Below are 139907 nucleotides of genomic sequence, written 5' to 3'. Positions count from 1 at the left end.
TGGTCTGCGACAGCCCCTGAGCCCAACCAGTCTGCACTCCCCCTCTGAGCAACACGAGGTCTGTGGCCCTTGCTGGCTTACAGTCTTCTAGGTCATGGATATGAGTCTTGAGCAGCTGATGGCACCCTGACCCCCGGAGAGTGTGGGGAGAAGGACTTGCCAATCCTTTGTTGACTCAGCAAGTATTCACAAAGCGCCTACTATGTGCCGGCTGCCCCTTCCACCCTGGTATGTGTGCCTTCTGCTACTTGATGTTTGCTTGAGGTCAGGTTCAGCCTTCAGTGCCTCCGAGCTGCCCAGTGAAAGGACACACTGGGACTCTGGCATCGGACACACCGGGACTCTGGCATCGGACACACCTGGTTCAAATCCAGGCGACACTACTCATTAACTGCATGACCTGGAGCAACCATCCTACTCTCTCTAACACATGTAAACAAACAACTCCAAGCCAGGCGTGCTCTGTATACTGGAGACCATCAGCCCGAGGTGACACGTAGTTGAGTGGGTTGATTAAACAGTGTTCAGAGCCTGGCAAGCCACTGGGAGGCCTGCTTGTGGTAAACTGGGAAGCAGACATACCTGGTTTTTGTCTCCCGGTTTCTAGCACACAGCCCCTAAAACCCTTGGAATCTTCAGAGTCTTTTGTATGCTAATAGATGACTAGTGGCCCCCTAAATAGCTTTGAGTTGGTCACTAGGAAGATCCAGGCATGGTTAGAGGGTTGGAAGTTCAGGCCCTCCACCCCAGGGTTTGGTGGGGGGACAGGGGCTGGAGATTGAGTTCAATCATCAAGAGCTAATGATTTTATTTTCATTTCTATTTATTTATTTGGCTGCACCCAGGCCTTAGTTGTGGCACAACAGGAGCTTTAGTCTAGTTCCTGCGGGGATCTAGTTCCCCAACCAGGGGTCAAACCCAGGGTTCCTGCATTGGGAGCTTGAAGTGTTGTTAGCTGCTGGAGCACCAGCAAGTCCCCAGGGTTATGAAAATTTAATCAATCGTGCTTATGGAATGAAACCTCCATAAACATTGCTAAATGAAGGAGTTCTGAGAGCTTCTGGGTTGGGGTACTGGGGGAGCGGTGCACCAGGATGGGACAGAGAAGCTCTGCGTACCCCCTGCCCCCATGCTTTGCCTGACGCGTCTCTTCCCATCATGTCTCCAGAGTTCTCTCCTTTAGGAGAAACCGCAAAATATAAGTAAAGAGCTTTCTTGAGTCCTGTGAGCCTTTCTCACAAATGATGGAGCCTCAGTCACGGGTCACAGGATCCCCCTGTTTATAGCCAGTCGGTCAGTACTTTGGTGTCTGAAACGGAGGCAGGCTTTTGGGCCCGAGCCCTTAACTTGTGGGATCTGACGCGAACTCAGGGTAGACAATGTCAGAGCTGAATTGAATTGGAGGACACCCAGCTGGTATTGGAGAACTGGAGAAGACATCGCGCATTTGGTGTCAGCAGAGTTGTGAGTACAAACTGCCCACTGACAAATGGCAGCCGTCGGCATTTTTACAGACGACAGACTCTTGGCATAGCGGCTCTTCTTGGTGAAGCAGCAGCTCTGGGCTGGCCCCCCTCCCTCCCTCTGATCTGATGCCGGTGGCGAATTCTGCTCCCCTAGCTGCTCACAACACGCCAAGAGGCTGGGCTGCTTCTACCCATGTTGCAAGGAGGGCAGCCAAGGCCCAGAGAGGGCAAACGGCTTGTGTGAGATTGGCCCAGCCTCCCTGATGAGCCAGCCTCCCGGGCCTTGTGCCCTGAAGAAAAGATGTCCCCATGGGGTCCAGAGTAAGAATAAAGTGTCAGACAAGCTGTGTGGGAAACTGCACCCCCCCCCCAGTGTCTGATCAGCCAAAACAGGGAGCCTTTTCTTTTTGGGGGGGGGTCATGCCTCGAAGCTTGTGGGATCCTAGTTCCCCAATCAGAGATCAAACCTGGGCCCTTAATTCCAGGGAGCCTCTTTGGGTAGCTTTGATCTCTGGACTTCCGGGTCCTCAAGAAGAAGGAAGGGGGTTTCTCATGCCATATATATTTTTAAGTTCAGTATTTATTTGACAGCACACGGGATTGCAGTTGTGGCATCTAGCTCCCTGACCAAGGATCAAACCCAGGCCCCTGTACTGGGAGCCCGGAGCCTTAGCCACTGGATCACCAGGGAAGTCCCTCTCACGCCCTCTTTTCCCCCACTCTCTCCTCTTGTTCCCTTTACTGATTTGGAGGATTCCCCCCGCACTGGTTTCAAAAGCAATAAACAGGTATTACTTTAAAATTTATAGAGATTTACAAAATAAATGTCTCCATTACCCAACCCTCTGCCAAAGACCGCCAGTGTCATCATTTGATACTTGTATGTCCAGACTTCTCTTCTTTCTTAATGTGTGTTTACTATTGTTAATTTACTCAAATGGGATCACATTTCTCATTTCTTTTTAATCAACATTGCGTCTTTCCCTGTTTCTACGTCTGTAGTGATGATGACAGCTAGCATTACCTTGGAAGCATTTTGTAGGCATTAATTCACCTAATCCTCATGAGAACTGTGAGAGACGGATCCTATTATCATCCCTGTTTTACCCATGAGGTTGTTAACGGCTACATAGTATTTCATGGTAGGGATTCCTCAGAATTTATTCATCCACTCTCCGGTTTCTCAGTGTTATAAACAATGCTGCCCAGAATGTCTTTGTACATCTTTGCGCACTTAGAGAGATATTTCATAGGACAGATTCCTACAGTTGAACCTGTTGGGTCAAAGAGTACCAACATCTTTGGTGTAAAAGATTTTGCCAAATGGTCCTGCAAAAAATAGAATCCCATGTTACTGGTCCGCCAACAGAAGAGGGGAAAAGCTTATACTCTGGCCCATGGCATTCCTGCCTCCTCCTGGCCTGGAATAGGGTTCTCCGGCTGCTGAGGAAGCAGCCACAGTGCTGGATAAAGAAGTTTCTGGGCAGGGAATTCCCTGGCTACCCAGTGCTTGGGACCCTGAGCTCTCACTGCCAAGGACCTGTGTTTAATCCGTGGTTGGGGAACTAAGATCCCAAAAGCTTCAGGTGCAGTCAAAAAAAAAAGGAAATTTCTGGGCTGATAACCCCTTCCCCCCAGTCCTGCCACAGGCCACTGTTTGCTTCCCCCTCCTCCCCCCGGCTGTCCCTGCACACCAGTCACCTGCTCCCTGCCCTACTAGGGGCTGCACCCCAGGGCCCTGTGGGAATGGCTTCCCTCTCCTCTCTACTATTCATCTGCTTTAGTGGGCCTTGCCTGGCCGTCCAGGAGCTAAGGCTCTGTGCTCCCAATGCAAGGGTTCTATACCTGGTTGGGGAACTTGATCCCACATTCTGCAACTAAGACCCGGCACAGCCAAATAAAATCTTTTTTAAAGTATGAATAGTATGACCTTACGTGTAATATCACTAACTGTAAATATAGAAGCAGAAATTCTGTAAGCATGAAGTATATTTTTGCAAAGGGAAGTGACTTTTTTCATTCCTCCTATGGTGAGACTCATATATATATATTTTAAGATTTATTTTCTTTGCTTGGCTGTGTTGGGTCTCAGCTGCAGCACACAGGCTTAGTTGCCCTGTGGCATGTAGGATCTTAGTTCCCTGGCCAAGGATTGAACCTGCATCCCCTGCACTGGAAGGAAGATTCTTAACTACTGGACTACCAGGGAAGTTTGAGACTCATATTTTTTGATAGAACAATTGACTGTTTCTGATATGAAAAATCATTCAGTCCAACTTCTTCACTTTGGTGTAGTCATATTTATCAAGTTTCCCTTCGTGACTTGTTCACCCATTTTTCAGATACAGAAACTGAGGCCCAGATATGGGAAATGACTTTCCAGCTTGCCGCCGGCTAGAGGCCCAGCTGACGCCTCTTTCTCTCCCCTACCTCGCATGCTCTGTCCCCTGAGCTCACTCAGTGGTCTCTCCTCCTGCCACCTAGACACCCAGTCCATTCCCAGGCAAGGCAGGCTTCCGTGAGGCTGCACGTGAAACTTAAGCTCGCTCTCTCTTTAAAATTTATGTGGCCACACCAGGATCCTAGCTGCATCATGCAGGATCTAGTTCCCTGACCAGGGACCAAACCCGGGCCCCATGTATTGGGAGCACGGAGTCTTAACTACTAGACCTCCAGGTAAGTCCCTTAGTCTCTCTTTTCAAAAACGTATAAGTCTAACATCCATATAAAAACTGTTCGTAAGTGTCCAGTTCAGTGAATACTCACAATGAACACGCACATGTTTCCTGAGCCCAGATAAAGAGACAAAATGTTAGCAGCCCCTTCTTGATCCCCTCTAGTGACCCCAAGGCTAAAACACAGGCTAACACCAGAGATTAGCCTCTTCTGGTACATGCATGCTAAGTTGCTTCAGTTGTGTCTGACTGTGTGACCCTATGGACTGTAGCCCTCCAGGCCCCTCTGTCCACGGGAATTCTCCAGGCAAGAATACTGGAGCGGGTTGCCACGTCCTCCTCCAGGAGATCTTCCTGACCCAGGAACCCTGCATCTCTTACGTCTCCTGCAATGGCAGGCAGGTTCTTTACCACTAGTGCCACCTGGGAAAACCAGCCTGTTTTGGAGCTTTATATAAACGAAGCCTTACAGCATCCACACTTCCATGTCAGGCTGCTTTTGCTCAGCATGTTGTCAGTGAGATTCATCCATATGGTTGCATTTGGTAGTAGAGTGTTCATCTCTTTGCTGTGTTAAGACTCTGTCGTGTGTCTGTGCTGAGATATATTTATTCGTTCGCCTGTTGATAACCATTTGCATTGTTTCCAGTACTGAGCTAATAAGGCTACTGCTGCTCTGAATAGTCTTGGACATGTCTTCTGGTGTACATATGCACACATATCTATGGAACTGCTGGCTCATAAGGTACATGGATGTTCAGCTCTAGTGGATACTGACCAATAGTTTTCCAAAACGATTGTGCCAAGTCACAGCGGTGGTGGCAGTGGAGGAGGTTCCGCGCATCCCACATCCTCACAAACAATTGCTTGTCTTTTTTATAAAAATATTTATTTATTTATTTGTCTGCACCAAGTCTTAGTTACAGCATGTGGGATCTTCGATCTTCATCTCGGCATGTGAGATCTTTCAGCTGCAGCATGCAAACTCTTAGTTACCGCACGTGGGATCAAGTTCCCTGACCAGGGACCAGACCTGGGCCCCCTGCATTGGGAGCACAGACCACCAGGGAAGTCCCTGTCAGTCATTTTAATTTGAGAAATTGGGTATTTGGGAGTCAGGCTTCCCCGATCAGATTGCCTGGGATTGAATCCCATTCTTTTTACTCGTGACCTTCAGCAAAGCCTGTTTTTCTTGTCTACAAAATGAGTTGAAAGTCATGAGACTATTAGAAAGATACCCTAGACCCAGCAGTTTAGGCTCCATAAACATTTGCTGTTTATGGTTAATTCTCGTAACAACCTCTGAATCACTTCCCTTTCCAGAGCCTGAGTTTCCCCTTCTGTAAAATGGCAATGAAAATACGAACACAGTCACATACACACACAGTGGAGCAGATTACCAGTCAGTTAAATAATATATTAAATATATTTAAATAGAAATTAAATATACTAAAGTACCTAATTTTCTTTTTTTACTGAAATACATAATACACTTATTGGGGCTTCCCAGGTAATGCTAGTGGTCTTGCAGTGACCAGTGCAGGAGTCAGCTAGTGATGCAGGTCACGCAGCAATCAGCTAGTACCAATGCAGAAGGCATGACACCTGGGTTCAGTCCTTGAGTCAGGAAGATCTCCTCCTGGAGGAGGGCATGGCAACCCACTCCAGTGTTCTTGTCTAGAGTACCCCATAGACAGAGGAGCCTGGCAGGCTATGGCCCACGGGGTCACTAAGAGTCGGACGCAACTGAAGAGACAGCACTCACGCGTGTACCCTTTTCCACTGGCTCTTGGTGTATTTATAAAGTTGTGTAAACATCACCACTATCTAATTTTGAATATTTTCAACACCCTAAAGAGACACCCTGTACCCGTAGTAGTAATTTTCCATTGTCCTACCCTATAGATATTAAAAGTGCCAGGGATTTCCCTGTTGGTCCAGTGGTTAAGATTCCATACTGAATGCAGGTGCTATGGGTTTGATCCCTGATCAGGGAACTAAGATCCCACCTCGAGATGTGACTAAAAATAAATAAAGTGCCAGATCTTTGCCTTTTTATGTGTTTTAACTAAGCGAAATACTCAGCACTGAGACAGGCTCATAATGTGCACTTAATAAATATTATCTATGTGTGTGGATGTGGATGGATGGATGGATAGATAGGAAGAGCACACTTAGTCTAGACAGATATAAACTCATTCATTCAACAAAGACCCATTTCCATATTTGCACCGAAGAATACGGTCCATGGAGAGTGAGATGTGATTCTTGCTTTCAGAGACGCTGCCATCTAGTGGGAAAGAGAGGCAGGTGCATGTGAACCCAGGGCCGAATGAAATTGCAGTTGCAGCTGAGCAAGAGTTGCGGTAACTTGGGGAAGAAGCCAGAGTGGCACTTCTAGGATGGGTGAGCTTTGGGTGGCAGCCTCACAGGTGAAGGAACCTGGACTTCTGAGTCAGATCTGGCTCTGTCTTTTGTCCGCCAGGGACCTTGAGCTTCCCCTCTCCAAGCCTGTCTCTTCAACTGTAAAATGAAGGTAGTGGCACCTAACTTCAGTAGGTTAGAGATGATGTTTCAAAAGTGCTGGACGCAGGGACTTCCCTGGCAGTCCAGTGGTTAGTACTCCGAGCTTTCACTGCTGAGGGTGTGGGTTCAGTCCCTGGTCTGGAACTAAGATCCCACAAGCCACGTGGCACAGCCAAAAAAAAAAAAAAAACTCCTTTCAAATGGTCAACAGATAGGTTGCAGGAAGCTAGACAAGGTGAATGAAGCATATATCCAAGACCTCAGCAAGGTTAGGGCATTAGAACACTTTTTAAGTTTTAGTAATTGATATACACATTTTTAAAAATTGAAGATGTCATCATGGGAGAAGTCAGAATTTGTGGACTCCATTTTTTTTAATTCAAATAAATGAATTTTTAATTTTTTTTCCAAAATTCATTTGGGTAACTGTTTTGTATTTTGGGAGTCAGGTTGTATTTTGTTTTTTTTAATTGAAGCATAGTTGATTTACAGTGTTGTATTAGATTGTTAGGTGTACAGCAAAGTGATTGAGTTACACACTCACACACGCACGCACACACACACACAGGCTTCCGAGGTGGCTTAGCAGTAAAGAATCTCCCTGCCAGTGCAAGAGATTTGGGTTCGATCCCTGGGTCAGGAAGATCCCCTGGAGAAGGAAATGGCAACCCACTCCAGTATTCTGCATCCCATGGAGAGAAGCCTGGCGGGCTACAGTCCATGGGGTTGCAAAAGAGTTGGACAGGACTTAGCGACTAAACAACAATAAAATATACGCATATATACTCTTTTTCAGATTCTTTTCTGGTACAGGTTATTACAAGATCATGAATCTAGCTCTCCAGGCTATAAAGTGGGGTCTCATTTATTGTGGACTTCCTTTTATTTCCTGCAGTGTTGTTTTGTTTTGAATGACGTGCAGAGAGATTATATTTTCAGTGTTCAGGCCTCAGGAGGACAGAGATGGGGCACAGATGCCTGTGGAAAGCCAACTGATGTCTGGGCAAAGGGAGAGGCATGAAGTAAGGGAGATAACCTACCCTAGTGAAAACTAGCTCAGAGGAAATTTCTTTTTTGGGCTATGCTGTGTAGCATGCAGGATCTTAGTTCCCCGACCAGGGATTGAACTGCAGTGGCAGTATGGAGTCTTAACTACTGGACCACTAGGGAAGCCCCCAGGGGAAAGTCTTTTGAGCCACAGAACACTACTCTTAGATTTTCTCCTGGGGACAGGAGGTTGGAGGAGCATGGGAGTGTGAGCTGGAATGGTGATAGCAGGGACTTAGAACCAAGAGTGGTTCAAGTTGCAGGACCCTAAGACATCACTGAATTCAACTTCCCCATTCTAGGTGGCTCAATGAGTAAAGAAAGTGAAAGTCAGTTGTATCCAGCTCTGCAACCCCATGGACTGTACAGTCCATGGATTCTCCGGGCCAGAATACTGGAGTGGATAGCCTTTCCCTTCTCCAGGGGATCCCCTGTCTTAGGGTCCTGCAACTTGAAACACTCTTGGTTCTAAGTTCCTGCTATCCTGCAAATCAGGAGACACAGGAGACCCAGGTTCGATCTCTGGGTTGGGAAGATCCCCTGGAGGAGGGCATGGCAACTCACTCCAGTATTCTTGCCTGGAGAATCCCATGGACAGAGGAGCCTGGCGGGCTACAGTCCATAGGGTCACAAAGAGTCGGACACAACTGAGTGACTAAATCACCACCAGAAGCGAAGAGGCTCCAAGGGTGAGGAGGCCCTGCTTCCCACCCCTACCCCCACAGTGTTTCCCCCAGGTCCCTGGGTGCCCAGTGTGGGGGTTCAGATACTCCAGGACACAGTTTTGCCTCAGGGCCCAGAGGCCAGAGGAAAAGTCAGACAGACACATGAGGGATAATTCACTGAGCCAAGGATTCCAAAAGGATCATTTAGAGATGGCCCTCTCTCCAGAGGAGGGCAGGCTGAGGTGGGCACGTGAGGACCCACCTCCCCAGAATTTGGGAGAGGTAGACAGGAGAATCCACCCCCTGCAGAAAGCAGCAGGGAGGAAGTGGTGCAGGGTTGCTGGGGCTCCTGGGAACATGTGGTGACTGTTTGGTAGGGACAGAGGGAACCTGTCCTGGGGACGTGGTGGGTGGAAGGGCTGGCCTGTGACCAGCCTGGGTAACCATTTCAGCACCTGAAGTGGTCCTAGTGGCCCTCAGGGCATTGCCATTTGCTTATGGGAGCTGTGTGACCCTGCCATGGGCTGGAAGAAAGTGTGTGTGGGAGCCTTGCCCAAGCCTTCAGCCCCCAACTAACCATGTCCTCCCTTGGTCTGCCTGTGACTTAACGTAGACCGCACCCTCCGCAAAGTCAAGGGAGGTTAACATTTGCCTCCAGCCCTCACCAACTGCCCCGCCACCACCACCAGCAGAGATGGCCCTGGGTGGGAAGCCTGGAATTCTTCCAGGCTTGTTTCCATGCCTGTGGATTCTGATGCCCCCTCTGATGTGGCGGTAAGAACCCACCCTAAAGGTTGTTAAAGGCGCCAGTGAGGTGACGGGTGTGAAATGCCTCAGACCAAACGGCCTAGTTTGTCTCTTCTGGGTGAGAAGAGGGCCTTTAGAAACGAGAACACAAGCTGGACCACAGGGTCGGTGGGAGGAGGGGGCCCAGAGCGATGGGCTGCCTAGGGGGTGTCCAGGGGAGGGTGAGCACGGCTCTCCTTTCTCCTTCACCACTGGTACGGACCCCGCGTGTCCAGGCAGGATTCACACTCAGGTAAACCCCCCAGGACCTCTGGGCAGGTGCAGTGATGGTTACAATGACAATGAGGTATCGGGACGTTCCTGTGGGTTGGGTCACGCAACACTTGGTGCTTTCAGCTGTGCGAAGCACGGCGAGGGAGTGAATATGAGCCGGGAGGTCAGAGAGGGCAGGGGGTGAGTTAGACGAGAGGACTCAAGGGAGGGCGACCCGGGGCGCAGGGATCCCTGGCAATGACGACTTTGTGGCTCAGGCGTGAACGACTCTTCTTGAGAGCCCTTTTGGTGACGTAGGGGCGGTTCCACCAGGACTCCAGGTGGTCACAGCATAAGGAAAGACGGGAGAGGAGATAAGAGACCTCCTCTCGACCAAACTCTAGACCTGCGGGAGCTCTGTCCCGGCGTTCCCACACCTGGCCTATTGACTGTTGATGCAAGCCCGCCCCGTCTGCTCCCGCGCGCCCCGAGGCCCCGCCCTCTCCAGCGACCTATCGCGATGGGAGGGCGGAGCTATGCTAATGACTGTGGGAGGGGCTATGCTAATGAGCCGGTCTGGCCCAACGGGTCGCGCCCGCAGCTGCCCCGAGCCCAGGCGAGGCGGCGGCGATGACCATGGCCGGGGCGCTGGCGGGTCTGGTCGCGGGCTTGCAGGGCCCGCGGGTCGTCCCCAGCCCGGATTCGGACTCAGACACAGACTCGGAGGACCCGAATACCCGGCGCAGCGCAGGCGGGCTGCTCCGCTCGCAGGTCATCCACAGCGGCCACTTCATGCTGTCGTCGCCGCACCGGGACTCGCTGGCCCGGCGGCGCGACCAGGAGGGGTCCCTGGGGCACGCCGACTTCGGGCCGCGCAGCATCGACCCCACACTCACCCGCCTGTTCGAGTGCATGAGCCTGGCCTACAGGTGAGGGCGGCTCCGGGGCCGACGGCCTCGGCCCTCCATGGCGGGACCTCGCTCTGGGGCCCCCGGCCAACCCACCCGGCCCCAAGCCTTGGTCCCGGCTGTTCTCAGAGACTCGGGCCACATCCTGGATCCTCTCTTCTCCTCCACCCCGGAGTTTCTCTGATCCCGCCCTTTCCACTTGGGTCCCCCAACTTGCATCCGTCCCGGGTTCCCATTCCTCGCTAACAAGACTCCCTCCGTAGGGCAGGGACCTCCTGCCCTCCGCCTCGACCTCCGGAGGCCCACCTCCGGCCTCTCTCCCCGAGTCCTGACCCCTCCGCCCCCAAAGAATGCCAGCAGGGCATCCCTCGCACTCCCAGGACCGTAGGCGGTCCTAACATCCCCACCGTTCACCCCTGGGGTCACTCCACCCGACCACCTGCATCCTTCTGCTCCCAATACGGAAGCCCCTGCCCAGGCCGACTCTTCTTGCACCCGCGCGATACTCCTCGCGCCTTTGTTGTCCCAGTTCATTGCCAACGTCGACTGAAACCCAGTCTCTCGTCCACCCTGCACCCCTCGATTGCGGGATTATTAACCTGTTCTTAACCTGCTGGGTCGAGGGTGGCGGGAAGAGAGTGCCTGGGGAGGACCCAGGAGGCGCTCCCTCGCAGTTTCCCAGCGGGGTCCGGCATGGTGTGATACAGGCTGCGCAGGGCTGGTCCCCGGGAACCGGGGTCGGGGGGACGGTGCCTGGGATCGCCTCCCCGAGTCGCCGCGCGAGGTTCTGCGCCTAATATTGCCTGGGACCCCTGCTCAGCGCGTCGCAGAGGACGCCGGCCGCGCCCGGCCCCAACTCCACGCCTGTGTCCCAGGGGAGGGCGCGAACCAGGGTCCTGGCTCGGTGCCCCGGAGCAAAGTTCCCCGGAGCGGAGGGACCAGGATAAATTATCAACCGAAAACCCGTAGGAGAGAAAGGGGGATCGGCCGGCCTTGATCTTTTCTCTGTGCAAATATTCCTCTTCCTCTGCGGGCCTCCTCCTCTTCTGAGAACCGCTGGCTAGAGAGCGCACTGACTGGGAGCCGGGGAGCAGGGGTGGGGATTGCGGGGGAGTGTTGCCCACCCCCTGCTGCGGCGCCCAGCCTGGACCCCATTGGCTGGGCGCTTTGTAACCTTGGCCCACACGCTCTGGCCCCGCGCCCAGGTCATGTTGCAATCTGATCGCCCAGAGCGCCAGCCCTGTGTGGAAAGTTCAAATTCCCATCCCTTTCCTCCCTCCCCTCCTCGGACATCACGGGACTTCAGGGGACAGGGCATCTAAGGTCACGGGACACCGGATGTGGGGTCCGGCCAGGGGGAGCACCTGCTCCCAGGGTCCTCCAGGGTCCCCTTTTCCTACCCATTCCCAACTTAAGCTTCTTGCTTTATACCACACACTGCTCTGCCTGGGCTGGCTCAGGCCCACCCCCCATCCCAGACCATGGGTGACCCAAAGGGGAGATTCAGGGGAAAAGACCAGGCAGGGGACAGAGCCCATTCCCAGAACCACCCCCACTAGGAGGCTGACGACACCGTTGTGACCCCAGTTAGGGGAAGCTGGGGTAGAGAGATGCAGGCTTTCTCCCTAACCACCAAGAATATTCCATCTCTGTGGCCGGCCCTGAGTGGAGGCCTAAGGGGTAGGAGTGGGAGTGACTCGGTACCAGAGGACTCTTGAGTTCTCCCATTTGGCAGAGGGAAAAACTGAGAGTCAGACTCGGACAGTGTTTTTAGCCCTTAAAGACTTCTGATTATAGGGGTTCATTGGAGGGGAGAGGAGTGACGAAGCTGGGGTGTCCCAAGAGAGAAAGTAGATGGGGAGGGACTGCAAGGCAGGGAGGTCCAGGGGTGCTGGGTGGAACTGGTCAGTTTGACCCAGAGGGACCGCCTGCGGACGTCTGGTCAGCTCTCACCCTCAGCAGGGCCGCGTGGGCAGAGAGAGGACTGCTCGCGTGGGCAGGAGGCTCGTGTTCCACGGTTCTGTTGGTGGAAGAAGTCTCAGGGAGGCAAGTTCTGAAAGTTCTGAGAAAATAACTGGTCATGGTCAGAGCTGGCTGGCCAAGGAAAGAATGGCCTCAGGGATGATTGAGAACAAGCAGGATGCTATCAGGGAAAACTCTAAAGGAATTTCTCCAAGGTAGATATGCGGGGTAAGGGGGGAGTTCTGCATTTTCCTCTTCTCATTCCCTAAATTCCCAGAATTTCTATTGCTCATAAAAAATCCTTTGAACTCTCGCTACAGGCTTTTTGCTCCAGGCTGGGCCCCTCTCCTCCCCTCCCAGCCAAATCCTTTCCTCCTGGAATTGGATGTCACTGTCTTACCTCTCCGAGCCCTGCCTGGCCACAGACACTATAACCTCTGGGGAAGTGGCAGAGGGAGGGAGGCAGGTGGGGGATGGGGGTGGGCACTGGGTGATCAGTGTGGGCTGGGAGGTTGCTGGGATACAGGCTGGGGCCACAAACTCAGTAGTACCCCCCAGGTGCCAGAAAAGAAGCTGGCCCAGGAGGTATCAGAGTGCCCCCCCTCTCTCTGTCTCCCTACTGGACAGATGGTGTTTACCTAACTTAGGAGGGATGGTGGGGGGGCAGCCAGAGGAATGGGTGCTTGGGCCATGTACCCTATTTGGGTAATGAGGCCTGTTGTGCCCTGGGGTAGCGGTCCCCCACCCCACCCCAAAGCAAACACAGGAGCTGGGAGACCAGAGAGTAGAGGGGACCCAGTGACTCAGGTACTCAAGGGGCTATAGGAGCCAGACTGCCAGAGAGGCCCCCAGAGAGAATAGACCCGGTCTTCTGGAAGAGTAAGCCTTGGGGCCTCAGCCTTCCATGTTTGCAAGAGAAGGTGGGCCAGAGGGGACTCATATATTACCCTAGCTGGTGAACCGTGAGGATGGAGGGAAGAGGGAAGAGGGAGGGACCAGCAGGGGTCCTAAGACCCTGAACATCTTGACCTCCTAGGCCTGCTCCTTGAGGGTGGCAGACTTGGCCTGCGACCATCAGGACCCCTAGAGTCAAGACCTTAACCTGGTGGAGCCCAGTCCATCGCGTGGATTTGATTGACTACCTGGGTCAGGGTCAGGGTCTCAGCCCCTGCCCATCACTCCACCATCCTAGCTGCCTTCCTTTGGGCTCTGGTGGCTGTCATGTTGCGCACACTCTGGGAAGCAGTGTACCTTCCAGCTCAGTCCAGATCGCCACGCTGGGGTTTTGGGCCGGTCAGACACAAGACAGGCAGTGCAAAGGCAGCGGCGGGCTGCCTGGAGGTCGCCTCTGGTGAACCGGTTCCCGCTGTACTGAGACAAACCTGACCCACCCCTGGGGGCTCAGGGGACCAGTGAGATGGATGGAGAAAAAAAACACAGGGCCTGAGTGAGATTCCACCATGTGTCCTTGGGCACATCCCCTTTACTTCCTGACCCTCAGTTTTCTTCAGTATGAAATGGACAGACATTGTCATTCCAAGGACTGAGCTCAGAAACAGGTCTCAGCAGGTCCCACCAGAGGAACACAGAGGCCTGGAGTGGGGCCTGGGAGAATAGTTTAAAGGTAGTCATTTCAGGCAGGTAAGAGTGAGGGGCAGGATTTGGGGCTGGTCCCTCAAATGGTCCACCATAGATGAGTGCCCCAGGGCCCGGGAAGAGTGGAGCCCACCACCCCCCTTCAACTTTACACACCTGCAGCCTGACCCAGCCCTCTCCCTCTGACAGTGGCAAGCTGGTTTCTCCCAAGTGGAAGAATTTCAAAGGCCTCAAGCTGCTGTGCCGGGACAAGATCCGCCTCAACAACGCCATCTGGAGGGCCTGGTACATCCAGTGTGAGTGGGCACCACGGGCCCGGCAGGAGGGCTGACGCGGGGGCTGCCCTGGGCACCCTCAGCACCAGCTTCGGCAGAGCACCTCGGGGGAGACCAGGGTCCCCAGCATCAGTACCCCTCGACAGCTTCTAAACCCAGAGGGTCCAGGAGGGCGCTCTCCACTGTGAGGCCGGGCACAGCAGGAGTCACCCCTTAGAAGTCCTAAAGTGGGCTGAGATGGGGGAACAGCTGAAAGCCCACTTTGCACCCCATCAGTGTAGTCAGGCGCCTCAAATGCCAGAGTAGAAAGAAGCGTTCAGCACTCTCTGGGCCAATCGCAGAGGGGAAACTCAGATCCTGGTGAGTCTCCACCAGCTATCCCGTGAGGTCCTTAGGTGCCCCCTCTACCATCGAGATTTGAGGAGAGGGAGCCCAGAGAGGCCATGTGGTCGAGTGGAAGGGACTCTGGTTTCAGAGTCACCCAGGGCTGGTTTCCCACCCTGTCTCTGGCCCTTGCTGGCTGTGTGACTGCAGGCAAGTTGTCTGACCCATCTGAATCCATTTCCTCATCTATAAAAGGAGGCCAAGAGTCCTAACTTTCATGTCTGGCATGGGGATCACAGGTATGAACAGGCCTGGCACAAAGCTGGGGCTTAATAAATGATGGTTGAATCTGATGTACCCTTGAGGAGGTCACGGTCATTCATTTGGGGATGCAAAACCCACCCATCCCCGATGGCAGGGCAGCAGAGGCTGAGAGGCCGGTCGATACCATGCTGGACCTTGTCCAGCTCAGTAAGATCCTCCTGCAGGATTGAAGTCTGTGCTGAGCTGGGAACACACAGCCCGCGAGGGCCCACCCATGTATTCTCTGTACTGGCCCCACTGGGTTCCATTCAAGCAGAGAAAAGGAGTGGGTTTGTTTTTTTTTAATTGTGTTTTGTTTTGTTTTTTGGTTTCTATTTGCCTTATGTGCCTGGCAGGTTCATAAATCATCTTACTTAAGGCTTCCAAGCAACCTTGGGAGACAGGTTATTATTACCCCCATTTTATAGATGAGCAGGTGAGGCCCAGAAGGCGAGTGACTTGCTCAGGGGGTGTGTGTTAGTCACTCAGTCATGTCCGACTCTTTGCCACCCCATGGACTGTAGCCCGCCAGGCTCCTCTGTCCATGGGGATTCTCCAGGCATGAATACTGATGTGTTCAGGGTGACGGAGCATAAAAGGAGCAGAGCTATGACTGGCTGTGAGTTCAGGGCTCTCCAGCTCAGCCCAACGCCCCTTCTACTGCTCCCAGCTGCCTGGCTTCCAGGAAGAATGCTCAGGACAGGCCCTGCCCAAACCAGAAAGCTGGTAGGCTAGGGGGAGAAGGAGTCTCTAACTTCCCCCACCATCCCATGCCACCCTGAGGTTCCCCCCTCTAGGCTTTCCCTCCAAAGCAGGATGGGATGCAAACCCTTCTCTCTCTTCAGAAGGAATTTCTGACGCCAGCCGGGGTCCTCACCCAGACTATAGCACAAGCTGATGGAAGGACCCCGAGTTCCGAGTCAGACAAGGCAGTTGAGTCAAGTTCTCGCACGTCCTAGCTCTGGGACCTTGGGCAAGGCCCTCGCCTGCCCCAGCTGGAGCTTGCTCATCTGTAAAGTGGGAATCATAACACACCCTCTTGCTCGGGCTTGCTATGGGTTTTCAGCAAGACAGATGATCCGTGTCACATCACAGGGCCTGACACACATAAGGGCTCCCTTCAGGTGAATGCTGGGATTTATTACTATTAATAACAACAGCACACAGCAGGCCTGAAACCCAGTATCAGGACTCCTCCTTCCTGAGGCCGGAAGGTTTGAAGGTGGGCTTCAGGAAACCAGGAGGAGCGGGTTTGCTGGGGGGCTGCCTGGCTCCTCCCCTTCACACCTGCCTCTTTTGGGCCGGCTCCGGGCCTCCAAGCTCCCTTCCTTTTCCACACCGCCAAATCGTCGTATTACCTCTGAGCTCCCAGGGCACTGTGCCCCTCTCCTGGGCAGACCTGCCACCCTGCTTTAGCTTTTGTGATGTGTGTGCTTTCCTTGTCTCTCCCCATAAGCTGGGAGGTTCATCCCTGATTCCTCCATGGGTCCCCTGTCCCAGCACAGGTGCAAGGGGCTAGGAGGCCACACGAACCTATGAACTTACCGTTGTTAAGTAAAGCATGCCCCAGCCCTAGGAAGTCACATGATCCCTGCCCTTCCATCCAGAGCACAGGGTCACCGGGTTGGGGAGGGCAGAGCCTGACCAGGTCTGCTCAGCGCTGATTCTCTGTGGACCCTGGACAAGCCCGATCTTTCCTGGCTCATATCCTCAACGACGAAGCCAGGAACAGACACACCGAGATCCTCCTTGCTCTCATCCCCGGGAGTTCACACAGCCAAGGGCCCTCCCTTTGCTTTCTGTCCAAGCCATGCTTAGTACTAGGACAACCCCCATCCCCACTCCCACAGGGATAGTCTTGGAGAATGTCCTTTAGAACAGAACTTTGTAAATGATGCTGAAGGTCCCAAGAAATTCCATGGTCAGGTGGTACCCCCTCCTCTTTGTCAGAGGAAGCTGGCTGTGGGTTGAGGCAAGATGGGCCCCACAGACATCCCGGAAGTCCTCTTTGTCAAGATTGCCAGGAAAAGTCACTTCATCGTGGGGTGGGGCGGGGCGGGGGGCAGGTTTCAGGGTTCTAAAGGCCTGCTGTGTGCCAAGTTCTGTGCCAGATGCAAGGATTTGGGGCTAAAGGGCACTGCCCCTGCTTTCACTCCCAGCAGAGAGGCCAGCGTGCAGAGAGATGGCCAAGGCAGGGCAGAGAGTGAGGCAGGTGGGACCGAGGGGTTGTTTCAGACGAGGAAAGGCTTCCCAGAAGAGAGGCTGTCCTGGGCTATCCTGATGGGGGCGTAGATGTGGGTAGATGAAGCAAAGGAGGGAAGGGAAAGGCATTCCGCATAGAATAAAGCCAGAGGGCTGCTGGGGCAGGGTGGTGGGGTGGGTGGGTGGGTGGCTGTCTGGCTTCCAGGTGGGGTCTATGAAGAAGATGGAAAGGCAGGAGAAGCAGCAGGGCCAGTCACAGGGGCTTGGAAGTCAGGCTAGGGGGCGTGGACTTTACCTAGGAGGTTCAGGGAACCATACTGCCAGGGGTGTAGGAAGAACTGACCTGGCCACACAAGGAAGGCAAACTCGAGAGGGTGAGGCTGGAGTCAGGGAGGTCGAGGGAAGAAATGACACCAGACCAGGCGGTGACAGTGAGCATATGGAGGGGAGGGGATGGTGGAAGGAATGTCACACATCCTTGAGGTTGAGAGGGTCAGTCCATGGATTAGATGGAGACACTGGGAAGTGATGGGAGGTTGGGGCACTGGGAGGCCAGGTGGGCAGTCCAGAGGAGGCTCTGGCTTGGCAGGGAAGTCCCCAAACATCAGAGAGGGATGTTTTGAGACAGCCTAGTGGAGGTTCGCCCAGGCAGCTGGAAGATGAGTCTGAAACTGCAAAGGAGCAGGATGACAGAGGTTGCGGTGGGGCTGACAGCAGGGCCAGTGAAAAGTGGTCAGGGAGACAGGAGATCAGAGGGAAGTCTCCTGGGGCCTAGGGAGGAGGAGGGGGTTGCCCTGAAGCCAAGGTCAAGGAGTATGGGGCTGGGGAGGGCCAGAGCCTTGAGTTCAGGAGCTGGGTCAGCGGGGTGAGTGTGGGGACGGATGCTGGGGTATAGGAGTGACCATGCCACTGGGAGGCGTGGAAGTGGAGGTGGCGAGTGACAGCTCTTCCAGAGTTTGGGAGGAAAGCCAAAGGGAAGGTTTGAGAGGTAAAGGAGAACCTGGCACATGTTTATTGGCCAAAAAGGAGCCTGGGGAGAGATCAAGGCTGGAGACAGGGATGGGAGAGGAGGAGGCAGAGAAAGGGCTCAGGTAGGTGGCCTGAAGTGGAGTAGGGATGGTTCTCTGAGATGGAAATGGGCACCCGGAGGCAGGGACCAGGGCTCTGGACCTTTAGCCAGCCAGCCTGACCAAGACCTTCTCTGGACAATTCACTCCCTGTGGCCCCACAGTTCCCACTCAGCAAGCATTGCCTGCACACCTCCTAAGCTCCCAAAGGAACAGATGGGGTGTGGGAGGCTTGTGTCACAGGGTCTCATAGAAAAGGGAGATCTGGGAGGGCCAGAGCAGCCCGGAAGGCTTCCTGGAGGAGGTGGCACTTAATCGGAGCATAGAAGGCCTGTCAGGATTTCATAGTGTGGCAGATCAGGGAGATGGGCACCCCTGACCTGGCCCCCTTCTCTCAGATGTGGAGCGGAGGAAGAGCCCCGTGTGTGGCTTCGTGACCCCCCTGCAGGGGCCTGAGGCTGATGAGCACCGGAAACCGCAGGTAGCCGAGACCAACTGGACCAATCAACTGCCGCCCTGCCAAACCGGGCCCCCTCTTGCCCATCACTCCTCGTGCTGAGCGGGAGGGGACTGGGCCAGAGGGAGACTGGGGTGAGGGTGGGGTCAGTGCTACCCCTGCACTGAGGCCCCTTCCCGGCCCTCCCAGGCTGTCGTCTTGGAGGGAAATTACTGGAAGCGGCGCATCGAGGTGGTGATGCGCGAGTACCACAAGTGGCGCATCTACTACAAGAAGCGGGTCAGTGGGCGCGGGCGGGGGAGGACCCTTTCCCTTGCCACCGCATCGCTTGCAAGAGCCCTGGGGGAACGTCCCCGTCCCACCCACACCCCACCCCACACCCCACACCACACCCCACACCGGCCCTCCACTAAGACCCAGGCCAACAGTGCCACCGCGTGGCCACAGGACATCCTCGCAGCCTCCTTACCGCCAAAGAGCTCCTGAGGGGCCGCGGGGGATCCGGTGGATGGGGTGCGGGGAGCTCGCGAGTAGGGGAGGCCTTGGCCGGGAGGGATGGATGGAGGCAGGGGGTCCAGTGTCCCCCTATGTGTGTTCCCGCAGCTCCGTAAGTCCAGTCGGGAAGGAGATCTCCTGGCCCCAAAGCAGGTGGGTGCTCCCTGGACCCAGAGGATGGACGGTTGCCACGGGTGGGCTAGGCAGTGGCGGTGGGATCCGGGAGGGAGGGCAGGGGAGTGGGCGTCGCTGTCCTGTGGTTGGTGAATTGAGCTCTTCTTCCCGTGGAAGGGGCAGCCTTGGAGCGCAGTAGTGGGAACACCTCAAAACTTCTGGTTGACTAAGCAAGTGGTGGGGAGGCATGGGAGAACAGAGGGCTGTAAGAACGGGGTCCCAGGTAGGCAAAAGTGCAGGAGGCAGGAGGGGACCCTTAGTTCTTTGGCAAGCCCGTCTCAGTCTATCTCCTGGGGAGAGCTGTGAGAGGCCAGTGAGGTGACCCTAGCCTTTCAGGCAGCAAACTTGAGTCCACCAGAGAGGGGAGTGGAAAGCGGCTGGTCTAGATGGCTGACCAGCCCCTCACCGCAGGCAAGGGGTGACCCGGAAGAGCCAGGGGCAGTGGGAGCACCCTAGGAGTGGGAGTCTCCAGGCCGGGAAGGAATGGGGGTGGTGGTGGTGGGGTCTCCTGGGGCTGCTGACGGCTCTGTCTCCCCAGGCGGAAGCGGGGTGGCAGCCGCCAGAGCGATGGTGCGAGCAGCTCTTCACCAGCGTGGTACCCGTGCTGCTGGGGGGGCCAGAGGAGGAGCCTGGCGGGCGCCAGCTTCTGGATCTCGATTGCTTTCTGTCCGACATCTCTGACACGCTCTTCACCATGACGCAGCCCAGCCCCACACCCCTGCAGCTGCCCCCCGAGGACGGTGAGGGCCTGCACCAGGGAAGGGAGGCCTGAAGGGATCCAGGCAGCCAGGGGCGGATGGCCAGGCATGGGCACCTCCACCCTGCCCAACGTTTCTGACATCACCCCTGCCCACTTCCAGCCTACGTGGGCAACGCTGACATGATCCAGCCAGACCTGACACCGCTGCAGCCCAGCCTGGATGACTTCATGGAGATCTCAGGTGGGCCAGGCCCTGCCCCCTGGGTGGGTGGGTGGGCGGCTATAGGTCAGTGGTAGGAAGGCCCCAGAATGACTGAGACCCCAGGCTGGTCCCAGGCCCCTCTGAAAGGGTAGATGATCTGGGTGATTTCTGAGGGATCTTCCTGGTCTCCCTTTGTCTGGGCCTTGGGACACAGCCGGAGTAGCCTCTGGTGAGATCAGGGTACCCAGCGGAGGACAGGGGATCAGGTCCATTGAAGCCACCAGCTCTGGGGAGTTCACAGGAAAGCATGGACTCTCTCAGGGGAGAGAAGGGCTTTGATCCCTCTCCTTTGTTTGAGCCTATTTGTTCGTATTTATATAACTCATTTTTAAGAACTATTTATTAAAGAACATTTCAAGCACCCACACAGGTAGGGAGAGAGAACCCCCATGGAACCCTCACCAGCATCAACATTTATCAACTCTTGGCCATTCTTCTTTCATCTAGAGCTCACCCACTTCTCTCCGCCTATGTAATTTTTTTTTTTAATCCTAGGAATCTTATAAAGCATTCTTTAAAGTAGCCCTTTGGCCTACCTCCCTCTCCTGAGCCCCAGGGCCACCGGGCACTGGTATCTCGGGTCCCTCCAGAGACATCCCATCTGTACAGCACACGTGGACAAATGTCTCTTGGTCTCCACGGCAGCTTTCTTCCCACTTTGCTTTCTTCACTCAGCTGTCGGCCTTGGAGACTGCTCCTGATGGTCACACGCTTAGGGGACTCTGGGGCCCAACCTGTCTCAGCCGAGGCCTCAGGGACACAAAAAGGGATCCTGGCATAAAGGCTTGGTTTTGGTGACCCCTCCACTCTTTCCTGACTGGCGGGGTCCTGGGCCTGTCAGTTGAGAGGTGGAGGCCCATGGGGCGGGGACGAGGGAATGAGGAACCACCCCCACCCCTGCCTGAGGGGGGGGCGTGCTGCAGGGACCGCAGCCGTGCTGATGGCAGTACCCTGGGAGCAGACCCGCCTGGGAGGGCAGCGGCCCCGTCAGGGCCCACAGACCCCTGCCACAGGTAGGAGTCCAACAGCCCCCACCCGTGGGCTCTGGGCAGAAATCCGAGCGTCGGGCTAGGAAGTGCAGGGTGGCTGTGGGAGTGGGGTCCAGCTGGGGTGACCTGCCATAGGGGGCCTGGGTCACACAGGGAAGGGGGCTAGTGTGGCCCCCTCAGGTGCCCCCGTGAACTGGGAGCGTCCGGAGCACCAGGGCCTTCAGAGCTGTTGCTCTGTCCCCAAGAGCTCCTCACTTGACAGGAAACCCAGGAAGGGAGCCATAACTCTCTGGAGGGAAGGGGCTTGGTGGGTGGAGTGGGGGGTGGCGCTCAGCCAGGGGATAGCAGGTCAGTGGAGGGGAACAGGCCAGGGAGGGCTCCCTGGGTGGCTGGGGCTAGGAAGTGACTTCTGCCAACCAAGGTGGGGTGGGGACCGGCTATGGTCAGGGGACCCTGGTGACTCGGGCCTGGCCGGGCTGGTATTGCTGCTCTGTGAGCCCCGCCCGATTCTGGGGAGTGGGCGGCAGCTGTGAGGGGGGCTGCTCTGAGACCCTGAGCATCCTGGGGCGACGGGATGAGGCCCGTGGTCCCCATGGGGCTGGGGGTGTGGGGTCTGAGGGCGTTTACCCTCCACCTCCTAGTCCTTCTGCTGAAGGGAGGCTGGAGGATCCTGACCTCGTGGCCGAGAAAGATACACAGCCAAACACAGACACGAGCCCGGGGCAGACATGTACACGCCTCACACCAGGGCAAGTACACACAGGCTGACAGAGCGACAGGCGGTGGGACCAACACGCAGGGAGGCAGACAGAGAGATGCTCCGTGAGACAGACACAAGCAGAACTGGCTGCCCATTAACACCTGGGCCCCACCATCCTGTAAGATGCACAAATAAGACCCCATCGGGCTCACGGCTTGATGCCGGCTTATCCCACTCCTGGGTTTCCTTCAAGGGGCCACTGACCGGCTGTCTTGGCCGAGGTGGCTGGGGCCAATGGGGTCACCTCTGACCAGACCAGGAGGCCTTGGGGACTGGTGCAGACAGAAGGCTGCTTAGGGTCAGAGAAAGGTGCCCGGAAGGGAGCGGGTGGGCAGGCGGCGACCGGCCCGGGATGTGGTTAGGCCGCGGACAGCTGCTTCCCAAAACCAGAATAGCCTGGGGCTTACACAACCCCCACCTCCAACAATATGGCTGCCCCACCCCCCCACCGCCAGCTCTTTCAGGCCTTCCAGTGCCCCCTGACCCCTGGCTCCACTCTGAGCCCACCCTCTGACCCTGCTCAGATCCTCTTAGGCCTCTCACCCCGACTCCTGTCCTCCACCCTTGTAGCCCTACCCACTGATCTGCCAACAAACCCAACTTGTCCCGGAACCCACTGCCCTTCTGACCTCTCTCTCCCCTGACTCCGTGACCTCCTGACACCCTGATGATGCCCTTCCCCATCTTAGACCTCCTCCCCTGGGACCTCACCCTCTCCCTCCCTGGTGCTCTGCAGTCACCCCCTCCTCTCCCCAACACACTTTCTGTGTCCCCAGAAGGCGCAGACAAGGCCTGGGGTTCCCAGGTCTGGGGGTGTGGAAGGGGATCCTCAGGAGCCATTTTGGGGGCTCGGTGGGAGGGCTGCTTCCTGGGGTCCCACTGACACCCCCACGCCCTTCCCCGGCTGTCTCCCACTCAGGCCCATCCCACTCAAGCCTCCACCGCTGCTTCCCCTGAGTGAGACAGAAACTCTCCCAGTTTCACAATCTCCCCTGGAAGGCCCCCCTCCCTTGCCGGCCCCCACCCCACCACCAGCCTAGCCCGGGGACAGGGCCAGCCTGCTGCTTCCAGCTACGGCTTTAGCCCTGATGGCTGCCACCCTGTGCATCTGAATTCCAGATTTCTTCACCAACTACCGCCCCCCACAGACGCCTACACCGTCAAACTTCCCAGAGCCCCACAGCTTCGGGCCCATGGCTGACCCCGTCCTCGGCAGTGGGATCCTGGGCTTGGAGGTGCCCCCTGCCTGCTCCGGCATGACCCACCTCTCAGGGCATAACTGCCCGCAGGTGAGCTCACCCGCCCCACCCCACCCTGCCCAGCTCACCTGCCCACGTCCAGGAGGTCCTTGGGGTGCTTCCTGGGTATGCTCTCGGTCCATCAAAAGAGAACGGAGGGCACGGTTCAGATGGGGAGGAAAGACCCTCGTAAAGCAGGGCTGACAGGATGGTTGAGGGGGGAAGGCTGAGGACAGAGGAGCATAGGGCTGGGCTGCTTGTTGGAGGGCTTCCTGGAGAGGGGGCAGTTCTGGGCTTTATGAATGAGTCAGGCTTGGGCAGAAGAGACCGGTAAGAGGGTACACCGGATGTGAGGAGAAGCGTGAATGGAAACGTGGAGACCAAAGCTGAGCACGTGCCTTTAGGAAGCTGTGACTCTTGTCAGTTTGACTCAGGACCTCCAGGCCCAAATCCGATGCTGCCCACCACCCCCCGCCCCCCCGCCCCCGCCCAATGCTAGGCTAGCTTCCTTTTCCCTCCGTCATCAGACTTTTCCGGCACTGTTTTAGTTCGTTGTTTGAGAGGCCTACTGGACTAGATGATGAGCTCCTTGCTGGAAGGGCTCTGCTTCACTCACCACACCCTTATACTTGCTACATTGCGTCTTCCCGTCCTGAGCACCATGCCAGCACATCCACAGCAGGCAAAAATGGTTGCCCAGTGATTGAACAAGTCAGTGAATGGATGAGTGTGTGAATGGGTGGGTGTGTTGTAGATCGCTGGGTTTTAGATGGGAGCAGATGCTTGTACAGTTGGTGTATATGTAGCTAGGTGAGTGGTTGGTCGGGTGGATGGGCTGGTGGATGGATTCGTAAATGAATAAGGCGTTTGGTGGATCAATAAAGGGCTTCTCTGGCGGTTCAGATGGTAAAGAATACACCTGCAATGCAGGAGACCCAGGTTCATTCCCTGGGCCGGGAGGATCCCCTGGAGGAGGGAATGGCAACCCACGCCAGTATTCTTTGCCTGGAGAATCCCACGGACAGAGGAGCCTGGCGGGTTTACCATCCAGGGGGTTGCAAAGAGTCAGACATGACTGAGCGACAGCCACGTGGTACATGGTGGATCAGTACATGGGCTGGTGGATGGATATGTAGCTGGTGGATAGATGGAGGGACCGTGGAAAGGTTGGTGGGTGAGTGAAGGGAGTATAGGTGGTTGGATGGATTGGTGAATGGGTTAGTACCTGGCGGGCTGGTGGAAATATAGGTGGATGAGCTAGCTCATAGATGAGAGAATAGATAGGTGGGTGGATGGATGGGTTGGTGGATGGATTGACAAATAATTCAGTGAATGAATGAGCGGGCGGAAAGATCGATGCTCTTTCTCGTGCTTAAATTGTGTATAAATGTGCCCCACTCTTTCCCCTCATTAGACTGTGGTGTCCCCAGTGTGTGTGTCTGAGGCCAAGGACTACTCAGCTCCCACGATGCCCAGTCCGAGCCCAGCCAGGCGGGAGGCTGCCTGGGAGGAACCCTGAAAGCCCAGCTCTCTCCCTCGCTCTCTGTTCCCCAACCAGGTTCGGAGCAGCTGCCCTGGCTCCCTGGACTCCAGCTCCTACCTGAACTCTGATTTCCTCCTTCCCGAAGACAAGCTGCCACCCACTCCCGCACCCCCACCCCTCCTCCAGGACCCTAGCCCTGCCAAGGGGCTGGGCCCCCCGCCCCCCTTCCCTCCCGTGGCCCCGCCGCCTGCTCTGCTGCCAGAAGAGCCCTTCCTCTCGCCCAGGTTCACCTTCCCTGCCATCCCTCCTGCCCCGGGATCGTCCCCACTGTCTGCTCCCACAGCCTTCCCACCCACCCCGCGGCCTGGCCCAGGCCCTGCCCCCTTCCCCATAGACCTGCTGCCCTCCGGCTATTCCGAGCCCCCATTTGGGCCTCACTTCCCGGTACCCCAAGGCACACGGCCCAGAGGCAAGCCCCCTGCCCCGTCCCCCAGAGGGCGGAAGCCCGGCGCCCCCGCCGTGGCCCCTGCCACTGCCAGCCCCACTGCCACTGCTGGGAGCAACAACCCCTGCCTCACGCAGCTGCTGACAGCCGGTGAGTCAGGGAGATGGGGACCCAGTGTGGATGCCGAGAGCCTGCGGGATTAGAGGGTGGGGGGTGAGGGGCTCAGCGGAGGTCCTGGGTCCTTAACCCTGAACCCAGAAGGGATGTGGGCTATTAGGAAGGGAGGGGTGGGGCCTTGGGCGATGATGGATGGGGCCCCCAGCATGCTGTCTGTGCACAGCCAAGCCTGAGCAAGCCCTGGAGCCACCGCTTGTGTCCGGCGCTCTCCTCCGGCCCCCAGGGTCACCGGTAAGACAGCGGGCACTGGGAGGTGGGGCTGCACCCCAGGCCTTCAGCCCGACTTTCTGCCCTTCTTCACCGCAGCAGGACACTCTCCCTGAGTTCCCCTGCACCTTCTTTCCCCCGACCCCGGCCCCCACACCACCCCGACTGCCTCCGGGCCCGGCCACCCCGGCCCCTCCCAGGCCCCTGATTGTCCCCAAAGTGGAGCCGCTCTCACCCCCAGCGCCCAGTGGTAAAGAGGGGTTGAAGGAGCTGGTGGGTGGGGGGCGGTCTGTGGGATGGAAGGAGGGGAAGGGGGATGTGGGGGACCATGTCTGGGGCCAGGATGAGGGGGACAGGGCCACGGGACTCTCTCCCCCGTATTGCTCTGTCTGTGAGTCCATCTGTCCCCGGCACAGGTGGTGAGCGGCGGCTGTCTGCGGAGCTGACCTCGCTGCCGGGCCCGGGGGCCCTGAGCATCCGTATCTCTCCCCCGCAACCCATGCTGAGCCGGGGCCGTCCAGACAGCAAGGTGGCACCCGTTCTCGCCCTGAGGTCTGTTTGCTCTACCCCAGGCCCTCCCGCGCTCCCTCCCAGGCTCACCCCGGTTCTCTTGCCTCTCCCCCAACCGCCAGACAGAAAACCGGCGCATCACACACATCTCTGCAGAGCAGAAGAGGCGCTTCAACATCAAGCTGGGCTTTGACACGCTGCATGGGCTGGTGAGCACGCTCAGCACCCAGCCCAACCTCAAGGTGAGTGCCCAGGCCCCCCAGCTGCATGTGGACCTCCACCCACCCACCCAAGACCAAACCCCCAGGCCCTCCACGCACCCGCTGGCCTCCGCCCTGCCCAGTGCCTCAGCCCCGGGGCCCCAGTACCCAAGGCCGCCCTGGATGGTGCCGCCGTAGATGAGCAAGGCCACCACGCTGCAGAAGACGGCTGAGTACATTGCCATGCTGCAGCAGGAGCGCGCGGCCAAGCAGGAGGAGGCCCAGCAGCTCCGGGACCAGATCGAGGAGCTCAATGCTGCCATCAAGTAGGTGGGGGTGGGGAGCGTGTACAGGGCCAGCAGGGGGCCTGCTGCCTGACTCCCTGCGCTGACCCGCCCCACGCCCCCAGCCTGTGCCAGCAGCAGCTGCCTGCTACCGGGGTGCCCATCACACACCAGCGGTTCGACCAAATGCGAGACATGTTCGATGACTATGTCCGGACCCGCACGCTGCATAACTGGAAGTTCTGGGTAGTATCCTCACTGGGCCAGCAGGCTGGTGTGTGCTGCAGCCGGATCGAGCTGTACCTGACGCCCCCAGGCCAGGCAGGGTCCCGCAGCTGCTCCTGAAGGAAGACGCTCCAATTCCACCCCCTTCTGCCAGGTCCCTGGCACCTTGGCCAGCAGCATTGCCCGGTGATGGGCTGGGAGTGGAGGGAAACTAAAGGGGAGCCCCTGGGTGAGAGGACCACAGCCCTGCCCTCAGAAGGTCCCAGGGGCAGTTTGGGAGAACCCAGTACTACAGAAGGTAGCCATTCCCTTCTCCAGGGGATCTTCCCCACCCAGAGATTGAACCCAGGTCTCCTGTATGGCAGGCAGATTCTTTACCATCTGAGCCACCAGGGAAGGCCCAAACTCTGAGTAAGATGACTGGGGTGGACCCTTGGGAAGACTTCGAATCTCTCACTCCCTTACCTGGTCGAGCCCTTGACTAAGTCAGAGCGGGAAGCCCAGGAACGGGGGGTGGGGGGGTGGGGGGGGGCTAGCCCAGGGAAGGCCATGGGGGAGCTGGCGGAGGGAGCTGAGAGCCAGAGAGCTGCGGGAGGACCTCAGCAGACGGGAGGGCGGCTTCAGCAGGGGTCCTTGGGGTTCAAGGCTGGACAGTGGTCGGAGGTCAGGGCTCCACGTGAAGGGGGCGAGGGTACCAGCCAGAGGCCAGGCCTGCTCCTTGACTTGGCTCCAGTTCAGCCTTCTCATCCGGCCCCTGTTTGAGTCCTTCAATGGCATGGTGTCTACAGCAAGCCTGCAGAGCCTCCGCCAGACCTCCCTGGCCTGGCTGGACCAGTACTGCTCCCTGCCTGCTCTCCGACCAAGTATGTGCCTGCCCAGCAGAGCATCCAAGCCTCAGAGCAGGGGGCGGGGGGCCCACGCTGCTCGGACCCCAGTCCAGCCTGTCCTCAATATAGCCTAGACTTTTGTCCATCCCCCACCACGCTCCGGGGTGGACCACTAGGACACATGCAGACAGAGCTCCTAGGAGGGGCTGACTGACAGCAACGAGTTCCTCCCCTGATCCTTTTGTCTTTAGCATCCAAGTGTAGGATGACCCCTGACCCCGGAAAGTGTCTCTCCCTCTCTCTCTCTTTTCCCAGCTGTTCTGAACTCCCTGCGTCAGCTGAGTACATCCACCAGCATCCTGACGGATCCAGACTGTATACCCGAACAAGCCACACGGGCAGTCACAGAGGGCACCCTTGGCAAATCTTTATAGCGCTGGACAGACCCTGCTGCTCACTCAGCTACCCTGGGGCTTCTTTCCCTGGGCACGCCCCTCCTGCCCTGTCAAGTAGGGTTCCTTCTCATCTCCCGGAAGCCGGGAAGAACTGTGTTCCAGTCCCTGTTCTACTCTAGCAACTAATGCTGTGACCTGGGCGGGGGTGGGGTGGTGGGGGGCTGGCGAGGGTGGGTAAGGGGGGGCTCTTCCTCTCTCTTTGGACCTCCATTTTTCAGTCTGCAACGTGGGGGTGGGGAAGCTTCGAATGGAAGAGGATCCCGAGGCTTTAGCAGCTGTGGTGCTTGGGAGACTAACCTGGCAACTCAGGGAGTTTGAAAGAGGGAAGGGGGCGATGCTTGTCACTCCCACCTGCTCCCCCAACAGGCGGGGCCCCAGCCTGTGTTTCTAAGCAGGGAAACAAAGGAAGTTCCTTCTCCGTGCTCCTCCGCTGGTAGGGGAAGAGGCCACAGGGTGGCGTCCCTGGATGAGGCCAGGAAGGTCTGATCCCAGGAGAGAGTGGGCAGGGGGGTGACCAAACCAGGGCAGGTATCTGGTGTGTGTGTGTGTGTGTGTGTGGATATGTGTGTGTGTGTGTGGATTTTGTAAAGAACTCTTGATCAATAAAAACAGAAACTGTCAGGGACTGTCAGCGTGTCTCGTTCGGGACAGAGAGAGAGTGGTTGTGGCCTTGTTAAGGGCCTCGCTGGCCACGAGGGGACCTTAGTGTGTCCTCTGAGCTGGAAGCCCCTGGAGGGCTTTGACTGAAAGGTGGGACAAGATCAGAGGGACCTTAACAGGATCCCTCCGGTGGAGAGTTGAGAATAGGCTGCAGGGAGTAAGGGGTGGAAGCAGGGAGACCCTTCCCAGGTGGCACTAGTGGTAAAGAACCCTCCTGCCGAGGCAGGTGGCTTAGGAAACTCGGGTTTGATCCCTGGGTCGGGAAGATTCCCCTGGAGGAGGGCACGGCAACCCACTCCATACTCTTGCCAGGGAAGTCCCATGGACAGAGGAGCCTGGCGGGCTACAGTCCACAGGACCACAAAGAGTCAGACATGACTGAATGACTCAGCATACAGCCTGGAGAGTCTCCCTCTGTGGCCCTGGGCAGGTTCAGAGCAGCTCAGCACCTTCCACAGGGAGGAGGGTGGGGCGGGACCACAGGGTGGAAGCGACAGGGCCGTCCGTCGGAACCATCCAGAAGGAGAAAGCTGCCTTGGGGGTCGTGACCACCCCACCACGTGAGATAATGCAAGCAGAGGGTGGGTGGCCACCGGGTCTGGATGTCTTAGCAGGAACTGATGCTGCAGATGGGGAGTTGGGGTAAATGGCCCCAATACTTTGAGCCTTTCATTGATCCTTTTTTTTTAAAGCCACACCACGTACCTTGAGCGGTCTTTTAGTCCCCCAAACAGGGATTGAAGCCTTGCCCCCTGCAGTGAAAGCATGGAGTCCTAACCCCTGGACCATCAGGGAATTTCCTTTCATTGACCCATTTAACAAGTATTTTGGTACTTGCCTAGTAAGTCCAGTAGCTAAGACTGGATGCTCCCAGTGCAGGGACCCAGGGTTCAATCCCTGGTCAGGGAGCTGGATCCCGCATGCCAGAACTAAAAGATCCTGCATGCCAAAACTAAGACCCAGTGCATCCAAGTAAATTAAAAAAAAATTTCCTGAGGGCCCACTATGGACCAGACGGTGGCCTTGGCTCCGAGGAGTATGTTCACAGCTGTACCACTCTCCGCTGGGAACTATCGTTCAAGCCTGAATCCTCACACGTCCTCAGACCATCCAGAGATGGTTGGGAGACAGTTTTCTGGGGGCTTTGACGTTTATGTAGAATAATAGTAACAGTAACAGGACGAGCTGCACCGTTACCCGCGTCCAAGCACGATTCTAAGTGCTTTATGTATATTCGCTCACTTAATTCTCATCTCACCTACCTCGGTGCGCCTGCAGTGAGGACTGAAGAGTACATGTACATACTTACCCAGTGCCTGGTGTAAATCTGCTGGAAGAGTTGTTATAATGATTACTATCTACTGTGGTCCCCACTTTACAACCAAAAATTTGAGGCATAGAGAAGTTAGCCAGCCCAAGTTCTCATGGTTCACGAGCTGCTCACCCAGGCTGTCTTTACTTTTAGCCACTTTCTACTGTGCAGGTAGAGCTTTCCTGCTAGCTCAGTCGGTAAAGAATCTACCTGCAATGCAGGAGACCTTGGTTCGATGCCTGTGTCAGGAAGATGCCCTGGAGAAGGGAAAGGCTACCCACTCCAGTATTCTTGGGCTTCCCTGGTGGCTCAGACCATGAAGAATCCAACTGCAGTGTGGGAGACCTGGGTTCGATCCCTGGGTTGGGAAGATCCCCTGGAGAAGGCTACCCACTCTAGTATTCTGGCCTGGAGATCCCATGGACACGGGAGCCTGGTGGGTTACAGTCCACGGGTCACAAAGAGTTAGACACGACTGAGTGACTAAGCACAGCACTGTCACATCAGGTGACAGAGGTACCCAGCCTTTAGGTGCTATTTGCTGCGCAGACAGAGGCTTATAGGCTCTCAGAAAGGTCAGTTCCTGGGAGTTTCTGCTCTGCTGCTTTCACTCACTCATCCTGCCAGAAAGGTCCCCAGAGGACATCCCCTGACGCTGTGCCCCCTCTAGATGCCACCTGCCTTCTCCCCCTCCTCACCTCCCACTTGCCTCCAGCCCCCTGCCTTTGAGCTCCTCCTCCCTCCCCACTTCCACCCCAGCCTCACCCCTGCCCTGACTCTGCTCTTTCCAAGGTCACTTGGCTCCCTCACTGCCAAATCCAACAACCACTTTGCAGTGCTCCCGGAGCCTTTGGACCTCTTTCTTTAAAAAAAAAAAAAAAAAAATACTTTTTAAAATTTATTTGGCTATGCTGGGACTAGTTGTCACATGTGGAATCTAGTTGCAGCATGTGAGATCTAGTTCCCTGACCAAGGATTGAACTTGGGCCCCCTGCATTGGGAGCGTAGACTCTTAACCCCTGGACCTCCTTCTTGAATCGCTCTTTTCCTGCAAAACCAGGCTCTCCTTCCTCCCTGCTGGCAGTGACTCCCAGGCCCTGCTGTGGGAGACTTTTCCCCCAGCTCCACCCCCGGTCCCTTCCTCAGCCCTCTTCCCTTCTCACTTTGTGGCAAGCTCCCGGCCCTGCCACTGCCCCCGGCCTCTCAGCTGAGGGCTTCCTCTCCTGCATCTGTGCTGCCCTCTCTCAGAGCCGCACCCTGACCTCCCCCTCCCAGAATGTAACACAGCTCCGCTAACCTTGAAGGAGCCAAAACAGAGCCCAGCATTCCCAAGACTGCAGCTCACAGCCTTCCCCCGCTAACCTGAAGCTTTCCGTGCTCCCCAAGCCCAGGAGGGGCACCGCTGTCCAGACACTTGTGCCCTCGGAAAACAGTCGTCTTCAGCTCTTCCCCACTCCCCATCGCCCTCTGATGTGTTACCGAGGTCTGGCCAGTTTGCTGCAGGAAGATGGGGCACAAGGAGACGGTCATGTCCCAGGCTTGGGTGAGCCTCTAGGTCAGAACACCAAGTGAGTGTCCTTGGCTTTGTGCGGGGAAAGAATAAAGAGAGCCCCCGGTAAAGTGAAAGTAGGTTTACTGAGAGAGGTACACATTCCATCTGGAGTAGGAAATGGCAACCCACTCCAGTATTCTTCCCTGAAAAATCCCATGGACAGAGGAAACTGGTGGGCTACAGTCCATGGGATATGGTTGGACACGACTCAGCGACTGAGCACGCACGCATGCACACATTCCCTAGGCAGCATGCGGTCTGGTCTGCCTGGTCTGTCTCAGAAGGTGAGAGTGGCGTCAGGGCAGGGGTCAGGTGGGAAAATGAGAGCTCCCCCAAATCTGGGGTGCTTAGTTTTAGCTGGGTAATTCCACAGGCTAACGAGTGGGAGGGTTACTCCGACTGTTCCGGGGGAAGGGGTGGAGATTTCCAGGAACTGGACTACCCGCCCACTTCACAGCTTGGGTGAGTCTGTCATGTGGCATATGCTAACCTATCTCAATGAGTGAGCTGTATTGTGAGGCTGCAGGTCGACTGCAAGTTAGTTAAATCCTCTGCCATCTTGAGTCTAGTTGGTTCTAACCAGCTTTTGTTGTATCCTCAGTGGCTATGTCATCTTTTTAATGGTTGTGCCCTGTTCCCTTCCCTCTTGTCTCCAGTTGATCTTATAAGTGTCCATTGCCATGGCCACGGCCCTGGTCTGACAAACATCACTTTTACACGTAGACTCCTGCATTAGCCTCTGGTATCCCTTGCAGCTAGAACGCCAACTTAAATGTACATTTGAATAAGTTGGGCCTTTTCAAAATCTTCTTGAGCAGGTCTAGTCCAGGCCAACTATATCAAAATACCTGGCTGTGGGAAGGAGACATAAGCATTTTTTTTTTTAAAAGTGATTCCAGTATGTAGTCAAGGTTAAGAACCACTGTAATAGTCTGTGAGCTGCAAATAACCTACGTCTGGGGGTCAAGTTAATTTAAATCGTTGGTTCTTACACTTCAGTGGGCATCAGAATCACCTCACAAGCTTGTTAAAATACAGATTGCTGAGACTTGCCTTGTGGTCCAGTGGTGAAGACGCCACAGTCTCAATGCAGGGGGTCCCGGGTTTGATTCCTGGTCGGGGAACTAGATCCCACATGCCACAGCAAAAAAGATCCCATATATGGTGACTAAGATCCAGCACAGCTAAATAAAAACCAAAAATAAGTATTAAAAAAATAAACAGCTTGCAGGGCCTCCACCTCTGGAGTGTCTGAGTCAGCAGACGGCGGGGTGAAGTCTAAGAATCTGCATTTCTAATGATGCTGGTCCATGGCCCACACCACTACTTAAATGATGAGGAAATATATCATTTTACCTGACAGACAGGCCGGGGGAGGGAGGGAGGCACCAAGCAAGGCCAGGTGGATCTTCAATTGCAAAATGAAGTTGGGCTTCCATTGCTTCTCTGGCTCTTGCTCACCTCTGATGAGACCAGGTTTCCAGCAGATGTTCAAGGTGCCTTGTGACTGACCCTGCTACCCCTCCAGCCATACCTTTGCTCAAGCCTTCCTTTCCCTCCGAGAATTCCCTTTTATCCTGTTTCACCTGTTCTAAATGCCCACCCTGAAGGCACAGCTGAATTTCACTGCCCTTCTGAACCCATCAGCTGGTCTCCCTCCCTGATCTGCCCGGTTTCCCCCATTCTGCTTTCTGTCACCAGTTGTCCTTCTGAGGGTTGGTTTTGGATTCCAGTTGGGCTGTAGGACACTTGGGTGTAAAAGCAAGGCCGTTACCACAGCTCCGTGGCAAGGTCGGATGGATAAGGATCTCGGAGTGTAGCAGACGCTAGTTGGACTCTGGGTTTGATTCCTGGCTTCCTTGTTGATGTGGGTGGGGTAAGTTACTTGACCAGAGTCTAGGGGTTTTTTTGGGGGTCTGGTTAAAGTTATTTCATAGCATCATCTATCTTAAAGGATCAACTGAGTTCATGATGTCAAAGAATCCTGTACTCTCAACTGAACCAGAGCCCTATTCCTGCTTCTCCTTGTCCCCCACATCAATAGTGTCGCAGACATGCGTGTGTCCCCAGGTTCACTTTTCCTCTGTGTCACCTCTGGAAAATCACCTAGTGAGCATCTCTGAGAGCATCAGGCCCCTAATCGGTGGGATGGGAATGTGAGAAGACTCAAAGAAATGCAAGCTCCTGGATCAACAAACGTCATCGGCAAAATGCTTGGTGAATGAAATTCTTAAAAGTACTGTGTTGTCTCTAAGTGGTGAAGAAAGTGGCTCAGGATTGGGCCTTCGGTTCTAAACAGCAAATTAAGGAGGAAAGGCCCCAGAATGCTCTGGACACCCCCCTTCTGGCCCTCCCTACCCCACTGCCCACAGCTGAGTCAATGCTAGTCTCCCCTTCTCCCCTCACCAAGGACAAAAGGGAAGGAAGTGAGGCCACTTCATTTGCTCTCTGAGTGGGTCTGTTTCCTCACCCGAGGTTGTGGGTGAGCCTGTCTGTCCTCTAGTCTCTGCAGCAGCCTCTTTGCTCGGAGGGTCCTTCTAGAGCCAAAGGGCCCACGCTGCCAGGAGAAGCTCCCTGGTGGCCAGGGAAACGTTTGAATCTGGCAGCCCCAACTCTGGTACTTCCACTTGTTCTGGGTTGTGGGATTGGGAGACCCATGGAGCACGTTTGTTTCTGGGAACATTCCCTCTACAGCTAAGTGGGTCTGGTCTATCATTAGTATTTCAAAATATCTTTTTTTTTTGGTGACTAAATTCTGCCAACTTCCTAGTTTTTGATATTGCACTATAGTTACGTTGCCATTGGGGGAATCTGGGGGAAGAGTCCAAGGACTTTCCTGTTCTTTTTTTTTTCCAGCTTCTTTTGAATCTATAATTCAAAATTTAAAGTGTGTTCTTAAAAATATTTTCAGGGACTTCCCTGGTGGTCCAGTGGCTAAGACTCCACACTCCTAATGAAAGAAGCCTGGGTTCGATCCCTGGTCAGGCAAGTAGATCCCACATGGTGCAATTAAAGATCCCCCATGCTGCAAATAAGACATGGAGCAGCCAAATTAAAAAAAAAAAAATCTTTTCAGCTTCCTTCCTACCATCAGGCCACCCCTGAGTCCAGGCTCTTCTCACCTCCGTCTTGGACTCTTGCAACCACCTCTTGACTTTCTTTCTGTCTTTGTTTGGTCTTGGCACGCACTAGTCCATCCATAGAATCTCCAAGATACCAATTTTGATCTATCTCACCCTGAAATGACTAGTAGAGGCTATCGTTTGCTGGGCTGAACTAGCCCTCAAGGCTCTCAGACACCTTTCCAATCTTGTTCAATTGCCGAGTTGTGTCCGACTCTTTTGCAACCCCACAGACTGTAGCCCGCCAGACTCCTCTGTCCATGGGATTTCCCAGGCAAGAATACTTAAGTGGATTGCCATTTCCTTTTCCAGGGGATCTTACCGACCCAGGGATCAAACCTGCATCTCCTGCATTGGCAGGCAGATTCTTTACTACTGAGCCACCTGGGAAACTTCCAATTTTACCTGCTACTTTTTTTTTCTTGCCTGCACCGCCTGGTTTGCCAGATCTTAGTTACCAGACCAGGGATCCAATCCATGACCCCTGCGATGGAAATGTGAAGGCTTTAACCACTGGCCTGCCAGGGAATTCCCTTACCGGCTTTTTATTTTACTCATACCCTGCCTCCACACAGCATCCTCCTGCTCAAGTCTTTGCTGAGGCTGTCCCACCCACTAATTCCAGAACTACCCTTTCCCTTCTCCAAGAACAGTAAAAATCCATCTGAATTTCCCAATACTAAGACTTTCCCACCTGTTGAACCTGTTGAATTGGACCCTTGCCTCCTTGAAATGATCCAGTGTGAAGACGGCTGGAATAATGCCTTTACTAACGTAAAGTCGGAGAAGGCAATGGCAAGCCACTGCAGTACTGTTGCCTAGAAAATCCCATGGATGGAGGAGCCTGGTAGGCTGCAGTCCGTGGGGTCGCTAAGGGTCGGACATGACTGAGCGACTTCACTTTCACTTTTCACTTTCACACATTGGAGAGGGAAATGGCAACCGCTCCGGTGTTCTTGCCTGGAGAATCCCAGGGACGGGGGAGCCTGGTGGGCTTCGGTCTATGGGGTCACACAGAGTCGGACACGACTGAAGTGACTTAGCAGCAGCAACGTAAAGCAGTCAAGGGAAGGCCTGAGCCTGGACTACGTGGACTACATCACTTTCCCAGCAACGCTTCCGCGGCCACACAGCCTCAATGGCCAGGCCCCGTCCTTCCGGGGGCCCAACGCTCACGGCCCCGCCCCTGGAGATTCACCGACGGCAAGGCCACGCCCCCCGGGCGCACCAACGGCCAGGCCACGCCCCTCGGGACGCACCAACGGCCGGGCCCCGCCCCGCGTGCGTGCGCGGCCCCGCGGAGACGTGCAGGGGTCCGCCAGGCCCGAGGCTGAGGTGGCAGTGGCCCTGCTGACATGGAGCTCCCGCAGATGCCGGAGCTGATGGGCCTGTCGCTGTTGCTCGGGCTGCTGGCCCTCGTGGCGACGGCGGCGGTAGCGCGGGGCTGGCTGCGCGCGGAGGAGGAGACGAGCGGCCGGCCCGCCGGTGAGTGTGGCGGGGACGGGTAGGGGCGACCCGCGAGACCTCGCTCCCCGGCCCTCCTCGGGGGCCCGACCCACCGCTCGGGCCTGAGGGGGTGTCAGTGACCCGCCCTCCCCGCCTCAGTTTCTCCTCTTATGACACGAGTTTCCCTTCCCGAGAGTAGGCCGCCTTGCCCGGCCCGTCGCCCCCGTTTGGGACGATCTGTTAGAACCTGGGTCCCACGCGGCTGTGCGCGCTCTCCGTGGCCGAGACCAAGCCGCCTTCCCTCGGAGCACAGCTGAGAGGCCGCTCGGAAACTCTCCCGCGCGCTCCTTGTTCGTTATTTTATGAAAACGGGGAGGAAGGGACAGAGACATCCATTTGTGAACGCTCCGGTCTACCGACGTACAGCGTTAATGAATACCTACTACCTCCTGTTGGCTTTGGGGTCTTTTCCTTTGGGGAGTCCAATGTCGGGTAAAAGAACTTCTGAAAATGTAAGTGAAAAATATAGTGTCGTGGGTTTCATAGAAAGAGCAGTATTAGAATACTAGTACTAGCTTAGTACTAGTACTCCCACGGGTGGGAGTGGTCAGCCCCGCTTTTGTCGGTGGCGGGCGGGGTGCAGGTGGGGTCTTCAAGGACCGATGTGTAAGGGTTTGCCAGGACGTCCAAGAGGAGAATACTCCAGGCAGTAGCAACGTGCAGAAAGCCAAGGAGTCCTGAAACAGCGTTTGGTTTGACTGATGTGAGAGGAGAGGAGTGGGCTTGTTAGACAAGACTGGAGACGCAAGCAGAGGGCAGATTTGCCTTTGTGTTTTTTTTTTTTGTTTGTTTGTTTGTTTTTTAAATACTTTATATGGTAAAAAGACAGCAAAAATATTTTTTGTTCAAAGAGGAAAAAATATACTGCTATGGCCACGGTTCTAAGGATGATTTAAGTAGTCTCTGGCTCCTCAACTGTGCACTGTAGTGTAGGCTGACTTCAACCACGGCTGCTCCAGCTTCAGTCATTTATCAGAGCTAAAATCATACTGTAAAGATACATGAAGAAACAGAGCAGGTGGAAACCAAGTTTGATCATAGCTTATTTCGTGTGTGACTTCAGCTGCCCTCGATTGTGTATTTCTGTTGGATCAAATACTCCCATGTTACCACTTGGCACCATAATGTACCGATATATATTCCAGGCGGCAACAGGCAAGTTGAGAAGGAAGATGAACCAGTGCAATGAAATGAGCATTAGTACAGTGACAAGAGTATGGCCAACCAATTCTGGAATTACCCACTTATTTAATTTTGAGCAACATGATCGAGCATTAATATAATCACATTCTAAATCAGACAAGGTAATTGTGAAGTACACCGAAAGGAAGATGAGCGCGCAACAGTCGAGGATAGAGAAGACGAACACCACCGCCTCCATCCTCCGCCACCGCCGCAGCCACTGCTGCCGCGCCGCTTCTTCCAGATTTGCCTTTGTAGCAGTGGCCTCCAGAGTTTTCTTCCTGTAGGAATTGAGGAGCATCTGTAGTGATCTGACACGCGCCTGCTTTGCACCTGTCCTGATTCTCAATTAAATTAGATATTTTATACAAAAATGACTGGCACCCTTTTCAGCACAGGGGACGTGCTCGACACATGTTGACTACCTCTCATTGCCGGGTTTTCTCTGGGATTCCCTCTGAGCCTTTTTAAGTGCTTGTTTTGGGTTCTATGCTTGTCATTTTGTATATATTATCTCACCCAACTCTCAACTTTTCTTTTAGAAAAGCCAAGATCCAGAGCAATTAAGTAACTTAACCTGAGACCAGCGCCAGCAGCTTCTGTAGTGCACATTATCCCTCACTTAGGTCTGATTAAGAATCTGCTCTCCACTGGCCTTTCTGTGAACCCACTGAGCTGCGCCTGCCCAGAGAGGGCGCCTTCTCTAATGTGCAGTGAGGTGCTATATGGTTATGTTACATACACTAATAGCAAGCAGCCTCCCCAGGATCACTCAGTGATAGAGACATAGTCCACACCCAGGTCTGATTCCAAAGCTTCTGTTTTTTTTCCCTGTATCCCTCTCTCTTCTCGAGGACAGGGTCATCTCTTGTGCCTCTCCACTCAATGCCCGGCCAGTCATCATGAGTGCTCACTGAGCGAGTGAATGGATGGTTGACCTGGCCCTTCCTTATAGGCCAAAAAGCAAACGGATGTCCACCTGACAAGTCCTTGAAATCCAAGAAGCAGAAACTGCAACAGCGGATTCGCAAGGAGAAGCCTCAGCAACACAACTTCACCCACCGCCTTCTGGCTGCATCATTGAAGGTACACGGGTACCCAGGCACAGCACGTATATATAAAGACTCACGGCCCCGCAGACTTCTCCTTTGTAGGATTCTGTGCATGTTACAGACTCTTCTGCCTCTGACCCAGATCAGGGGGGACGCCCTGTCCCATCTCTTCTCCTGACATCCCATCAGCAGCTTGCTGTTGATCTAAGCAACAGGGCCCCTGAGTCATGGTTGCACGGGTTTCCGCATTTGCCCAGGGGGTTCCCGTTCATACCTGCTGCTGCCCTTGCCCTAGAGCCACAGTGGGAACATCACTTGCATGGACTTCAGCAGCAATGGCAAGTACCTGGCTACCTGTGCAGACGACCGTACCGTCCGCATCTGGAGCGCAAAGGACTTCCTGCAGCGGGAGCACCGCAGCATGCGAGCCAACGTGGACCTGGACCATGCCACCCTGGTGCGCTTCAGCCCTGACTGCAGGTGGGACAGGATGGAGCCCCAGGAGTGCCTGCAGAAGCCCTGACCCAGGCCCCGGTCCTTCCCATACCTGGTTTGGCATAGTGAGGGGGGACCCAGGGTCTTCCTTGTGGTGGCAGAAGGGAACATCCAGACAGCTTGAACACTGTCTGAGGCTCCCTGGAGGGTTATGCAGCTACCTAACAAGGAAGTAGCAGAGAAGACAATGGCAACCTACTCTTGCCTGGGAAATCCCATGGACAGAGGAGCCTGGTAGGCTACAGTCCATGGAGTCTCGAAGAGTTGGACATGACTGACGTGACTTAACAGCAGCAGCAGCAACAAGGAAGTAGAGTGGGGAAAAATCTGTTCCTATTTGGGAAGCACCAAAGCCTGACTGATTTCCAGATTAGTCTTGGAAGCTCTCATGGTTTTCTACACCCTAGAGAGAAGCTAAAGGAGCCAGAACTATGAGAATCCTAACCTTCTAAGGAGTTTTAAGAGATTCTGAATTAAGGGTTGTGAGGTTGGACTATAGGTCCTTAAAGGAGATCTTGATTTTCCTTAAAGTCTGCCTAGCGTAGGACCTCACACACACGTCTCTGTGTCTGAAGGAGTGAGAGATTTGTCTGCTCCCTGTTTCTAGAGCATTCATTGTCTGGCTGGCTAATGGAGACACCCTCCGTGTCTTCAAGATGATGAAGCGAGACGATGGGGGCTATACTTTCACAGCCACCCCGGAGGACTTTCCTAAAAAGCACAAGGCACCCATTGTCAATATTGGCATCGCTGACACAGGTGAGAGGCATTCAGAGGATGGAGCTTGCCCCAGGCAAGAGGGAATGGACTACTATATTCACTGAATGAGTGAATGCAGCCTGAGAGGTATGCTCAGTTCTGGTGTGACAAAAGGGACCTTGTCTGGGCTCCCCTGGAGTCCTGGGAACCACAGCAAGTCCCCAGGAGAGGCAGGTAATCGCCACAGTCTTCAGTCACATCCTTATCTGTGGCGACCTTTGGCGTGGGAGGGGAGCATGATACGAAGGGCAGCAGAGGCCTTCATAAGTCAGCGGATCAGGTCATTGACCTCAGCTCGTGTTACGGCCCCTCACCCCCAGGGAAGTTCATCATGACTGCTTCCAGTGACACGACCATTCTCATTTGGAATCTGAAAGGCCAGGTGCTATCCACCATCAACACGAACCACATGAACAATACATATGCTGCTATATCCCCTTGTAGCAGGTAAGGAAGAGGGGACTCTGGCATTGGATGTGGGCTGAGGTTGGAGCTGGGGGCTGGGGTGGAGAGAGAGTAGAGAGCCAGCTTCGAGTAGCAGAAGGAGCACGCATGTGAAATCAGGACACCGAGATTCAAGTCCTGAGTTTCTACTTCCTTATTTAAAGCATATAAAAGGTTGGGGCGGGGGTACTATGTATCTTATAGCTGTGAGGATGAACTGAGGTCATGTATAAAAGCACCTTTAAAAGACAGTGTTATTTAGATACAAGATTATGAACTTTCTCAGGAAAGGAGATTAGTGGATCTGCAGAAAAAGCTGCCCTTAAAATTAAGTTTTAAGGGAACCTGGGTTGTCTGGCAGGTTTGTAGCCTCATGTGGCTTCACCCCAGATGTAAAAGTTTGGGAAGTCTGCTTTGGGAAGAAAGGGGACTTTCAGGAGGTTGTGCGAGCCTTTGAACTGAAGGGCCACTCTGCAGCTGTGCACTTCTTCGCTTTCTCCAATGACTCCCGGAGGTGAGTGAATCCTCTCTGATTTCTTACCAGTTTCTTACCAAGACTCCCAGCCCCTCTTGGCAACCAGGAACCTCTAGCCATTCTCTGCGGCAGCTGTGCGGTGGGTGGGTTATCTGGCCCTCAGCAGGAGGTAGACATAGCAGTGGAATTGGCTTCCCAGCTAGCGTCCCCAGGTGCTGTCCCAGCGCCCTCCCCTCCAGGGTGTGTGAGGCTAGAACCCTGACTTTCCATGTTGCAGGATGGCCTCTGTGTCCAAGGACGGCACGTGGAAACTGTGGGACACAGACGTGGAATACAAGAAGCAGCAGGACCCCTACTTGCTGAGGACAGGCCGCTTTGAAGAAGCAAGCACCATGCCGTGCTGCCTGGCGCTCTCCCCTGACGCCCAGGTCTTGGCCTTGGCCAGTGGCAGCAGTATTCATCTCTACAACACCCGGAGGGGTGAGAAGGAGGAGTTCTTCGAGCAGGTCCATGGGGAGTGTATCAGTGGCTTGTCCTTTGACATCACTGGTCGGCTTCTGGCCTCCTGTGGGGACCGAGCAGTGCGGCTCTTCCACAACACGCCTGGCTACCGGGCAGTGGTGGAGGAAATGCAGGCCCTCCTGAAGCGAGCCTCCAATGAAAGCACCCGCCAGAGGCTTCAGCAGCAGCTGACGCAGGCCCAGGAAGCCCTGAAGAACCTGGGGGCCTTGAAGAAATGACTGGGAAAAGGGACAGTAGGAAGGATCTGACCTGCTGCTGCCTCCACTGCTGCCGGTTCCCCAGTACTCCCCAGCTGGAAACCTTTTGAAAGGAGTGTCCTGATTTTCCTAATGGCAGCTTCTCTCTCCTTTTCCCCATTGAAACTACTCTGGCCTACTCAGATCTCTCTTTCTTCTTGCTGGTGGTGACTCCTGGCCTACTTGACGACCTCCCAGGCTAACGACCAAGGTGATTTTCTTTTTCCTGGGCCCAAGGAGTGGAGTCTGTCTTCACTAGGCACTGAGGAGAGTGGTAATTAGAAGAGAGAAAGCACATGGTCTTTGACCTTGGGACAACACAGCCTGCTATCCAAAGGAGCTTGTAATTGTGGAGGCAAAACCCAGGGAAGACCTGAGTGCTAACCAGCAGTCTTGCAGGGGTAGGAGACCAAGATTCCTTCCTATTCCAGAACTGGGGAGTGGCTCAGGGAAAGGCTGATCTTAACCTAGGCAAAGCGCCTAACTTCATCCAGAAGTAATAACGGGGTTTTATTCTGTGCCTCAGTTTTCTTATTTGTCAAATGGGGAATAATTATCTTTTGACCTCCTTCATAGATTTGGAAGAAAAGTGGAAAAGAGTCATAATCTGTTACTTGTTGTCCATATCATTTATTTAAAACTGGGACAAACAGGGCAGTTTGAATCTCTTGGGAAAGCTAAGTTTTTGGGATTTGATTGATTGTACATTTCATATCTGCTTCTGCTTTAAGTTGGGTGGAGGAATCACAGAATCCCAAGGTAGGGCTCTTCTCTTCCAGGAGGTTATATCCTGCTTGAGGAGAACTTCTTTTCAGTTTATCCAACATTTGCGTGCCTATTCTGTGCCCAGTGCAGCACGACCACTGGAGACAAATACGAATAAGACATGATTTCTGCCCTCGAAGATGGCTGGTGGAAGAGAGCTGCATGTGTCTGTGAAGTGTTTTTTGTTGGTTTATTCACAGCTGGAGAAGGCTGTTTAAAAGTCAAGGCAAGAGAGAGGTCTGAAATCAGGACAGAGGCAATGACGTTGAAGGGATAGATTGAATAGATTGGGTATTTAGAAGTTCACATTTTTGGACTTTGAGGACTGCTTGGATGGAAGAGCTAAGGGAAATGAGGAATTTAGGAAGACTTGAGCCTCAGCAAAATTTATCCAAAATAAATTCTTCCCTCTCCCTAAAACTTGGGCCTCCCCTACTCACCCCCAAATAAACATGTGAACAAACCGCAGCCTTGGAGTCATCCTCAGTTGCTCCCTTTTCTTCACTCCCTCTGCCCTACTACACGACTGCCATCCACTCCACCAGAAAATTCTCTGGCTTACATGGCAGTAAATCCTGAATCTGTTACTCTCCATCTCTTCTGACACCATCCTGCTCCTAGCCACTGTCACCTACAGGGCCACTCTAATGTAGCCTCCTCATTGGCCTTCCTGCTTCCTGGCTTGCCTTGTTAAGTCACTCTTCTGCATAGCAGAGTGATCTCTGAAAACTAAAGCAGATCACATCACTCCAAAGTTAAAACCCTCCCAAGACTCCCCGTCACACTCGGAATAAAATCCAAAATTCTCACCGTGGCGTACAAGGTCCTGTGTATTCTGGGTTCTTCCTCCTCCTGTGATCTTGTTACCACTCTCCCAGCCGTGCCATTCCTCCAACCAAGCCAAGTTATTTCCAGCTTCAAAGGGGACTTGTGCCTCTGTTCTGCTTAGAAGCATTTTTTTCCCTTCTCTTGGCAGACTTGCCATGCTTGTCGTAATTCAATTCTCAGTTTCAATTACACTTTAGAGACCCTCCCTGACCACTCAATCTGAAGTAGCCCTTTCCACCAGTCATATCACATCCATCACATTAGCTCATTATATTTTAGTTTGCATTACTTAATGCTATCTGAAATTATCTCGTTTGGATATTTGCTGGCTTCAGGGGTGTCAGGTGGGTAATAGAAGTAGGCGAATTGGGCCACAGTTGTCTGGGTGAAAGATGGTAGGAAAGGGTGGGAACTGAAGTCATCTCTAGAGGGCCTGTGTCCTGGATTGGGCAGGGGTGGCTGCGACTTAATATTTAGGAATCCAGCAGAAGTTGCCCGTTTCAGAGAAGCCAGAAGTTGGCAGTTTATTATAAAAAGAAAAATGTAAGCACTGTAGGAACCAAAGAAGACGCTAATGGCAGGATGCAGCCCAGCAGTCACTCACTGGCAGCTTCTGGATTGCTCATTAAGCCACTGGAATGTGACAGGAATCCTTGTCTGATTTGCTCCGTATCCCACACACAGTAGCTGGAATAGAGTAAGTGCTCAATAAATGTTGAACTGGAACCAGGGCAGCTAACAGAAATCTCAGTGCCCTCTGTGTCCTGTGGTTTTGTGTTCCCAGTTAACACTGTGGTTTGCTGTTTCTAAGAATAGACTCATGACTGACAATGCTGTGCACCTGGGTCCTGGTGAAACTTTGCTTTTTGATTGTCAGAAGAATGAGACTGAAACACTTTGCATTTCTGCTTGGCTCTGGCTTTACTCTCGTTGCATATCCAGGAGGGGCAGTGGTCGCAGATGCTGAGGTACTGAAGTCAGAAGTCTTTGGTTCCAGTTTCAGCTGGGGTACTTATTGAACAGACACATCACTTCACTCTCTGAGTTTGTTTCCTCATCTGTAAAATGGGAATAAACGCGGCCCTGCATGCCTTGCCAGGGCTATGAATTTCTAATGAATGAAAACACTACAGAAGTGTCATTACGGAGATGTCCCGGGGACAGAAAGCAGCTCCTCTCACTAAAGATGAGGCTGCTTCCCTTGTCAGCATGGCGAAAGTTACCTGGATATTCATGTAGCCCAGAGGCCACTATGTTTTTTTTGATAAAAAATCCTTGTGTGTGAAGGCAGTGTTAATACTTTAACATTACTACTTCAATTTCTGTGGGTTTGAAAGTTTTCAGAATAAAAATTTGGGGAAATTAAAAAATGGTGATATATAGATTATTTTTATCAGTCATTAAAAATAAAAATACTTAAAGCACAAAAGTGCACATCTGAAGGTCTGTTGATAGTCTTCATCAATTTCAATTAAGGTAATAAGACTTGTCTTTAAAAGATGTTCTATAATTGGAGATTATAGCAGGTAAGTAGGAAACACATACTGTTGTGATGAGTTATCAGTGATGGTATGTTCTATCATAGACCCAACAGTGCCCCAAATTGGCCACGTGCCTAGAAATTTAGTAATTTGGGATTCACATTCTCTACAAAATTCCAGAAATATGAGTCTTCCAGATGAGCATGACTTGGTTTCAGCACACAGCTCTCAAGACTGAGGCCCCCTGATGACACAGGCTGGCACTGCAGAATCAGCCACAGACATAAACACAAACCCGGAACGCCTGTGAGACTGACTGAAGCTTCATCTCGTCAAGCTTCCAACTCTGACCCCAGAGCTCAGGGCAGTCGGACGATGAGTGCGACCTCCAGTTGCTTTACAGTCTCAGTGTATCTGCATTTGCTTGTTCACGGTGATAGTGGCTCACGTTGAGTGCTGAGCCTTCAGTCTGTACCATCTCACTGTTGTTTCTGCCTCAGGAAACAACCCTATCTTAGTGTTTATCTGGTGAACTACCACCTCCCCAAATCTTTACCTGTACAATTTATAGAGCATAGGCCATGACCCTCCATGAAAGGCCAAAGTGTTAGTCGCTCAGTCACGTCCAACTCTTTGCGACCCCATGGACTGCAGCACGCCAGGCTCCTCTGTCCATGGAATTCTCCAGGCAAGAATGGTAGGCATATAACCAATCAGCAGACTCCTTCCTGGACTTTGCTGGACTTCAGAAAGAAGTGGAAATATGTTTAGTTTTCTGCTAGAATTGCTTCATAAGTAGAATGTAAAGTTGTTAACTGTGTAGTCCTGCCCAAGAATGAAGCCAACACAGGAAAGCAGCCAAAGAGGCCACAGGCTGAGGATGCTTTTTTTTTTTATATCTAAAAAAGAATTTTATTAAAAAAGCACAAATGCAAAGAAATGAACAGAGGAAAATTTATGCGTCAAACCTGGACTGGTCACTTATGATAATATACATGCTACAATTCCATTCTCTCCAATCATTCCACCTTCACCCTCTCCCACAGAGTCCCAAAGACTGTTCTAAATGCCTATGTCTCTTTTGCAGTCTCTTATACAGGGTTCAGGTTACCATTTTTCTAAATTCCATATATATACGTTAATATACGGTATTGATGTTCTTCTTTCTGGCTTACTTCACTCTGTATAATTGGCTCCAATTTCATCCACCTCATTAAAACTGATTCAAATGCATTCTTTTTGATGGCTGAGAAATACTCCATTGTGTATATGTACCAAAGCTTTCTTATCCATTCATCTGCAGATGGACATCTAGGTTGCTTCCATGTCCTGGCTATTATAAACAGTGCTGCAATGAACATTGGAGTACATGTGTCTCTTTCAATTCTGGTTTCCTCGGTGTGTATGCCCAGGAGTGCGATCGCTGGATCATATGGCAGTTCTATTTCCAGTTTTCTGAGGAATCTCCACACTGTTCTCCATAGTGGCTGCACCAGTCTGCATTCCCACCAACAGTGTAAGAGGGTTCCCTTCTCTCCACACCCTCTCCAGCACTTATTGCATGTAGACTTTTGGATAGCAGCCATTCTGACTGGTGTGAAATGGTATCTCATTGTGGTTTTGATTTGCATTTCTCTGATGATGAGGGATGTTGAGCATTTTTTCATGTGTTTATTAGCCATCTTTATGTCTTCTTTGGAGAAATGTCTGTTTAGTTCTTTGGCCCATTTTTTGATTGGGTCACTTAGTTTTCTGGAATTAAGCTGCAGGAGCTGCTTGTATAATTTGGAGATTAATCCTTTATCAGTTGCTTCATTTGCTATTATTGTCTCCCATTCTGAAGGTTGTCTTCTCACCTTGCTTAGAGTTTCCTTTGCTGTGCAGAAGCTTTTGATTTTAATTAGGTCCCATTTGTTTATTTTTGCTTTTATTTCCAATATTCTGGGAGGTGGGTCTTGGAGGATCCTGCTGTGATTTATGTCGGAGAGTGTTTTGCCTACGTTCTCCTCTAGGAGTTTTATAGTTTCTGGTCTTACATTTAGATCTTTAATCCATTTTGAGTTTATTTTGGTGTATGGTGTTAGGAAGTGTTCTAGTTTCATTCTTTTACAAGTGGCTGACCAGTTTTCCCAGCACCACTTGTTAAAGAGACTGTCTTTTCTCCATTTTATATTCTTGCCTCCTTTGTCGAAGATAAGGTGTCCATAGGAGCGTGGGTTTATCTCTGGGCTTTCTATTTTGTTCCATTGATCTATATTTCTGTCTTTATGCCAGTACCATACTGTCTTGATGACTGTGGCTTTGTAATAGAGCCTGAAGTCCGGCAGGTTAATTCCCCCAGTTCCATTCTTCTTCCTCAAGATTGCTTTGGCTATTCGAGGTTTTTTGTATTTCCATACAAATTGTGAGATTATTTGTTCTAGTTCTGTGAAAAATATTGTTGGTAGCTTGATAGGGATTGCATTGAATGTATAAATTACTTTGGGTAGTATACTCATTTTTACAATATTTATTCTTCCAATCCACGAACACGGTATATTTCTCCATCTATTCATGTCCTCTTTGATTACTTGCACTAGTGTTTTATAGTTTTCTATGTACAAGTCTTTTGTTTCCTTAGGTAGATATATTCCTAAGTATTTAATTGTTTTCATTGCAACAGTGAATGGAATAGTTTCCTTAATTTCTCTTTCTATTTTCTCATTATTAGTTTATAGGAATGCAAGGGATTTCTGTGTGTTGATTTTATATCCTGCAACTTTGCTGTAATCATTGATTAGCTCTAGTAGTTTTCTGGTAGAGTCTTTAGGGTTTTCTGTGTAGAGGATCATGTCATCAGCGAACAGTGAAAGCTTTACTTCTTCTTTTCCAATTTGTATTCCTTTTATGTCTTTTTCTGCTCTGATTGCTGTGGCCAAAACTTCCAGAACTATGTTGAATAGTAGTGGTGAGAGTGGGCACCCTTGTCTTGTTCCTGACTTTAGGGGAAATGCTTTCAGTTTTTCACCATTGAGGATAATGTTTGCTGTGGGTTTGTCATATATAGCTTTTATTATGTTGAGGTATGTCCCTTCAATTCCCACTTTCTGGAGGGTTTTTATCAAAAATGGATGTTGAATTTTGTCGAAGGCTTTCTCTGCATCTATTGAGATAATCATATGATTTTTATTTTTCAGTTTGTTAATGTGGTGTATTACGTTGATTGATTTGCGTATATTGAAGAATCCTTGCATTCCTGGGATAAAGCCCACTTGGTCATGATGTATGATCTTCTTAATGTGTTGTTGGATTCTGATTGCTAGAATTTTGTTAAGGATTTTTGCATCTATGTTCATCAGTGATATTGGCCTATAGTTTTCTTTTTTTGTGGGGTCTTTACCAGGTTTTGGGATTAGGGTGATGGTGGCCTCATAGAATGAGTTTGGAAGTTTCCCTTCCTCAGCTATTTTCTGGAAGAGTTTGAGTAGAATAGGTGTTAGCTCTTCTCTAAATTTTTGGTAGAATTCAGCTGTGAAGCCGTCTGGACCTGGGCTTTTGTTTGCTGGGAGATTTTTGATTACAGTTTCAATTTCCGTGCTTGTGATGGGTTTGTTCAGATTTTCTATTTCTTCCTGGTTCAGTTTTGGAAAGTTGTACTTTTCTAGGAATTTGTCCATTTCTTCCAGGTTATTCATTTTATTGCCATATAATTGCTGATAGTATTCTCTAATAATCCTTTGTATTTCTGTGTTGTCAGTTGTGATCTCTCCATTTTCATTTCTAATTTTATTGATTTGGTTCTTCTCCCTTTGTTTCTTGATGAGTCTGGCTAGTGGTTTGTCAATTTTATTCACCTTCTCAAAGAACCAGCTTTTGGCTTTGTTGATTTTTGCTATGGTCTCTTTTGTTTCTTTTGCATTTATCTCTGCCCTAATTTTTATGATTTCTTTCCTTCTACTGACCCTGGGGTTCTTCATTTCTTCCTTTTCTAGTTGCTTTAGATGTAGAGTTAGGTTATTTAGTTGACTTTTTTCTTGTTTCTTGAGGTATGCCTGTATTGTTATGAACTTCCCCCTTAGCACTGCTTTTACAGTGTCCCAGAGGTTTTGGGTTGTTGTGTTTTCATTTTCATTCATTTCTATGCATATTTTGATGTCTCTTTTGATTTCTTCTATGATTAGTTCATTATTCAGCAGCGTGTTGTTCAGTCTCCATATGTTGGCACTTTTAACAGTTATTCTCCTGTAATTGAGATCTAATCTTACTGCATTGTGGTCAGAAAAGATGCTTGGAATGATTTCAATTTTTTTGAATTTACCAAGGCTAGATTTATGTCCCAGGATGTGATCTATCCTGGAAAAGGTTCCGTGTGCGCTTGAGAAAAAGGTGAAATTCATTGTTTTGGGGTGAAATGTCCTATAGATATCTATTAGGTCTAACTCTTCTATTATATCATTTAAAGATTGTGTTTCCTTGTTAATTTTCTGTTTAGTTGATCTATCCATAGATGTAAGTGGGGTGTTAAAATCTCCCACTATTATTGTGTTATTGTTAATTTCCCCTTTCATACTTGTTAGTAATTGTCTTACATATTGCAGTGCTCCTATGTTAGGTGCATAAATATTTATAATTGTTATATCTTCTTCTTGGATTGATCCTTTGATCATTATGTAGTTTCCTTCTTTGTCTCGTTTCACAGCCTTTGTTTTAAAGTCTATTTTATCTGATATGAGTATTGCTACTCCTGCTTTCTTTTGGTCTCTATTTGCATGGACTATCTTTTTCCAGCCCTTCACTTTCAGTCTGTATGCGTCCCTCGTTTTGAGGTGGGTCTCTTGTAGACAACATATATGGGGGTTTTGTTTTTGTATCCATTCAGCCAGCCTTTGTCTTTTGGTTGGGGCATTCAACCCATTTACATTTAAGGTAATTATTGAAAAGTAGGATCCCGTAGCCATTTTCTTTATTGCTTTGGGTTCAAGTTTATACACTCTTTCTGTGGTTCCTGTCTATAGAAGATCCTTTAGCATTTGTTGGAGAGCTGGTTTGGTGATGCTGAATTCCCTCAGCTTTTGCTTGTCTGTAAAGCTTTTGATTTCTCCTTCATATTTGAATGAGATCCTTGCTGGGTATAGTAATCTGGGCTGTAGGTTATTTTCTTTCATCACTTTAAGTATATCTTGCCACTCCCTTCTGGCCTGAAGAGTCTCTGTTGAAAGATCAGCTGTTATCCTTATGGGAATCCCCTTGAGTGTTATTTGCTGCTTTTCCCTTGCTGCTTTTAATATTTGTTCTTTGTGTTTGATCTTTGTTAATTTGATTAATATGTGTCTTGGAGTATTTCGCCTTGGGTTTATCCTGTTGGGGACTCTCTGGATTTCTTGGACTTGGGTGATTATTTCTTTCCCCATTTTAGGGAAGTTTTCAACTATTATCTCCTCAAGTATTCTCTCATGGTCTTTCTTTTTGTCTTCTTCTTCTGGGACTCCTATGATTCGAATGTTGGAGCGTTTAACATTGTCCCAGAGGTCTCTAATATTGTCCTCATTTCTTTTAATTCGTTTTTCTTTTTTCCTCTCTGTTTCATTTATTTCTACAATTCTATCTTCTAGTTCGCTTATCCTGTCTTCTGCCTCTGTTATTCTACTGTTTGTTCCCTCCAGAGTGTTTCTGATCTCATCTATTGCATTATTCATTGTATATTGACTCTTTTTTATTTCCTCTAAGTCCTCGTTAAATCTTTCTTCCATCTTCTCAATCCTTTTCTCCAGGTTATTTATCTGTAACTCCATTTTACTTTCAAGATTTTGAATCATTTTCACCATCAAAATTCGAAATTCTTTATCAGGTAGATTCCCTATATCTTCTTCTTTTGTTTGTGTTGGTGGGCAATTCTCTTGTTCCTTTACTTGCTGGGTATTTCTCTGCCTCTTCATCTTGCTTATATTGCTTTGCTTGGGGTGTCCTTTCCCTCTTCTTGCAGTTTGTGGAGTTCTCTTTATTATGTAGTTTCTTCGCTGTGTGTGGGGTTGGACAGGTGACTTGTTCGGGTTCCCTGGTTAGGGAAGCATGTGTCAGTGTTCTGGTGGGTGGAGCTGGATTTCTTCTCTTTCCTTTAGAAGACAATGGGCTACTTTTCTGGGAGCCTGATGTCCTCTGCCAGTATTCAGAAGTTGTTTTGTGGACTTTACTCCACGTTCAAATGTTCTTCTGATGAATTTGTGGGGAAGAAAGTGGTCTCGCCGTCTTGTTACTTCCTCCCCAGAACACTGGATTCTTATATTCCACTTGGTCGTGGAGTATCTCTTCCCAGCTGCTCCAGCAAGGCGCAGCCGCTGCAGCTTACCTTGGACGAGGGGTATCTCCTCAAGGCCGCCCCTCCTGCTTTGAATGTGGATCAGCACCTCCCGGCCCTCCAGTGCCCAAGCAGCCACCGCCTCCTGGACGTGGTACAGCTCCTCTCGGCCACCGCCCTAACTCTGGGCGCGGGGCAGCGCCTCTCAGCCACGATTCTGCACGTGGTCGGTTGCGCCGGGAGCTGGGCGTCTCTCGCGTCTGCGCCGCCCGCCGGGAGCCGGGCGTCTCTCCCCTTGATAAGTGGTGAGAGGACTCCCCAACCCTTTCCTCTAATCCTCTGGTCCCTTCCCTTTTTCCTATGGGCTGGAGGACCTGGCCAAGCCAAATAAGTCAGCAGGTGCTAATTTATTGAGCAGATATGTCAATGTCATCCAGACTTCACGTCCTGGGCTCACGCATCCAACAATGTTTGGGTCCTGGGTCCGAAGAGTGTAGTATTCCCAAGTGACACAGAGGTGAGGCATCAGAACAGGAAGCCCGTGGTCCAAGGCTGCGTACCGCACTCCCTGCTGCCCAGGGCCTGCTCAGCCTTCGGTCCGAGGATTCTTCTTGTTTGAGCTGCTGGATCCAGACACACCTGAGGTTGCCACCACTGGACAACCAAGTTACTAAGAGCCAAGAAAGACATGTGTATGATTGTCAATTTGAATTGGGATACTCTTGCAACTGAGAGAGCCTTGGCATCAGTATTATTAGGGAGTCTAATTGCTCAACACACATAACCAATAAAAGGCTTGCCCAGATCTTTGAGTTTAGGCCTATCTAGGAACTCACAATCAGAGAAGGCAATGGCAACCCACTCCGGTACTCTTGCCTGGCGAATCCCATGGACAGAGGAGCCCGGTAGGCTGCCGTCTATGGGGTCCCAGAGAGTCAGACACGACTGAAGTGACTTAGCAGGAACTCACAATAAATACATTCACACAATAAAATACATTCCTTTAACCAACGTGTGTAAAGCCAGAGACAAGAATACAGATGGAGACCCACATGCTGTGCAAGTCTTACTATCTGTTATAAATTAAGGTTAGCGCCAATATGTGCTGTCCTCCTACCTTGAATCAGCATCCTGGAAGGCCATGTTCAAATTTAGAATTATCAGACTCAGGTCTGTGCCACAGTGTGTTGTCAAAGGTGACCATCCCATGATCAAGGCCGCTCTCCTTTTCCCACCGGGTTCTTTTCCACATTGCAAGGGACACCCCAGCCCACACCTCATCTGCTATCATATCCCTGCGAGACAAACACCCACCCCTTGGCCACCAACCACTCAGGCCTCAGGTTGTGCGCCGTGGCAGTGCCACCTCTGTGAGGATGGACCCAGGGGAGAGGCTCGTACAAGCCCTTGAAGCAGGCTTGTGTCTGTTTGGACAAGGAGTCCAGGGTCTGGTGGATGGGATGGTGGCCATTTGCACCAGGTGGTCACATCTCCCTGGTCTTGCAACTGTGCCTCGTGGGGAGGGGCATGGCAGTGCAGGGCCAGGATGGGTCCCTCTGGAGGAGTCCTCTTGCCCACATCTGACACTGTTAACCATTCTGTTGACCACACTTCATCTTTTCCCTGCAATTTCAAGTTCACTAAGCTAAACTCTTCTCAACACATCAGAGATGAAAAACAGTATTTTATTGTGAGTTCCTGGACGTTCAGCCAGGTATGTATCAGAATTTTTCTTTTTTTTTTTTAATGGCCACTCCACATGGCATGTGGGATCTTAGTTTCCCAACCAGTGATCGGACCCACACCCCCTGCATTGGAAACTCAGTCTTAACCACTGTAGCCAGGGAAGTCCCAAGGGGAGACTTTTTTTTTTTAAAGAGAAGTATGTCAACAGAGGGCATTTGTGCAGGCTTCGGGGAATAGTTGGAAGTTGCTCATTTTGACCACTCTTATACAGAGAGAGCGTCAATGGGAGGTAGGTGGAGAATGTAGGGCCAGGTGGACAAACATGAGCGGGAATCAGGAGGATCACTGGGTCTTCAGAGCAGGGAAGGCCCGAGGAAGGTGGTGACTGATAGGGTGGGCTGGAGGAGAGAGGGGCGCAGGAGGCCAATGCTGCTGGGAGGAGCAGTGGGCTGTGGAGCAGAGAAGCTATAGACAAGAAACTTCGGAGGGGGAGCTGGCCAGGACTTGGACAGGGTGAGGGACAACAGCGTCATAACTGCCTGGTGCTGTGTGCCTAGACCAGGGGGCCCCAAGAAGAGAACCGGAGAATTCTAGAGAGCTGGCCTGTGTCCCAACCCTTAGCATGCTCTGCCTTGAGTTTTCTATTCCTGTTGCTTTCCTTATCCTCACCTAAAGGGCAGGGAGTGTGTTTTACTCATCTTGGCGTCAACCACAGTGTCCACCGCTGTAGGGCATGTAGCAGATACTCAAGATAGCTCTTTGGTTTCGTTGTTTTGAATCAATGACTTTGAGAAACACGTGCCACCTTTGATCCCACTATTACTAGACCCATCCTTCCCTCCACATGCTAGTTCAGCTCTTTCACTCCTTAGGCGGGCAGACACTATTCCTGGGCTCCTCATCAGCAAGATGATACATGCTGACCGAGCCATGATATTGGTGGATTACAGAGTGGGGAACAGCCAGAGAGGCTATGTCAAGTTCGGGGTTAGTGAGACAGTTCTCCGGGTACACAGAAGGAAGTTTCTCTAGAGGTGAAAGAAGTAGCCGCTACCAAGCAATGCAAACTGTCACCTGCTTCCTTTCTGTTTCTTGAAGCGGTTGCTTTAGGGCCCTCTCTGCATTCCGCAAGCATGAATAAATGCCTGGGGTGACAGGGGAAGACAGGGAGCTGCACTGCAGACTGAATACTCACCCAAACATCTACTGAGCACCTACAGCGTCTGTGGGCACAGTAAGGACTCGGAGCAATTGCATCTACTGTATCCTCAAAATTCAACTTCAAAGTCATCTTGTTCCCAGATGCCTCTGGACACCCTTCGTCTAGAGTAGGGTTGTCATAGCACCTTGTACAGTACTTCCCTTCAACCTAGCGTTTATAAAATGACATTTGAAATGCTTGTGTTCTGGTCTGCATGGTCTGCTCAACTGGAAGCTCTTTGAAAGCAAAACCCAATTTTGTCCTCAGCACTTTGCATGCCAACTTGCACAGCGCAGGCATCATTTAATCAACGATTGCTGAATTCAATGAGACATTGATGTAGGGTGTCAAGTATGGACAAAGTGGCACCTCAGGATCTCAGGGGGAAGTCTTGTTGGAATTCTAACTGAATGTTGGAAGAGTAAGTGGTCATCAAGAAGAGATAAGAGAATTCCAGGTGAGAACAGAGGTGTGCAAACGTTGGAAGGCATACTGAAGGTGTGAAATTCTCTATAGTTGGAGCACATTGGTGTATCTGGGGAGTGAGGGCCCCAAATAGGAGAGAGAGCAGTACAGGCTAGTGTAGAACCTCAGTAACATTGGTGTCAAGTCCATAAAATATAGATTATGGCTGCAGCCCTGGCCAGAGAACTAAGATGTTGCCCTGGGAAAGAGCCAGAGACCCCACTGGCAGCGCCTCGCACCTCAACCTGCACACAACACGTGCTGCCAGCTGACCCGCAGACCCAGGCCCGCTTGGGAGCCCAGTGGACTCTGAGATCCCCAGGGTGGGGCCTGTTGGGTGGGACGCCCGGGGTGGGGCACCTGGGGCGGAGAGCGCAGGCGCGCTGATGCCTCGAGCCCCAAGGGGAGGGCGGGTGCGCGCACTTCTCGCGCACGCGCGCACGGAGGGGGCGACGGCTGCGGTGACGCTGCTGCGCCGGGCGGGCGGCGGCGCGTGAGGCGCGCGATTCTCGGTGTCTTGGGAGCAGTGCCCCGGCCCCCGCCGTTCCCGCCGCCGCCATGTCGGGCCGGTCGGTCCGGGCCGAGACCCGCAGCCGGGCCAAGGATGACATCAAGAAGGTGATGGCGGCCATCGAGAAAGTGCGGAAATGGTGAGGGGCCAGGCCCAAGGGTGCTGGCGGGCGGGGCCGCCGGCCGAGGTCCAGAGCAGCGGCGAACTGGCAGGCGGGGTGGGAGCCGACCGGCAGGCGCTTGGGGGGAGGGGGGGAGCGGAGAAGGCGGGAGGAGGGAGCCGCTCGCGTCGGCGTGAGGTCAGAGGGCGCGCCGGCCGCGACCAATCAGAGGGTTGCCCGGCCCGCGGGCCCGCCCACCTGCTCCCCCTGCCCCCGGCAGCGCGGCGCCGGCGGGGAGCTGCCGGCTTCCGGCGGCGCCGGGCCTGAGGGGTTTGTTTAGCCGCGGGCCCGCGCCGGCGTAGTCTCTGCGCCCGCCTGCCTGAGGAACCTTTTGCGTTCTGAACTGTCCCGTATACTAACTAACAATCTCTGAGGGGTTCCCGTTGGCCAGACTGAGCACTCTGCGTATTAAGGCGTCTGGGTTAGGTGAGAACTTTTCGGCAAGCCACCTGCCACGGGACCAGGGAGTCATTAGAATAAAAATTCCTGTCTTTCTCCTAATATGGGCTCACGCGCGCGAGCTGGGTAGGCATTTTCTGTTGGTGACCTGGGAGCTGTTAGTAAAAGAGTCAGGATCTCCCCCTTGTTTGGAAACGGCTCCTGTCATGTTCATTGCAGGCGCAGGTTGACTGCCTATTTTGTACCAGGAGTTCCAGTGCGTTATCACCTTAAGTTTTCACAGCCAGGTGTTTGCGCCAAGTTCTTGAGTACTTTTCTCTAGCTGATTGCTACCGATAACTTTTACTTTACCAATAACTTTAAAGCCGGGTAGGTGTTAGCTCCCTCCAGGAAGCCTTCTCCAAGACCTCCTGCCCTTCACCCTCCACTCCCTTTAGAGTCATTGTTACTGTTTAGTCGTTAAGTAATGTCCTACTCTTTGCGACCCCATATAGCCCGCCAGGCTCCTCTGTCCATGGGTTTTTCCAGGCAAGAATACTGGAATGGGTTGCCATTTCCTTATCCAGGGTATCATCCCAACCCAGGGATCGAACCGGCGTCTCCTGCTTTGGCAGGTGGGTTCTTTACCACTGAGCCACCTGGAAAACTGAGGGTCATTACCTTGGACTTTATTTGCATGTTTATTTGCTACAGGACCAAGTTCCTTATCTCTGAGGACTTACAAATACTAGTTAAATAGTTAATGAATTTCCTCCTCCGAAACTAACGCTTTAGGTTTCGTGAAACCTACGACGGGGCATCCCTTCCTCTTCTGTCCATCTTTTTCCTCACCTGCAGCCTGGGGCAGTTGAGCATCTTCTGTCACCTGGAATTCTGTCTCACCTGGAACTCTGTTCCGGGCTCCCTGTGATCTGTCTGCCTGCTTCAGGACTGGCTCAGTTCCCTGGCCTCATTCATTACTTTGTATTTTTCTCAAGTGTGAATTTTTTAGCACTCTTCTGCTTAGGAAATAATGCTTTACTGACCTCTTTCTGTCCTTAGGATAAAGACCAAAAATGATCCTTCATACCTCACTAGACTGGCTCAAACTGCCCTCTTTCGCAAGAGGCTGGCCATCTTTCAGTTGGGGCCACACTACCTTTCCTTCCGCCCGGCAACCTTCCTCTACCCGCTCCTTCCACTTGCCTAGTTAGTGCCTGGCTCTGCTCTGCAGTTGTGTCCACACTGAAACCTTTCAAGAGACCCAGTCTAAATCGGGTCCTCTCCTATATGGAACTTTCCACAGTGGCGTTAGGTTGAACCATAAGACATCTATATTTGCCTTTTTTATCTGCAGAAATGGCAGTTTGATGTGGTTGACTCTAATGATCTGGTTTCTAACTGAAATGAGTTGTGTGGTGTCTGTTTATAGTTCGAATTCAGGCTCGGGAGAGTCAGGTCTGTGCATCTTGTTCCCTGCGTGCCCAGGACCTAGCAGAGGGTCTTGTAGATTAAATACTTGTTGAATAAATGAGTGGCTTGTCCAGAAATTAATTCCAGTTTCTAAGTCTTTAGTTCATTCTTCTTTCTGTTACATCACAGTCTCTATATTTTTGTGATGTCATTTGCTGAATAGCATCATCAATAACAGGAGTTACTTTTTTTGCTTTTTTGTGCTCACATTGGGACTCGAAACTTTCAGAAGTCACACTTCAGGCTCCCCAACTCTGGCCATTCATAATCTGCACCCTTATTCAAGAATGTTACTTGCCTTTCCCTCCCCAGGTATGTGGGGGGAGGGGAGAACAGCTACTCATTTTTTTTAAGGCCTATCTCAAAAGTACTGTCTTGTGTAAAACGAAATCTTAAAGCCATCTTTCCATGGCACTTGGCCTTCACCTCTTCCAAAAGCCAATGTGAGGCTCAGTTCTGTTAGCTGAAAGCATCGTGTCCTGCTCCTTGGTTATTGGAATTGTGTTTCAACCCAGAGTTTCCCTGGTGGCTCAGGTGATAAAGAGTCTGCCTGCAATGCGGGAGGCACAGGTTTGATCCCTGGGTCGGGAAGATTCCCCTGGAGAAGGAAATGGCAACCCATTCCAGTATTCTTGCCTGGAGAATCCCATGGGTGGAGGAGCCTGGTGGGCTACAGTCCATGGGGGTCACAAAGAGTCGGACACAACTGAGCGACTAATGCACCCAGAGTTTCATGGGAGTTTTGCCTTCCATGGAATATCCTGGTCTTTCAGCCTTCTTTCTTGTCGCCTTCACATATTACAATGATTTCTTTACTTATCATTTCATTGCTATGAGTTCCCAAGATAGGGATGCTATCTTATATATCCTTTATCGCCTGTAAGGCTTTTAATAATAGGACTTTATAAAATATCAGTGGGATTGAATTAATTTTGGGGAGATGAAGAAGTTATGCAAGATGGATACCTGAGTTTGAAAATGTGCTCATACTCCATACTACTGTAGTCTGTGAGGAAAAAAATGGTTTTGGTACACCATGTGAGCAGAGGTGACAAGTGGAAGGTTCAGGGCTAAAGGAATTCGATAGTGAAGTGTTTCTGGAAAGGGTGATTTTGCCTTGAAAAGTAAAGTGTGATTTGACAGAAAGTTTATGAAGCATTTAAGACCGAAGACGTGATCTGGTGAGAAGTAGAAAACCACAAGTTCTGATCAGAGAATCTGTTCTATTTTATTGGTTCTGAGAAGTGTCTTTGTTTTAGGGAGAAGAAGTGGGTGACTGTGGGTGACACGTCCCTTAGGATATTTAAGTGGGTTCCTGTGACAGACAGCAAGGAGGTAAGTGTGGAAGAAAATCAAAACAACAAAAAGGTATCGTCTTCTTTCTTTCTTTCTTTGATTGGCTCTTAGCTGTTACAGGATTTATTTCCCCAGAATTGAGTTGAAAATACTTCAGGAACCCCTCTGTCATTGGTCCATGCAAAGCCTCTCATTTTACTAGATTCCCGCTTCTCCCCGTTATTCCCTTTTCTTAACCCATTCCTCTTTTCCAGGGCTTGGCCAACTACAGCCCAGGCCTGCTTCTTGTAATTCCATATAGTTTAATTAGAACACACCTGTGCCCGTTGGTTTCCTTATTTGTGGTGGCTTTTGAATTGTAATGGTAGAGTTGAGTAGGCCATAACATGTAATGGCCTGCAAAGCCCAAGATATTTATTATCTGGCCTCATAAGAAAAAGTTTGTGGACTCCTGCTGCCCACTGTAGCGTATTAGATGTGTTTTGTATGTATATGTGCCTTTCTAATTTCCCTTCCATGATTTTATTTGTACATCTGTATATTCTTGAAAAATACATAGCATTGTTTCATATTTGTATTTTTAAAACTTGCATCTGTATATAGCATTGTGCTGTAAACCTCTTTTCTCTTTTTGTTTGAAAACTTGAACGTGTTTCTATAATTGTAAATAAAATTATTATCTTTACTCTTGCATTATATTCTCTTATGTGCAGTAACCACATTTATCTATCTATACATTCCCTGAGTGATAAACTCCCAGATTTCTCCCCCTTTTTATTCTAATTGTTTTTAAAAGATCTGAACTATAAAATGCGTACAAAAGTATCTAAAACATAATATACTATACAGGGAAAAAAATATGAAGCTAATACCCTTATAAAAACCACCCATGTCAAAAGATAGAGGTTGCTAACTCCCCCAGCAGCCTCTGAAACTTCCCATCATCCCTCTTTCTCCCCTCCAGGGGAGATCAGTTTCCTTCTTTTGCTTTTCTTACTACTTCTTTCAGTTCAGTTCAGTTCAGTCGCTCAGTCCTGTCTGACTCTTTGCGACCCCATGAATCACAGCACACCAGGCCTCCCTGTCCATCACCAACTCTCGGGGTTCACTCAAACCCACCTCCATTGAGTCGGTGATGCCATACAGCCATCTCATTCTCTGTCGTCCCCTTCTCCTCCTGTCCCCAATCCCTCCCAGCATCAGACTCTTTTCCAGTGAGTCTACTCTTCGCATGAGGTGGCCAAAGTATTGGAGCTTCAGCTTTAGCATCAGTCCTTCCAGTGAACACCCAGGACTGATCTTAGTCATGTGTAAACATTTCTTTATATAAACAACATCATGAAGTATCTATTTTTGCGGGTCTGACTTTTTTTGCCTAGTGTTATGTTTGTAGAATCATCCATGTTGTCTTTGGAGCTGTTTGTTCCTTTTCCTTGATATATGGAGTTCTGTTACAGGACTGTACCATAATTTATTAATATCTTGTCAATTTTCCTGTAGATGGATATTTGGATTGTTTACAGTTTGGGATAATAGGAACAAAGCTCCTGTGAACGTTCTTATTTTGTAAACAGGTCAACACGTGTGTGAGTTTTCCTAGAGTATATTCCTAGGAGTAGAATTGCCAAGTCTTAGGATATGTGTATTTTGACCTACACCAGGAATGCCAAAGTGATTGTACCATTGTATATTCCCACCAGACATACCAGAGTTCTCACTGCTTCAAACCCTCATCAACAGTTAGTGTTGTTGGACTTCATGTATTAAGATATCTCATTTTGGTTTTGATGTGGTGATTAAGGATGTAATTACTGATGAGATGGAGAACTTTCTCAGCATCCTTTGGGATTTCCTCTTTTAGGCAGTGCCAGTTTAAGTCTGTTTGGTTATGGTCTTTTTCTTGCAACTTGTAGGGATTCTCTGATATTTTTCCTTATAATCTACAAGCTTGTCATTCTGTTCTTCTTGCTCTGTAGAACCACCTTAATCTAGCTACTTTTCCTGCATTTACTTAAACGTTCATGGGACTTTCATCCTTTAATCTGTTAAAATGATGAATTTCTGATGTTTGAACCATTGCATTCTTAAGACAAATTCTACTTGGACATGCCTTTCTTCTTTTTTTTCTCATGATGTTACATTCAGTTCACAAATAATTGAGATATTTGCATCTGGTTTGCAAATTGGTCTGTAATTTTCTTTCCTTATGCTATCTTTACCTTGTTTACACCAGCATCCTAAAACAAGTTAGGCAATTTCCCCTCTTTTGATTTCTAGAACAACTTGCATAAAATGAAGGCCCTGCCTTTAGTCCTTTCTGGGTCTTTGGTGGCGGGAGAGGTGTTGATTATCATTACAGTGGCTCTCATGGTGATTGATGTATTTAGGTTTTCCCTTTTTCTGTACTTATTTTGCTGTTTTGTATCTTTTCCAGAAAACGTTTCCATTTCAAGTAGGGGATTGTTCTTTTAATGGGGGACAGTGCTGAGTCTTCACCCTTACCCACTTCCCCAAGAGTGTTTAGAAATGAGGCAAGGCACTGTTTGGTTGGCCAGCCATGCTAAGCTTTTGGCAATACATGAGTCAGTCCTGTGCAGTGAAGAATTAATCAGCCTGTCCAGAAGGCCAGCAGTACCCGTGCTGACGAACACTGATCAGTTTTCATGTGTACTGCTGTGTAGTCATTTATAATATCCTTTTGTACTTTAAAGTCTCTGTTGGTAATTATTTTGTCTTTTTAACGTTTGTTATTTATGTTTTTTCCATGTAACATGGCGCTAAACTCTTTTTATTAAAAGAATCATTGTGTAATTTTTGTTCATCTTTCTTTCATTTTGCTTTGTTCTCTATTTGATTAATTTTTGCCCTTGTTATTTTCCTTTTTTTGTTTTATTCTGTTTTTTCCACTTCTTGTGTTGAACACTTAGCACTTTTTCTCTAGTTTTTCTTTGCTTTTTTTTTTTTTGCAGTCCATTTCACTTCTGTAGTTATCTCCCACAGATTTGGACATACATGAGTGTCAGGATATCATGATGGTGTCGTTTAGCTGTAAGATTTTCATAGGTTTCTCTTTGGTTTCTTCTTTAGCCCAAAGGTTATTTAATAGAATGATATTTAGTTTTTAGATATGTGAGAATTTTTGAAAGCTGTCCTTTTTAAATTGGTGCTCTGATTCTATGGAATTGGTAGGGTGTTTGTTCTTTGGGATTACTGGGACTCTTTTTGTGACCTAATCTGTAATTGAATTGTGGACAGTTCACTTATAATTAAAACAGATATATACTCTCAATGTGAAATTAAACAATTGAAGGATTTGTTATGTTATCCAAATCTTCTGTATCTTTGCTCATCTTTGTATGGTTTGCTCTGTATGTTTCTGAGAAGAGTGTGTAAAATTGTTGGTTTGTTTGCTTCTTCATGGTCTCAGTTCAGTTCAGTCGCTCAGTCGTGTCCGACTCTTTGAGACCCCATGAACTGCAGCACGCCAGGCCTCCCTGTCTATCACCAACACCTGGAGTCTACCCAAACCCATGTCCATTGAGTCGGTGATGCCATCCAACCATCTCATCCTCTGTCGTCCCCTTCTCCTCCTGCCCTCAATCTTTCCCGGCATCAGGGTCTTTTCAAATGAGTCAGCTCTTCGTATCCTTCATGGTCTATGAGTCAGTTATCCTTTGTACTTTGAAGCTCTATTTTTGATCCATGTATGTTTATGAGTCTTACCTCATCTTGACCTGTTCCTCCTTTTGCCAGTATGTAATGTCCTTCTTTGTCCCTTTCTCACCTCAAATTCTGTTTTATCTGATACTACGCTTTATATCCCATCTTCTTTTGATTTGTATTTGCCTGGTATGTCTTGTAATGCTGTTTTCCCCTGTTTTACATTTTTCTGCTTATTGGGCATATTAGAATTAGGTTTAGGTGTGGGTGACGGAAAACTCAAAATAGCAGTGGTTTAAAGCAGTTATTTTGTTCTTAGAGAAACAGAAGTATGCAGTCCAGGACTGGTGTGGTAATTTTGTTCTAAGAGTCCCCAGGGACCCAGGTTTCTGGCACCCTCTCTGTTCCTTTTGTTTTTAAATTTTTAAGGGTGTAATGGTTTTATTCATTTTACGTTGTTTCTGTTGTGGTAAAATATACATATCATGAAGTTTACCATCTTAACCACTTCAGTGTGTACAGTTCAGTAGTGTGGAGTGCATTCACCTTGTATAACCCATCTCTGAAACTCTTCATCTTGCAAAGGTAAAAAACTCTGTACCCATTAAATAATTCCCCATTCCTCTGTTCTTGTTTGACCTTATATTACAAGTTCGAGCTCCAGCCATCATTCAGCACGTTCAAGTTCAAGGCAGTAAGAGAGTGGAAGGGTTGGCAAATAGTGTTTTCATGACTTTAAGGAGTTTGCCAGAAGTCTCTTTAAGACATATATACCAAGTGTTCATAATAGCTGTGGCATGTCTAGGCGCCAGAAAGGCTGGGAAAGTTAGAGCACCTAAAAATTCTATTTTTATGGACAAGGATTTCAGTCATAATACACTTTACTTTTATTTTTTCCTCTTCACCTCATGATGACTAGACAGATTTTCTTCTACTGATCTGGAAGTTCTACATTCTATTTTTAATATTTTTATTGGCAACTTCCAACCTAGTAAGACTTACACTATTTTTCCGTATCAGTGTATAAAACTTATCAAAATCTGTATTTTTCCTCTGAGCCTCTGGTCTCCATCACCCCCCTCCCCCTCCCCTTTCATCCCTACCCTGTCCTTTGTTTTGAATGTAATTTCATCTTTTTTTGGCCACACCATGTGGCTTGTGGGATCTCAGTTCCCTGGCCAGGGACTGAACCCTGGTCAAAGCACTGGGTGCCTGGAATACTAACCACTGGGCCACCAGGGAACTCCCTAAATGGAATATCCTGTCATGATGACATCTAGCTTCATTTCTTAACTTTTAGTTTGTTTCATCTCTTTATCCTTTCTTTGTATATTCTGACTTCTTCGTCCAGTTTTTGCTCATTAATCTTTTCTTCAGCTCTTATCTATTTCTGCTAATAAACTTATTCACCTAATTTTTACTTTGAACAATTTCATTGCTCAGAGCAGCCTTCCCATGTCCTCCTTGTCTTTCTGGGGGCGTGCCGTATTCCATTTCACTTCTTCTGTCCCGTTAGTCACTCTTCCTGGTGCAGCTTCTCTGTTAATGGTCTTTCGTGGTGCTTGGTTTCCTCCAGTGTCTGGTTGGTTTTCTCTGTGCACTCATCTTTTCCTCTCGACTCTGCGCTGTGTGGGCTAGGAACGTGTAGCCGAGGGGAGAATGTGAGCCTGAGCTCCGCGCTCTCCTCTACATAGCTAAGGGGCTGGGGTCAGCCTCCGGTTCGCCTTTCCCTTTCCCCCTCTCATCTTCCGCTGTCTCCCAGGGGGCTGTCTATGACCAGTCTCCACATGCTGCCTTTATCTGCGCGCAGCCATCCTCGCCAAGTCCATGGAGCTGGCGGGCGAAAGCTTGAGGGGCTCTGGGGCCACCCTTTGTTTTTCATCTAACCTTGGCTCTGGTGATGCCAATACCATAAAGGCCAAAGGTCAGGCTGCTAGATCTCTTGTGTGGGGGAAGGACACTGCCAACACCCCATTTCCCATTTCTCACATAGAAGCCCCTGACCCTTTCCTATTTCTTTTTTTTTTTCGCTTGTGCCATGCAGCATACGGGATCTCACTTCCTCAGCCAGGGATCAGATTTGCCCCTCCTGAATAGGAAGTGCAGAATCTTAACCACTGGACCTGGGGGACATCCCCCTCTGCTATTGCAGGTTCTCCTTGCCCAGGACTCAGCTCCCTTTGTCTCTCCGAAGGACTTCTTACAGTGTTTGTATTGGTTTCTGAGCTGGACCCTGAGGTCCATTGGTTTATCTACCTTTCAGTGGTAGTGTGCCAGCTTCGAAGGTACTAGCATAGACCTGTTAGGTTAGGAAAAATAGAGAATGATCAAATTGGTAAAGAAGAATATGTGAAGGATGTAAGGGAGTGGGACACTGCTGATGGGAGAATAAACTGGGACAGACTTTCTGCAGGTTGATCATATATGGATACTTAAAAGCTTAATTAACCAGGTGTTGGGAATCCTTTCCCAACATATACACATATCAGATCACCCCAGGGTATACTTTAGATATTGTACAGTTTTATTTGTCAGTTATACCTCAGTAAAACTGAGAGTGTGGGGGGGGGGCCTTCAGAATATTTATGCCTTTGATCTAGAAGTTTCACCTCTAGACATTTATCCTCAGGACACAATCGTGATGAGTACAAGGTACAGCTGCAGTGTTGAGTGTTCCAGTATTCGTGGTATTTAAAAATTGCAAGCAAAATGAAGATCTGCAAAGAATTAAGTTATTGTGCAGCCATATATTGTACAGCTTTGTTACCCTTTTAAAAGATGGTCTAAAAAATGACTCAATGGCATAGAAAACTGTTTGTAATATGATGAGTTGGGCAGGGAGCAAGTAATAATACTGAATCATGGTCCATTTCAATACAGTTATATGTTTTGGGTTATCTCTGGTTGTGCAGGTGATTTTCATTTCTTTTCCTGTATTTTCAGGATTTCTTATAGTGAATGCATATTTTACGTGAGCACAGAATCATTGAACTAATGAGAGATCAGGAAAAAATAATAGTAACACCAAAAGTTGGCATGGGTGCTGTGATGCTCATACTCCAAATGTATTGCCAACCTTCTGGTAGAGAGTAGGGAAGCACAGGATATTTTAAGAGAAATATGTTTATACTTTCTGATCTAGAAGGATTTTTTTTTTTGGTGTGAATTTAGCTAAATAATTCAGGAAAAATAAAACATAAGCATTGTAGATTTATTTCTACTAGTACTAAACAAACACAGTCCTAAATAAGGTAAAGCTAAATGTCCACTAGTTGAGTAGTGATTGAGTATGATACCTGGAATATTATGCAGCCAGTAAAAATCATGTTTAGGTAGCCTCTGTAGTTAAATGGTAAAGTGTAATTGCACTAAAATTATGTCTGCATATAAGACGTGAAGGGAAGGACTACATACATATATATGTACAGTTGACTTATTGCTGAGTTACGATTGAGAGTATTCACAAAAACTAAGCTGTGTTACTAGTAGAACGCGTGTACAATAGAGTGACAGGTATGTGAAGTATGGATTAGTAAGTTTGGGATTGTCCAGATTTGAAATTCCAGCTGTGAGGGTGCTCTCATTTACAAATGCTTGGGTTGGTGATTGCCTTTCCTGTGGGCTGGTGTGTTGCAAGCTAGTGCTTACCTTCCACTGTGGTTCCCCCACCCATGTGACTTGCATCCTGCTTGAAGGCAGCGGTGGACATGGGAGGTCACTCTGAGTGGATGCGGTGGATTGGTCAGGAGTAGAGCTTATAGGGGCCCCTGGTCCTGTCCCTGCTCACATTCCATATAAAGTATCCTTTGTCCAGTCAAAGGGCCTTTCTTCTTTCACTTTTTACCCCTAGTTGTGCTCCTGAAACAGGGATCTTTCTCAAATGAGTATTTTGTAATTCTCACCCATCCATGTAGGGAAGGATTGGGCAGAGCATTCTGATCAGGGCAGAAAGCAGGAGGGTCCCACAGAGAACTCCAGTGGAAGCAGATGTATATAGCTGCCTCTCTCTTGTGAGTCATGAGATTAGTGCTGGAAGGGTCCATTTTACTGATAGAGCCACTGAGGCCCGGGGATACCTTGTCCAGGATCCTGTTATTCCTCGGGTCTTGAAACCACTGTTGTTCCTCATGTTCCTAATCCAGTCCTCTATGGTGTCCCAGCACCTTCTCTCTCTCTCTCTGTGAGTCTTCTGCTTGGCTCTGTCATATTCCTCTTTTTTTCCTTTTCTAGAAAGAAAAGTCAAAATCGAACAGTTCCGCAGCCCGGGAACCTAATGGCTTTCCCTCTGATGCCTCAGCCAATTCCTCTCTCCTTCTTGAATTCCAGGGTGAGTTGCATCCTTATGTCTTCCTTGCAGGAAAATGAATGTTTAGATGACCCATCAATAATCTGAAGACTAGTCTGTGTTTCATTTCAGTGCCCACGGTTTTGCTGGTATCTTGCTGGGCACCTGACAGAAGTCTTTGCATTTCAACTTCACAGTAACCCTGCAAAACAGACGACAGTCTCCTCACTTTCCAGCTAAGGAAACTGAGGCTCAGGGAAGTGAGGTTCCATATCTAAAGTTAGTCACTCGTAAGTGAGGGATCCATGGTAGGTCCTGGTTTTCTGGATCAGAAGCTCTTCTCTTTAGACTGTATGAGAGTACTTCAGAGGAGCACTACCCCCTTCTACCCCCAGGCTGGGGTGTCTGTCTGTTTGCAGTTAGTCCAAGCTCTGCCTCCTAAACCAGTCTTTGGTAGACGTCTGGCCTGAGTCAGCACTGCACTGAGAACTCTACCCTTTATACCTGTGTGGCAGTTACTGCTTATGAAACACTTTCACTTCAGTGTCTCCTTTTTATACTTGCATCAGCCTGGGACATAAACCAGGCAGTTGCCATCATCCCGATTTAAGGAAACTGATACTTGGAGAAGAAAAGTATCTCCCTAAGCTGAAGAGTGACAGAACTTTATTATTTTGTATAATAAAATGCTCCTTCCATTTTAGTGTAGAAGATAGTAGTCATTGCAGGATGAAGATTAGAAAAGGCTTACGATTTTCTCTTTGGAGCTAGACTGGGAACGACCAGGTACCCCTCCTTCCCTTTCCCCTGACCGCCCCCACCCCAGGGTTGGTGTGGTACAGAAGAGACTACAGGGGGATGGTTCCCCAGCTGCGTGAGCTGCCCCGCAGCATAAAGCCCCGGGGGACACGGGCGGCTCCATTTCTTCAGCCTGGCCATGTCTCAGCCTTTTCACGCGGTGAACCTGCCGGGTGCCAGGTACTGGGTACGATGCTGGAGACTCAAGGACCTGTGCACCCATTACTGGGTGTAATGGAGGGAGAGCGTGTGTAATACAGTAAATGCAGGTGTGCACAGGAGGCAGCGGGAGCACGAGGTAGGTGGTCGTCTGCACCCGGGGAGCCTGGACACAGGGCTCTGCAGAGGAGAGGCTGCCTGAGCTGCAGGGTGGCAGGTGTAGGGGCTCTGCAGGAAGATGGGAAGGAGCACGTCATACCAGACACCGAGCTGGTAGCTACTCTTAGGTTTGGGTCCGACCTGGCTGGAGCCAGGGGTATGTAGGAAGAACGGCAGGCAGTGAGCCTGGAGATTCGAGAGCAGTGTAGGATGTGATAGGGCCCTCTAGTGGGCAGCAGGGAACCACAGAAGGGTGGGTTTAGAAAGTTCACTCTGGCAGTGGTGTGAGGTCCGCGGGGGGTGGCTGAGACCCAAGGAAGGGCAGCTGGATGGCTGTTGCCAGAGGCCAGGCCTGAACTGAGGCAGTGGGGGAGGAAGGAGTGGACACACGTGGCATTAGAGCAGTAGGACGGGTCCGATTTGGTGATTGGCTGCTGGAGGTGGGGGAGAGGAAGGAACTGTTGAGTCGGTTTTTAGGTGGTGACTTTAAGCCTTCAACAGCGCTTCCCAGGTGGGATCCAGTGGTCCATGAGGCATTGAGGCAGAGCCTGGGCAGGTGCAGGGCTCCTCCAGACCCCGTCGCCCTCCTTCAGATAGTTGAGAATGACAGTTCTACACCTCTTGTGAGAAAGGTTGAGAGGCAGAGCCACATCCCTCCATTCACTGGATAGTCAGAAAATACCAGGTCCCAGCTATAATTAGTGGGATACTAAAGAAGGGACTCATATGCTTATGTTGACCTCCCTGACGTATAAATGTTGCATAAACTTAAAGATTCTGGCTGCATCCGGTGGTGCTTAGAATATATATCATAAAATAACATGTGCTTAAATTCATCAATTTAGATTGTTGGTAATTTGCGATGTGCCGAAGCCCTCGGAATGTCTGCCCTTGGTTCAGGGGCTGTTTGCAGCTGTGATTGGTGTGTGCCCAGCTGTGTCCACACTGTCTGCAGAGACCCCAGGCCCTTGGCTCTGTACTGAGTCCCCCTCGAGCGTGACGGGCCTCAGCCATTGCCTTTGTCATGTTTGATTTTCAGATGAAAACAGCAACCAGAGTTCCGTGTCTGATGTCTATCAGCTCAAGGTGGACAGCAGCACCAACTCGAGCCCCAGCCCCCAGCAGAGCGAGTCCCTGAGCCCTGCGCACACCTCCGACTTCCGCACAGATGACTCCCAGCCCCCCACGCTGGGCCAGGAGATCCTTGAGGGTGAGTCTCCCCTGGCCCAGGATGGGTCTTGGAGGGGCCATGCTCTTGCTCTTGATGGCTTTCTTCCTAAGAGTCACAGGTTAGAGATGGTGCCTTAGAGCTGGCAGCTTCAAGCCATTGTCAGTTGTTCAAGGCTCTTTTGGGGAATGGTTGTATTTTCCCCTTTCACAGAATGACGGAAAGAAACAGCAACACGATTGAGTGCCAGGCTCTCCGCAAGGAAGGCACTTTTCATATTTGAGGCCGGGTATGATTCTCAGGTTTCCCTGGTGGCTCAGCAGTAAAGAATCTGCCTGCAGTGCAAGAGACGCGGGTTTGATCCCTAGGTTGGGAAGATCCCCTGGAGAAGGAAATGGCAACCCACTCCAGTATTCTTGCTGGGAAATCCCACAGAGGAGCCTGGAGGGCTACAGTCCATGGGGTCACAAAGGAGTTGGATACAACTTAGTGACTAAAACAGCAAACATGATTCTCCTTTCAAAAACCCCCTGGAATAGCAACTGTTGCCTCCATTTTATCCATGAGGAAGTTGTCGTAAAAAGTTCAGTTGCTTGGCCAGGATCCCACGGCTGGTGCAACTGCCTGATTTGTTTCATTCCTTCTAACTTCAGAGTTAGTGCCCTTTGTGCTGGATTCTGCAAATTTCTTCTTAGAACGTATGTTGATTCTATAACCAGTGGATACCCCTTCACCAAGGCGCCTCTCAGGAATGCTCCCCCAGCCTAGGAGGTCTTCTGTTGCAGCAGTTACACTGACCTTGCTTTTTCAGAGCCCTCCCTGCCTGCCTCGGAAGTTGCTGATGAACCTCCGACCCTCACGAAGGAAGAACCAGTTCCTCTAGAGACACAGGTAAGGAGATTCTTTGGGTTTCCTAGTTTTTAAAGAAAATGTCAGGGCTCTGTTGATATGCACTGGCTCTCTAGCATGGGAGGGATGTAGTGGGGATGGGGAGGCAGCAAGGGATGCTGGTTAGAAGGTTAGGAGGTAGGGAAGAGGTCCTGTGATCTGAGACAGTCGGGGTTGTGATTAGGGTGGAAGGGGAGGTCTGCTTCAGAGGGATGGCCTTGTCATTCCATACTCTGGCTGCATCTAGATTGCTGAGGAAGAGGAAGACTCAAGTGCCCCTCCCCTGAAACGCTTCTGTATGGACCAGCCTGCAGTGCCGCAGACAGCGTCGGAAAGCTAGCACCACCCTGGCGCCCTTCACCTCCAGGCTCCATGCCTCTATTTATTGCATTCTGGTTCTGGCTGTGCTGTGTTGCTGGGGTAAGGGCGAGCACCGGGGTCCAGAGCCTGCACCTCAGAGCCTTCTGGGCTGGAAGGCGGATGCGGGACCTGGGGTCGTAGCATCATCTTCCCGTCCCTGGCACCTCTGTCTGCCTGATCCTGAGAAGAGGAGCACTCCCGTCCTCTTTGCACCCCAAGGAGGCTGGCACCTCAGCCGCTCCAGGATCATCTGTCACCTCCAGTAGCAGTCTCTGCTCCACAGCCTCTGGACTGAGCTGCTGGTGCTTCTGCAAGAGGAAAGAGAGAGGGAAGGCACCCTCCAGAGAAGAGTGTGCCGAGGGCTTACTTGAACGGAGACTGTAGATTCATGGACTTGCCCATAGGGCTAGGGACCCTATAGGCTGCTGTCGGAGAATGCCTGAGTAGACCCTGGAGGGAAGGCAAGGGCTTAACTCCACACAACGGCAGAAAAGTCCCACCTAGACTTCATGCTATCCTGGCACTTGTACCCATTCCTGAGGCCATCCTGCCTCTCGTGGGCTCTCTGGCTGCTGACAGTCCTTTGTCCCCCACTGTAACCACCCCCTTCCCCCAACACACACACACGCACATACTCACAGCTGTTTCCACCTGGACATTTCATTCCAGTATCCCCCTGCCTCCCGCCATGGTCCCCAGCTCTCCTGCCGCAGACTCTGCCCCAGCGAGAATTTGAGGTTCTGACAGTACTCATCCCCACAGTACTCCTTCAGCCCAGACTTTCTAGAAAGTTCCCTTTTCTTTGAAATCTGCATGTTTCATCAAACCTTGTGATTTTATTTTGTTTCAAAAAAGTTTAAGAAAATGGAAATGGACAACGGTGAGTGAAGACATATTTTAGCACTGAATAGAATATTTTTAAAATTAAACTATTTGAAATATGTCTTGTTGGCAGCTGAGTGCTTCATTCTTGAGGGTTGTGGGGGCAGGGGCTGGTGGTGACGGTGGCTGAGTGCATATGAAGTCACTGCAGGCTGGGCCCTGCCAGTTGTCTTGACTCCCACAGAGTGACTTCAATGAAAATGATTTGGAGATTCTGTTTGAGGTTGTCATGTCCTTTGAGATTATACTTCTGCCCCTGTGTACACCGAATACAACCCTGTGTACATGGGATGTGTTTCCCACAGCTCCAGGTGCTTAGGTGGCTGACTCTTTTAAGTTTTTCTTTTAACTTTTTATTATGGTAAAATACACAACCATAAAATTTACCATTGTAACCATTTTAAAGTACACAGTTTAGTGGCACTAAGTGCATTCACAGCAATGCACAATCATTACCACTATACAGCTCCAAACATTTTCATTGCCTCAAGCAGAAACCCGTACCCATTAAGCCCTCACTTCCCACTTGCCCCTCCCCCAAGGTGATGGAGGGAAGGGAAATAATAAAAGACAGTGGATTTGGGATGTTCTGAGGTTTAGGAGCCAACAGGACAGGCCGGAAAAGACCAGCCAGAAGCTGAAACTGTAGGGACTTCCCTCGCCATCCAGTTGTTAGGATTCCAGACTTCCACTACAGGGGACATAAGTTTGATCCCAGGTCAGGGAACTATATCCTCTTAAGTTGCATGGCACAGTGAAAAAAAGTGACAGAAGCTGAAACTATCTAATCAAGGGTTTAGGTGTGTATCAGTGAAAGATGAGTGTTAAACTGGAGCCATAGAAATGGAGGACAACTGCCAAGCAACAGTCACATTAAAGCTTATTAGTTTTTCTATTTGAAAATATCAGTATAGAAAAACATACTGGAAAAATACATGAAAATATAATGAAAGAAAAAACAACAGCCCATAACTCCCATCTCTCCAAGGTAAGCACTGTTCTTTATTTGGAGAGCCACTTCTCAGCTCCTTATTGTGGAACTGCAGCTGATATTCTCTATTCATAAAGCCCACCTCCAGTTTCCACTTCCGGCAGGATTTCCAGCTGTTCTTGATGGCTCTCCAGGGTACCTCCTGAGCCCATCCCTGAGTCTCCCATTTTAGATCTCTGCTTTACCAGCACCAGGGCTGGGCTCCAGTCCACAGCAGCCACAGGCTCTGGAATGACTATGGTGCCCATTCTGATGTGCAACTGGGTGCGTTTTTGGAAATACCAAACACAGCTCCCTATTTTTTCCCCCAGTGTTTTTGGAGTTTTTACTTGGCGTGTAGTCTGCAGTTGGTGTCTAGTCCTGCAAGCATCCATCCCGTTAGTCATCCTGTCTGTGCCTCTCAATCCGGCCACTGGTCTTCACCGACCTTACTGACCATTTGCCCCTGCTATCACCGCTCCTGCCATTCCCTTCCACGTGCTCACTCCCATTCAACCCTCATATGCTGTGGCAGAATGAGAACTTCCCTTTGCCATTCTCCTCTCTTGATACTTTCTGCCTGGAGATCCCTATGTTTAGGCCCTGAATTTACCATGTCTGTTCTGCTGCTCCTGCCTAGGATGTCCATCCCTCTTTTCTCTCTGCCTAGTGAGCTGCAACTTCATCTCTTCACAATCAGCTCAAATGTCATGGCCTCTGAGGTTTCTCCTAATCCTCTTAGGAAGAAATGGCTACTGAAGGGAAATGAGCTCTTTTCACTGCTAGATGGTCTGAAGGGGCTTCATAGAGCTGACGTCTGACCTAGATCAATGGGGGTAAAAATGTTGCCTGCCACGTCAGTAAACAAAGATGTTGCAGGCATCAAGCCATCACCTTACAGTAGCTGAAGGAAGGGAACTTAGGATAGAAACAGGATGCCTGCCATCTAGGTCCACCCTCCCCACCCCTCCCCAGGAAACTCAGGATGAAAAAGCACAGGATACTGGTCACAGACAGCTGAGGTGCATATCAAAGGAAAGATTTCAATGAGCCGGAACTTTTTCATCTTCCCATCCATAGGAAAGCACTACTTTCCTCAACTTGAGATACTTGGTTTTCTTTTAATTAACAGTAATTGTTCTCGACTTACCTGGTGGTCCAGTGGCTAAGACTTCGTTCCCAAAGCAGGGGGCCTGGGTTTGATCCCTGATGAGGGAACTAGATTCCACATGTTTCAACTAAGAATTTGCAGGCCACAACTAAAGAGCTTGAATGTGCCATCTAAGACCTAGCACAACCAAATAAATATTTTAAAAAACAAAAATCCCAGTAATCTTTCTGTGTTCTGACTACCTGGCTTTGGTTGCAAAAACTCCTATGTATCCTGGCTCCTCCCTTACCTCTTCCGAGCGGTGTCTCAGACTGTCTGAGATGCTGCTGCCCGGGCTTACGTCCTTGGTGTTGTCTGCCAAATAAAACATAATTCACAACTTTTAGGTTGAGCATTTTTCAGTTGAAAAATGAGAACTTACCTTTTACCGGCAATGATCCTTCTCACTTTAAGGTGAGAAGAAAAGAGAAAAAGGTCTGGCATTAGAATGTTGCCATTCAGGGACACCTAGCAGTCGAGCCCTGCCTAGGCTGGAAAGATATATTCTTGGGCCACTGCAGATTTTTGAACCAAGGTAATAAGAAGATTCTTGAGAGTCCCTTGGACTGCAAGATCACACCAGATTTTAATCCTGAATATTCACTGAAAGGACTGATGCTGAAGCTGAAGCTCCAATACTTTGGCCCCCTGATGGGAAGAGCCAACTCATCGGAAAAGACCCTAATGCTGGGAAAGATTAAGGGCAGGAAAGGGGGTGACAGAGGATGAGATGATTAGGTAGCATCACCGACTCAATAGACATGAATCTGAGCAAATTCCGGAAGATAGTGAAGGACAGGGGAGCCTGGTGTGCTGCAGTCCAGGGGTCACAAACAGTCTGATACAACTTAGCAATTGAACGACAACAAAACAATAGGGATGAATGATTAATAAGTGTATTTCTGACAGTACTGGACGGGCAAACAGACTTTGAATGACTGTGCTGTACTGTACGGAGAAGGAAATGGCAACCCACTCCAGCGTTCTTGCCTGGAGAATCCCAGGGATGGCAGAGCCTGGTGGGCTGCCGTCTGTGGGGTCGCATAGGGTCGAACACGACTGAAGTGACTTAGCAGCAGCAGCTGCACTGTACTGGACGGGCAAACAGATTTTGAGTGACTGTGACGACAGAGAATGAGATGGCTGGATGGCATCACCGACTCTGGACATGAGTTTGAGTGAACTCCGGGAGTTGGTGACGGACAGGGAGGCCTGGCGTGCTGTGATTCATGGGGTCGTGGAGAGTCGGACACGACTGAGCGACTGAACTGAACTGAACTGTGGTCTACTTAGAGAAGTAGCTCAAACGTTTTCACTCTCCAGGCACGGTTATTTGTTTTCCTACGGCACCCTATGTATAGCATTCATCACATAGAACGGTGATTATCTCTTATTTTTTTCAGAGCAGCAGTCTGTCTTATTTTCTTCGCCTGTTGGACCCCACGTAGGGCCCTGAACATTTTAGGTGCTAAAAAAAGGCTATATGAATGAATGAATTTATCTTTAATAGACATGTCCTTTAATATATTTTTCCAACGAAGCTTCTATATTATCCTTTCCAGCAAACTCCAGGAAGCAAGCATTATACTAATACCCCACTCTCGTCTAGAAGTTAACTTTAGGGGGACCCAACCTGAACCGCAAGTTACCTTTCAACAGAACCTATGCCGATAAAGTCTCCGGGTTACTTCCCGCCAACCCCTCCTTCCGTGCGCCCCACCCGCGCATCTCCGGGCGTGGCCGAGCGCGGTGCCTTTAAGAAGGGGGCGGAGCCCGAGTGGAAAGACAAAGCCCCTGGCCGCGCGCTCCCCCTCCCCCCTCCGGCGCACCACACGGACAGTGGTGCCCGGATGTCGGTGTCGCCTTCGGTGACAGATGGCGCAGAGTCAGTACATGTTAGAGGGCTTCTCTGGCCTGACCTCTCTGAATTCCCGACCTTTCGGTTCCCCGTTTTTCCTCACTTTCAACTCCGCCGCCGGAGGCCCGCGCGTCTGTCACTGGCGCTTACATAACGTGACCTTTCACCTCTTCATACTGCCCTCTAGTGCGCTGCAACCCAACTAGGCGGCCAGGGAAGGGGGCGGGACCCAACCGCAGAGCGGCAGCTCCTTTGAGCCAATAGATTCTGGGTGCTGACCAGTTCTCCGCCTATTGGAGCATTCGCCACCGGCGCCACAGGGGAACAAGTTAGTGTGCGCGCTGGCCGGGCGGGGGGTGGAGGGGAATCTCCCGCCATTTTTCAATAATTTCCTCTGGTGTAGCTGAGGACGAGTCGTGACTGCCGAACGCGGGGACCCGTAGCGAAGGTTGGCCGGAGGCTTCGGGACGGCGCGGAAGTGTGTGAGGGAGTTCTGTGCCCGTGGGTCCCGTTCCATGGCTCTAGCGCGGCGGCGCCAGCAGTGAAGGAGCCGAGTTCGCGCCGCCCTCTCACCCCTCCCCTCCCCCACCCCACCCCCGGGAGCCAGGCGCTCGCTCCGGGCCGCGGGGCCTAGTGTTGCGCCGCTGGTCCAACGAGGAGCCGTCGCCTTCCCCGCCGCCGCCGCCGCGATGGCGCCGCTCCTGGGCCGCAAGCCCTTCCCCCTGGTGAAGCCGCTTCCCGGCGAAGAGCCGCTCTTCACGATCGCGCACACTCAGGAGGCCTTCCGCACCCGGGAGTATCCTTTTCCAGCAGCGCTGGCCAGGCCGCCCGCGGGGTGGGGTGGGGCGAGGTGGGCCGCGCAGCCCCGCGCCGGTGGCAGCTGTCAGCCAGCCCGGCGCCGGCGGGCCTGCACCCGGAGCCCGAGCCCCGGGCCCGCCGATTCGGCCGGGGTGGGGTGGGGTGGGAGTGCGCGGGCGGGCCGGCCGGGCTCAGGCCGCCTGCGAGCCTTGCTCCCTGCATCCTTCCCCCGGCTCCGCACTTTGTCCCCGGGCCTCTTTATGGAGGAGCGACCCTCCATCCCACTCCCAGCGGGGGTTGGCGTTAGGCCCTAAGTACTGGGGATGAATGGGGTTTCCTTCGCTGCTGCTTTTTTCTTTTAAAATTAAACCTTCCATTTAAGTTTTGGAAATCGTACTTGCGCGGCCTCGTGATCCGGGTTGTACAAGGCGCGACTGCGTTCTCCCCCCCGACCCCCCTCCCCCGCGCTCCGATCTCTGCGGGGACATTTGTGTTTTGCTCCTTCCGAGTGGACTGGAGGCTGATGAACTGACGGGATCGTGGGGCTCAAAATCAAGAATGAATTTCCAGACTTAGAGGAAAAACAGTAAAAAAAAGTTACCTTGGAGGAGCCGATGCCTTCTATCCCTGGACTTGCACAGATTTGGAATTCTGACGGTGTACAAGATCGGTATTTATCTTTAAACAGCGTTTTTCAAAGACAGGCTTACAGTTTTTATGTTGTATTTTAGGAATAGGAGGCTGATGTTTTAAATGAGAGGCATCCTAATCATTGCTTAAGGTTTCTTGCTGTCAAGCTTATTGTTAAGTCTCTTAGCTAAACTTGTACCACTCCTCCTTTTTTTATGGATGCCAGATGCATCCTTTTTGAATTTTAACCGTAAAAAACGCTTTTGAATCTAGCTTTCTTTAGTGTACAGAAAGCTTCAGGAGTGAAGGCTACTGTATTAGCTTTATCACCGCTTTCCCTTTGGAAGGACTTGATTTCTCAGCAGTGTCTGTTTGCTTCCGTGTGGAAGGAAGTGCGAGTGTGAGCCATATCATTTGATTACGTTTCTCTTTGATCCTCCCTTTAATGTAGTGCTATATGGGATTGTTTCAGTGCAGTTTGAAGATGTTAGGTGTCCACGCAGGAAGGGACTTGGAAAATGAGTCCATGCTGTAGGAAGACTCGAAGAAATGCAACCAGAGCATCTCAGAGCGGAATTAGATTCTGGAGATGGTGGGGTTCCCCTGCCTGGGTATGCCTGGTAGGCCCAGACAGTTGCGATCACACACGTGTAAATGGTAAGAGTCAGGAGGAGAATCCAGTGCTCTCGGTACCTCGTGCCTGAAAGTAGACCACAAAAGGAACATGGAATGCTATTCCTTCGCCTTTAATAGTGTTAATCTACTGTTTGTTCCAGCCGGTAGCACAAGATGTGTGTGTGCGTGCGCTCAGTGGCTCAGTCATGTCCGACTCTTTGGGACCCAGTGGACTATAGTCCACCTGGCTCCTCTGTCCATGGGATTTCCCAAGCCAGAATACTGGAGTGGGTTGCCATTTCCTTCCTCAGGGGATCTTCCCCACCCAGGGTTCGAACTCCCATCTCTTGGCGTCTCCTGCATTGGTGAGTGTGCTCTTTACCACTGAGCCACCTGGGAAGCCTGTGGTATAAGTTACAGTGTGTTTAAGGGAGAGGTTGAAGTGGTAATCTGGTTCTTCTTGTCCTATTAGGGCTTTGGGAGGATTGTTTTGGAGAAGTGCTCCAGCTCTCCCAAACACAGCATTATTCTAAAAGTGCCCTATTTTTTTTTTTTTTTAATAACATTCCAAAACATCAGTGAAGTAAAAAATTACTTGTGAAAATATATTGTATCCTTTTCACATGTCTTTTGAGCAGTTGATGGTTATCCACACGAATATTACTGGATGTTGATTTTCATGTCTGGTTCTAGTGAAGTATAAGAAACTGCAAAAGGGAGGAGACACATTCTGAGTCTCTAATAGGAACTGAGTTCTGTTTTTAAAAAAATGGCTGTAGATAGCTAATTTAGAACTGGCAGCCTAGGATTTTTTGTATCATTTACTGAAATTGTTGAAATATAATGGTATATATGAAGCGTTTCTTTTAATGATGATGGTTGAACACTGATACATGGAACTTTTAAAGTGGTGTGTATTTAATAAAAATTCTTCATCTTTAAAATCTCCCCTACCAGTTTTTAGAACCCTTTTAATAAAGAAGTTCTTAAATTGTGTTAACCTATTGGGGAGAAATTGCTCCCTTGGGAATTTCTACAAGTGGAAGTACTTTGAGGATGGTTTTTAAACTATCGTACTGTGTGGTTGGCAGGTTGGCATATTTTTTTATTAGGCTATTAGTGATTTCATAGAGGAGAACGAGTATGGTTGGGTAACTGCTGTATTTGAAGTGTTGTTTTTTTCAGTTTTAAGTTTATAGTTACAATTATGTTTTTAATAGGATTTCATACTTTAATTTTCTCCTAATTCCTCCCTTTGGATTGCATGTATACTCTGTAGCAAATTTGTATGGTATTTTACTGACTTAAAGCTCTGAGCACTGTGTTCTTGAAGGCGTTGTTGTATGTCTTCACTAAACTTCCAGTGATAGTTGTGAGTGATGCACACACATTAATGACTGGGTTATATATCGATGATTATTGTCCTGTACCTTTAAATCTATGGCACATTGCTTCCCAGGATAGTACTATTACAGGCAAGGGCCTAGATCTTACCTGGGAAAGTTAACTATCGGAATCGCTTCTTGATGTGATTGACAGTAGAAATCTGCATTGACTACGTTTAAGTCAAGATGGATTTTAGGGAGGAACTGAACCTGCAGCAGCCTGCTGTAGATTAATTTTTTTTGTATTGCTTTGACTACCCTAGTTTCTAAAGCCTGGAAACTAATTCTTAACCTTAGTAGCATCAGTATGAGAAGTTTTAGATGGTGTAATAAGGAGAAGCTGTTAGAATATACAGTTATTCTGGCTCTAGGTAAGAATAACTTAATTTGCCAAAAAAAAGTGACAAGCATTTTAAGAGCTGGGGTTAAATTGTAGTTGCAAGACAGGATTTTATTGAACAGTTGGAATACTGAGCTTGTATGCTGATTTTCATAATTTAATTTCTTTAAAGTAACAAGTTATTACCATATTAGAGTTATTTTTAACTTTTTCTTTTAAACTTAATGATAGGCTGGTCCAAAGAGAACAGGCAGAAAAGCAAACCTTGTGTTGCTGCTTTGTCTTCTCACTTAGAACTCCTAGGGTTATCCGTTCCGTTACGTCACTCAGTCGTGTCCGACTCTATGCGACCCCGTGGACTGTAGCCTACCAGGCTTCTCCGTCCATGGGATTCTCCAGGCAAGAATACTGGAGTGGGTTACCGGTTCCTTCTCCAGGGGATCTTCCCGACCCAGGGATCGAACCCTGGTCTCCCGCATTGGAGGCAGATGCTTTAACCTCTGAGCCACCAGGGATGCCCCCTAGGGTTATAGTTATGCTTATTTAACCTCCATACTTTTCTGGGCTGCTTCCTTTCAGGCTATCAAGTACTTTATTGAAAGAAACCATACTTAAAAGGCTGAAGAGAATAAAGAAGCAGCATATGGTGGTAGGGAAGTACCTCTTAAACTCTTGAAAAAGGAGATATATAATGAGTTAGTCTAGGATTTGAAAATATCTTCTCATTTATAGCTTACACAACCTTTGGAGAATTGCATTGACATTTTGTCTGCAGTTATTAGTACAGCAGTTGCTGAAACATAAAAACTTCAATTGGCATTTGCCCTGAGGGGTTATTGGAGAGTGAGTGACTTATTTTGGTAACCTAAAATCTGAAATAGGATTCAGAGGCAGCTGACTCAATATCCTTCTGATAGGCTTTTTTTCCCCCCCTCCTTTTTTTTTTTAAAAACATAAGTCAAATGAATAGCCAGAAACGAGTTACATAAATTTAAAAGTACCTCATGATAGGGGTTGTTGTAGAAATTTCAGTTTTTTTAGTATATGTGCTGCCGAAGCGAGCACGAAATTTCAGTTTTAAACTTTTAAAATTAATCTAATTTGAATAACTAGTCAATTAAAAATTGTGTTGTGAGAGGACCTTCATTCCTAGATGTAAGCATTAGGATTGTACTGCTGTCCAATGGGGAGAAGGCAATGGCGACCCACTCCAGTACTCTTGCCTGGAAAATCCCAGGGACGGAGGAGCCTGGTCGGCTGCAGTCCATGAGGTCGCAAAGAGTCAGACATGACTGAGCGACTTCACTTTCATTTTTCACTTTCATGCATTAGAGAAGGAAATGGCAACCCACTCCAGTATTCTTGCCTGGAGAATCCCAAGGATGGGGGAGCCTGGTGGGCTGCTGTCTATGGGGTCACACAGAGTCAGACACGACTGAAGCGACTTAGCAGCTGTCCAGTGTGATGTGGTGGTGGTGGTGGTTTGGTCGCTAAGTCGTGTCTGATTCGTGTGACCCCGTGGCTGTAGCCTGCCAGACTCCTCTGTCCATAGGATTCTCCAGGCATGAATACTGGTTTGGGTCGCCATTTCCTTCTCCAGGGGATCTTCCTGACCCGGGAATTGAACCTGGGTCTCTTGCATTGTAGGCAGATTCTTTACCAGCTGACCTACAAGGGAAGCCCCAATGTCATGTGAGCCACATGTAATTAAATTTTTTCTAGTGGCCATATTTGAAGAAAAGGAAAAGGGGTGAAAAAAAGGAAAGACACATTTTTCTTATTTTCCAAGATTCAGGCTGAAGGACAGGTCCCTATCTGCAGCATCTTTTTCTGGTGGCAGAAAGAACAACAGGAAACCGTGATGGCTTTTTAAGCTTCTTCCTGGAGGTGGCTTCTGTTCCATCTATTTGTCAAAGCAAGTCATGTTGTCAAACCCAAGGTGGTGATGGGGGGGGTGATGTACTTTCCTCTTCCCAGGAGGCATTTCAAGCCACATGATAGTGGGTGGAGATGTATTGATAGAATCCTCTTATGGAGGGGAGTAGATATTTGGAAAGAATAGTACTGTCTGCCATATTTTAGGGTTAAGGAAATGTTTCCTGGGGAAAGTTAAGTTGAGATGTAAAGGATGGTTAGAAGTTAGATGGGGACTTCCCTGGAGATCCAGTGGTTGAGATTCAATGCTTCCACGTAATGGGGCATGGGTTCGATCCCTGGTCAGGGAACTAAGATCCTACACAGGCCGGTGGCGCAGCAAAAAAAAAAAATTAGTTAGATGAAGAAGAGGTCTACATCTTTTGAAGAGCTTGTGAGTTTGATGGTTCTTGATTTTGAAAAAAAAATTATTAAAAAAAGGTTAAAGCCTTTTATTTATTTTTATTTTTTTGTGCCATTGCACTTGTGGAATCTGGGCAAATGGCAGTAAGCTCACTGAGTCCTGACCACTGGACACCAGGGAATTCCCGCTTTTGAAAAATTGAAATAAGTTTCATATGGCTGGAGTTAGAAAGGAGGAATGGAGATGCAGTGATGAGATACACAGATGGGGCTGCGTTATCGGTCGCTGTGAGATAGACTGAGGCATTTGGACTCTGCCTTAAATTTAGTGAAGGCTGTGAAAAGAATTTGAAAAGCAAAGAAGCAAGCTTTTAGGTTAGGAAGATTACTGTGGGTGCAGTGTTAAGAATGGATCTGTAGCCTCGAGACCAGTGGCAACTAGACCAGTGATTAAGTCATCTTAGCACTAGATAGATAACAGTGGTCTGAATAAATTCACTAGCCCTTGAAGTGGAGTACAGTTTGTGAATTTCTGAAATAAGTAGATTTGGCAGGATTTGGTGATTGATTGAGGAGTCGTCAGGTTATGTTTGGTTATCATTTGGTTAGTGGTGTCCTGTGACATCAGTTCCGTTCAATCACTCAGTCATGTCCATCTCTTTGTGACCCCCTGGACTGCAGCACACCAGGCCTCCCTGTCCATCAGCAACTCCTGGAGGTTGCTCAAACTCATGTCCATCGAGTTGGTGATGCCATCCATCTCATCCTATCTTGTCCCCTTCTCCTCCTGCCTTCAGTCTTTCCCAGCATCAGGGTTTTTTCCATTGAGTCAGTTCTTTGCATCAGGTGGCCAAAGTATTGGAGTTTTGCTTCAGCATCAGTCCTTCCAATGAATATTCAGGACTGATTTCCTTTAGGATGGACTGGTTGGATCTCCTTGCAGTCCAAGACTGAAGAGTCTTCTCCAGCACCACAGTTCAAAAGCATCAATTCTTTGGCGCTCAGCTTTCTTTATAGTCCAACTCTCACATCCATACATGACCACTGGAATAACCCTGGCTTTGACTGTGACATAGAGGACCCTATGAGACTGGAAGGAAGAGGGTGGGGCCCAGCCTTAAAAGAAAGACATATCCCCTGAGGACATAAAGTGGTGAGAACCAAATAGGCCCAAGGTGGCAGAAGCCTGGACTTCCCGTAACCTTGAATCTCATTATATATACTCTTTGTAATACTTTAGCATATGGTAAATGACTCCCACAGGCACCAAGACCTTTTGGAAGCTGAGCCATAAAAGGCCAGAAAGTGGGTGGTGGCCCAAGTCTTGCAAATGCCTGGCCCTTCCCCAAAATAGTTGGAATAATCCTCCTACTGCCTATGAATTTACCCAACCCGTTAGAAACTAACCATCCCGTATTTCAGGGCCTCTCACCTTCTGAGATGGCCTGCACTCTGTCTGTGGAGTGTGTGTCTCCCTAAATAAACCTGCTTTCCCATTTAGATCTTAGGGCAGAGCCTGATTGGGTTTGAGTCCTAGTCTGAGACGTGGGGTTTCACCTAGAAGAGGATCAGTTGCTTATTTTGTTTTCACTGTGGAGTCATTAAGTGTTTAGTTTGGACATTCTTATGTTGAATTGCTGAGGCTATCCAAATGGAGATGTATGTGTTGCTAGTATATATCTATATATGAGCCTGGAGTTCAGAGAAAGGAGACTAAGCTGCTGATAGAAGTTATTAGCATTTATAGATAGTAAATGAAGTTAATAGTGGATGAGGCCACCCAGAACGAGAATGTACTGAAAAAGTTTTCAAAGGTGGGTGGGAAAGACTTGTATCAGGTTAGAAGGGACTTTCATTACTGTATTTGAAAAACCATAATCAATCAATATTTGCTATTTAAATATATATTGTTTGAAACTAGTTTCCTCTTTTTTCCCCTTCTGAAAATAAAAATCTTAGAAAATAAAACCCAATGAAATAGTGGTTTTCAGTTCTGTGGGGGGTCAGAGTATTTTTCCCTTTGGAACATGTTTGCATTTCAAGGGGCCTGGGGACAAGTGAGATTTTTAAATCAGAAGAAATGGGTTTAAAGCAAACAAGACTGGGAATAAAGGATGTGAGGGTGAGAAGATTACCAGTGAGGCCAGTTAAATGCTTTAAAATGTTATGACTGGTTGAGAAATGAGGATCAGAAGCTGGATTTGGATAATGGCTCTGTTATGGGAGAAAAAGAACTGAATTGAAAAGTATGTAAGTGGTTACAGTTAGGGGGCTCAAGAGGTCCAGATGAGTCCCTGAGTTCTGACTTGGACCATTCAGTGAGATTGGGAATATCTGTTAAAGAGCATGTTTGAGCACGAGTGGAGGGGTGGTGAGAGTTTAGAAAAAGCTGGATTTGAGGAATCTCTGAGGCATCTGGGTGGTAGCAGTCCTGTGTCTTATTGGCCATGTGGATCTTAGTCTGAGGAGAATGGACTTGGCACGTTATTCCGACTTTTGAAAGTAACAGTAATAAAAACGTAATGCTTTCTCTTTAGGATATATTTGTTAATCTCACATTCTCTCTGATGATGCAGTGAATTTGTTCAGTGTAGCCGAATGATGTATTAGAATGTTATTAAGCTTTTTGAATGTGTAAATAAATCGACTTACTGATTCTTTGTATTTTACCTCCCTTCCCCAGGTTCAGATAGAGAAACAGAAAACAAACCCACTTTGTTGGTTAGTTAATGTCCCTGTGGAAGCCTAGCTAGTTTGTTTTCATCGTAGCATTTTATAAATTTTCAGTGATTGGATTTGCATAGGGCTGTATGGAAGTCTGACTCCTGGTTTTCACTGGTACTCTATTTTAATAGTTTAATCATTTGAATATTATCGTCACGCCACTGAGGAAAAAGAGACGTGTTATTTTGTTTTTGGCAGATCCAGAGAATGATAACAGTGAGAGAAGGTACTTATTTATTGACTAAAACTACAGTTTTGGATTATTTATGGATTTATCCCTGTCATTTTTCTTTTAACTCATAATAGCCCTAGAAGACCAAGAATCTCCTTTACATTAAAAATGAATTATTTGTTTAGTTGTTCAGTAATGTTACAAGAGGAGCTGTTTAAATGCTTTTTATTTCAACCATTATAGAAACTGTCACTTGGAAAGTGCAGAGATTGGCAGTTAATTCTCTAGTTGTGGTGTCAGTTTTCCTGCATAGCATCTTTTTCTGTGCATAAAAGTAAATTAGTTACCTGTCACTTGAATTTGAACGTGGCTGGCTGATAATGAATTCCAGTTGGGGTGGTGTGGAAAGTTCCCATGTACAGGGCACTAGTTGTATGATCTCTTCCTCCCTCTCCCTCACAAAGACGGACTAATTACTGATAAATGACTTGTGAATGTGGTGTTACTGGAGATAACATAAACTCTGGATACATACCACTGTGTCAGAATTATTTTTAGGATTTATGGTATTTGTTTTTTAAACCCAAGAGAATCAAGAAGTGTTTCCAAGATAGACTGAAAGGTTATTAGTAAATGGATCATGAGCATGTGTACAGGGAACTGCCTGGGAAACTGGTGTAGCCATTGTATCTTACTGTGGAACTGATTCTTAAACTTGGTGACCATTTGAGTTGTGTAACAATTTCACATACCTTAGATTCTTATTCCTTACCTCTTGTGTTTTATTTTGCCTTAATTTTTTTCTTATAATTCTTAGTTCTGTGGGAGTCTTGTGAAGTGAAAATTTGGGTGAATAGTGTAAATCATCTTGCTTGGATTTGCCAGCTGGAAACTCTGGTTTCAGTTTATGCTGTGCATTACAGAAAGGATACTGTGGTTTTTTCCATATATGATAAATAGTTTGTGGATTAGTCTGTTGCTTGAGTATCATTTTCCTGAGCCACTGCTTGCAGAGAGTATGAAGCCCGCTTGGAAAGATACAGTGAGCGCATCTGGACGTGTAAGAGTACTGGGAGCAGTCAGCTCACACACAAGGAGGCCTGGGAGGAGGAACAGGAAGTTGCTGAACTGTAAGTAGAAGCACTGCCCTTCTAACGCTGTCTTCACATGATTAGGAAAAGGGGACTATTAACCGCAAAACAGTATTTGTATTTAAGTTTATGGGGCTTCAGTTGGAATGCAGTGTATTGATTTACAGGTGTCTTGCCTCGTGTCATTTTGTGAGTGACACAGTGTGTGGGATGTACAGTCGTGCTTACACTTGACTTAGGTATGTACTAGGCTTCTGAATGTTCTTGCTGTATACTATTCCCTTATACTCTGGGAATGTGTGGTTCTAAGCAAAGGAAGCTGATATAATCTAGAAGTAATACGGAGGCAGCGAATTAGAGGATTTTCTTTATTTTGTGGTCATCTGAAGTTTAAGACAGTATTATAGCAGCTATTGAAAATACACAGTTTGAAGATAGTTTACCTGAGTGGGATGGTTAAATGAGGTATCTTAAAAATTCTGTGTGTGTTCAAAGGATGTATGTATTTGTCTGGGTATTCTTCCAAAGAAAATACTCAGAATTTAGACAACAGGTGCTTGCAAAGATAAGTAGGAACTAGGGACGATAAAATGGTACTTTTTTTTTTTGTTTTTTAGCTTTTTTGGAAAATGGAATATAGTTGATACACAGTGTTACATGTTCCAGGTGTACAGTATGGTGATTCATAGTTTTTTAAACAATTTTATGTATTAATTTGGCTGCTCCGGGTCTTAGCTGTAGCGTGTGGGATCTGGCTCCCTGACTAGGGATGGAACCTGGGCCCCTGCACTGGGATCTTAGAGCCGTAGCCGCTGGACCACCAGGGAAGTCCCTGATTCATAACTGTTAAAGGTTATGCTCTGTGGAGGGAAAGCGCAAAGTAGCCAAGGTGGTGGCAGTCAGGCGCTCTCGCCCTCACCCCGCGGCCTGTGATTGCATGGTTAGGGAACAGCCGATAGCGCTCATAGCACTGCGCATGCGCATCACGACGAGCACCGGCTTGGCCGCAGGCCACTTTTGTTCTGTAAACGTATATAAGCTCCACGTGAAAAGCCCTTGCAGCTTCTTTATGGCCACGTCCACTAGGTCAGAACGGCTGCCTCACGGCTACTGTGTCAACCCGGAGAGAATAAACGTGCCTGCGGTTCCTATTGGCTCCGTGAGTTCTCTTCCAGCCTCCCTGCTCACATCTTGCCTACCACGGGTTCAGTGAACAGTGAGATACAGTGAGACAACTATTTATACTTATTACAGAAAAACAATACCCTTTTGGAAATTCAGAGTAGAAACGTTTTCTGTGGACTTCTCATTGACTTCTCTTAATAGTATATAAACAGAGAGCATACAGTTTAGTAATTAATACCATTCTGCTCTTTTGCCTGTGTAACAGAGCACTCTCTTCGCTTGAGACCTGGGCTCTAGTAATGGCTCCAACACTGATTAATAATTAGTCAAGCCTGTTAACCTGGTGCCTGTTTCTTTGCTTGGGTCACTGACTTTCCGTTTTGAATTAGCGTTATTTATGTTTATACCTTGTTAGTGTACTAGACTTGGGGTTGGCCTACCTTTTCTGTAAAGTGCCAGTTAATACATTTTAGGGTTTGTGGGCCATATGGGCTCTGTCTCAGCTATTCAGCCTTGATGTTGTACAGTGAAAACAGCTATTGATAATACCATAACTGGATGGGAGTGACTAGGTCCCAGTAAAATTTTACTTACCAAAAAAACACTGGTAGCATGGAGTTGGCTCATAGGCTGTTGCTGACACCTGTAGTAGCCTGTAAACTAGAGGGCAGGTCTCATGTTTGATTTATGCTAAAATTGGTCGCAGTGCCTAGGCACAATAGTTTGTACTGTAAAAGCACGTACAATTTGCTCTTTACAAAATAGAGATAATGCTACCTTCTGGATGTCTTTTTGGGTATGTAGAAATTCTTTTTGAATGAAAGATGATAACCATTAACCTATAGCAAATAAAGAAAATAAAGAGTAGTAAGGGGGAGATCAGTTATTGTTGCTTGTAATATGACGATGTACCTGGAAAACCCAAAGACAATCAGGTGGACAACTGTTAGGAACAGATCAGAGAACTGATGAAAATAAATTGCTCTCCTTCACACAAAGAAATAAAGTACAGTGGGAATTCAGAGGTTAGCAAGACTAACTTAGAATTGCTGGGGAAAACTCCACGAGATTTAATGAAGAAAGTGACACTTGAAGGATAGCTTGTGCCCAGCTGCAGAGGACAAGATGAGGTGTTTATATTGACTTCTATGAATAATCTTTGTATTTTCGAGTGCTTTGCCTGTATGTGCTAAAGGACTTTTTCAATTGACCCGAATAACTCTCTGGATCGTCTTTTCCGCATTTTCTTGGAAACTGATGATTGTTTGTTTAGTTTGAAGGAGGAGTTCCCTGCCTGGTATGAGAAACTTGTCCTGGAAATGGTTCACCATAACACAGCCTCCTTAGAGAAGCTAGTGGATACTGCTTGGTTGGAGATTATGACCAAATACGCAGTGGGAGAAGAGTGTGATTTTGAGGTGAGCGCCTGTTTTTACTTATTTTTTTTAATGTGGTTTGATTCACTAACCATATGACAGGTTTGGAGCTTCCCAATATATACAAATACAGAAAGTATTTCTATGTGAGTAATATTGAAGTCCCCTTTACTTAATAGTATCAAATATATTTTTAAACATTTAATATTAAGTATTTTAATCACTAAATTTTAGAACTATGTAAAAGACTTTCAGATATTTTTAGCCCAAATCTATGGAATCTAAGGCAAAAGATTTCCATTTCCCTATGACAGTGATTGAATTGACTTCTTTCTATGTAAGTTTGTTTAATTTTCCAACCCATTACTAGAGGCTAACTATCACTGAAGTAAATAGGTAGGATGACCATTACTATTACTAAAGGATTTACTAAAGTCCATAGGTAAACTGTTCACGTAACACTGAAGCAATCCCTGTGTAGTCCTTTGAAAGTTTAAAATAAGATTTATTTGTTGAAGTTCTGTGTATACTGGATTCTGGGCTGGTTGCTTTATATATCTTACAGAATCTGCATGGAAAGGCTGAGAGGTAAACAGGTTTAGATGTTTAAATAGCTTGTCGGGTTGATACAGTGTACTAGTATGTAACGATATAGCTGACTGACAGTGGCCAGGGCTTCTCAAAGTTTAGTCTAAATAAAATTACTTTGAGGATTTCTGAATATGGATTCTTGGGTCCCATCCCCTGAGACTTTACATGGAAGGTCTAGGGTAGGACCTGAAAGTTTGCAGTTCTAACATGCTGCAGGATGTGATGATATGAACACCCCGTGGGACAACCGTTTTGGGTAGCATCAGCTTAACCAGTGAAGACATTTGATTATCTCACATAATAACTCTTAGAAGCAGGCAATTCCAAGTTTGGTGTAGAGGCTGACCTGCCTTTCTAGTCTGTTCTTGGTGTGTTTGGTTTTGTCCTTAGTTTTGTTGCCTCTTGGTGTAAAATTATGACTGTATTCAGAGCAAGCAAGTGCTTGTCTAAGCATAGTAAGAAAATCTTTATCAGAAGCGTGTTCTTCCCCATTCCCTTTTATCTTTACATGTTATTGACTAGACCATGGCTTACATAACCATCTTCAGCTACAAGGGGGCTAAGAAAGTGAAAACTCCCCTTTTTTTTGAAGCCTCAGAAAAGGAGGGAGAAAAGGAGGAGGGGGATGGCTTAGGTCAGCCCAGCAGTAGCCAGTAAGTCGTTGTCTGGTTCCAAAGTTCTTGTTCTTCCCTCAGTTTACTTTGACTCCCTGTATCTCCCAGCTACTTTTTATATTTGTAATGTCTGTGGAATCATCATTGGGTTTTAATCACACACTTTATATCAGTCAGTGTCCTGGCAGGAAACAGATGGTATATTCAAATAGTGTAATTGAATTGAGTTTGAAAAACTTCAGATCACAGTCTGATCTAGGTCAAGGAAAACCATCAAGGAAAGGTTAAGTACCTCATGGCAATCAATAGTGGAGAGGCTTTACTGCTTCTAAACTCCAAGTAAATGAGGGAAGGGAAGGTTACTGGAACTAGGAGAGAATAATGTAATTGTAGAAAAGTACTTTGGTGTAGTGAGAAGTAACCAGCCTGCTAAGGCTGACAGGAGAATGCCAGTGTTACCTAAGTGTCACCTTTCTTTCACCCTGTGCTTTTCTGCTTATGCTCCCCATGGATCAAACTCATCAAAACCTAGGGAGAAGGGAGCCCTTTGATGTAGCTCATTAAGGTCAGCCTGTTTAGGCACAGAGCACGGTAGAGAAGACTGAGGTGGACTTGGAGTGGTGAAAGGAAAGTGCTGCAGGGTGGAGAGGGGGAGTCAGAAGAGGGAGAGAGGTGTGTCTGTAAACGCATGAAAAGATGTTTATGTTCGTCAGTAATCTAGAAAATCAAATGGAAACCACAGTGAGATCATTTCATACACATATGATTAGTGACTAAAGAAGAGTTAAAAGAATGCCAAGTTTTGACAAGACTGCGGAGCTGCTCATCCATTGCTAACTATTTTGGTAACTGCTTTGGCATTATTGAATACAATATGCCCTTTGACTAGGGTTTTTATTCTTGAGTATTTTCTCTTTTAATAACTGATAATGTTGAGCACCTTTTCTGCTTGTTGCTATCCTTTTTATTTGTGTTTCCTTTGATGAAATGTCTGTTCAAATCTTCCTCCATTTTAAAATTTAAATTGGATTATTTTCTTGTTTTTAAGTTGTGAGACTTATTTATATTTTCTGGATGCAAATCCTTTGCTATATATATGCTTTTTTTGTTCCAATCTAGGACTTGTATTTTTATTCTCTTAACAGTATCTTTAGAAGAACAGACAGTTTTGATGAAACCAAATAGAAAATATCTAACCATATCTCTAATTATATGTAATATAAATGTTCTAAGGTGAAAGTTGCTCAGTCATGTCCAACTCTTTGCAACCCAGTGGGCTGTAGACCACCAGGCTCTTCCATCCGTGGGATTTTCCAGGCAGGAATACTGGAGTGGGTTGCCATTTCCTTCTCCAGAGATAAATGTTTTAAAACTTCACTTAAAAGGTAGAGATTGTCAGAGTGTAATGCAAAGAATCTAGCCAGAATAACTCTGAAAAAGAACAGCAAAAGTAGAATCCTAATGCTCTCTGGCTTTGAACCTTATTTTAAAATATTAAGACGGTATAATTTGGTATAAAATAGGCAGATAGGTCAGTGGAACAGAATGGCCTCCAGAAACAGATACCTGTGCACGTGCGTGCGCACCCATGCATAGTCTGCTGAGTCTTGATAGAGGTGGAAAGGTAGCTGAAGTGAAGAAAAGATAGTCTTCAATAAATGGTTCTGGAATAATTGGATATCCATATATAATTGATGTTTTTAGAAAATGGAAATTCTTGAACTTTATTTACATATATCAGGTTTGTATAGTAGTTACCCTTTGGCCTTAATACGTTGGTACATGAATTATGAACTAGATGGAGATCATTTTATTTTTTTAAGATGTCCTATTTCAAACTAAAGGTCTGGGAAATAAAGTTGGGAAAAAAATCACTGTACTTGGCTCCTTTAGAGTTTTTGTGTACTTTTTTGGTCAGGTGATGTGGAATGCGTATCAACGTTACCTTTAGGTTTCTAGTTCTGAATTATTATCTTTGACTCTCTCCTATCTTTTCTTATAGGTGGGGAAGGAAAAAATGCTCAAAGTGAGGATTGTTAAGATTCATCCTTTGGAGAAAGTAGATGAAGAGGCCGCTGAGAAGAAATCTGATGGCTCCTGTGACTCTCCCTCAAGTGACAAAGAGAATTCTAGCCAGATTGCTCAGGACCGTCAGAAGAAGGAGGCAGCTGGGAAAGAAGAGGACGGAAGGAGAGAGAGTATCAGTATGTATGGTACTGTCTTTCCTTGTTGAGCTGAGCAGCTGTTGATGTGATTATGCACAGATCTTTTTTGAGTTCTGTAGCAGCTCAGTTTATAATTGAATTTGTTGTTAGATAGATGTGCTTTTGTTTGTTTATGCTTTGGAAAACATACCTATACTGTGACTCAGGATGTAAGTCTCCTTTCACAATTAAGGCATTGGGAAGTCATTTCCTCTAGTTGCTTAGAAATCTGTGTGCACATACCAAGCTACACAAGATGGGAAAGAAGGTTTGTCTTCTTTTTCTCTTTAAGTTGGAATTATGTGTATATGTGTGGAAGTGGGGTGATCTGAGTAGGAGGGGTAAATTCTAATCCCTGTTTCTCTTCACATTGCAAGCCAGTGTGACGGTTTTGAAGTACTTCCTTTTCCGTTATCTGTAACTCACTTTCCTTCTCAGGTGGGAACTGCCAGAATTCTGAAGCACTATGATGTCTAAAAGTAATTTTTAGGGACCTGGAGACCTAACATAATGTTTTGAAAGTTGAAGAACTGAGACATTACACATTGGGAAAATTATTTATCCTCTGAGGCCTCCCTCCCCCTTTCCCCCTTTAAAAAAAATCTGTGTCAATTAGGAATTTAACTGGGATAGATTTCCTCTATCTCTGAAGATATGAATACTCACAGGGTTTGAATATATTGAGCTTCTTCCTTTTGACTATCAGAGGATCAAATTTTACCTCATTATGCAACTGTTACAAAGTTTGAATTAGAGCATTTTATTAGAGCTGTGTGTCTTCCATTCTGTATTTTGTCTCTGTATTCTATATTATGTTTTGGGCATCTGCAGATGTTCTAAAGGGATGTCTTTTTCTTGTCCCAAGGAAACTTCTGAGACTGTTGTAAAGTCCACCTCCGTTGTTGATGCTTCAGTTTTTTCACTCTGGATTGTTAATGCTGATATCAGTGTTTTTCAATTTCTCTTTTCCTGCTTTTTGATACTGAAGTTTTACTTACATACCCAAGACTTGAGGTTGATAAGTGTTTTGGTTAAGTGTTGACTATGATATGTCTTCTAACTACTAGAATCAGATCATTGGAAGGGACTTCCCTGATGGTCCAATGGTTAGGACTCTGCGCTTCCACTGCAGGAGGCACTGGTTTGATCCCTGATCGGGGGAACTGAGATCCCTCTGAGCTAGGCCAGAAATAAAAGATCATAGAATCAGGTCATCGGAATACCACTAATGTGTTACAGCTGTTAATTTTATTCCTTAAGCATTGTGTACTTAGGGACCCCTAGTTTTAGACTTTGGCTTCTATTTTAGGATGTTTTATGCCTTAGTTTAGGTTTCAGTTTTGGGATATAATGTTATTGCTAGTCTGTGGAACGAATGGTAGGCGGGCTCAGTTCAGTTCAGTCACTAGGTCGTGTCTGACTCTTTGCGACCCCTTGGACTGCAGCATGCCAGGCCTCCCTGTCAATTGCCAACTCCCGGAGTTGACTCTGAACTCATGTCCACTGAGTCCGTGATGTCATCCAACCATCTCATCCTCTGTCGTCCCCTTCTCCTCCTGCCTTCACTCTTTCCCAGCATCAGGGTCTTTTCAGATGAGTCAGTTCTTCGCATCAGGTGGCCAAAGTAGGTGGGCTAAAGAATGTTACAGTGTACTCTGAATGTTTTCCGAGGGAAACTGATTAGCATTTCCATAGAAATATGATAGACAAATTCCAGTATTCAAAATGTTTTCTTCCAAGATAGTCTTCCTTCTACTTTATGGGGGGTGGGTGGGAATGCATTAGGCAGGAACTTTTCAGCTTTGTATTCTTAACCTCACTGTTACGAATTTCTCTGTTCCTCTATCAGAAAAGAACTGTCCTTCCTCTTGGTCACAATACCTGCTCTGAATTCCTTTCCTTCCTGCTTTCTCAGGATTGGGTTAACTTTATTATTCTGCACTGCAGTGCTCTTGAATGGTTATTCTCAACTTATAAATGAAGTCCCATTTTCCAAAAGCAAAACATACTTTTCCTTGATCCTGTTATTCTTTTTCTGACTTACTCATTCAAGCCAAAATTCTTGAAAATGTTGTCTCCACTGTTTGACCATCAGTTGATTGCTTATGCTGTAACTTGTGCTTCTTTGCTCCTGAAATTGTTCCTGATAAGGCTTTAGGTGACCCCTAGTTGCCAGATCCACTGCTTTCTTCTTGGTGTGCTTTATTTACTTTCATATTTAACACTGCTGGTCACTCTCATTTTTCATTTATTTAATATCAGGGTTTCCTTTTTCTCCAACTACTTTGCTTTTCTTGCTTCCTCTCCCCACTGCTGTTCCTTTAGATTTTGTTTGTTTTCATATGATTTTGTTCTGCCGCCTTTTCATTTTTCACCACATCTACTTGGTTTCTAAGGCAAAACACCGGGAAGCCTTTAGCATCTCCCACATCTAGTTGGTTTCCAGGTCTGTGGTCTCAGCTGTTCGCGTCACCATTCCTGATACATAAATTCAGATGTTTATGATTATATCTTCTGATTGCTTTTCTTCAGTCTCACCTTCCCATTTTATTCATTTTCTGACTGCTAAAAGTGGTTTTTCCTTTTCTTAATTTTTCACGTTAGTTCTCTTTCCAAAATGTACATCTGGTTAGTTAGATCAAAAATCCTTTGTTTCCCTAGTGCCCGTAAGACAAATTCCAATCTATTTAAGTGTTGTGCAAGGTTCATTATAATTTATAAACCTCTACTTACCTCTTTAGTCTAATTTCTTTTTTTTTTTTTGGCCATACTAGGCGGCATGTGGGATTGAACCTGTGCCCCCTGCAGTGTGCCCCCTGGAATCTTAACCATTGGACCACCAGGGAAGTCCTATAATCTGATTTTTTTTGAAAAAAATTATAATGTAGATCATATTCACCCGTATCTCATTATTTAGTCTCTGAACAGGTCATGTTCTTTCTAGGCCTTCTCTGCCTGTCTTCCAGACTAAATTCGTACTTCTCTCTGAGTATTTTTCTCCCTGTAGTAATTTTCTATACCAACCTCTGTTATAGTCTTTTCCTCATTGTATTGTAATTATTATTGACTCCTCCCATAGACTTTAGCTCCTTGGGGTAAAGGCTTTACGGTTTATCTTTGGGTCCCATCACTCGGTGCCTGGTTTCAGAGTATGTGTTCAGTAAGGTTATTGTTAATGAATGAATGGGCAGAATTAAAATAATTATTTTTTTCACTAATTTTCTGTTGATTTGACTAGACGACAGAGCACGCAGATCTCCACGAAAACTTCCTACTTCATTAAAAAAAGGAGAGAGGAAATGGGCTCCTCCTAAATTTCTGCCTCACAAATATGATGTGAAGCTACAGAATGAAGATAAGGTTAGTTGGCACTTTATATTGAGTCTTTCACACATAGTAAGTATTGTTTAAGAAAGGATAGAAGGGCTAGTTTTCTCATAGATATGCTGTGTGAATGAATTTGTTTCTACAACAAATTCTGAGTGGTTTTCTGGTTTTCGTAATTATGACTTGAAGTTGAATTTTCTTTCCTAGGAGAGTACATGCTTTTTCCTTTCTAATAGGAATTATCAAGAGTAATTTGCATTTGAGCTTCAAAGTTAGTTGTCTGAAAAAAATAACAATGTTTCCAGTGGTTATGGACTTCCTGAGGACATAGCTCTTCCCAGTTAAAAGTAGAGCTATTTGTAATAAAATAAGCTCAAAAACTGAGTTAACTCTAACCAGTGCCTTTACAAGGAATCTGTGGAGCTAGTCATCTAAAATGGTAAATACCGTTTAAGTAACTTAGTACTATGTATTACTGATGCTGAGATGTTCAATTTCCATATTTTTACATGCTCAGAATCAGGATGCATCTTTTTTTTTAATGGAAGTATAGTTGATTTACAGTGTTGTGTTAGTTTCCTGATGCACAGCAGAGTGATTCAGTTATACATATATATGTATATTCTTTTTCATTGTAGTTTATTAAAAGATACTGAATATAATTTCCTGTACTATACATTAGGACTTTGTTTATCTATTTTATATATAGCCATTTGTTTCTTTTGGAATCAGAATATATCTTAATATCAGTTGGCAAGAATTTTTTTCTTTGTGGTGCATAAAGTAATGTGTCTTTCATTAATAACATCTTAGATTTCATGAAACATGGCATGTTGCTTTCGGGTACTTGTATTTCTGTATGTATAAAGTCTTCTCATTAGAAAGTTGAGGGGCAGCTAGGTGTGGAAGGCAGCTGCACACTTGTCTTCCTGTTTAACGGTTTTATAGAAGAAGGAGCTAAGGCCTGAGAAAACCTCTTTTAGAGTGTTGTTTCTTTTCCCCACGTCAAAATGTTGACAAGTCTTATTTCATTTTGAATCATTTGTTTTATAGTTAGTGATCTGAAGACTTAATTGCATTATCAGGATTTCTTTATATTTTAAAATTGGGTGTTAAATACAGTTTATTTTACTAAATGTTTTATGTCCCATTCAGCAAGGTGGGTTGTTAAAACATTGCTAGCAAGTCTCAATCACTTCCCTAATTAACATTTGTTTTCTTATTGATGATTTTTCCTAATTAACGTTTGTTTTCTTATTGATGATTGAAACTTGTTTGGTTCACATGTAGTCAGTATGGTTTACTGTGAAATACAGTTATATAGAAAAATAGAAAATACAAATAAGAAAAAAGGTATCTCTGATCCCATACTTAGAGATGATAATTGATGAGTATAGATGTGGTTAATGGGTGGTTAGCTTTTAAATGACTCTCAAAAGTGGGACTATTCCGTATATAATATTTTGTAACTTGCTTTCTTCATTTACTGTATGAGTATCATTAAATTTTCTTCCAAAACAATATTCTCAGGTTGTTAAGTATGTATGACAGTCACCAAGGGAGTTTATTAAAAATGCAAATTTCCAGACTTCATCACCACAAATTCTTCTGATTCAGTAGCTTTGGGATGAGGCCCAAGCATCTGCATTGTAGTAGCAACCTAGATGATTCTGATAACTCTGTCCTGAGTGAGAAACTATTTGCCCCCATGTCTGCATAGTATCTATGTGGATATTTTAATTTGAAAAATGAGTCTTTTATGGATATACCTTTATGTATTTTCCCTCCCCCCACCACCCGCCGCCTTTTGTAAGCAGTTGAAAAGACTCTGATGCTGGGAAAGGTTGGGGGCGGGAGGAGAAGGGGACGACCGAGAATGAGATGGCTGGATGGCATCACCGACTCTGTGGACATGAGTTTGAGTGAACTCCGGGAGTTGGTGATGGACAGGGAGGCCTGGCGTGCTGTGATTCATGGGGTCGCGGAGAGTCGGACACGACTGAGCGACTGAACTGAACTGATGATGACTCTTCATTTATTTCTAAATTCTTAATTAGAGGAACTGTGGATAATGGATATACGCATTTTTCAGACTTTGATACATGTTTACAAATTAACTAGAGATATATTAACATTCTGTCTCTGAAAAAGGTGATAACCCTATTTTATAGGTGGAATTAGGAGTTCTCTGGAGAAAGTATAGATCTTTGTTTTCATTGGTTAATTGCTTTTGACTCCAGTAATGAGTTATTTTTCTTTGTTAATCTAGATCATCAGTAATGTGCCAGCAGACAGCTTGATTCGTACAGAACGCCCACCAAATAAGGAGATACTTCGATACTTTATACGGCACAATGCGTTACGGGCTGGTACTGGTGAAAATGCACCTTGGGTGGTAGAAGATGAATTAGTGAAGAAATATTCCCTACCTAGCAAGTTCAGTGACTTTCTGCTTGATCCATACAAGGTAAGGCACCTTAATTTTTGGACAGAAGGATAGGACACTATTAAATGAATTTATTTTCTCTGATGGCTCCAATAGGATTAGATTTACAGTAGATTTTAAACTCTAATTTTAAATAATGAATTCAAAAAATTTTCACATGTATTTATTTCATATAGGTTGTGAAAATGGGGTTGGTAGGAGAGAGGTTGCAGTGACTATCTCCTCTTCTAATATGACTTATTTTTACTGTGGTTGCATAATTAAAACAAAGAAACATTACACGCATGTGCTTTTTTGTCTCAGATCTTTCTTGGAATGAGGTATGGTGTTGAAAAATATTTTGCAAATTGATTGCTAAAAATGAAAGCTGATATTTGTACTGTCAGATAAGGTCAAATATATTGACATCTTTGAAAAAGTATTAGTAGGAAATCTAACATTCTCCTCTGTTTTTTTTCCCTTTAATTATCTCACTGGGTTTTCACAATATTCTGATGAAATCATACGGTATATCTGTATTAATCTTACTTTCCTGATGGGGAAACTGAGACTAGTCTAATTAGAACTAGCAGAAAGTAAATGACAGAAGCTAAGACACTGGCCTTGGATTTCTTATTGCCTTTTCCATCTCAGGGTTTCTTCAGTAATATATTTTAAATGTGGGTTTTGAGGGTATTTATTTATATTTCCTTTTGTTGATAAAAATTACTTATTTACCCACTGATATTTCATCTTGATCTCTGGGCCAGAATGTGATCAGTAGAGGGCTGCAGGTGCATTAAAACTAAGTCAGAATTTAGGATTTCTCTTTTTATCTCTTCCTTGTAATTATGAAAAACTAACCAGTACATTCTAAAGGAGATCAATCCTGGGTGTTCACTGGAAGGACTGATGCTAAAGCTGAAACTGCAATACTTTGGCCACCTCATGCGACGAGTTGACTCACTGGAAAAGACTCTGATGCTGGGAAAGGTTGGGGGCGGGAGGAAAAGGGGATGACAGAGAATGAGATGGCTGGATGGCATCACGGACTCTGTGGACATGAGTTTGAGTGAACTCCGGGAGTTGGTGATGGACAGGGAGGCCTGACGTGCTGTGATTCATGGGGTCATGGAGAGTCGGACACGACTGAGCAACTGAACTGAACTGAACTGAACTGAAGGATATCTTACAGGTGAATCATACAGCTGCTGCTGCTGCTGCTACTGCTGCTAAGTCGCTTCAGTCATGTCCGACTCTGTGTGACTCTATAGACGGCAGCCCACCAGGCTCCCCCGTCCCTGGGATTCTCCAGGCAAGAGCACTGGAGTGGGTTGCCATTTCCTCCTCTGAGTCATACAGCTAAATTATGTTAATTATCTTATGTTGATATCGCTAGCAAAAGTATATTGAGAAATACGTATATTTTTTCAAACCTTGGAAAAGACCTCCAACCATGGTTTAGCATTACCATGTTTTCTTATTCTAGGCCAGCGTGATCAAGCAAAGATAAAGAATTCTATATAAAATCATCTCTAAATGAGTTTTAAGACTCTTGAATCTTTTAAGTCGTTAAATATTTTCCTCTTTTAAAATTTTACAGTTGTTGTTTATGTATTTTAGCTTAGTGATTCAAATAATATGAATAACATGAGAGAAAGACTATTTATTGATAAAAGGTCTCTGGGTTTTATTAGAACAAAAAAACTGATCCACACTTATTGTAGGAGCCAGAGACTTAGAATTCCAGGAATTTATCTGTTGAAAAGCAATTTCTGAAGAAATTGGCTATTGTGAAATTTTCTAATGAGGGCTTAAAATATTAACTTAATGAAATTTGGCAATAATTCAGATGGAGACTAGGGAGTACAAGCTTGTTTAGACTAAACTGCCGTAAGAAGACAGTGATTCTACTTAGAGAAATGGGATAGAGAAATGTAAGATAACCAGTCTATAAATTAAGAGCATATACTTATCTTATTATGTATTTTGTGTCCCTAAAGAACAATTTCTTATTCCCCAATACTATTTGATATTTCACTGATTTTTCTTTTTCGAGTTTATATATGTTTTTCCTTTTTATAAAATCAGCTGTCTTAAAAAAATTTTTGGCATCACAGCTAAGACAGAATATACTTAAGGCACAGATAAGTAGACCATGAAAGAGTGCTTTGGATTCTTTCCTGATACAAAGGAAATTTAAAATAATTCATGGAGAATTAAAGTTGATCACTTGTGATCTATCACAAAGGCAATGGGTTTGTGCTTGTTTCAGTAACACCTACATTAAAGTCAGAACCAAAAGCAATAGGTTAAAAATGTTTTTGTCTTTGGTTTAGTAGAATTTAATGTTTTGGGTGGCTGCTGAATACAACTACTCTCGAGAGAGAAGGTCTGGGGAGAGGAAGCAAGGTGTGAGTGATAGTGCTAGGGAAGGACTGACGGGAGATTCTCAGTCGGGGAGAGGAAAAAGTATTTAGAAAAGTAGAGTTTTTCAGTGTTATCTGAGCTGACCCTGATACGTAATAGACATGTGTTTGTGGTCTTGTAAAGCTTAGAACATAAATTACTTGAGATTAAGAACTGTTTTACTCATCTTAGATCCTATGATGTTTAGCACAGGTATGATATGTACGTGGCTAGTGAATTCATTTCTTTAAGTAGTTCTGTTCGTTGAGGAAAATGAAGCTGACAGTTGAGTTTAGGGAAAACATTTTGTAGGCCTGATGACTTGGAGGAATGATTTATAAGGCACTTGGATAATAAATCAGCCATCTCAGCTCATTTCCCTCTTGTAATACATTGCCGCTGTAGTGTTTTGTTAGTCTGTCCATAATTTCTTTTTTTTCTTGCCTCACAGCATGCAGGATGCATGATCTTAGTTCCATGATCAGGGATCGAACCCGCACCCCCTGAAGTGGCAACACAGAGTCCTAACCAGTGGACTGCTAGGGAATTCCCTGTCCATTGTTTTGAACTCTTATTTTGAACTGGTATATCCTAGTAGGGAAGCATTCAGATAGAGACAGCAACAGGAAAATAATACTTTTTAAGACATTTGGAGTCCTAAAATAATTTGGATTGGTTTAATATGATTCTTAGTATATTTATAAAACATTTTATTTTGAAATACTTTCATGCAGAAAAACTGATATATACTACAAAGAATTTCTGTGTATGCTTCAAGTAGATTCCTCGAATATATTAATATTTACCACATTTATTTTTTTTCTCTTCACACACATTTTTTTCTGAGCCATTGGTAGTAGGTTATAAAATAGGATGCCATTTTGCAAAATACTTGAATATGTATTTCCTTAAAGACAAGAATATTTTCTATTAATAACTATAGTACAATTACCAAAATCAAGAAATTAACATCAAAGCAATACTGTTACCTGATCTAGAGTTTTTTCTTTTAAGTGACCATAATCTCAAGATTTTATTATTTTCATAATAAAATAAGAAGCCTAGAACTGAATCACTTTGGATCTTTCTCTTCTTACGTCCTTCCATCTCAAAATTCATGTATCTCTTAATAGCCAGCGTTCTCTTAGATCTGCAGTTGGGTTCAGTGCATTCAAGCCTCTGCAGAATCTTCTTTGTGGTTTTAGCCTTTCTCTGGAAAACCAGCTTAGTCTGTCCACCATAGCCATTCTGCTTCCTGTCATAACTCTTCTTTCCCTGGAGAATAGAGAGACTCCTTGCGCTTCTTTGGACTGTGTCTCTTTGTGGGCTGGTGCTTGTGGCACTGACTATAGAAAGTCCAACAGGTTTTAGGGATGGTCACCATGTCTGCGAGAATTCTGTCGGTGTGGGAAGAAGTGAGCCACAGCTTTAACTCCGATTTTGCTAATTGTCCCAATAACATCCTTTTAGCCAAACAGATTTTGTCTTGGCCCAAGTAGGATTTAATGTAGTATCATGTATTACCTTTACCTGTTATGTCTCTGTAGTCTTCTCTAATCTCAGTTTTCCTTTGTCTTTTAAAAACCTTGACATTTGAAAGATTACAAGTCAATTATTTTGCAAAATGCTCCTCAACTTGAGTTTATATCCTCTTGCTTAGAAATACCACGAAATTGTTTGTTGTATTCTTCTCAGTGAATCATATTAGAAGGCATGTGGTGTAATTTTGTCTCATTACTAATGAAACTTAATTATTGTACGTTTTTTAAAAGATATTTCTTCTCTTTCCTAATAACTGTAATTTCAAGTAAGTGTTAATAGTTCTAAAATTTTTCTTTGAATAAATTTTGGTTTGTGAAGTTTGGTTATGAATTAGAGACTAGAACTGAAGTACTTTAAAAAAGTAAAGTGATTTTCAGAACACTTAAAACTATTTTATAGTAATTCATTTCACACATTTGCCGATAAAAGCATCTGGAGATCAAGAGGAGCCCACTCTATGAATATTATCTTGAAACTCCTAACATGGTTCCTTGGGCAAATGAGAAGAGTGAAATAAGAATCAGAATATAGATTGCCAAAGTTTTCTAATTCGAGGTTCTTACTGCTAACTATTAAGTTAAATTTAGCATCTGAATGAACTGCTATAAATATGTTTATTCACTTTTATCTTATTAGATTTCCTTATTTGTGGTGGTGGTTTGTTCCAGGTGACAGGGAACAAGTGTGGAATTGTAGACACAATTATGGAATTGTATAGCCTCTTGTGTTCCTGAGACATAAATAATTTTTTCCTGTTTATCAGTTCAGAAGGGCCTTTGCCAGAAAAGCTGTAATACTGCTAACCCAGGTGCCCATTCTTTTCTCCCTCTCTGTGCACTGTTCTGGTAGATTACTATGCTGAATGGGGGACAGGGTAGACCCTTAGCACATACGTGGTTTTATACTTTTTCAGATTCCCCCTGAGCCCAGCCATGCCGGCTCCCACTGGCTGTGGCTGCCCAGCATGCCCTATGCTGAGATGATCCAGTTACTGAAGGACTGCTCACGCGGGGAGCCGGCCTTTTGGGAGGGGGTTGGGTGAGTTAATTTCTTTCATTTTTAAGAAAAATAAAAAATATATATATATATATGGTGTGGCTTGGCAAAGAAACACACCTTATAAATAAAAATGGGCTGCTGGACCATCTCATGGCTAAGCCATCATCCCAGCTCTAATGCGTAATCATTTCTGTGTAATACAGTGCTTCTAAGTAGAAGAAATTTATGCTAAATTTATGCTTGAGTGACTTTTAAAATAGACACATTATCAGTAAATTAAAAAGTGGCCCAATTATAATAGATCCTATTACAAGATATCTATTAAAAATGGTAAAAATGAAGTCTAATACTCATCTTCTTTTTAGTGATAAATTTTTGGAATGACTTTAGAGATAATCTGTTATCCTGCACATTAGAAAAAGCATAAGTCTGTTGTGTCTATACTCTGAAGATTTTTCCAAGTCTAGCTGAATGATTAACTTTTGGAAAGCACGTATTTATCTTTCATTCCTGCCAGGGTAATTTTGGGCCTTAGTCTGTGATTTGTAGGGTGGTCTCTGAAATATTGTTTTCTTTGAAGTTTTGTTGCTATTCCATCCACAAGAAGGATGGACTCTTACATAAGTTACTTTTGCTTATTCTTTTTAACATTTTGAAATACGAGTTCTGGGGAACTAGAACTGGGAAATTCTTGCCTCTAGGGAAAATGTGCCCTGAGTCACAGATAATGTATATATTCTATAAACTATGAAACCTTTTTATCAGCCCATACTGAAGATAATTAGGAACATAATGTCCAGTTTTGGTCAAGGAACAAAAACAGCCTGCTAGGGGAATGGTAACCTGCAATTGCTTATAGTTCTTAAAGGGTAGATTGGCCTTTAAAATTAGAGAACTTAGCCAGAAAGATTGCTTAAGTATAGCCCACTCATTCATTACAGACAGTATTTCTATCTCTTCTGCGACTTAGGTTCTGTGAGTTTGTTTCTCTGATGATCATATATCCTTGATGTTTAAATCTTATTTGGCATTATTAAATTTTACTCTGCCTGTTTTCTTTACTCCTAACAAGAGCATAAGTGTTCTGTATGACCACTGAGACTTACTTCACCATTTCCCTGTGGGCTTTTAAAGGGTCCTAATTTCATATTTGATGGTCTCCAGTGGTTTCCTTGCCTATAGTCTCACTTCCCCCTAGTCTGTCTTCTCCACTGCCTCCAGCCTGCTTCTTTACAAGTTAGTCCTTTAAAGGCAGAAACTTGAAGTTACACTCTTCTGTGTCTGAGTGCCTTCTGTGTGCCTAACTGCTTTTGGTAATAGAAATCAAGTATTCTAGGGGTTATCTAGTCTTCCTATTTTTTTTGAATTGATGGTACTTTTTCATTGCTTGGTTATTATTTCATGTAGTTTATTTTAACTGCCAGGCTTTTCTCTCTGTAATTATATCCTTTCAAAGCATCGAAATCAACAATGTTTTTGTTCTAATAAACACTCAAATAGAAACAGTGGTATCATGACAGGTTGACTGGGTTCTAACCTATTAAGGAATTCTGTATGATTGGGATAAGGTGGAGATCTCAAGTAAGTCCACACGCTGTCCTTGTGTCTTTTATTCTAGTCATGTTTAAGCTGAACATATGCAGGCTGCTGCTGCTAAGTCACTTCAGTCATGTCCGACTCTGTGCGACCCCATAGACGGCAGCCGACCAGGCTCCCCTGTCCCTGGGATTCTCCAGGCAAGAGCACTGGAGTGGGTTGCCATTTCCTTCTCCAATGTGTGAAAGTGAAAAGGGAAAGTGAAGTCGCTCAGTCATGTCCGACTCATAGCGATCCCATGGACTGTAGCCTACCAGGCTCCTCCATCCATGGGATTTTCTAGGCAAGAGCACTGGAGTGGCTTGCCATTGCCTTCTCTGATATGCAGGCTAGGACTAACTAGATATAATAGAGCAAGGGAACTGTAGATTTATGCAAGGTTGATTGGAATGACTGACTGGAATTTAATCTGGGTAAAGGGTGTACAAGTGAGATTGTTAAAAATGTGATAGAGTTAATGAATTAATGGTACTGCTGGGATTGAAGGATTGTGGAGTTGGGGTGCTAAAGGGAGTGAATTTGAAAGATGTGAGAGGATAATCAAGGAGAGAATTGTATGAGGTTGAAAACTTATCAGACTTCTTGTAGTTAATAATGAATTCATGGAAATGGGTTCTTGAGGTGTGGGGAACCAGAAGGCCAGGATCAGGAGGGCTTCCTATTTATGAGCAGTGTTCTGTTGTTAATATGCTTACTGATACTCTTAATAAGGAAATATGCTTCTGAATTTAAACAAAAATACTTAAATGGTGTACTTTCTCTCATCCTAAGCACAGAATACCACCAGTTGTAACAGAAGTTCAAAGGATAAAAATCCAAATCTGTCTCGAGCAGTAAATTTTAAAATTTCTCAGATATTGCCATTATCCAGATCAGATGTCCTTAATCTAGGTCCCATGGCCTCTGAAATTATGTACATGACTTTTGTATGTTTCTGGGGAAAGAGTTCACAGATTTCTTTAAGGTGTTTAAAGACTCAAAATCTATATGTAAGGAAGTAGTCTCATACCAGAAATGCCTAATATTATAGGTTGGTTTTTTTTTGGCCGTGTGGCATGGCATGTGGGATCTTAGTTCCCTGACCAGGGGTCCAACCTGTGTCCCTGCAGTGGAAGCATGGAGTCTTAACCACTGGACCTCCAGGGACATCCTGGAGTATAGATTTTTAAGTCTCAGTGTCAGGAGAATTTTGTGTTGATAAGGCTAAATAAAATATTAGCTAACATTCATGGCTTTGTTTTCTCAGGGACAGAGTGTCCGTGAAGAGAATGAATATGTAGCTTTACCTGAGTGGATGGGAAGAGGGCCTTTAGGATGCTTAAATAATATTTCTTTAAATTAGGTTTTAAAATTAATTTTGCTTCTGTTCTTAAATTCTAGTATATGACTCTCAACCCATCTACTAAGAGGAAGAATACTGGATCTCCAGACAGGAAGCCCTCAAAGAAATCCAAGACAGACAACTCTTCTCTCAGTTCACCACTGAATCCTAAGCTATGGTGTCACGTGCACCTGAAGAAATCCCTGAGTGACTCTCCACTCAAAGTGAAGAACTCAAAGAATTCCAAATCTCCGGAGGAGCATCTGGAGGAAGTGATGAAGATGATGTCGCCCAACAAGCTACATGCCAACTTTCACATTCCTAAGAAAGGCCCACCTGGCAAGAAGTCGGGGAAGCACGGTGACAAACCTTTGAAAGCCAAGGGCAGAGGCAAAGGCATCTTGAATGGACAGAAATCCACAGGGAATTCAAAATCGCCCAAGAAGGGGCTGAAGACCACTAAAACCAAAATGAAGCAGATGACTTTGTTGGACATGGCCAAAGGCACTCAGAAGGTGACTCGAGCCCCGCGGAATTCCGGGGGCACCCCCAGGTCCTCTAGCAAGCCTCATAAACACCTGCCTCCCGCCGCCCTGCACCTCATCGCCTACTACAAGGAAAACAAAGACAGGGAGGACAAGAAGAGCGCTCTGTCCTGCGTGATCTCCAAGACAGCTCGCCTCCTCTCCAGCGAAGACAGAGCACGTCTCCCGGAAGAACTGCGGAGTATTGTTCAAAAACGCTTCGAGCTTCTAGAGCACAAAAAGAGGTGGGCTTCTATGTCCGAAGAGCAGCGCAAAGAATATCTGAAAAAGAAACGAGAGGAGCTGAAGGAGAAGTTGAAGGAGAAAGCCAAGGAGCGGAGGGAGAAGGAAATGCTGGAGAGACTAGAGAAACAGAAGCGGTACGAGGACCAGGAGTTAACTGGCAAAACCCTTCCGACATTTAAATTGGTAGACACTCCCGAGGGGCTGCCCAACACGCTCTTTGGGGACGTGGCCATGGTGGTGGAGTTCTTGAGCTGTTACTCCGGGTTACTCCTACCAGATGCCCAGTATCCCATCACTGCTGTGTCCCTCATGGAAGCCTTGAGCGCAGAGAAGGGTGGCTTTTTATATTTGAATAGAGTGTTGGTCATCCTCCTGCAGACCTTGTTACAAGACGAAATAGCAGAAGACTATGGTGAGCTGGGAATGAAGCTGTCGGAAATCCCTCTGACCCTGCATTCTGTGTCAGAGCTGGTTCGGCTCTGCTTGCGCAAATCTGATGTTCAGGAAGAGAGCGAGGGCTCAGACGCAGATGACAATAAAGACTCTGCATCATTTGAGGACAATGAGGTCCAAGATGAGTTCCTAGAAAAGCTGGAGACCTCTGAATTTTTTGAACTCACATCAGAAGAGAAACTGCAGATCCTGACAGCCCTTTGCCACCGGATTCTCATGACATATTCCGTGCAGGACCACATGGAAACCAGGCAGCAGATGTCTGCAGAGTTATGGAAGGAACGGCTTGCTGTGTTGAAGGAAGAAAATGATAAGAAGAGAGCAGAGAAACAGAAACGGAAAGAAATGGAAGCCCGGAATAAAGAAAATGGAAAAGAGGAGAATGGGCTAGGCAAAGCTGACAGGAAAAAAGAAGTCATGAAGTTTGAGCCCCAAGTAGATATGGAAGCTGAAGACATGATCAGTGCTGTGAAGAGCAGACGACTGCTTGCCATTCAGGCCAAGAAGGAGCGAGAGATTCAGGAGAGAGAAATGAAAGGTAAGATCTGCGGAAAGACGGAGCTCACTAAGGTGTCATGGTAGTGTCTTCGTGTGTCACAGCTGTTCAGTTATTTCTGTGTGTGATAACCCAGATCCTCCTACACGTGTATGAGTCCAGCAGGAGTGTTCAACCAGGCATTCTGGTTGACAGGCATAGTTTGACTTGGATTAGTGTGATGGTGGCATCTTTTCTGGCTCTAGTGAAGGACCAAATCCACAAAGAGACGTGCTGGAACAACATACAGCCTTGGAATGGGCCAACCTGGGTTTAAATCCCGCCTCTGACTTAGCTGTATAGTTCTTTGAGCAAGTTGCTTATCCTCATATGCTCAAGATTGCTGTAACAATTGAATGACAAGGTATTTGAAGCCCTCAGCTTGGTCGCCACCTCAGATATTAATCTTTCCTTTCTTAAGATGTAAGGAAATAAAAACCGGGGGCTTTCTAGCACTGTTAAGTCTGAACTTTAAAAAAAAAAACAACAGCTTTATTAAAAAATAATTCAGACACTATACATCTCATCCATGTTTATTGTATAGTTCATTGTTTTAATATATTCACAGATATGTGTAGTCTTTATCACAATCACAGTCAATTTTAGAACACTTTCATCACCTCAAAAAAATATCTCATGCCCTTTGGTTATCATGATCCCATCCCCCCCAGTCCTAAGCAGTCAGCTTCCATGGCTACATCTCTCATTTGCCTGTTCTGTTACATCATATCAGTGGAGTTGTATATGTGATCTCTTGTGACTGGCTTCTTTCGCTTAACTGGTTTCGAGGTTCAGGTTGTAGCATGTTTCAACACTTAATTCCTTTTTATGGTTAAATATTGTTCCACTATTCGGATATGCCACATTTTGTTTTTCCGTTTATCATTTGATGGAAATTTGTTTTGTTTTACTCTTCTGGCTACAGGCATTGCTTTACAAGTTTTTTGGGAGCATATGTTTTCATTTTTCGTGGGTGTATATACCTAGGGCCCATGGCAGTGAAAGCGCCAAGTCCTAACTGCTGCACCTCCTAGGAATTTCCCTGTATTGGTTTTAAATAGATGAAATTTGTCTTAATTTTTTAAAGTAACATCTCTAGACTGATGCATTTTCCAGTTTCTTGCTACATTGTAGGTATTATAATCAGTAGAGCAGTAAAATCTCTGGCATTGTAAATAGCAGTACCCTTTATGTACAGTATCAAAATTTGTGACAGCTGTGGAAAAACTTAAAAGGCAAAATTCCTGGTCTTCTTTCTTTAGAATAAAGAAAGAATAAATAAACTTAGGAATAAACTTGGGCATGACCACAAATAAATGGATTAAAAAAATTTTAACTTGCTGAATAACTTGCTGAATTGTGTTAAGTAGGCAATAATTGCTATTGTCTGCCAGTGCTTCCCTGCTCTTGCTTTCCCAGTTCCTTTTTCCTAAATTCCTCAGGACTGAAATACGTTCTGTTTTGAAATAACTGCTGTTGCTGCTAAATCACTTCAGTCGTGTCCGACTGTGTGACCCATAGACGGAAGCCCACCAGGCTCCCCCGTCCCTGGGATTCTCCCGGTGACAACACTGGAGTGGGTTGCCATTTCCTTCTCCAATGTGTGAAAGTGAAAAGTGGAAGTGAACTTGCTCAGTCGTGTCTGACCCTTAGCGACCCCACGTACTGCAGCCTACCAGGCTCCTCCATCCATGGGATTTTCCAGGCAAGAGTACTGGAGTGGCTTGCCAGTGCCTTCTCTGTTTGAAATAATTATTCTGGTCTTTTTCAGCCTGATCATTTTGAGGACCCCGTGGCTAGTCCTGTCAGAAAATGTTTCAGTTAATTCTACTGTTTAAAGGTTACATTTAAAGGACTGTTTTAAGGTTACATTTAAAGTTAATTGTCAATAAAATAAAATTGATTTATTATAAAACTAATAAGACATTAAGTTCTGGAGAAAACAGATTTTCACTGAGTTGATGGCTGAGACGTCACCAAAATTCAAAGACCATAGAAGGACCAGATAGAAATTGCTGCCTTACATGTTATTTCTTAACAGCAGGTTAGACTAAAGAGAAGGAAATGAGGGTTTGATGAGTATCTACTTTATACCAGGCACTTTTCACTCATTATTTAAATTTGTAAGATTCACTAGAATTATTGCTTCTTTTTACCTTCAACAGTGAAACTAGAACGCGAAGCTGAAGAAGAACGAATACGAAAACACAAAGCAGCTGCTGAGAAGGCTTTCCAGGAAGGAATTGCCAAGGCAAAACTAGTCATGCGGAGGACTCCAATTGGTACAGATCGAAACCATAACAGGTAAGTTATTAAATTCAAGTTTTATCATCTCTTAGGGCTGTTATAGTGTTGCTAGTTAGTATTACGATTAGACAAGGTTCCCTGTTCGTGGATATTGGACACAGAATTGCTCATCGCACATTTATTTGAATATTTATTGTGCCAACTGCTAGGGTTATGAAGTTAGATAAGACATGACCTTGTCCTTGAAGACTCGACAGATAGGAAGCTTAAATTATGGTGGTAGGAGAAATGTAATCCTAATAGAAGTCTTTAAAAATGGTAAGATATTTTCACTGCATACATCGTGTGGAACCTAAAGCAGAGAAATATTAGTAGTTATAAAAATTATAGATAGGAAGTGAGTCTCAAATTCCCCAAATCTTAGTATGTTGTGCCTTACTTTAGAATTTGTATTTGCCCAGTGTTGAGTGACATTCTGTAATCATCTTGCTCAACGAGGAAGTTATCCTGTGCTCACGGTGTTTTATTATTATATTAACATGTGGTTGTGATTTGTAGATACTGGCTCTTCTCAGATGAAGTTCCAGGTTTGTTCATTGAGAAAGGCTGGGTCCATGACAGCATTGACTACCGATTCAGCCATCACCGGAAAGACCACACAGACTCTCCCGATGAGGACTACTGTCCCCGGAGTATGTATATCTATTAGTTGTTTATCCTGCTCAAGACTGTCTTTCCTCTGTCACTTTTTTTCACTTGCTAAATTTCTTTTATCATTTTCTTAGGTAGAATTATTTGAGTGAGGTGGGAAGATGTGAAATGCCTAGCAAAAGGAAAAGAACTTAACATTTGATTACCAGCTTTGTGTTGATATAGCCATAGTGTGAAAAGATGAAAAACTTGAGTATTAGGATATTTGGATATTATATTTATACAAGTAGTTTTCAAACTTTGTTCCTTGGGAGTCTTCTTTGTAGGTACTTCAGAGGCTGGGATTGACGTAATTCTTTTTTTTCCTAAGAAAGAAATTAAAAAATTTTTTTTAATTTAAAAATACCAGATGGTTAGATCAGATATTCTCAGTGTCACTGTTGTTGACGTTTGGGGCCAGATAATTCTTTGTAGCAGGAGGTTGTCCTATGCATTGTAGGTTGTTTAGCAGCATCCCTGACTTCTGCCCATTGGATGCCGTTTGTGACAACCACAGGCCACCAGATACTGCCAAATGTCCCCTAAGAGGCAGCCTGGCTTTCTTTTGAGAACCGTTGCATTAAATGATCCATAAGCTTCCTTCCAGTTGTACTGTATAATAACCTAATGAAAATTTTTCCTTAAAAAGTGTTTTCCTTCATTTTAGAGAAACTCATAATCCAGATTTTAAACTCACAAAATTGTTAAATAATGAAATTAATGTATATCCCTAAACTTCAGATTTAAGGCATTTTTCATGTTGAATTATGTTGTGTGTCCAAATGTGGCTCTTAGTAGAAAAATCTAGTTTGGCAGACTTTGTCAATATACAGGTGAGAGCAGCAAATGTGAAGTGAGGATCTTCAGACTCAAGAGTGATTCCAGTGAGATGAAGGACTGGTTTTATTACGTGTCTCAGAAAATTAATGGCTATTTTTAGAAATCCAGTCCCACAGTTACGGTTTCTCCTGAGAAGAGGTTGTCATCCACATTTCTTCACTTCTAGAGCATCCTGGTGGATGTTGTTCCTTCCTCTTGTCTAGTTCCAGCGTGGCAGGGTTTCCTCAGAGCTCCCTGATGGAAAAGACACAACAAGGTTACGTGTTAATGTTGCAGGGAAGATGTGCAGGTTCAAGCGGGAGAAGGGGAGCAGGGGAGAGAACCAATTGTAGGATTAGGTAAAGCCTCAAATACTGGCTTCAGGTCTATCTAGTAATGTCATATATTCGGGTATAGGAGCTTGTTTACGAAAAGGTTCAGCCTGTTTGACATTTGCAGCCACTTCCAGGGCTAAACTTTTAGTCGTTTATATATTTCAGTTGTGTCTGCTTCACCACAGATGCCTTTGTGCCAAACATCGTCATGTACCAGGAGCAGATTATTTATGTGCTCTGAGATATTTAGTCGTCTCTCTCCATTCTAACTTGTGATACTCTTAAACTTTGACCTGTACAACTGTTCAGCTGTCTAGAGAGCAGCTATCTCAGATACTGTGCTGTCTGTAACATGTTTAAGAGAAATTAGCATCTGTTGTACGTGTGGATATATTCAATAGGCAGCGTCTGTGTACTGCTTAGATTTAAAACTAGGAGTGGAGTTACTTGCTGTGTTCAGCCTAATGTATACGTTTTTCTTAGGTAAGAAAGCAAACCTAGGCAAAAATGTAAGCATGAACACGCAACACGGCCCAGCAACAGAAATTGCTGTCGAGACCACTATACCCAAACAAGGACAGAATCTATGGTAACGTGAGCATTCATCTGGTTGCTGTTTCTTTTTTGTTTTCAGTGTTAAGAAAATATTTGATACAATGACACCAGTGAGTTAGTTATTCACTATTGAGAGCATTTTATGTGACTCTGATTTCTTGGATATATAAACTCATTGCTTTAAAAGCAGACTTGATTTTTTTTTTAATAAGAATATATTTGTTTGCTTTAAGGTTTAGAATTTATTTTTCTGTTGTAATGTAACTATATTATGTGATAGATCTTATATAGCATTGAAAATGCCTTTCAGTCTGCTTGGGAATAGAGCAGGATTTTCATCTCTATTAAAGAATAAGTAATTATAAATACAGCCATGAATCTTCCTGTGTGCCTCTTCTGCTTTAAGCTGGGAACTAGGTTTTGGAGAGGGTCCCTTCTACTTTGTGATTGCATCAGCTGCTTTGGTTGTGCTCACCTTTGGTTTTGGATATAAGTTTACTCTTTAAAGAGGTAGGGATAAGAGTGAACTTCATGAATTTGTACACTTGTCTCATTACATTTTAGCAGAAACATTGGCTCCAGTGTCCTGGGATAAAGTTAACATTAGGTCTTAGGGCAACAGTGAATTGTTCTACTTCTGAGCAAGGTTGGAATTCTGCTTTCCCACTCCCACCACCATAGTGTTTGATTCCCCCTCCCCCGCCACAGAATTGACAAGTTGTTTTTTTTGGCCCCTGCAGGTTTTTATGTGATAGTCAGAAGGAACTGGATGAGTTGCTAAATTGCCTTCACCCTCAGGGAATAAGAGAAAGTCAGCTTAAAGAGAGACTAGAGAAGAGGTAAGGGTTCCATCTTGCTCTTCACGTCTTCTCTTCTGCGCTGGATATTATACATACCTTGCGGGTGGGGGGGGGTTTGTTTAGCCATGAAAGCTTAAGTAAAATTTTAAAAGCCTGTAACCCTCTTATGTTCTTGTTGTTTGGTATTTTCTTGACACCTCATAATTATTTGGAAAATTATACTATTAAAACATGTATACAGGGTAGCAGGGTTATTCACTAACATGCCACATACCAGGCTGAGAGTTTCATTGTAGTTAGGCAGCCTTGTAAACACAGTTCCACATTGGTTGGTATTCAAAAGTATTCTGCCAGTATCCAAAATAGCCAGAAAATGAAAACAGCCTCAGTTTTATCAACTGATTAAATAAACAAAATGTGGTGTTTGCATAAATTCAACCATTAAAAGGAACAAAGTGCTGAAATAGGCTGCCACATAGATGAACGTTATGCTTAGTCAAAGAAGCCAGACATAAAAGGCCACGTAGTGTGTGATTTCACTTATATGAGACATCCACAGTAGGCAGATTTATAGTCAGAAAATAGATTAGTAGTTGCCAGGGGATGAGGGATGGGGGGAATTGAGAGTGTACAAATGAACATTCTGTGGAGGAGCACAGCTTCAAACCAGGCCTCAAAAGAATTTCCAAAGATAAAATTCCAAGAAACTCATGGTGAAAAAAAAAAAGTTAAAACCCACACAAATAAGGTATCATGAATGAGAGCTAGGTAAAGAAACACACAAGATACTGGAATTACCATATGCAGAATACAATCAGTGTGTTTTTAAAAAGAGTCAAGAAAAAGAACCTTGAGATTTGTGTGAGAAACAGCTTATTAAAAAGCAGAGCTAAAAAGATTAAATCATAAATCAGTCTTGGAGAAATAAAACATGTCATTCAAGGCACTGGAGTCTGTAGATCATTCTTTAAGTTCCTTTATTCCTCCTTCCGTTTCCCTCAACTTTTCTAGGTACCAGGACATTATTCATTCTATTCATCTGGCCCGGAAGCCAAATTTAGGTCTAAAATCCTGTGATGGCAACCAGGAGCTTTTAAACTTTCTTCGGAGTGATCTCATTGAAGTTGCAACAAGGTTACAGAAGGGAGGACTTGGTTATGTGGAAGAAACCTCAGAATTCGAAGCTCGGGTAAGACCATCCGGAAAATACCCTTGAAGTCTGTTAATTTGGAATTGTTCCCTGATACTCTTCTTGGCTTCCCTAGATGACCCTAGGGATCATATGTTTGTTTTGAAAGACACATGTGGAATCCTAAGGTCTCTGTGTTCATATAATATTTTTCCCTTTTCATCATCTGCTGGTTTCCAGAAAAATCTAATAATTGGCTCAGAACCTTTATTAAAAAAGAGCTTTTCTGTTAAGTTGAAAGAAAACTAGTCCTGAAGTCATAGTCATAACATTATTTAACCTGTCCATTCCCATGTGATGCCTGTGCTTTAAGGTAGGAAACGTTTGTGTATCCTGCTTTTGTCCATTCTCTAACCTCATCAACTCAGTGGAGTAAATCTTGTGTTGGGCAACACTCAAGCTGTTAAATAGGTAATTTCAGTGAAGGTACATTTATTGTTCTGTCACTTACTGCTCAGAAGGACCCTAAAGTGTTATAGGTGACCCAGTTCAAGAGACACCGTGTCCCACATTAGATAAGTTTAGGTATCAAAGCTGCAGAAAAGATTGGAAAACACTGTCCATCAGTTATTACTATGGGGCTTCCCTGGTGGCTCAGATGGTACAGAATCTGCCTGCAATGCAGGAGACCCGGTTCCATCCCTGGGTTGGGAAGATCTCCTGGAGAAGGGCATGGCTACCCACTCCAGTATTCTTGCCTGGAGAATTTCATGGACAGAGGAGTCTGACAGGCTAATTTTTCTGTTAATTTTAAATAATGAAGTCCACATAATTCCAAACATTAATATTGGTGAGTCTTTCCAAATTGTTCATATGCAGTATATGTGTTAATAGTTATATGATTTTTATGAGCAGTTGGGGATCCCCCCGCCCCCCCCAGTTTTTCCCTCCTTTATAGGAACTTTCTATTTCTTTTAGTCTTTGTATCACTTTGGTGTACATAGTAAGCCATGGAGTTGATATGATAAACCTTTTATTGTCAGGCTTCTCTTTTTTTCTTTGCTATTTGAATCAGCAAATCATATCATCTTATATATGTAACTTTTTTTTCATTAGCTCTGTTATAAGTTCTTGGTACATTCCCTGGGAAAGAGGATTGAAACATATTTATTGTTCAAATTTGGTTTTTTTTTTAAATAGGAGTTACTCAACCAAAGGATTCTGCTAGTTTCAAATATTGTAATTGCTTTTTTCTTTAGCAAGTGTTTATCAGTTGCCTACTTTGTACCAAACCCAGACCCATACCTTGCTAATATTAGATTACCATCATTCTTTCTCTTTTCACACTGTTCATGGAGTTCTCAGGGCAAGAAGACTGGTGTGGTTTGCCAGTCCCTTATCGTTTGTAAGCTAGTAGGTTGGTAAAATTTTACTTTCTGTTTTTCTTTGCCTTGAGACTGTCATTTGTACTTAGTAGGCACTCGGTTGCTGAGTGAATGAATGAGCTCAGTAACTTCTTCTTTTTTTTTTTTTTTTTAATTTTTATTGGAGGCTAATTGTTTTACAATATTATATTGGTTGGTTTTGCCATACATTAACATGAATCCGCCCTGGGTGTACATGAGTTCCCTCTCCCGAACCCCCCTCCCACCTCCCTCCTCAGTAACTTCTTAAGTAGAGCAGGTTTCAGCATCTCATGGGTCCCTTCATCAGGGATATCCAGGTAGTCTGGCTACTTTCAAATGTATAAGCCTTCCATTGAACTGAGGCACCCAGTTAAATTAATGTTATGTGACCAATTTCGGTGTAGGTTGATTTGACTTTAATTGAGGATAGTCTGCTTTCATCTTTCTCTTGGCCTTTCACTCAGTCTAGTCTTGAAATTGTTTTCTGTAGGTGATCTCACTAGAGAAACTGAAGGATTTTGGTGAATGTGTGATTGCCCTTCAAGCCAGTGTCATAAAGAAGTTTCTCCAAGGCTTCATGGCTCCCAAGCAGAAGAGAAGAAAACTCCAAAGCGAAGATTCAGCCAAGACTGAAGAGGTGGATGAAGAGAAAAAAATGGCAGAGGAAGCAAAGGTATTTTACCTAATGAAGATGTCATTTTATGACTGTAGAAGTATGTAATCTGCTATTAAAGTTATCTAACCCTGTGCTTTTTAGCTGCATAAGCACTGTTCCCTGAGCCAGTGTCTGATCTTTATCCCATTCTCCAGATAATTTCAAACTGGTCTGTGAAGCACAGCCCTGCCTATAGCGCTGGATACTGTGCTAGACCCCCACTCCCCACCCCGCAACACACACACCTTTTACCTTTACCAAAGCAAATTCCTTTTTTAAAAAGGTGTGTGTGTGTGCTCAGTCACGTCTGACTCTTTGTGACCTCATGGATTGCAGCCCTCCAGGCTCCTCTGTCCATGGGATTTCCCAAGCAATTTCCTTCTCCAGGGGGACCTTCCTGACCCAGAGATCAAACTCATATCTTCTGTGTCTCCTGCATTGGCAAGTGGACTCTTTACCACTGAGCCATTTGGGAAGCCCTTTTTTGAAGGGTGGTGGTTTTTAATGTTTTTTAAATTGTAAAATATACATAATGAACAACTTTGCGATTTTTACATGTAATCTGTTATTAAGTACATTCACACTGTTCTGTAACTATTACCACCATCTGTCCCCAGAATTTTTTTTATCTTTCCAAACTGAAACTGCCCATTGAACACTAAGCTACCCATTTCATCCTTCCCCAGGTCCCTGGCAGCTGTCATTCTCTTTCTGTGTCTATGAATTTGAGTACTCTAGGTATCTCATATAAGTGGAATCATACAATATTTGTCCTTTATTTAACTTCTTCAAAGTTATCTGCGTTGTAGCATGTGCCAGAATTTCCTTCCTTTATAAGAGTGAGTACTATTTCATTGTGCGTATAGACCGCATTGTGCTTATCGGCCATCAGTGGACACTTGAGTCACTTCCACCTTTTGACTGTTGTGACTAAGGCTGCTGTGGGTCTTTACATCTTGTTTGGAGGTTCTATTCCGGGAACACAACTACTTGTGCACCCTGGGTGAAGAAAGGTCCTCCTCTATCAGGGAGGATTGTCTTCTGTGACCACGCCTGAAGCAAGCAGCAAGGGGAAGGGAGGGGAGGGAGAAAAGGGAAAACAAGGGAAGCATTCCACTGGTAATGGCTGGGGCTGGCTTGCCTCTGTCGGTCACTCTGATAAGTAGAAGCCAGAAGTCCTTGCCCTCAAGAACTGTGTGAGAGATGCTTAGAGTAGTGTGACAGATGTGGAGGAAGACCAATCTATGGCTCGCCTGTGAGGGATCCAAGGGCCACTTACCACTTGCCAGAGGAGAGAACCTATTAGCTGGATTTTAAAGAACAAGTAGAAATTCATTAGGTTGTGGAAAGGGGTGGACGCAGTGTTAGTCTGAGCTGGAATTGCCTCTCATCACTGACCACTGGTCCTTGTTTTGTCCTCTGAGTTGACATGGAATGAGTTTCCTCTCTGAAGCTTCTCTGGGAGTTGTACACAGTTGTCATGTTCCCCCCAAGTTTCTTCCTAAGACCGAGAGTGATACATGATACAAGAAACATTTTAGGTGAGAGGTGAGCAGAGAACTAAGATTAGATTAAGTTAACTAAGTTAGATAAACTTTTAACTATTAATTCATGACATAGACTCAGCTTTCACACACGTCATTGTCTTACAGGAATACAGCATCCAGGTAACCTCTAGGTGAAATAAGACATCAGAGTTCATACTCTCCTTTGCTAAATCTCTTCTCATAAGGCGTAACTTTCAGCCTTGCCGCATGCTTCGTGGGTTTCGTTTTTAACCCAGTTCTATTCGGAACAGTCTCCTCCTCTGTGTGATCTTTCCTTGCCATTCCTTTACTCGTAGTATTTTCTTCTCATTGGGCACTAGCAGCTGTATAGCGTTCTCATTAAGTTCCTTTTTAGTATTCAACCCCAGAGTGAAGTAGCCTCTTTTCAGTTTGTCATATGAGACGATTCTTAGCTTGCTTGGGGAGGAAAATGTGAGCACTTTTTTAACCTTGGGGCCCAGACACATAGCACACAAATGGAAAACATGGAGGAGTTTCTTGGAAAATCAATTAGGTTGTCGACTAAGTAGTTCAACAATGTTCTCCATTAAAATGGCATTATGCCCTGCAGTTCCCCACCAAAGGTCAGCCTTGCCACAGCTCTGAAATTTTCCACTGTCCTTTGCTTTGAAGGTTTCCACTTAGCACGGGCCAGGGTTTTTCAGCTGGCACTAGGCTGTTGCATTGAGCTAATGTCAGTCTCTAATCTGTGCTTCAGTTTCCGTATTTGTGAAAGGAGATTATCTCTTAAATCCCTTCGTGTGGTAGTCAGTTATTGCAATTATTGAATGTTTATTTCATTTTCTTGCATTCAGTGGGAAAGATGTTTCATAGTTGGGCGAAATCCTGGGTTCTGTTAGGCTGTCTGTTTACTTTGGATGCATTTGTCTTGACAAGCTGGTTATCTGTTTTTCCATTATAAACATTTGTTTATGGAAGAATATGGTCTGACGCCTCATTATATTCTTGTCAAAATATGATGTTGTCTTTTTAGTATTCAGTTCAGTTCAGTCGCTCAGTCGTGTCCGACTCTTAGGTAAAGGGAATTAATGGTGGCTTGCCCATAAGCTGGCTCCCCCTTTATTTTGTTATATACATTTCTGCTGTTTCTAACTAGGGCCCAACTTGATTTAAATATGTTGGAGAATTTGACTTTTTCATCAGAATAGTGTGCCTGGCTTCCCAGCGGTACTGCAAAACAGAGTATTTACTTGATGGCACTGTGTTGACTGTAAAAACTTTATCTAACTGCTGTTGATCTGTTTTTAAGTCTTGGATAATGTGGTTTTTGGGTTTTTTTTTTTAATGTTCTAGACTGTTTGGAATTTTGTGCAATGGGAGGAGACTAAGATGTTCTTTACAATGTTGAGTGCTGGTTGTTTTTGTTCTTGAAATTAGAGGCTGGTTGGAGACAAGGCCTTTGTTGCCAACAGAGGTCCGTCTGGTCAAAGCTATGGTTTTTCTAGTAGTCATGTATGGATGTGAGAGTTGGACTGTAAAGAAAACTGAGCACCAAAGAATTGATGCTTTTGAACTGTGGTGCTGGAGGAGACTGTTGTGAGTCCCTTGGACTGTAAGGAGATCCAACCAGTTGATCCTCAAGGAAATCAGTCCTGAATATTCATTGGAAGGACTGATGCTGAAACTGAAGCTCCAATACTTTGGCCACCTGATGCGAAGAACTGAGTCATTGGAAAAGACCCTGATGCTGGGAAAGATTGAAGGCAGGAGGCGAAGGGGACGGCAGAGGATGAGATGGTTGGATGGCATCACTGACTTGATGGACATGAGTTTGAGCAAGTTCTGGGAGTTGGGGATGGACACAGAAGCCTGGCGTGCTGCAGTCCCTTGGGTCGCAAGGAGTCAGATATGACTGAGCGGCTGAACTGAACTAAACTTGAGACAAGGCTAGTCTGTATGAATAATACAGTGGATAAAACAGGAGCTAATGTATAAATGCCAGCAGTGCCGGACTGGGGATCAGGAGACCTGGCCCAGATTGCTGAGATCTTGGGCAAACTTTCTTTTCACAAAAAATAAAAAAATAAATGTTTATGCAAATGTGCACAAACATTCATAGCAGTCTTACTCAGAATAATCAAAAAGCGGAAGCAATCCAAGTGTTTGCCAGCTGATGAATGGATAGACAGCATGGATGTCTTGCTCCACAGTTTAAGTGAAATGAAGTACTGCTTCAGGGTGGGATGTGGATGAAGCTAGAAAGCATGCTCAGTCAGAGAAGCCGGTCTCAGAAGGCCACATGTGTGAAACGTCAGAGTAGTGAGATCCATAATCAGAGGAAGAGTGTGGTTGCCTCGGGCTGAGGGAAAGTGGTGGGGTAGGGTAGGGAATTGGTGGGTTAGGGTAGGGATAGCAAATGGCAAATTTTCCTTGGGTGATAAAAATATTCTAAAATTAAGATTATGTTTATAGCTGTAAACCTCTGCAAATATATGAAAAGCCATTGACTACGCATTTAATAGGGGGAACTTGTTAATATATAAATTACATCTTGTCTGTTTTTAAAATGAGGTTTCAGTTCAGTTCAGTTGCTCACTCGTGTCCAACTCTTTGCGACCTCATGAATCACAGCACACCAGGCCTCCCTGTCCATCACCAACTCCCGGAGTTCACTCAAACTCATGTCCATCGAGTTGGTGATGCCATCCAGCCATCTCATTCTCTGTCGTCCCCTTCTCTTCCCGCCCCCAAATCCCTCCCAGCATCAGAGTCTTTTCCAGTGAGTCAACTCGTCGCATGAGGTGGCCAAAGTATTGGAGTTTCAGCTTTAGCATCAGTCCTTCCAATGAACACCCAGGATTGATCTCCTTTAGAATGGACTGGTTGGATCTCCTTGCAGTCCAAGGGACTCTCAAGAGTCTTCTCCAGCACCACAGTTCAAAAGCATCAATTCTTCGGCGATCAGCTTTCTTCACAGTCCAACTCTCACATCCATACATGACCACTGGAAAAACCATAGCCTTGACTAGACGGACCTTGGTTGGCAAAGTAATGTCTCTGCTTTTTAATATGCTATCTAAGTTGGTCAAAACTTTCCTTCCAAGGAGTAAGCGTCTTTTAATTTCATGGCTGCAGTCAGCATCCACAGTGATTTTGGAGCTCAAAAAAATAAAGTCTGGCACTGTTTCCCCATCTAAATTCCATGAAGTGATGGGACCAGATGCCATGATCTTTGTTTTCTGAATGTTGAGCTTCAAGCCAACCTTTTCACTCTCCTCTTTCACTTTCATCAAGAGGCTTTTGAGTTCCTCTTCACTTTCTGCCATCAGGGTGGTGTCATCTGCATATCTGAGGTTATTGATATTTCTCCCGGCAATCTTGACTCCAGCTTGTGCGTCTTCCAGCCCAGCGTTCCTCATGATGTACTCTGCATAGAAGTTAAATAAGCAGGGTGACAATATACAACCTTGACGTACTCCTTTTCCTATTTGGAACCAGTCTGCTGTTCCATGTCCAGTTCTAACTGTTGCTTCCTGACCTGCATACAGGTTTCTCAAGAGGCAGGTCAGGTGGTCTGGTATTCCCATCTCTTTCAGAATGTTCCACAGTTTATTGTGATCCACACAGTCAAAGGCTTTGGCACAGTCAATGAAGCAAAAATAGATGTTTTTCTGAAACTCTCTTGCTTTCTCCATAAGCTTATTCTCACGGTCTCTTGAGGCCACATGTGCTACGTGCTCAGATTTTGTAATTTATAGGAAATATTTTTTAAATATTGATAACTTGTGTCCATCTGACCACTAGAGGACACCAAAGCCCATTTTAGCTGTTCCCTGGCTGTTCTCAGTAACACTCTTTTAGGAACTGAACCTAAAATTCTTAAATTTATATTCCATTGAATGAAGAAGATTTAAGTTTTACTACAGTAGGACTCTCTGGTACCTCACGTCAGCTCTCATTACATTAGGGTTAAAGACCAGCAAGGCAGCCGTGATTGTATATCTTAAATCCTGCTGAGGCGCTCTGCAAAGGGAAGGAAGGAAATTGTATTTCTGAGGCAGATGTTGGAATACCTGCACTGCAAGTTGGAGTAAGGAGTGAGTCAGTTTTCAGTAGACGTCGAGCAGCCTCTGAAGTCGATGTTTTTGGTGTGTTTGTGTTCCTTACCTTGTTGTTCATAAACTTACACAAGGCTGTAGGTTTCTGTAGGAAAAAGACAGCCTTTGTTCCCCCTCCCTCCTCCTCCACACCAGGGTTGCAGAAATAGCTCAACTGTCTTTCTCCCTCAGCAGCTCTGTTTTGAGCCTGTGGCCTTCCATGAAGAGGCCACATGGCCTTTCTTCCAGGAGGGAGACTATTACTTGCAACGGGCCTTTTTGCTTCGGACAGGGCAGTACAACCCAGCAGGGGTGGCTTTAGTCAGCTGTAGCCAGCAAGGCTGTAAACGTAGCCGGCATGCCTGACTTCAGTTCAGTCATGACTCACAGCAGGATGACCTCCACAAGGTGGACGGCAGTGAGGTGCCTGAGACTCTTGGCTCCTGGTGGACGGCCTAAGCGCCGCCTTGTCCAGCTCTCGTGCTGTCTGACTGTTGAGAACAATGCCCTCTATCATGCCATTTCATCACTTAGGCTTTCTAAGTGCTTTGAAAGTGTCCGCAAAAAATCACCTTTCAATTAATAAAACAGCAGTACAAATACATGAGTTATTCTAAAATGGTGTTTTTGTTCCGCATCAGAATGTGTGTTTTATAGAGAAGGTTGAAAATTCTTCATTGTATTTTTCTCCATCACAACTGTTTTGCTAATTCTAAATTAATTCCCATTTTCTGATGATGGCAGGAGACAGTGTGGGTTATGCTGAGAGTAACTGCCCAGAATGAAATCAGGCCAACCCCCAGCGCTTTATAATTGTCACTTCAGTTAGAAATTGGTGATCAGGTCACGAGAAATGTCACATACCTGTGCTTCATACTCTGAAGACTGTGGAACGATTCATATCACTAGGATTTCTAGGCCCTGTTGTCTGGGATTGGGGCACATATTGGTGCAGAAACTGAAACACTTGTTGACCAGTTTCATTAGCTCCATGACATTGCTGCATACTAGCATTATTTACACAGTATAGTGTTCCTGCTTTTAAATGACACTGAGTCTTTAAGTGGATTTCACTAGAAGAGACTTGTCTCTAGTCACCCGCCTCCCCCCCCCCCCCCACCGAATTCTTTGTGTGCCCTTTGGCAACTTTTTTGCACCCTTCAAGGCCTTGTTTTCTTTTGTAAGATAAATGGGTTAGACCGGAGGGGCTCTAGAAGGTGAGTATACTCAGGATTCTTTCATATCTTTACCTAGTACTATTCCTCTCTCGGTGTATACTCTGTTAATATGATGTGAAAGGTCCACATTCTGTGTCTTTGTAGTCATTATAGTAATGCTGGCCTGCTTTGGTCTCTGTTTAGGTTGCATCTGCTCTGGAAAAATGGAAGACAGCTATCCGCGAGGCTCAGACTTTTTCCAGAATGCATGTTCTACTTGGGATGCTTGATGCCTGTATCAAATGGGATATGTCAGCTGAAAATGCTCGATGCAAAGTTTGTCGAAAGAAAGGTATATTTAAATCAGGAAGAAAGGTGTATTTAAGTCAGAGTAGCTTATCTGAGTGTATCAGGTATCAGGCACTTGGTTCTCCATTGCCAAGTGCGTTTCTCCCCTGGAGAGCTGTGCACGCACAGTGTGTAGATGTGGGAGCACAGATTTCGCCTTCTGAGAGCCCGTAAAACGCTGGTCCTTACAGTCACATGCCCACAATGCAGAGCGGGCCCTTTGTGCCTCAGTTTTGAGTATGAAATAAGAACAGTTGATCTTGCCAAGCTTTAAGTTTTCTCTAGGGAGCAAAATTAGTTTAACTCATTTAAAATCTCTGAATTTTACTCATCTGTGGTGCTGTGGGTGCTGCCAGTAGAGGGCAGTATTTGAACGCTATGAAGAAGGAAGTTTGGACTTCCTATTTTGGAATCCTACAGAGCAAAGCATGTGGGACTGTTTAATGCTGGAGCTTTTAGGAGCCCCATTATGTTCTAAAAGCCCCTCAGTGATTGACTTCTCAGTGGCTAGCACTGTTGTGTGACAGGTTAGGATATACTTTCCAAGGATGAAAAGACTTCTCTAAAATCATTAGTTGCTCTAAAAACGGAAGGTTGGAGAGGGGAAACGATCATTTAAATTGGTGTATTTTCAAATTAAGGAAAACAGACCACAATAGATATGAATTGGGATGCATTTGTCTGGTCGGGGCAGAGGAAGGAGGGCAGAAAGGTATACTTTGTCAGGGGTTCATTTCTTAGTGGGAGAGGGGCAGTGAAATCTCCTACCAGTGCTTGAGTTTTTGCTGCCTCCTAGTGAATGTTAACTGTCTCCTCTAGCCCTGAGTCAATTTGGGGGTGTAAGTTAGAAGCCCCAAACCCTAAATTACCTGTAGTCTAGTTAATACTGCATTTCTTTTCAGAAGATGACTGTGCTCTTTAAAATGGGGTAGCACTGCACTAGACAGTTTTTTCTTCTGTCAGGTTGATTGAAGCTGGCAGCTCCTTCTTACAAGTCACTGACTGTGGCCGTGCTCCCAACGTGCTTTACATGTTTATCTCCTTGCAGGTGAGGATGACAAGCTGATCTTATGTGACGAGTGTAATAAAGCCTTCCACCTGTTCTGTCTGAGGCCGGCCCTCTATGAAGTACCAGATGGTGAGTGGCAGTGCCCAGCTTGCCAGCCTGCTACTGCCAGGCGCAACTCCCGTGGCAGGTGAGAATTTCTTCTTCTTTTAAAAACAAACAAATTGATAAGTAGCTGTTGTACTTGAGCTCCAGTTATTCAGACTGAATGATGCTGGGGAGTTCTGAGTTCATCTCTTGTGTGCCGAGCCCATTGAAGGTACTACGGTGGGTGAGGGAGTAGTGCTCAAAGGGCTCCGATTTAATTTTAGCTCTTTGTTGACATTTCTGGTTTTCCTTACCAGCCATGTTTTATATTTTCTCGGTCATCCCTTCGTTTCAAATAACATATCTCCCTCTATCTTTTACTTCTACTTTGCCCACTTCTTAATTTCTAATGACTTCTGCAGCCACCCGCTGCTAAAAATCATGAAACTCATTACCTTGCTTACCTGTACCTACTCTTTTCCTTCCTTAGCATGGTTAGAATTTTGGTGTCAGCTTGGACACCTTCCTTTCCCCGTCTCTATATTGCAAAATGTTATCAATTCAGTGTCTAGATGTCTGCGAGTCAGCCTCCTGCTTCGCTCATCTGGCCTCCTCCAGTGGCTTCTCAGCTCAGCCTCGTATCTTCCTCCGTTTCCTCCTTCCAGCTGTGTGCTGACACCAGAACGGTTTGCGAAAGAGGTTTGCTGCGTCACTGTCCTCTTGAAGCACTGTGGTCTGCCCGCTGCCTCTGGAATGAAGTCCCTGGACTAACTTTCGAGACTCTTCTTACGCAGCACTAGCTCATGCTTTTATGAACCCTTGTTCCCATCTTGTGTGCCTGTTACAGACTCTTTATTGGGCATCCTTGCCTCTGGTGTTTTCTTCCCAGCGAGCATATTCCCTGGCCCCAGAACTCCTACCTGGCTAAACTGCCCGCCACCTGCTTAAAGTATCACTGCTTTCTGGAAGCATCCTTACATCCATAGGATTAATTATTCCTCCTCTCTGTTCCAACTCGGCTTCTGACGTCTGTAAAGTTGAATGCTGGTGCATCTTGCCTTTTTGTTCAGTTTCTCCGCAGCTCGCTGTCTCCCTTGGGATCGTTCCTGAGAGTAGAGGTGGTGCTTTGTCCACCCTCACCCAATGAGGCCGACCACAGGGTCTTGTAAAGACGAGACGCCTGATACTCGCCAGAGTTAATGCCGTTGTTTTCCACGTTGAAATCTGAAGTTGTAAAAGAGCAGCGTGTAGGCACCCTGGCTTGGTGTCTCTTGGAAAGGACAGAGCTGTTTGATCCCAGCCCTGCCTAACAGCATTACTCGGTTATTTCTCACTCCATTCCAGCTACACTTAGAGAGGGGAGGCCGCCGCTTGGAATCGGCGGGGCTTTGGACCAGCTGTTCTGAGCTGGGATTACCAGTGCTTTGATGTTACGGTCATCTGCAAGCTGTTTCAGCTCCTGGAAGGGGGCATCCAGGTGGAATAACACCTGTCTGGGCTGTTTATCCTTTCAGTCCACCCCAGCATTGGGGACAGCTTTTATACATGAAATGTTACATTATCTGGCTGTTTTTGTGAGACAAAAGGAACGGTTTTGTGTGTTCAGGAGTGGGGTTGCATTTGGGTCTTGGTTTTTTGTTGCCATTCGTGTTTCAGCTACCGTGTTTGGGGCCTGGCAGAGGAGACATGTGATTAAAGCTTAGGTTTTCATTCTGCTTCCTGTGTCCTGGCCTCGATTCAGGTTCCCTCCCCTTATCATGAAATCTGTCTAGTCCATGAAGAGGGAAAGGTTGCCGTGATTTACGTGGGACTTTACCTGTCTTTGAACCACTTTGACCTGGATTCGTGGGCTCTACAAGTGTTTTCTCCCACAGGAATTATACTGAAGAGTCTGCCTCTGAGGACAGCGAAGATGACGAGAGCAATGAAGAGGAAGAAGAGGAGGAGGAGGAGGAGGAGGATTATGAGGTGGCTGGTTTGCGACGTGAGTATTCGGTTTGCTTTCGTAGTTAACCTCACTGTCTTCTAAGCTGACCTGGCCAGACTGGGTTGGCGAGAGATGCCCAACAACACCAGCGTGCCATTTTCTGTGTTGTGGCAGTGGGCTGACTCTGCTGCCGTGTTTTAAATGGGTTTTCAAGATGCCAGTTAACTACCTGCCTAGTAGGAGGTTGGGTGACTTGGCCTCAGAACATCAAATTGTGGCCAAGCCACTTGGTCCACGATTTCATGGAGTTCCAGGCCCCAGGTGTGTTGTGATAGGTCTGCTGGTTCTGAGCCCCTCCGTGTGGGGCTGCGGTAGCGAGGGTCCAGGCCCACTGCTGTCCCTTGCATTCTTCTGGCCTCTGGTGCAGTGTTCCTTTGAGAGAAGTTATTTTTTCTCTGGTTACCAGTGATTTTTCTCTTCCTAATAGTGTGTAGGGCTACAGATTTGCTGATCTGAAAAGAGGAGACTTTTCCCTGGTTTGGGCAGAGTTGTTGGGAGGGTCAGATCTGCTCATTGGACGTCAGCAGGGCAGAGGTCGCGTCAGGTACTCTCACCTTGTTGGCTCACTCTCTCACGTTCATTTTCATGAGGCTTTGAGAGTTGGTCATTTTTATTGGTTAAACCGTTAAGTCCTACAGTCTAGCCTTTTAATAGGCAGCCTTTCCTGCAAAATATACCTTTCTTTGTAGGTTAATACAACTACAAGATTTTGACGAGCTTTTGGAGAGGAGCAGTTCCCACGGTCATACTTGGTGCTGGGAGAGACGGCTTGCATGCCAGGCCCAGTCCTTACTGTATCAGCTGCCAAAACCTGAGGGCTCTGGGCTTGCGCTCCTGATCTCCATCTCCCCAACACTGCGGGGGGGTTAGTTTGGGACACCTGCATTTCTCTCGTTCCTCTAGGACTCCTCTTGTTTGTTCACAAGGCATGACTTTTCAGGTATCTGAGGGAAGGAGACTAGGGGTCTGTGAGCTTGCATTACACAGAGACGGCTGAGGACTGCCCAGGTCATGATCTGGATACTTCATTGTTTGTGAACGGATTCTGGATGTTAACCATGTATTGATTTTGTTTATTTTCCAAGTAATGGTTTCTTTCCACTTTGAATTTATTGCTCTTGCCAAGGACGTGTTCCCTCTGCAGGTTTCTAGGACCTCGTCTACTGAAAGGATCCAGGAAGTTTTTGGTGCTTCAGAGCCTCTTGCCTGCTCTGCCTTTTAGGGCACAAAAGTTCACGGCCCTGGCTTCTGGCTGTTCCACGTATCCTGCGTTTCATCCTTGGCGTTAGCTTCTTACTCTCTTCCTCGCCTAGTCTCAGAACTTAGAAAACCTAAGATTGTTGGTGAAGTGTCCTCTTGGTCTAGAAGTAGAATATAAAACATAGATTATTGATTCTCTGAATCACTGCCTCTGTGTGCCCCTAACTCTGGTCCAGTGCCCCTCCCTATTTTCCAGAGAAGTGTTTGCTTAGTGGAGTGGCCTTGAGCTAACCCTGATGGGGCTTTTCTTCTCGCGGACATATTGAGAGATGCTGGCCACTCTGACATTGAGCGCCTGTTGTAAACTGAGAAACAGGCAGTCTTGTGCCTTTGTAGTTGCTCTTCTTTCTCGGGGGGTCCTGGGCAGGGCTCTGGTGGAAGTGGCCTGGCCTACTACTGTCTGTACTTGTTAGAAATCAAAGTCTTAAATTGGATTCAGTGAGGAAGACTTCACATAAGTATCAGCTTTTTTCTGAGCAGACTATGGTGGTGAGTATAGGATAACTCTGGGAATTAGGAAACAGGATCTGTTCCACACTCAGATTCCATCTCGCATGTAAATACATACATTCTCAGGCTGAGCTTGGGCTGAAGGAATTCCAGGCAGACCCATCAGCAAATGGCCTTGTCTCCCGAGTGAGTCCATTTACAATTGACTCCTTCCAGCCCTCATTCCCTGTGGATGGGGTGGGGACAGTGGGTGCGTGTACCGAAAGAACTGGCTTTCTAAAGAGACTCTTCAAAGGTCTTGGGCAGTTGATGAAAGATATCCATCCATTTGTCATCTGCTGCCGCTGCCCTTGATGTGCCCTGTGAGGTTAGAGAGCAGGAAACAGACGGCACGAACCCTGCCCCCCGCCAACCTGAGGAGGTCACCGCTCTGCCTATCCAGAGCATCACCCCTTCCATGGGCATGCTCCCTTCATCCTCAGCTCTCTGAATGCATGTGTGTAATTTCAGTGAGACCGCGCAAGACTGTCCGGGGCAAGCAGGGTGTCATCCCCCCTACAGCACGGCCCGGCCGACGGCCAGGCAAGAAGCCGCATCCCACCAGGAGGGCTCGGCCGAAGGCTCCACCTGCGGACGACACGGAGGTGGACGACCTGGTAAGAATCAACTCTTCCTCCGTGCTCTAGCATCTCGTATTCGTACCCCCTACTCCAGCATCAGGAATTCACCAGGCAACAGGTGGAGCCGCCCCTTTGCTGCCCACGCCCAGCCCCCACTTTGGAGACTGATAAGGCAGATGGATGGGCCGGTAGGCAGACGGGGCAGCAGGCCCCTGGGAATAGCTATGCCTGGCATTCCGCTGCTGTAGCCTGCAAACATCTCTAGTTAACGGGCAGCCTACGACTCGTTAAGGACTTTAAAATAGTAACCATGTGTCTCCCGGGGCTCAGCGGGGCTGGGTCTCTGTGGTGGGAATGTCAGCAATGTCGGAGCCTCGCTTGCTCTGGGCTTTTGCCTACAGTTGTCATGGGAGGGACGCGCCCTCCCCTCTGCTCCTCAGCCAGCGTAATCTTAGCAGTCTTGCTGTGAATTTCACTGGAGTTTTAAAGAACAGAAAGCTTGACAGATCAAATTGGAGTTGGAGGTGGGCTGGGGGCATTAAAGCAAGCCATCAGGATGCTCAGCAGGCACCCTGAGCACCCTTCCTGTAGGCCCGGCCCTGATCCCTTCAACTCTGTGCTCCTCGCTGCGAGTCACGCCTATTCCTGCCACCTGGAGGGGTGGCCTGCCCCTTTCTCTTTAGCCTCTTAGCGGCTTCTCAGGGGAGAGCCCAGGAAAAGAACTGTACCTCTTAATTTTCTTCCCTTAGACACCTCCACCCCCACAAAATTGACTTCAGGTGGTCCCCATAACCCACCTGGCATTCTGCAGTTGCTTGTTTAAACTCATCCACGGCGTGACCGTAATCCCAGCTCTACCTGCTCTCAGAGGGTTAGCTTCCTGGGGACAGTGGCCCTCTCTAGCTGGCCCCAGCAAGACTGCTGGGACCTGGCCATTGCTGCCTGTTCTCCTCTGCTTTGATCACTGTCCACCAGGAAGAGGTGGGTGGGCTGATGCCTGCCGGCTCAGAGCGCTCCCTGGATGGAAGTCAGATGATCTTGACCATCTTCTATGTTCCGAGAAGATAGCTAAACTTTGCTCTTTGCTTTTTTAAGCAGACATAAAAACACTTTTTAAAGTGTCTTCTGTTCTGTCTACTCTGCTCTCAGACCTGCAGTAATGTGTCTTCTTTCTTTGGCTCCAGGTACTTCAGACCAAACGGAGCTCCCGGAGGCAAAGCCTGGAACTGCAAAAGTGTGAAGAGATCCTCCACAAGATAGTGAAATACCGCTTCAGCTGGCCCTTCAGGTGAGCTTGGGCTCAGGGGAACGGGCCAGCCTTGCAGCTGAGCCCCTGGGACATATCTCAGTGGCGGGCAGGGAAGTGAACTTCCAGTCTGGCGGAGTCCACTCTGAGCACATGTGAACACCCCCACTCTGCCTCGCTGCTGGTGGGCTGGGCTCGGCATTCTGGCGAGACGTGTGATGACGTCCCTGGTTTGATAACCAGGTTTCTGTCTGGTTCAAGGCTGCGCTGACCTCTCCATTTGGTTCTTCTCCCAGGGAGCCCGTGACCAGAGATGAGGCTGAGGACTACTATGACATCATCACCCACCCCATGGACTTCCAGACAATGCAGAGCAAATGTTCCTGTGGGGGCTACCGCTCTGTGCAGGAGTTTCTTGCTGACGTGAAGCAAGTGTTTACCAACGCTGAGCTTTACAACTGCCGGGGCAGCCACGTGCTGAGCTGCATGATGAAGACGGAACAGTGTCTGGTGGCTCTGTTGCATAAACACCTTCCTGGCCACCCGTATGTCCGTAGGAAACGCAAGAAGTTTCCCGACCGGCTTGCTGAAGACGAGGGGGACAGTGAGCCAGAGCCCATTGGACAGTCCAGGGGACGAAGACAGAAGAAGTAGAGAGGCAGGGCCCTGGTAAGGGAGCTGAGGTCGGGGGCACTCAAGGGAGACCGAGGGAGGGGGGAGGGAGGTGAGCGAGGAAGCTGGAGAAGAATGTGGACGGGAGGAGGTCACGGGGAGCCCAGGAATGCCTGTCACCCGAGCTCACACGCATCTCCAGAACTCTCCGTGGGCCTTAATCAAGCAGCGCACTTTGGAGAGCCTCTTGCTGGGTTGGTGGTCTTTGCCCAGAAATGCTGTGGGGAGAGGTGGCCTTAATCCCCCTTCATCAGGGTTTCCAGGAGGAGTCCAAGGCTTTTCTCGTGAACCCAGTTCCTTTTCTTTCTTCTTTGCTAAGGTCCCTCCCACTTTGGCCCCCACAGCAGTGCCAAGCCCTCTGGTCTCCAGGGGAGGGATTACTCTATTAGGTAGAAGGATGAGGGGTAATCAGGCCGCCTGGGAGGTCGTGTGGCTGCTTTCAGTCTGTATTTATACGCGGTCCTGTTCCTTTAAGCCCGTGCTCGGTCTCTCCCGCCCCCCTCTCCGGCGACAGTATCAGTGAGTGCCATACAGAGCTCCGGTTCACCAGCATCATGAGACAGTGTGGTCTGTTGAGTTGATCTTGGCAGAGTAAAGGGACGTGTCCTACAGCCATTCCTGAGTACCCTTCCCTTCTTTGTGACAGCTCTCTCCCCACCCCGGCCCCCTCAAACAAAACCTAAGGCACTTCACTCAGAGCCTGGAGCCCTGCTTGTAACCATGCGTATAACCTTTACTTTGATGGGTCTGGCAGAGGGGTGTTGGAGCCCAGCCCACCCACACACCAGACAAGCTTAGGGGAGCAGAAGAAAAGCAGGAAGAATTTAAATGTTTAAATTTTTTAAATTGACTTTTCTAGTTATTAAAGGTTGCTTGTTTCAGCAGTGATATTGTATAAAGAACATCTTGTAAAAAGATCTCTGTCATCTCGCTTTGGCACATGTACAATACGATTTCTCTGATAACGTGTTTGCTTTCCTTTGACCGGTTGCTTCCCTCAGCCCGTCCTCTCTCCTCTGGAGCAGGTGGGCTGGGGCGCGTCGGGGCCGGTGGTGGGAACCACCTGCTCGTGGACGGCCCCTCTGCCGCCCTGGCGGCCGCTTCTGCTGCTTCCGTGTGCAGCACCCCTGCCACGTTCCTCTGGCCTCAGACTCGGACCCCGAGAACCCGAATCTCAGCGCTCAGTGTCGGGGGGGGGTGCGGAGGCGGGAGGGCTCTGTGGCCCTTCCCGCAGTGAGTCTAGCACTAGTCGTCACGTTTAGGCCAACCTTTGTAGTCTTCTTTCCCTTTTATGGCAGATTTTGATAAAGAACGCAGAACAGGGTTTAATTTTCTTTTCTGTCAACTTTGAATTTGGAAAACGTGAGCACCTAAGCACTTCCGGACCGATGCAAATGAAGGGAAGAGAAGTCCACCAAGGGGACTGCAGCTCGCAGGACTGAAGCCTGTTAAGGTGAAGCGTCGAGGTGTGGTCCCCACGCCCCGGCCACCTCGGGGCTTGCCGCGGGGGCTGCCGGCTGAACTCCCCCGGGCTTGGAGCTGGCACTGACGTCACAGCATCACAGCCCCGCGCCAGCACCGTCCCTGCCTCTTGCCCTAGAGCCAGTCTGTCTCTGTTAACAGTGAGAATTCTGTGTTCCCACTTCAGTGACACCTCAGTTACTTGTTTTTTAAACTGTCTTTAAGGAGGAAGGGCCCCATTAAAGGGTCAACTTGTAATAAATTGGACTTTCAAATAAACATTATGTACTTGTGTTTATAAAGAAGTGACGACTCTGGTGAATTTTTCTTTGTGCTCTCGGAGGTCTTAGTGGACAGTAGTACATCCTGAGCGCGTTTTCCCTTGGACTCTTGGAGGCTGTTCTTCAGGAGAGGACCTCTGGCTTACAGGCTTTTTAACCACAGGTCAGATCCATCTACTGCGTTTCTTTGCTTCCAGGACAGCGTTCTGGTGCCCTGGGTAATTGAAGCCATGGCCTTCAAGCCTCTCCTGGCTGTCTCCATCTCAAACCCGCACCCCACCCCACCCAGTTCTATTGGAAACTTCTAGGAATTAGAAGAAAGTAATTTTTTAAGGCTTCACTGTGGGAATTTGTGGTCCTTTAGGACTTAATTTTGGGGAAGCTTTGGCTATTTTACAGTTGTTTTCAAGGAAAACTTGAAACATGCACAGCAGAACTACGGCAAATTCCCACCTACTCAGCTTTAGCAGTTCTGCTGTGTAGCCAGTCTTGTTTTACTCATGGCTTCATTTATATTTTATGCTGGGAGTCTTTCTTTGGTCAGACTGGTTGATTCGAGTAGGTCACTGCTGGCTGGCAACCTGCCTGTGGAATCCCAGGGTTTCATAGGGCCACTGCGTGATCCCAGTGGCAGAGCAACAAAACCACCAGTTCCTGACCAGCTGCACTGAGGACAGCAGAAGGTAAAAACAGGATGAAATCTGAGGAGAAACCTAAGCGCTGGGTGTGGGTTCTGCCATCGACTGCCTCTGTGGCCTTGGTGAGCGTGGGCAGTGAGCCAGGCCTGAGCACTGGGGGATTCTCAGTTCCACAGGGAGGAAGTGGTTTGCCCCAAGGTCAGGCTGGGTTTGAGCAGCCCTCAGGCTCTGGAGGAGCTGTGCTACCTCTGAGCGGTCCCTGCAGCCCCAGTTCACCCGCATCTGTGAAGTACTGTTCCTGAGGTGGTTTCTTAGGCCACACGAGGACAGCGCCTCTGGGGCCCCTTCACCTCATCCGGGGTCTGTGTCGTGATCCTAGTCCACCAGCCCAGCCCATCCGTCCCTAGCAGGCCGTGACCTTGGGGGAGACGCCTGATTTGGCTCTACTACTGCAAATGGAGACAACTTTTTTCCTGAAGACAGAGGTCTGACCATTACTCTGGCGATCAAGGGAGACCTCTCCCTCGTCCTGCCTGCTTGTCTTTCTCCTCAAATCCTGTCCCCGGGGCAGGGGACAGTCAGGTGGCAGCGAGCTGGTGACTGGATTCCACACTTCATCTTAGCCAAAAGGCCAAGAAGTGATGGTGACTGGATTCCAAAGCAGCTACCCCGGGCAGTGCTTCACTAGGGAACCAGGCCCCCACCTCCCTGAGAGCCAGGGTCCCCTCAGCAGGATACTGAGGCAGATGCTCACTCCTCATTGCTCCCCCTGCCCAGGACACCCAGGCCTTTTCACTCCAGGACTGTTCGGAGCACCCTCCTCCTGGGGGACTGAACAGGGAGTGAGGTCAGCAGACCTCTCAGTCTGACCTCAGTCAAGATTCCCCCTGCTGACTCCAGGGAACTTGGCGTTGTTTCCCTGGGACTTCTGCTGACTGCGATCTGGGCTCACAAGTTCTGTTAAGAACAAGCTCATGTTTGGCTGGTGTGGACACACGCACAGACGTGCTGCTCTCAGGGGCCCTGCGGGACTGCCAGGCCCCTGAGGGAAGTGGCGAGGACACGCGGCACAGGTTGGAGGGTGACGGTTTCTGAGGCACTTCTCTTGGGCTCTAGAGTCTCCTTTTGGGGTTGGGGAGAGGTCCCACCGTGGGGCAGCTTCCTCTAGATAAATTTGCCCTAGGTTGTAACAGCCACCGTGTCCATCTCACCCCATGGCCTGGTGGAATCCATGGTGTGAAGTCACAGGCAGTCTGGAGGCCAGTCTCCCTGGCTGTGTGCTCCTGAGCCAGCCAAGGCCTTCAAGCACTGCCCTTGTCTGAGAAATGGACAGGAAGATGAGATGGAGGGCTTCTGTAAGAGGTCTTGGATCAAATGTTTCCTTCGTCTCTGCCATTCAGGGTCTGGGGCTTTTCATTAGTGTCATCCCAAGCTCCCAGGCTGAGAAGCCCTAGCTGCCAAGGCCTGCCCACCCCTCCCTCCTTCCTGGGTCCTGGCCTCTGAATCATCTTAGCCTCAAAGCAAAGCTCCCCTGGGGTCCGTCCTGGTTACACTGCCTCCCCTTCCTGTCCCAGCTGTCCTGGAAGTCAGTCTTGTTTCCACTGAGCAGGACACAGCCAAGTGCCCTCCACCCACCCTGTCCACTGACTGGCAAGGGATTGGGTGATCTGGTGCCACTCCTGATGCACGCCCTGCCCTCCACCCTTGGCCCGTACACATTACTTGCCTTTCTCCTCCCGTTTCAGAATCCTCCTGTGGCTTCTGCTGCCCCCGCCCGAGTGCGGGCCTGTGAGCCCAGCCCAGTGCAGCCACGGCCCCTCTCGCTCCCAGCTTGGGCCCCCTCACCTGCAATAAGCTCATTCTGTTTCTCAGTCATGGACCCTCCCCGGAAAAGTTGCAACGTTTGGGTCACTTGACTTTGCTGGTCAAAGCGGACATGAGGACATGAGGACTTAGCTGTCTGTGCTCTGTGAGAACGGAAGGACTGAGGGGGGCTGGGAGGATTCCACCTGCAAGAAGCGCAGCGTAAGGGTTGCAAAATCCCCTAGGGGTCAGTGCTGTTCTTGCGGGGAGGGACCACCCTCTATCATCTCGAGGGAGCTGACACCATCTGTCTGATCTCTACTTGATGTTCGTCTTGTTCCTGTGATTGGTGGTTGGGGCAGGAAGGGCTCTGGCCAGAGAGGCCCTGGGTTTGGGGGCTCGGTCCTAGTGTATGGAGCAGCTGGCCTTGGGCTCCTCTTGGCTGGCAGTGGGCTGGACCCCAGGGCCTCTTGTCGGTGCTGCTGAACCAGGGACAGGAACCAATGCTCTCCCCTGGCTGGAGTCACAGCGGCCACAGCCCAGCCTAAGACAGTTCCAGGGTTTCTGGAATGGCCACAATCGGAGGTGGTGCAGGTCCCGGCAGCCCCAGGGCCGCCCCAGCACGTAGCACCTTTTCCTCTCCCGGTTCACAATCGTGGGAGCTACCTGTGGAGGGAGCCATGTGCACGCACCTGCCCCGTTTCTCACTGCTGTGCTCAGCACCTCCAGTCTTTTCACAGCCCTTCAGGAGCTGGGGACCCAATCCCCACCCTCGAGGGCTGTCTCTGCCCATGTCTGCTCCCAAGATGCCCATGTAACACTCCAGCCCCATCTCCACCCAGAAGGACGGGGGTTGGTGGGGGCAAGGGGCCGGGATGCCCTGACTGGGGCCCCAAGGAGTGAGCGGCCACATCAACAGCAGTGAGGACTGTCTTGGGCCCCGACCCTCAGACACAGGGAAGGAAAAGGAGGGGCCAGCCAGCCAGTGGGAGCAGACACTGAGCCTCCGAGGGAAACTTCGAGAAAGGCTGATGCCCTAATTTTTTTATGCAAATTGAGGAAAGCAATCTTACCCACAACTCCCAAACAGGCCAGACTCACTGGGGCCAGAGTGGGGCGTGTCATCCCAGGGGATTCCCTGACTTCTCCCAGCAGACATCCCTGTCTTACTCTGGGAAGCAGGAACCCACGGCTCAGACAGGCAAGCAGGCCACCAAAAGGAGCCGAGAACACACCCACCCGCAGAATCTGGGGCTCCTGCGAAACACAGCTGTTTCCCGGGCAGGATATTCTCCTGATTGATGGAAAGCCAGAAGACACACTCCCAGCTCCGCTCGCAGGGGAGGGCTCCCCCAGGGCCCTCACCATCCTACCGTCCCCCTTTCCAGCCCACAGAAGACGCAGCGCTGCCACACGGGGGTTTATTCCAGTCACAGCTTCCAGAGAAACTCAACAATAAATTACATCATTAAATAAACTCTGCTGGACCACACCCCCTTCGGCCCCTCCTCCTCTCCACCTGCTCCCCCAGGTCCCAGTGGGGACTCAGCCAGGCCCACCTCCTGCACTAGGCAACAGGGGAGTAGCCTCAGTGGGTCTCGACGAGTGAGGGTTGAAGGAGGCTCCCCGCCCTGCTCCTCGGCCCCTCGCACTCACTTGCCTGACCTTGACAGCTGGGCAGCTGCTAGTCAGCTGTCTCCTCCGGAGGGAGTGGCGAGGAGGGGGCCACAGCCGCCCCACGCAGGCCTGTGCCCCTAGAGGTGCGTAGGGTTCTCCAGAGAAGGATCTGTCTTAGTCATGTGCAAGACCACAGTGGGGGCCTTATAGTGCCCGTGGGTGCCCCGGCCATAGCCCCCGGGGGCCCGGCAGGCCTTTGCCCGGGCCCGGCCAGCTGCCATCTTGCGGTGGCACAGGCTCTGCCAGGTCTGGAAAGTCTTGGAGCTCCACACCCAGACGCCGCTGGTGATGCCCACCACCAGCGACATGAAGATTTTGAGCATAAAGACAGCCACGGTGGGCACCGAGCCCCCTTGCAGCGAGCAGTCCCTCCGGCCGCCGGGCGCGGTGGCCGCGGAGCAGGCCTGTTCCGTGGCCCGCAGGCGCCAGAAGTCCATGTTGAGGCGTTCGTAGACGTAGCACACGATGACGCAGGTGGCAGGCACAGTGTAAAGGATGGAGAAGACCCCAATCTTGACCATGAGCTTCTCCAGCTTCTCCGTGTTGGTGCCTCCAGTCTTCATGATCTTGCGGATGTGGAAGAGGGCCACGAAGCCGGTCAGGAGGAAGCTCGTGCCCAGCACCAGGTAGCAGGACAGGGGCACCAGCACGAAGCCCGTGAGCGCCGCCCCATCCATACTGGCCACGTAACAGAGCCCGGTCAGCTCATCCCCAGCCACCTTGCGCAGCGTCAGGATAACAACGGTCTTGAGGGCTGGCAGGCCCCAGGCCGCCATGTGGAAGTAGCTGCCGTGGGCCTCGATGGCCTCGTGGCCCCATTTCTTGCCGGCGGCCAGGAACCAGGTGAGGGTCAGCACCACCCACCAGAGCGAGCTGGCCATGCCGAAGTAGTAGAGCAGCAGGAAGACGAGGGTGCAGCCCGTGTTCTCCAGGCCCTCCTGGATCACGTAGAGCGCACCCGCCTCCTGGTCGCAGGCCACGCTCTGGGCCCCGGCCACGGCCCGGATGAGGAAGGCCAGCGAGTAGACGTTGTAGCACATGGAGAGGAAGATGATGGGGCGCTCCGGGTACTGGAAGCGGTGCGGCTCCAGCAGGAAGGTGAGCACGGTGAAGGCGGTGGAGAAGAAGCACAGCGCCGACCACACGGCCATCCAGACGAGCGCGAAGTCCTTGTCGCGCCGCGACCAGAACACCTCGACGCCTGGCCCGCAGCGCGGCGCGCACGAGCGGCTCTTCTCCACGTACTGGAACTTCTCCGGGTTCTCGCAGGTGCCGCCGGCGCCCGGGAGGGCGTCGCCGGGGGGCCGCGCGGGCCGCGGCGCCACGGGCAGCATGCCCAGGCCCTTGTGGGGCTCGGTGGGGCCGGCCGTGGCGTTCTCGGGCGCCTCCATGCAGAGCGCCTGCGGGTCGTTGCGCGTGGGCAGCCGGGCGCAGTCCAGCGAGTCCGGCCAGCCGAAGTTGAACTGCTCCATGATGGGCGCGCAGCGCAGGCGCGCCTGCTCGCACATGGGCCGGCAGGCGGGGATGGGCGTCGAGACCTGGTCGGTGCACATGGGCGCGTAGAGCGAGCACAGGAAGAAGCGCAGGTGGCTGTGACAGCCGTACTGCACGAGCGGCGCGAACTCGGCCAGCTCGGCGGCCGCCTCGCCCTGCGACGTGTGGCCCAGCAGGTTGGGCATGCGGGTCAGGTTGTAGCCGATGCCGCGGCACATGGGGATCTCCACCACCTGGCACGGCGCCGGCCCGCGCCCGCGCTCCGGGTCGAAGCGGCCGATCTCCAGCGCCGCGCCGCCCGCAGCCAGCAGCTGCCACAGCAGCAGCGCCCGGCGGAGCGGCGGCACGGCCATCCCGGGCGGTCCCGGCCGAGGGCGGGGAGGGCGGCCCCGCCTCACTCGGGCCGCGCCGTCCGGCGCCCCCGTGCCCGCCCGCCACGTCGCGGGCTGCGGGCCATAGCGGAGCCGGCCGCGTGTGTCCCTGCGCGGCCGGGCGCCCTGGGCAGCGCGCGGGGAAGCCGCCCGAGGGAAAGGAGGCGCCGAGCCGCCGCGGCCGCCGCCGCTACTCGAACCGCAGCCGAGCGGGAGCAGGCGCCGCCTCCCAGGGCCGCGGGTACAAGCCTCGGGGCGGGGCGCCTGGCGGACACGCCCAGGGGCGGGGCCCGCCCCGACACGCCCCCCGGCCGGGCTTTAAAGGCGCCGCGCCTCGCTGCTGCGCTGCACGGCAGGACCCAACCGGGCGCGGTCCGGCGGGGCGGCGCGTGCGAGTAGTGACCTCGTCTGTCCGCTCACAGTTTTCCCCTTTCTGAGGGGTTGCTGCCCAACTTCTCTCCGGGACAGGACAGTCAGCCGGAGGATTTCCCTGCCCACCCCGCACCGCGTCACCTACGTTCTTCCCCAGGCGGGACCATTTCTAAGGCTTCTCCGCCTGGGACGCCTCGACCTTGGACTCCGGGACAGTTCCAGCGCAGCCTCTCCGCCTCTTCACTAGTTCCGTGTGGCTCTGGGCTCTTCGCTCAGGCTGTTTTCGTTTCTGTAAAACAGGCAGATAATCCCGTCAAAACGAATTCACCTGTGGCTCGCGCGGGCTGCTTACCCGTCACACTGCGCACTTGAGCTCATGGTCTCTTGGCAATCCACCTGCCCTCTTGACACCTCGGGACCGCCTGAAAACCCAGCCTCCTTCTGCCCCCTCCCCTCCCCTGCACTCCCTCGGTACAGGGTCTCCCCTAAGAATTCCTCTGCCCGGGAAGCCTGCCGCTTTCCACCATCCCCTCCCCCAAGCCCCCTGCTCCCTCCTGCGCCTGCACAGTAGGGGGCCAGGTACAGTGACAGTCATGGAACATTTCAGTTCAGCTCACACACCCCTCACCTAAACCTGACAGCTGTCAGGATGCCACCAGACTATTACTCAGCCTGCTTCCGTGGCGGCACCTGAACAGGGGGAGGAGAGAGGCCTGCCCTTCCCTTTGCACAGGTGGAACCATCAAGCCAGTTCTAGGCTCAGCCTGCTGGTAACAGGTGACAGTGAGTGAGTGGGGTCTGAGACTGTGACCCCTGAGCTGCCCACATAACACCCCTCATCCCCACTCAGGTCAGAAAGGTGTTTCTGAGAGGCTGGGATTGCCGGGGGCTTCCTGGGGCGCCAAAGGCCCTCTGCCCTTCCACCTCTGCCCAGCCAGGGTTCCACCATGGTTCCCAGGTAGCTATGTGGGTGAAACCCAAGTGCCATCCAGGAGGCCACTCAAGGGGCCCTGTTCTGGTCTGGAGTTCCCTTAGAAACTGCCTTCCTCCTCCCTGGCCACCCCTATCTGCCCTCACCCGCTTGGCCTAGATGTACCTGGGAGACTCAGATTCCACATGAGCTCTTGGCATTGGTCCAGCCCTAGCAGCTGCTCAGGGATGCTCAGTGGATGAAGGGCTGAGGGAGAGACCTGCACTGCAGGGGGCCTAGGAAACTGGTCGAAGACCTAAAGTGAGCTAGGTGGGCCCCAGGCCAGGTGTTTTACACAGTGAACTTTTAAACTCTCATAACAGCCATGCAAGGAATTCTGTGCCCATTTTACAGATGAGAAATTGAGGTTCAGAAAACTCAAGACATTTGCCTGGGAATACACAGTTCACAAGGGTCAGGGTTGGAATTCAGGCTCTTGCACTGCATAAGGCTGCCTGTCGCCACCAGCCTGAGGGCACCTGCCCGACTGTCCCTGCTTGGCCCTGCTGGAGAGCCTGGCACATGACGGGGGCGGTGTGCAGCACGGAGCCGGGGCAGCAGCTGTAATTGGTGCTCACCTCCCCTGGGAGCAGCGCTGGAGCAGGGAAGGCAGGGAGGACCCTAGAGGTTGGGACTCTGTGGAGATGCAGCCAGCCCTATTCTCAGCATGAGACACATCCTCGGCCCACCTGGGCTGTGACAGCTGAAGTGGCAGGCTCCTAATCGTCCCAAAGAGGCAGCACAGAAATAGGGTAACTTTGAAACAAGGACCTGACTTTGATGCCCTGGTCAAGGAGGTTCCCAAAATGCCAGCGACAGCTTCCCATGGCCCAGGGTGAAGGCCATGCCCCTGGAGATGGCAGCAAGAACCATTCCAGGTATTGCCCCCACCAGCCTCTTTCCTGCCATGCCTAACTCCTTGGAACCCGTGCCACGTCATGCCTTCAATCTCCCTGGCCAAAAGGCCCTTTTCTGCTCTGTTGGGCACACCAGCCTCCTAGGGGCAGACCCCAGCTCTCGAGGACAGGGCTGGAGGCTCTGCTCTGCGGGCCCAGAGCCCTGGCCCACTCACGGATGCCACTTGTACACTCACGTGCTGTTAGCCTCCCGTTCATCCCCCACTCTGCCCCAATGCCAGCAGCTGCTCAAGGACCCTGGGGACATTTATTTCTCTCTGTGTCTTGCCCCAAGGAGGCACAGATGCACGGATGAGAGTGGTGCATGGGCTCAGCCCCCACCTCACAGGGTCTGTAGGAAGCAGGGGCTTCGGAGCTGCCCCGCTGCGGGCAGCCGGGTTGAAAGGCGGAGAAGGCTGGAGGCTTCCCCCTGCTACGCGACTGGTCTGGGATCCAGCTTTTTTTGTGTGCCTCTGCCCCCAACCAGGGTGAAGAAGAGGCCGGGGGCCCTTCCTCTGGCAGCCATAGTGGGGAGGACGCCCCAGGAGCTATGGGATGCCAGGCTTGTCACCATGACAACAGCTGCTCCTGGGAAGCCAGAGGTGGGGGGTGGGGTGTGGAAAAGCCCCACCCCCATGCAGATGCTGCCTTAGAGAGAAGAGGCCTCTTGGGCTGCCTGCCCACCCACCCTGCTTTGTCACCCGATCCCCCTCTTTACAAAGGCGGAACAATACACCAGGCACTCACTGAAAAGGAGACTATGAGGAGGACTGGAGGGGACCAGGAGGAGGGTGATTGCCATCAGTGCCCACCCCCACCCCCGCTCCCTGGGCAGAGGGGGCAGAGTCGGTGAGGTGGGAACAGATTCCCTCCTCACTCCACCTCCTGGGGGCCCTTGGCTATGCACCAGTGAGCTGCCCTGCCCAAGTGGGAGGGGACACCCTCCTCACCTGTGTCCCCCACCCCCACCCCTCTAGTCTTCCCACACTCCCGGAGGCCCTTCCTACCACCCTTCCCTGATCACAGCCATCACTCCCCCACTGGACACACCCTGACCCTTCCCCAGCTTGGCTCTGCTATGCCTCCTCCTGCTCTATGGCCCTGGTGCCTGCTGCCACCATAACCATGCCTGTCTCCCCACAAACCTGGGAGATTTTGGAGATCAGGGGGCTGGGCCCTGATCCTGGGTGTCTTGGAGCCTAGCCTAGAGGAGGAGCCCGTAAATGTTTGTTGAGTGAAAAGGATGGCATGAGGAGGAGGTGGCCAGAGATCCTTCTGGAAGAGGCTACATGCAAGTGGGGCCTGAAGTTGAGGAAGGATAGGACCTTGGGGGACAGAGTTGTCTGTGTGAGGAACCAGGAACCAGGAGGAGGGCCATCCGCATGTCCTCCAGTGCCCGGGACACCCCCAGAGGGGCTGCGGATGGTGATGAGGGGCCCAGCGGGAGCAGCAATGACACACCGGCTCGCGGGGGCG

General features: G+C 48.0%; 5 protein-coding genes and 2 pseudogenes across 10 annotated transcripts; 4 read left to right on the top strand and 3 right to left on the bottom strand.

Annotated features, from left to right (window-relative positions):
* Window positions 1-10003: 10003 nt before the first annotated feature.
* MLXIPL (MLX interacting protein like) lies at window positions 10004-28615 on the top strand. Of its 2 annotated transcripts, XM_055410060.2 has the most exons (17): window positions 10004-10307; window positions 14034-14140; window positions 18414-18496; window positions 18662-18751; window positions 19076-19120; window positions 19680-19881; window positions 20002-20082; window positions 22972-23141; window positions 24649-25168; window positions 25359-25426; window positions 25502-25652; window positions 25819-25931; window positions 26035-26154; window positions 26311-26438; window positions 26522-26645; window positions 27355-27484; window positions 27764-28614. In XM_055410060.2, the coding sequence occupies exons 1-17, from the start codon at window positions 10009-10011 to the stop codon at window positions 27880-27882; spliced, it is 2550 nt and encodes an 849-aa protein (XP_055266035.1). In that variant the 5' UTR covers window positions 10004-10008; the 3' UTR covers window positions 27883-28614. The 2 variants fall into 2 exon arrangements, with proteins under 2 accessions (XP_055266035.1, XP_055266034.1); XM_055410059.2 differs by having other exon boundaries at window positions 25359-25652; window positions 27764-28615.
* A 7214-nt stretch (window positions 28616-35829) lies between these two features.
* TBL2 (transducin beta like 2) lies at window positions 35830-43225 on the top strand. 3 transcript variants are annotated; one of them, XM_055410063.2, is made up of 7 exons: window positions 35830-36034; window positions 38193-38323; window positions 38585-38769; window positions 39392-39543; window positions 39864-39990; window positions 40349-40501; window positions 40740-43225. In XM_055410063.2, the coding sequence occupies exons 1-7, from the start codon at window positions 35905-35907 to the stop codon at window positions 41200-41202; spliced, it is 1341 nt and encodes a 446-aa protein (XP_055266038.1). In that variant the 5' UTR covers window positions 35830-35904; the 3' UTR covers window positions 41203-43225. The 3 variants fall into 3 exon arrangements, with proteins under 3 accessions (XP_055266038.1, XP_088689040.1, XP_088689039.1); XM_088832914.1 differs by lacking the exons at window positions 38193-38323; window positions 38585-38769 and having other exon boundaries at window positions 35911-36034; XM_088832913.1 differs by lacking the exons at window positions 35830-36034; window positions 38193-38323 and having other exon boundaries at window positions 38610-38746.
* Window positions 36887-37436, bottom strand: LOC148773630 (protein cornichon homolog 4 pseudogene; annotated as a pseudogene).
* Window positions 43226-54342: 11117 nt separating the features above from the next.
* On the top strand, window positions 54343-70158 carry BCL7B (BAF chromatin remodeling complex subunit BCL7B). Of its 3 annotated transcripts, XM_088833164.1 has the most exons (7): window positions 54343-54570; window positions 57702-57777; window positions 65313-65408; window positions 65629-65725; window positions 67839-68009; window positions 68779-68858; window positions 69103-70158. In XM_088833164.1, the coding sequence occupies exons 1-7, from the start codon at window positions 54479-54481 to the stop codon at window positions 69193-69195; spliced, it is 705 nt and encodes a 234-aa protein (XP_088689290.1). In that variant the 5' UTR covers window positions 54343-54478; the 3' UTR covers window positions 69196-70158. The 3 variants fall into 3 exon arrangements, with proteins under 3 accessions (XP_088689290.1, XP_055266041.1, XP_055266042.1); XM_055410066.2 differs by lacking the exon at window positions 65313-65408 and having other exon boundaries at window positions 54346-54570; XM_055410067.2 differs by lacking the exons at window positions 54343-54570; window positions 65313-65408 and adding an exon at window positions 55060-55116.
* A 4256-nt stretch (window positions 70159-74414) lies between these two features.
* Window positions 74415-129156, top strand: BAZ1B (bromodomain adjacent to zinc finger domain 1B). Its single transcript, XM_055410065.2, has 19 exons — window positions 74415-74871; window positions 84030-84146; window positions 86506-86650; window positions 89816-90017; window positions 93256-93377; window positions 95614-95811; window positions 103696-105397; window positions 107560-107698; window positions 108200-108333; window positions 109969-110074; window positions 110781-110879; window positions 111852-112029; window positions 113866-114048; window positions 120997-121144; window positions 122189-122336; window positions 124108-124217; window positions 126441-126586; window positions 127735-127838; window positions 128093-129156. Exons 1-19 carry the CDS (start codon window positions 74765-74767, stop codon window positions 128448-128450), a joined length of 4446 nt encoding a protein of 1481 aa, XP_055266040.1. The 5' UTR covers window positions 74415-74764; the 3' UTR covers window positions 128451-129156.
* On the bottom strand, window positions 98144-99562 carry LOC148773629 (large ribosomal subunit protein eL42-like; annotated as a pseudogene).
* Window positions 129157-134071: 4915 nt separating the features above from the next.
* FZD9 (frizzled class receptor 9) lies at window positions 134072-136399 on the bottom strand. Its single transcript, XM_055408930.2, has one exon. It carries the CDS (start codon window positions 136173-136175, stop codon window positions 134406-134408), a length of 1770 nt encoding a protein of 589 aa, XP_055264905.1. The 5' UTR covers window positions 136176-136399; the 3' UTR covers window positions 134072-134405.
* Between the last annotated feature and the right edge of the window lie 3508 nt (window positions 136400-139907).

Source organism: Moschus berezovskii, chromosome 27, assembly GCF_049115385.1.
Source record: "Moschus berezovskii isolate FMDL1 chromosome 27, NW_MosBer_1.0, whole genome shotgun sequence".
In the NCBI taxonomy this organism is placed as follows: Eukaryota; Metazoa; Chordata; class Mammalia; order Artiodactyla; family Moschidae; genus Moschus; species Moschus berezovskii.
This window is presented reverse-complemented; position numbering and strand designations above follow the sequence as displayed.

Excerpts from the sequence above, each read along its gene's own strand:
- BCL7B (XM_088833164.1), top strand. The coding sequence starts at position 54,479 with ATGTCGGGCCGGTCGGTCCGGGCCGAGACCCGCAGCCGGGCCAAGGAT. Across the intron at positions 57,778-65,312 it reads CTGTGACAGACAGCAAGGAG|GGAAGGATTGGGCAGAGCAT; the intron begins GTAAGTGTGGAA and ends CCATCCATGTAG. Across the intron at positions 65,726-67,838 it reads TCTCCTTCTTGAATTCCAGG|ATGAAAACAGCAACCAGAGT; the intron begins GTGAGTTGCATC and ends TTTGATTTTCAG.
- BAZ1B (XM_055410065.2), top strand. The coding sequence starts at position 74,765 with ATGGCGCCGCTCCTGGGCCGCAAGCCCTTCCCCCTGGTGAAGCCGCTT. Across the intron at positions 95,812-103,695 it reads TTCTGCTTGATCCATACAAG|TATATGACTCTCAACCCATC; the intron begins GTAAGGCACCTT and ends CTTAAATTCTAG. Across the intron at positions 105,398-107,559 it reads TCAGGAGAGAGAAATGAAAG|TGAAACTAGAACGCGAAGCT; the intron begins GTAAGATCTGCG and ends TACCTTCAACAG.
- TBL2 (XM_055410063.2), top strand. The coding sequence starts at position 35,905 with ATGGAGCTCCCGCAGATGCCGGAGCTGATGGGCCTGTCGCTGTTGCTC. Across the intron at positions 39,544-39,863 it reads TATTGGCATCGCTGACACAG|GGAAGTTCATCATGACTGCT; the intron begins GTGAGAGGCATT and ends CCTCACCCCCAG. Across the intron at positions 39,991-40,348 it reads GCTATATCCCCTTGTAGCAG|GTTTGTAGCCTCATGTGGCT; the intron begins GTAAGGAAGAGG and ends GTTGTCTGGCAG.
- FZD9 (XM_055408930.2), bottom strand. The coding sequence starts at position 136,175 with ATGGCCGTGCCGCCGCTCCGCCGGGCGCTGCTGCTGTGGCAGCTGCTG.
- MLXIPL (XM_055410059.2), top strand. The coding sequence starts at position 10,009 with ATGACCATGGCCGGGGCGCTGGCGGGTCTGGTCGCGGGCTTGCAGGGC. Across the intron at positions 10,308-14,033 it reads TGCATGAGCCTGGCCTACAG|TGGCAAGCTGGTTTCTCCCA; the intron begins GTGAGGGCGGCT and ends TCCCTCTGACAG. Across the intron at positions 27,485-27,763 it reads CCTGCCTGCTCTCCGACCAA|CTGTTCTGAACTCCCTGCGT; the intron begins GTATGTGCCTGC and ends CTCTTTTCCCAG.